General features: G+C 47.9%; 29 non-coding genes and 2 pseudogenes across 29 annotated transcripts; all 31 read left to right on the forward strand.

Annotated features, from left to right (window-relative positions):
* Positions 1–9,106: 9,106 nt before the first annotated feature.
* Positions 9,107–9,179, forward strand: trnav-aac (transfer RNA valine (anticodon AAC)). Its single transcript has one exon. It is a non-coding gene; the product is annotated as a tRNA-Val (tRNA).
* An 847-nt stretch (positions 9,180–10,026) lies between these two features.
* trnae-uuc (transfer RNA glutamic acid (anticodon UUC)) lies at positions 10,027–10,098 on the forward strand. Its single transcript has one exon. It is a non-coding gene; the product is annotated as a tRNA-Glu (tRNA).
* Positions 10,099–13,424: 3,326 nt separating this feature from the next.
* On the forward strand, positions 13,425–13,496 carry trnae-uuc (transfer RNA glutamic acid (anticodon UUC)). The gene has a single exon. It is a non-coding gene; the product is annotated as a tRNA-Glu (tRNA).
* A 3,326-nt stretch (positions 13,497–16,822) lies between these two features.
* On the forward strand, positions 16,823–16,894 carry trnae-uuc (transfer RNA glutamic acid (anticodon UUC)). Its single transcript has one exon. It is a non-coding gene; the product is annotated as a tRNA-Glu (tRNA).
* Positions 16,895–19,309: 2,415 nt separating this feature from the next.
* Positions 19,310–19,382, forward strand: trnav-aac (transfer RNA valine (anticodon AAC)). The gene has a single exon. It is a non-coding gene; the product is annotated as a tRNA-Val (tRNA).
* An 847-nt stretch (positions 19,383–20,229) lies between these two features.
* Positions 20,230–20,301, forward strand: trnae-uuc (transfer RNA glutamic acid (anticodon UUC)). The gene has a single exon. It is a non-coding gene; the product is annotated as a tRNA-Glu (tRNA).
* A 3,335-nt stretch (positions 20,302–23,636) lies between these two features.
* On the forward strand, positions 23,637–23,708 carry trnae-uuc (transfer RNA glutamic acid (anticodon UUC)). Its single transcript has one exon. It is a non-coding gene; the product is annotated as a tRNA-Glu (tRNA).
* A 2,415-nt stretch (positions 23,709–26,123) lies between these two features.
* trnav-aac (transfer RNA valine (anticodon AAC)) lies at positions 26,124–26,196 on the forward strand. Its single transcript has one exon. It is a non-coding gene; the product is annotated as a tRNA-Val (tRNA).
* An 847-nt stretch (positions 26,197–27,043) lies between these two features.
* trnae-uuc (transfer RNA glutamic acid (anticodon UUC)) lies at positions 27,044–27,115 on the forward strand. The gene has a single exon. It is a non-coding gene; the product is annotated as a tRNA-Glu (tRNA).
* Positions 27,116–29,530: 2,415 nt separating this feature from the next.
* Positions 29,531–29,603, forward strand: trnav-aac (transfer RNA valine (anticodon AAC)). Its single transcript has one exon. It is a non-coding gene; the product is annotated as a tRNA-Val (tRNA).
* Positions 29,604–30,450: 847 nt separating this feature from the next.
* Positions 30,451–30,522, forward strand: trnae-uuc (transfer RNA glutamic acid (anticodon UUC)). Its single transcript has one exon. It is a non-coding gene; the product is annotated as a tRNA-Glu (tRNA).
* A 2,415-nt stretch (positions 30,523–32,937) lies between these two features.
* On the forward strand, positions 32,938–33,010 carry trnav-aac (transfer RNA valine (anticodon AAC)). The gene has a single exon. It is a non-coding gene; the product is annotated as a tRNA-Val (tRNA).
* Positions 33,011–33,857: 847 nt separating this feature from the next.
* trnae-uuc (transfer RNA glutamic acid (anticodon UUC)) lies at positions 33,858–33,929 on the forward strand. The gene has a single exon. It is a non-coding gene; the product is annotated as a tRNA-Glu (tRNA).
* A 3,308-nt stretch (positions 33,930–37,237) lies between these two features.
* Positions 37,238–37,309, forward strand: trnae-uuc (transfer RNA glutamic acid (anticodon UUC)). The gene has a single exon. It is a non-coding gene; the product is annotated as a tRNA-Glu (tRNA).
* Positions 37,310–40,213: 2,904 nt separating this feature from the next.
* On the forward strand, positions 40,214–40,286 carry trnav-aac (transfer RNA valine (anticodon AAC)). Its single transcript has one exon. It is a non-coding gene; the product is annotated as a tRNA-Val (tRNA).
* Positions 40,287–41,133: 847 nt separating this feature from the next.
* trnae-uuc (transfer RNA glutamic acid (anticodon UUC)) lies at positions 41,134–41,205 on the forward strand. Its single transcript has one exon. It is a non-coding gene; the product is annotated as a tRNA-Glu (tRNA).
* A 3,335-nt stretch (positions 41,206–44,540) lies between these two features.
* trnae-uuc (transfer RNA glutamic acid (anticodon UUC)) lies at positions 44,541–44,612 on the forward strand. The gene has a single exon. It is a non-coding gene; the product is annotated as a tRNA-Glu (tRNA).
* Positions 44,613–47,027: 2,415 nt separating this feature from the next.
* Positions 47,028–47,100, forward strand: trnav-aac (transfer RNA valine (anticodon AAC)). Its single transcript has one exon. It is a non-coding gene; the product is annotated as a tRNA-Val (tRNA).
* An 847-nt stretch (positions 47,101–47,947) lies between these two features.
* Positions 47,948–48,019, forward strand: trnae-uuc (transfer RNA glutamic acid (anticodon UUC)). The gene has a single exon. It is a non-coding gene; the product is annotated as a tRNA-Glu (tRNA).
* A 2,415-nt stretch (positions 48,020–50,434) lies between these two features.
* On the forward strand, positions 50,435–50,507 carry trnav-aac (transfer RNA valine (anticodon AAC)). The gene has a single exon. It is a non-coding gene; the product is annotated as a tRNA-Val (tRNA).
* Positions 50,508–51,354: 847 nt separating this feature from the next.
* Positions 51,355–51,426, forward strand: trnae-uuc (transfer RNA glutamic acid (anticodon UUC)). The gene has a single exon. It is a non-coding gene; the product is annotated as a tRNA-Glu (tRNA).
* Positions 51,427–53,841: 2,415 nt separating this feature from the next.
* Positions 53,842–53,914, forward strand: trnav-aac (transfer RNA valine (anticodon AAC)). Its single transcript has one exon. It is a non-coding gene; the product is annotated as a tRNA-Val (tRNA).
* Positions 53,915–54,761: 847 nt separating this feature from the next.
* On the forward strand, positions 54,762–54,833 carry trnae-uuc (transfer RNA glutamic acid (anticodon UUC)). Its single transcript has one exon. It is a non-coding gene; the product is annotated as a tRNA-Glu (tRNA).
* Positions 54,834–58,141: 3,308 nt separating this feature from the next.
* trnae-uuc (transfer RNA glutamic acid (anticodon UUC)) lies at positions 58,142–58,213 on the forward strand. The gene has a single exon. It is a non-coding gene; the product is annotated as a tRNA-Glu (tRNA).
* Positions 58,214–61,117: 2,904 nt separating this feature from the next.
* trnav-aac (transfer RNA valine (anticodon AAC)) lies at positions 61,118–61,190 on the forward strand. Its single transcript has one exon. It is a non-coding gene; the product is annotated as a tRNA-Val (tRNA).
* Positions 61,191–64,794: 3,604 nt separating this feature from the next.
* On the forward strand, positions 64,795–64,913 carry LOC148825281 (5S ribosomal RNA; annotated as a pseudogene).
* A 536-nt stretch (positions 64,914–65,449) lies between these two features.
* On the forward strand, positions 65,450–65,568 carry LOC148825282 (5S ribosomal RNA; annotated as a pseudogene).
* An 18,657-nt stretch (positions 65,569–84,225) lies between these two features.
* On the forward strand, positions 84,226–84,307 carry trnal-aag (transfer RNA leucine (anticodon AAG)). The gene has a single exon. It is a non-coding gene; the product is annotated as a tRNA-Leu (tRNA).
* Positions 84,308–94,000: 9,693 nt separating this feature from the next.
* On the forward strand, positions 94,001–94,088 carry trnay-gua (transfer RNA tyrosine (anticodon GUA)). Its single transcript is given in 2 exon segments — positions 94,001–94,037; positions 94,053–94,088. It is a non-coding gene; the product is annotated as a tRNA-Tyr (tRNA).
* Positions 94,089–97,623: 3,535 nt separating this feature from the next.
* Positions 97,624–97,706, forward strand: trnal-uaa (transfer RNA leucine (anticodon UAA)). Its single transcript has one exon. It is a non-coding gene; the product is annotated as a tRNA-Leu (tRNA).
* A 9,845-nt stretch (positions 97,707–107,551) lies between these two features.
* On the forward strand, positions 107,552–107,633 carry trnas-gcu (transfer RNA serine (anticodon GCU)). The gene has a single exon. It is a non-coding gene; the product is annotated as a tRNA-Ser (tRNA).
* Positions 107,634–128,478: the final 20,845 nt, after the last annotated feature.

The raw sequence follows: 128,478 nt of genomic DNA on the forward strand, positions 1-128,478 counted from the left end.
ATTGAGAGACAGGTTCACTGTCTGTTCCTCAGGCTAAGACAGGAGATCACACACTGTATTATTATTATTGAGAGACAGGCTCACTGTTCATCAGGCTGCGACAGGAGATCACACTGTATTATTATTATTAAGAGACAAGCTCACTGTTCCTCAGGCTGGGACATGAGATGACACACTGTATTATTTTTATTGAGAGACAGGCTCGCTGTTCCTCAGGCTGGGACAGGAGGTCACACACTTTATTATTATTATTGAGAGACAGGCTCACTGTCTGTTCCTCAGGCTGGGACAGGAAGTCACACACTGTATTATTATTACTGAGAGACACGCTCACTTTCTGTTACCCAGACTGGGACAGAAGATCACACACTGTATTATTATTGAGAGACAGGCTCACTGTCTGTTCCTCATGCTGGGACAGGAGATCACACTCTTTATTATTATTACTGAGAGACAGGCTCACTGTCTGTATCTCAGGCTGGGACAGGAGATCAAACAGTTTATTAATATAATTGAGAGATAGGCATACTGTCTCTTCCTTTGGGATGGGACAGGACATCACACACTGTATTATTATTATTGAGAGACAGGCTCACTGTCTGTTCCTCAGGCTGGGACAGGAGATCACACACTGGATTACTATTATTAAGACACTGGTTTACTGTCTGATCCCCTGGCTGGGACAGGAGATCACACACTGTATTATTATTATTGAGTGGCTGGTTCACTGTCTCTTCCTCAGGCTGGGACAGGAGATCACAAACTGTATTTTTATTATTGAGAGACAGGCTCACTGTTCCTCAGGCTGCGACAGGAGATCACACAATGTATTTGTATTATTGAGAGTCTGGCTCACTGTTCCCCAGGCTGGGGCAGGAGGTCACACACTGTATTATTATTATTATTGAGGGGCAGGCTCACTGTCTCTTCCTCAGGCTGGGACAGGAGGTCACACACTGTATTTTTATTATTTTGAGAGACTGGCTCACTGTCTGTTCCTCAAGCTTGGACAGGAAGTCACACACTGTATTATTATTATCGAGAGACCTGCTCTTTCCTGACTGTTCCTTAGGCTGGGACAGGAGATCATAATCTGCTTTATTATTATTGAGAAACCGGCTCACTCCTATCTGTTCCTCAGGTTGGGACAGGAGATCACACACTGTATTATTATTAATGAGAGACGGGCTGACTGTCTGTTCCCCAGGCTGGGACAGTGGATCACAAACTATATTATTATTACTGAGAGACAGGCTCACTTTCTGTTCCCCAGACTGGGACAGACGATCACACACTGTATTATTATTGAGAGACAGGCTCACTGTCTGTTCCTCAGGCTGGGAGAGGAGATCACACACTGTATTATTATTAATGAGAGACCTGCTCTTTCCTGACTGTTCCTTAGGCTGGGACAGGAGATCATAATCTGCTTTATTATTTTTGAGAAACTGGCTCACTCCTATCTGTTCCTCAGGTTGGGACAGGAGATCACACACTGTATTATTATTAATGAGAGACGGGCTGACTGTCTGTTCCCCAGGCTGGGACAGTGGATCACAAACTATATTATTATTACTGAGAGACAGGCTCACTTTCTGTTCCCCAGACTGGGACAGACGATCACACAATGTATTATTATTGAGAGACAGGCTCTCTGTTTGTGTCTCAGGCTGGGACAGGAGATAAGACAGTTTATTAATATTATTGAGAGATAGGCTCACTGTTTCTTCCTTTGGGCTGGGACAGGAGATCACAAACTGTATTACTATTACTGAGAGACAGGCTCACTGTCTGTTCCTCTTGCTGGAACTGGAGATCACACACTGTTCTATTATTATTGAGAGACATGCTCACTGTTTGTTTCTCAGACTGGGACAGGACACCCCACACTGGATTAATATTATTGAGAGACAGGATCACTGTCTGTTCCTCAGGCTAAGACAGTGGATTACTATTATTATGAGACAGATTTACTGTCTGATCCCTGGCTGGGACAGGAGATCACACACTGTATTATTATTATTGAGTGGCCGGCTCACTGTCTCTTCCTCAGGCTGGGACAGGAGGTCACACACTCTATTATTATTACAGGAGAGACACGCTCACTGTCTGTTCCTCAGGCTGGGACAGGAGATCACACTCTGTATTATTATTATTGAGAGACAGGCTCGCTGTTTGTTCCTCAGGCTGGGACAGGAGATCACACAGTTTATTCATATTATTGTTGAGAGACATGCTCACTGTCTGTTCCTCAAGCTGGGGCAGGAAATGACACACTGTATTATTATTATTGAGAGACAGGCTCACTGTCTGTTCCTCAGGCTGGGATAGGAAGTCACACACTGTATTATTATTATTGAGAGACAGGTTCACTGCCTGTTCATCTGGATGGGACTGGAGATCACACACTGTTCTTATATTATTGAGAATCATGCTCACTGTTTGTTCTTCAGACTGGGACAGGACATCCCACACTGGATTATTATTATTGAGAGACAGGATCACTGTCTGTTCCTCAGGCTAAGACAGTAGATCACACACTGGATTAATATTATTGAGAGACAGGTTTACTGTCTGTTCCTGAGGCTGGGACAGGAGACACACAGTGTATTATTATTATTGAGAGACCTGCTCTTTCCTGACTGTTCCTTAGGCTGGGACAGCAGATCATTATCTGCTTTATTATTATTGAGAGACTGCCTCACTCCTGTCTGTTTCTCAGGTTGGGACAGGAGATCACACACTGTATTGTTATTATTGAGCGACGGGCTGACTGTCTATTCCTCAGGCTGGGACAGTGGATCACACACAATATTATTATTACTGAGAGACAGGCTCACTTTGAATTCCCCAGACTGGGACAGATCACGCACTGTATTATTAATGAGAGACAGGCTCACTGACTGCTCCTCAGGCTGGGACAGGAGGTCACACACTGCATTATTATTATTGAGAGACAGGCTCACTGTCTGTTCCTCAGGCTGGGACAGGAAGTCACACACTATATTATTAGTATTGAGATACAGGCTCACTGTCTGTTCCTCAGGCTGGGACAGGAGATCACACACTGTATTATTATTATCGAGAGACCTGCTCTTTCCTGACTGTTACTTAGGCTGTTACAGGAGATCATAATCTGCTTTATTATTATTGAGAGATTGGCTCACTCCTGTCTGTTCCTCAGGTTGGGACAGGAGATCACACACTGTATTATTATTATTATTGAGAGACAGGTTCACTGTCTGTTCCTCAGGCTGGGACAGGAGATCACACACTGTATTATTATTATTGAGAGATAGGCTCACTGTCTCTTCTTTTGGGCTGGGACAGGAGATCACACACTGTATTATTATTACTGAGAGAGAGGTTCACTGTCTCTTCCTCAGGCTGGGACAGGAGGTCACACACTCTATGATTATTATTGAGAGACAGGTTCACTGTCTGTTCCTCAGGCTGCGACAGGAGATCACACTGTATTATTATTATTGACAGATAAAATCACTGTTCCTCAGGCTGGGACAGTAGATCACACTGTATTATTATTATTGAGAGACTGGCTCACTGTTCCCCAAGCTGGGACAGGAGGTCACACACTGTATTATTATTATTGAGAGACAGGCTCACTGTCTATTCCTCAGGCTGGGACAGGAAGTCACACACTGTATTATTATGATTGAGAGACAGGGTCACTGTCTGTTCCTCAGGCTGGAACAGGAGATCACACTGTATTATTATTATTGAGAGTCTGGCTCACTGTTCCCCAGGCTGGGACAGGAGGTCACACACTGTATTATTATTATTGAGAGACAGGCTCACTCTTCCTCAGGCTGGGACAGGAGATCACACTGTATTATTATTATTGAGAGTCTGGCTCACTGTCTATTCCTCAGGCTGGGACAGGAGATCACACACTGTATTATTATTATCGAGAGACCTGCTCTTTCCTGATTGTTCCTTAGGCTGGGACAGCAGATCATAATCTGCTTTATTATTACTCAGAGACTGGCTCACTCCTGTCTGTTCCTCAGGCTGGGACAGGAGATCACACACTGTATTATTATTATTGAGAGACGGGCTGACTGTCTGTTCCTCAGGCTGGGACAGTGGATCACACACTATATTAGTATTACCGAGAGACAGGCTCACTTTCAATTCCCTAGACTGGGACAGAAGATCACACACTGTATTATTACTGAGAGACAGGCTCACTGTCTGTTCCTCAGACTGGGACAGGAGATCACACAGTTTATTAATATTATTGTTGAGAGACATGCTCACTGTCTGTTCCTCAGGCTGGGACAGGAGGTCACACACTGTATTATTATTATTGAGAGACAGGCTCACTGTGTGTTCCTCAAGCTGGGACAGTAGATCACACTGTATTATAATTATTGAGAGGCTGACTCACTGTTTCCCAGGCTGGGATAGGAGATCACACACTGTATCATTAGTATTATTGAGAGACAGGCTCGTTGTCTTCTCCTCAGGCTGGGACAGGAGATCACACACTGTTGTAGTGTGCTCTCACAAAGCACCAGTTCTGTAGGGGTTTGGGCATTTACTGGGACAATTATTAATTGTGGCAGTAAATCACAAAATTGATTCTTTTAATGGTCTCAGAATCTAACCATGCGATATAACTCAAACAACGCACACACAGGTACTAATACACGAGGATGCATTTATTATTATATAGAATATGCATGTAAACCTAACAGATCTTATCATAAGGGTTATCAGAATACAAAAGATATAAATTCATTCAGTTACAAAGACTTACACATATCAAGAGGACATAAGTTCGGTATATCATTCATTTAAACCGTTTCGTAATTGAACTTGTTTACAACTTCTACATTAGATACTCAAAACAAGTACATAACCTTAGGAATTAAACTGATATCAACTGGTTGGGATAACAATTGAATTCTCGAGCACTAATGCTGTGAAGTTGAATACTCACTGCTGGTGAAACCCTTTTCCCACTGTTTCCGTAGTGTAGTGGTTATTACGTAGTGTGGCGGGATCTGCACAGTGCGTGTCGCAGCGCATCCTGCTTTCACTTCAATGCGCATCCTGATGTACCCCAGTCTCCCGCGTGACAGGTGCGGATAATCACCACTATAGATAGATAGATACTTTATTGATCCCGTGAGGGAAATTGCAGTGCAACAGCAGCTTAAGACACACAACACAGCCACAGTGTAACGAATTATATAATAATGGTACAATACATACAATACAATACAAGGTTACTCACAGTCCGGATGCACAAGAACAAACTAGAACAGAACAGTACACAGAACACAGAGTAACTATAGATATAAATATAAATATAAATATAAATGTATTGCACAGGTCCCTGGCATATATTGCACAAAAAGTGGTTGTAAACGGGAAAAAGAAAAAGAAAAAGAAAGAGAACATATGTAGCAGTAGATGTGTAGATGCGTTTAGTCCAGAAACAGGTCACTGTCGATGTTGCCTCTGCCAAGACGCAAGGTGGATGCATTGTACAGTCTTATGGCAGACGGCAAGAATGACCTTCTGTAGCGCTCCCTGTCGCACCGTGGATGAATCAGTCTATTGCTGAACGTGCTCTTCATTCCTGCAAGCCTGTCATAGAGGGGATGGGAGAAGTTGTCCATGATGGCCTCTAGTTTGGACATCATTCTCCTCTCAGCCACTACCTCCAAGGAGTCCAGGTCAAACCCAATGACAGAGCTTGCTCTCCTGATGAGCTTGTTCAGCCTTTTGGAATCTACTGCTCTAATCCCAGAGCCCCAGCACACCACTGCGTAGAAAATGGCACTCGCTACCACCGACTGATAGAACATGTGTAGCATCTTACTACACACATTGAAGGACCTGAGCCTCCTCAAGAAGTAGAGTCGGCTCTGTCCCTTCTTATAGATGGCCTCGATGTTCTTAGACCATTCCAGTCTATCGTCGATGTGCACACCCAGGTACTTGTACGAGTCCACCATCTCCACGCCACTCCCATGGATGTAGACAGGAGTAGGTTTGACCTTTTTCCTCCTGAAATCTACCACCAGTTCCTTTGTCTTTGTAACATTCAGTTCCAAGTGGTTCACCCCACACCACTCCACAAAGCTGCTGACCAGTCCTCTGTACTCCTCCTCCTGTTCACCCTTGATACATCCCACAATTGCAGAGTCATCTGAGAACTTCTGCAGGTGGCATGACTTTGAGTTGTACTTAAAGTCCGAAGTATAGAGGGTGAAGAGGAATGGAGAAAGAACTGTCCCTTGAGGTGCCCCTGTGTTACTCACTACCTGTTCAGACACACAGTTCTGAAGTCTCACAGACTGTGGTCTGCCTGTCAGGTAGTCAGTGATCCACGAGGTCGTGGAGGCATCGACTTGCATCTCCTCCAGCTTCCTCCTTAGAAGTAAGGGCTGGATGGTATTGAAGGCACTGGAGAAGTCGAAAAACATGATCCTTACAGTGTTGCCAGCCCTGTCCAGGTGTGAGTAGGCCCTTTGCAGCATGTAGATGATCGCATCCTCCACACCAACACTGGGCTGGTAGGCAAACTGTAGGGTGTCCAGTGATGAGCTGACCAGGGGTCTCAGGTGGGATAAGACCAGCCTCTCCAGTGTCTTCATGATGTGAGAAGTCAGTGCAACTGGTCTGTAGTCGTTGAGGACAGAGGGGCACCCTTTCTTTGGTACCGGGACCAGGCATGATGTCTTCCAGAGCACCGGGAATCTTTCCAAGCACAGGCTCAGGTTGAACAGTCGCTGGAGTACTCCGCTCAGCTGATCAGCACAGGCCCTCAGAACTCTGGGGCAGATGTTATCTGGTCCTGTGGCCTTACCCTCGTGCAGCCTCCTTCTTCACCTGGTCAGCTGTGATGGTCAGCCTGGCCTGGGGGATGGTGCTCATAGTGCTTTCAGTGCTGCAGGTGTTTATGGCGGAGGTGTTGGAGAGTGGCAGCTGTGGGGGATGGGTGGGTGAGTAGCCGTCGGGGGTTGTGGCTGTAGGCGGCCATGTTTGTGGGGGGATGGAGGAGGTATTGGGCAGTCGCAGCTGTGAAGGGTAAGGGAGCGTGTGGCTGTGGGGGGATGGGTGTTGCGCCACAGAGGACCTAGAATCAAACCTGTTAAAGAACTGGTTCAACTCGTTGGCCATCTCCAGGTTCCCTTCTGTTGCACCCCCAGCCTGTTTGAAGCCAGTGATCTCTCTCATGCTGCTCCATACATCTCTCACCCTATTCCTTTGCAGCTTGTCCTCTATCTTCTTTCTGTATGCGTCCTTGCTCTCTCTTAGCTTCTGCTTTAGCTCCCTCTGTACACGCTTGACCTCTTCCTTATCTCCCCTCCTAAAGGCTCTCTTCTTGTCATTCAGAAGAGCCTTCAGGTCGCTGGTGATACTAACGCTGGTGATACTAACGAGGAAGACATCGCTCTCTCCGACCCCCGGCATCGTGTCCCGACCCACCGTGCTGGAAGCCGACGCGTGCTGTGATTCCTTTACGGAGCAGAAATGACAACCGAGGAGCCGAGAGATCATTTCAGCATTTCGCGTCTGAACAGAAAACACAAACGACCAACTCGGAATGACTTGCCTTTGATGCTTTCAAAGCGTTCTTTGTGCATCGAACAGACCCACTCACCTCTTAGTGTGGCGGGATCTGCACAGTGCATGTCGCAGCGCTTCCTGCTTTCACTTCAATGTGCTTCCTGATGTCGAGTCGTGTGCCGTGCGGAGGCTCTGAAAGCGAGAGCAATGAAAAGGTGCACGGCGCTGTGAAAGAAAACAGAGAAGTGAAAGGCAGTCCTTTCTCTAAGGAGGTAAAAGAAAAGCTTTCTACTCCCCGTCAGGGAATCGAACCCTGGTCTCCCGCGTGACAGGCGGGGATACTCGCCACTATACTAACGAGGAAGACACCGCACTCTCCGATCCTCGGCATCGTGTCCCGACCCAGCGTGCTGGAAGGCGACGCGTGCTGTGATTCCTTTACGGAACAGAAATGACAACCGAGGAGCCGAGAGATCATGTCAGCATTTCGCGTCTGAACGGAAAACACAAACGACCAACTCGGAATGACTTGCTTTTGACGCTTTTCAAAGCGTTCTTTGTGCACGACGACTGCGCCGCCTAGCAGATACAGATGGGTTGTACAACTCTGAACTAGCAAATGGAAGAGGGCTAAGCCCCCTCTCTTTTAGCCCAGGTTCGATCTGTCTCCCAGAATCACCAGGGCGCACGCACACACACCCGTGCCGTTGAAGTGCTCTGCCTCATTTCTAAGGGCAACTCAACATTCACTCCTACCCCGAGAACAGAAAAGACAGCGTCCGCAGCAACAACAGCTCAGGTCTCTGCACAGGAGCTAAGCTGCCCCCATCTCCTCTGCTCTGCGGCTCCTGCGGAGTGGAGTCCGCCTGGAGCCGTGTTTGCAGGCGGCGGCTCCCCGCGCTCTGTCTGTGCGTCCAAGAGCTCCTGGGAGGAAGAGAGAGCCCTCCCACTCGGGGGCTTTTCCACGGTCTGTGTGAGGAGGGGCGGGTGTGTCCAGTAGCTTATCGAGCGGAAGCCTGGGGCGGCGGAGAGCTGTGATCGTGCAGACCTTGAGGTGTCACCTCTTTGTCTGCTTTCCAGCCCCCCCTCCGCCCAAGCTCTGCTCCAGAGTAGCCCGGCAACCCCTCACACCTGCACGTGTCACAACCTAAGGTGTGGTCATGAGACACCCATGGGGTGCTGCTCTGTTCTTGCTAATTGTTTCCTGCCCGTCGCAGGCAGGAGTCCATGCGAGGAAGATGCGCTGGACAGAGCTCAGAGGGCACAGCTGGGTGGCTTTCCTTCTGAGTGACGTTCCTGCAACACTCTCCCGCTCCTCTTGGTGCGCTCATGCCGCAACACAGGAAGGCTGGAGCAGGTGGCTGTGGGCTCTGCGCACTGCCGAAACAGGTCAGTTGGGAGAGCGTTAGACTGAAGATCTAAAAGTCCCTGGTTTGATCCCGGGTTTCAGCATTTTGTTTCATCGCGCCCTTTGTTCCTCTCTCCAGCGCCCCCTGCCTAAAGTGACGCTTCCCTTTCTCAGCCCGAAACGCAAGCGAGACACCAGCAGCGGTCCCTGCAGGTTTCCGTAGTGTAGCGGCTATCACGTTCGCCTAACACGCGAAAGGTCCCCGGTTCGAGACCGGGCGGAAACAGCCTCTTTTCGCACGCTCCTGTACTTCACAGAGGTCTTGAGCGACCGGTCATTTGTTCCCAATGTATTTCCGGTGCCTTCATGCACTCTTGTACCAAACGCACGTTCCTTCTGTACGCGGAGCCGATCATTTGCAATTGGGCTGTGCCGACAGACCAGGACGAGCTCTGTCGGCTCAAAAGCAGCGCAGGACGTGCAACAACAACAGGAAGATTAGCATCCAGCGGGGGCCTCTTAGTGAGCCCAAGATCTCATCAAGAATCGGCTCCAGCAACAGGGCTGGGCGCATTGTTCCATTCTCCGACCACTCTCGGTGTAAACAAGTCCCTCCTGGTCTCTGCTTGAAATGCACTTTCCTGCGTTTGCTTTGGTGTAACTGGCTTCCCCTGCATGGGCGAATGTGAAGAAGATCCTTAGTAAGTCATTGAAGAAAACCGAGAAGAGGTCAGAGTGGCCTCTGTCGTTCATCAACGATCCAGTCAGGCAGTACTCCTCTGTAAAGCGCCGTTCGTTCACATCGATTGGCTTTTTTTTGCCTTCATTCGCGCAAGTAGTAAAAGCAGACGCCCCTATTCTGCCGTGACCCGGATTCGAACCGGGGTTGTTGCGGCCACAACGCAAAGTACTGACCACTATACGATCACGGCGAGTTACCGATACCCACGTGGCAGGGCGGAAAAGGCTGTGCTCTCTTCGTGTGACCTAATTCGGAAAAGTCCTGACGTTGCATTTCAACTGAGCCCCAGTATACATCGACCCTTCGACACTCTGAGTGACAACTCTCTTGCGCGTTTTCTCATATTTATGTAGTTTGCTTGCATGATGCCCGGAACAGCAGGGGTGTGTGCTCCCATATGGTCTAGCGGTTAGGATTCCTGGTTTTCACCCAGGCGGCCCGGGTTCGACTCCCGGTATGGGAACCTGTCAGTTTTGCCTCCTGCTTTCCAAAAGATCAGCACCGTGTACGAAGGAGCCGCATTAAAACCACTCGAACGTGCAAAACGCGCGAGAAGAGGGGGCGCTTGTTTCCAACCGAAGACTTCTCGCGTGTGAGACGAGCTGATCATCCCTGCAGGAGGTGGGAGGGTTACTCTGGTAGACAGGGCTGACCTTCGGCAATAGGGTTTATACTCTCCAAGATGATATTTGCACTTTCTGGAGAGGCGATTTTCTCCACTTCAGTAGCCCGATTTCGTCGATTGCGTGGAGAGGGCTGTAGAATGTGGCGCCGCCTTTCCTGCTCCGTCCATGACAGGCGTGCTGGTCTCTGGAGAGAGAGCACGGTCCATCAGCGCACTCCAATAAAGGCACTGGAAGCAGCTGAATCGCATTGGCGAAGCTCAGCGCTGGGCCGCTGGGCAGGGATTGCCACCGTTTCCGTAGTGTAGTGGTTATCACGTTCGCCTCACACGCGAAAGGTCCCCGGCCCGAAACCGGGCGGAAACAGACCGGCTTCCTTTGTCGGCACGCACAAAAGGGGATTGGGGATTCGCCTAGCGCTGTGATCGAACAGACCCACTCACCTCTTAGTGTGGCGGGATCTGCACAGTGCATGTCGCAGCGCATCCTGCTTTCACTTCAATGCGCGTCCTGATGTACCCCAGTCTCCCGCGTGACAGGTGCGGATAATCACCACTATACTAACGAGGAAGACATCGCTCTCTCCGACCCCCGGCATCGTGTCCCGACCCACCGTGCTGGAAGCCGACGCGTGCTGTGATTCCTTTACGGAGCAGAAATGACAACCGAGGAGCCGAGAGATCATTTCAGCATTTCGCGTCTGAACAGAAAACACAAACGACCAACTCGGAATGACTTGCCTTTGATGCTTTCAAAGCGTTCTTTGTGCATCGAACAGACCCACTCACCTCTTAGTGTGGCGGGATGTGCACAGTGCATGTCGCAGCGCTTCCTGCTTTCACTTCAATGTGCTTCCTGATGTCGAGTCGTGTGCCGTGCGGAGGCTCTGAAAGCGAGAGCAATGAAGAGGTGCACGGCGCTGTGAAAGAAAACAGAGAAGTGAAAGGCAGTCCTTTCTCTAAGGAGGTAAAAGAAAAGCTTTCTACTCCCCGTCAGGGAATCGAACCCTGGTCTCCCGCGTGACAGGCGGGGATACTCGCCACTATACTAACGAGGAAGACACCGCACTCTCCGATCCTCGGCATCGTGTCCCGACCCAGCGTGCTGGAAGGCGACGCGTGCTGTGATTCCTTTACGGAACAGAAATGACAACCGAGGAGCCGAGAGATCATGTCAGCATTTCGCGTCTGAACGGAAAACACAAACGACCAACTCGGAATGACTTGCTTTTGACGCTTTTCAAAGCGTTCTTTGTGCACGACGACTGCGCCGCCTAGCAGATACAGATGGGTTGTACAACTCTGAACTAGCAAATGGAAGAGGGCTAAGCCCCCTCTCTTTTAGCCCAGGTTCGATCTGTCTCCCAGAATCACCAGGGCGCACGCACACACACCCGTGCCGTTGAAGTGCTCTGCCTCATTTCTAAGGGCAACTCAACATTCACTCCTACCCCGAGAACAGAAAAGACAGCGTCCGCAGCAACAACAGCTCAGGTCTCTGCACAGGAGCTAAGCTGCCCCCATCTCCTCTGCTCTGCGGCTCCTGCGGAGTGGAGTCCGCCTGGAGCCGTGTTTGCAGGCGGCGGCTCCCCGCGCTCTGTCTGTGCGTCCAAGAGCTCCTGGGAGGAAGAGAGAGCCCTCCCACTCGGGGGCTTTTCCACGGTCTGTGTGAGGAGGGGCGGGTGTGTCCAGTAGCTTATCGAGCGGAAGCCTGGGGCGGCGGAGAGCTGTGATCGTGCAGACCTTGAGGTGTCACCTCTTTGTCTGCTTTCCCGCCCCCCCTCCGCCCAAGCTCTGCTCCAGAGTAGCCCGGCAACCCCTCACACCTGCACGTGTCACAACCTAAGGTGTGGTCATGAGACACCCATGGGGTGCTGCTCTGTTCTTGCTAATTGTTTCCTGCCCGTCGCAGGCAGGAGTCCATGCGAGGAAGATGCGCTGGACAGAGCTCAGAGGGTACAGCTTGGTGGCTTTCCTTCTGAGTGACGTTCCTGCAACACTCTCCCGCTCCTCTTGGTGCGCTCATGCCGCAACACAGGAAGGCTGGAGCAGGTGGCTGTGGGCTCTGCGCACTGCCGAAACAGGTCAGTTGGGAGAGCGTTAGACTGAAGATCTAAAAGTCCCTGGTTTGATCCCGGGTTTCGGCATTTTGTTTCATCGCGCCCTTTGTTCCTCTCTCCAGCGCCCCCTGCCTAAAGTGACGCTTCCCTTTCTCAGCCCGAAACGCAAGCGAGACACCAGCAGCGGTCCCTGCAGGTTTCCGTAGTGTAGCGGCTATCACGTTCGCCTAACACGCGAAAGGTGTTTCCGGGCGGAAACAGCCTCTTTTCGCACGCTCCTGTACTTCACAGAGGTCTTGAGCGACCGGTCATTTGTTCCCAATGTATTTCCGGTGCCTTCATGCACTCTTGTACCAAACGCACGTTTCTTCTGTACGCGGAGCCGATCATTTGCAATTGGGCTGTGCCGACAGACCAGGACGAGCTCTGTCGGCTCAAAAGCAGCGCAGGACGTGCAACAACAACAGGAAGATTAGCATCCAGCGGGGGCCTCTTAGTGAGCCCAAGATCTCATCAAGAATCGGCTCCAGCAACAGGGCTGGGCGCATTGTTCCATTCTCCGACCACTCTCGGTGTAAACAAGTCCCTCCTGGTCTCTGCTTGAAATGCACTTTCCTGCGTTTGCTTTGGTGTAACTGGCTTCCCCTGCATGGGCGAATGTGAAGAAGATCCTTAGTAAGTCATTGAAGAAAACCGAGAAGAGGTCAGAGTGGCCTCTGTCGTTCATCAACGATCCAGTCAGGCAGTACTCCTCTGTAAAGCGCCGTTCGTTCACATCGATTGGCTTTTTTTTGCCTTCATTCGCGCAAGTAGTAAAAGCAGACGCCCCTATTCTGCCGTGACCCGGATTCGAACCGGGGTTGTTGCGGCCACAACGCAAAGTACTGACCACTATACGATCACGGCGAGTTACCGATACCCACGTGGCAGGGCGGAAAAGGCTGTGCTCTCTTCGTGTGACCTAATTCGGAAAAGTCCTGACGTTGCATTTCAACTGAGCCCCAGTATACATCGACCCTTCGACACTCTGAGTGACAACTCTCTTGCGCGTTTTCTCATATTTATGTAGTTTGCTTGCATGATGCCCGGAACAGCAGGGGTGTGTGCTCCCATATGGTCTAGCGGTTAGGATTCCTGGTTTTCACCCAGGCGGCCCGGGTTCGACTCCCGGTATGGGAACCTGTCAGTTTTGCCTCCTGCTTTCCAAAAGATCAGCACCGTGTACGAAGGAGCCGCATTAAAACCACTCGAACGTGCAAAACGCGCGAGAAGAGGGGGCGCTTGTTTCCAACCGAAGACTTCTCGCGTGTGAGACGAGCTGATCATCCCTGCAGGAGGTGGGAGGGTTACTCTGGTAGACAGGGCTGACCTTCGGCAATAGGGTTTATACTCTCCAAGATGATATTTGCACTTTCTGGAGAGGCGATTTTCTCCACTTCAGTAGCCCGATTTCGTCGATTGCGTGGAGAGGGCTGTAGAATGTGGCGCCGCCTTTCCTGCTCCGTCCATGACAGGCGTGCTGGTCTCTGGAGAGAGAGCACGGTCCATCAGCGCACTCCAATAAAGGCACTGGAAGCAGCTGAATCGCATTGGCGAAGCTCAGCGCTGGGCCGCTGGGCAGGGATTGCCACCGTTTCCGTAGTGTAGTGGTTATCACGTTCGCCTCACACGCGAAAGGTCCCCGGCCCGAAACCGGGCGGAAACAGACCGGCTTCCTTTGTCGGCACGCACAAAAGGGGATTGGGGATTCGCCTAGCGCTGTGATCGAACAGACCCACTCACCTCTTAGTGTGGCGGGATCTGCACAGTGCATGTCGCAGCGCATCCTGCTTTCACTTCAATGCGCGTCCTGATGTACCCCAGTCTCCCGCGTGACAGGTGCGGATAATCACCACTATACTAACGAGGAAGACATCGCTCTCTCCGACCCCCGGCATCGTGTCCCGACCCACCGTGCTGGAAGCCGACGCGTGCTGTGATTCCTTTACGGAGCAGAAATGACAACCGAGGAGCCGAGAGATCATTTCAGCATTTCGCGTCTGAACAGAAAACACAAACGACCAACTCGGAATGACTTGCCTTTGATGCTTTCAAAGCGTTCTTTGTGCATCGAACAGACCCACTCACCTCTTAGTGTGGCGGGATGTGCACAGTGCATGTCGCAGCGCTTCCTGCTTTCACTTCAATGTGCTTCCTGATGTCGAGTCGTGTGCCGTGCGGAGGCTCTGAAAGCGAGAGCAATGAAAAGGTGCACGGCGCTGTGAAAGAAAACAGAGAAGTGAAAGGCAGTCCTTTCTCTAAGGAGGTAAAAGAAAAGCTTTCTACTCCCCGTCAGGGAATCGAACCCTGGTCTCCCGCGTGACAGGCGGGGATACTCGCCACTATACTAACGAGGAAGACACCGCACTCTCCGATCCTCGGCATCGTGTCCCGACCCAGCGTGCTGGAAGGCGACGCGTGCTGTGATTCCTTTACGGAACAGAAATGACAACCGAGGAGCCGAGAGATCATGTCAGCATTTCGCGTCTGAACGGAAAACACAAACGACCAACTCGGAATGACTTGCTTTTGACGCTTTTCAAAGCGTTCTTTGTGCACGACGACTGCGCCGCCTAGCAGATACAGATGGGTTGTACAACTCTGAACTAGCAAATGGAAGAGGGCTAAGCCCCCTCTCTTTTAGCCCAGGTTCGATCTGTCTCCCAGAATCACCAGGGCGCACGCACACACACCCGTGCCGTTGAAGTGCTCTGCCTCATTTCTAAGGGCAACTCAACATTCACTCCTACCCCGAGAACAGAAAAGACAGCGTCCGCAGCAACAACAGCTCAGGTCTCTGCACAGGAGCTAAGCTGCCCCCATCTCCTCTGCTCTGCGGCTCCTGCGGAGTGGAGTCGGCCTGGAGCCGTGTTTGCAGGCGGCGGCTCCCCGCGCTCTGTCTGTGCGTCCAAGAGCTCCTGGGAGGAAGAGAGAGCCCTCCCACTCGGGGGCTTTTCCACGGTCTGTGTGAGGAGGGGCGGGTGTGTCCAGTAGCTTATCGAGCGGAAGCCTGGGGCGGCGGAGAGCTGTGATCGTGCAGACCTTGAGGTGTCACCTCTTTGTCTGCTTTCCCGCCCCCCCTCCGCCCAAGCTCTGCTCCAGAGTAGCCCGGCAACCCCTCACACCTGCACGTGTCACAACCTAAGGTGTAGTCATGAGACACCCATGGGGTGCTGCTCTGTTCTTGCTAATTGTTTCCTGCCCGTCGCAGGCAGGAGTCCATGCGAGAAAGATGCGCTGGACAGAGCTCAGAGGGCACAGCTGGGTGGCTTTCCTTCTGAGTGACGTTCCTGCAACACTCTCCCGCTCCTCTTGGTGCGCTCATGCCGCAACACAGGAAGGCTGGAGCAGGTGGCTGTGGGCTCTGCGCACTGCCGAAACAGGTCAGTTGGGAGAGCGTTAGACTGAAGATCTAAAAGTCCCTGGTTTGATCCCGGGTTTCGGCATTTTGTTTCATCGCGCCCTTTGTTCCTCTCTCCAGCGCCCCCTGCCTAAAGTGACGCTTCCCTTTCTCAGCCCGAAACGCAAGCGAGACACCAGCAGCGGTCCCTGCAGGTTTCCGTAGTGTAGCGGCTATCACGTTCGCCTAACACGCGAAAGGTGTTTCCGGGCGGAAACAGCCTCTTTTCGCACGCTCCTGTACTTCACAGAGGTCTTGAGCGACCGGTCATTTGTTCCCAATGTATTTCCGGTGCCTTCATGCACTCTTGTACAAAACGCACGTTCCTGCTGTACGCGGAGCCGATCATTTGCAATTGGGCTGTGCCGACAGACCAGGACGAGCTCTGTCGGCTCAAAAGCAGCGCAGGACCTGCAACAACAACAGAAAGATTAGCATCCAGCGGGGGCCTCTTAGTGAGCCCAAGATCTCATCAAGAATCGGCTCCAGCAACAGGGCTGGGCGCATTGTTCCATTCTCCGACCACTCTCGGTGTAAACAAGTCCCTCCTGGTCTCTGCTTGAAATGCACTTTCCTGCGTTTGCTTTGGTGTAACTGGCTTCCCCTGCATGGGCGAATGTGAAGAAGATCCTTAGTAAGTCATTGAAGAAAACCGAGAAGAGGTCAGAGTGGCCTCTGTCGTTCATCAACGATCCAGTCAGGCAGTACTCCTCTGTAAAGCGCCGTTCGTTCACATCGATTGGCTTTTTTTTGCCTTCATTCGCGCAAGTAGTAAAAGCAGACGCCCCTATTCTGCCGTGACCCGGATTCGAACCGGGGTTGTTGCGGCCACAACGCAAAGTACTGACCACTATACGATCACGGCGAGTTACCGATACCCACGTGGCAGGGCGGAAAAGGCTGTGCTCTCTTCGTGTGACCTAATTCGGAAAAGTCCTGACGTTGCATTTCAACTGAGCCCCAGTATACATCGACCCTTCGACACTCTGAGTGACAACTCTCTTGCGCGTTTTCTCATATTTATGTAGTTTGCTTGCATGATGCCCGGAACAGCAGGGGTGTGTGCTCCCATATGGTCTAGCGGTTAGGATTCCTGGTTTTCACCCAGGCGGCCCGGGTTCGACTCCCGGTATGGGAACCTGTCAGTTTTGCCTCCTGCTTTCCAAAAGATCAGCACCGTGTACGAAGGAGCCGCATTAAAACCACTCGAACGTGCAAAACGCGCGAGAAGAGGGGGCGCTTGTTTCCAACCGAAGACTTCTCGCGTGTGAGACGAGCTGATCATCCCTGCAGGAGGTGGGAGGGTTACTCTGGTAGACAGGGCTGACCTTCGGCAATAGGGTTTATACTCTCCAAGATGATATTTGCACTTTCTGGAGAGGCGATTTTCTCCACTTCAGTAGCCCGATTTCGTCGATTGCGTGGAGAGGGCTGTAGAATGTGGCGCCGCCTTTCCTGCTCCGTCCATGACAGGCGTGCTGGTCTCTGGAGAGAGAGCACGGTCCATCAGCGCACTCCAATAAAGGCACTGGAAGCAGCTGAATCGCATTGGCGAAGCTCAGCGCTGGGCCGCTGGGCAGGGATTGCCACCGTTTCCGTAGTGTAGTGGTTATCACGTTCGCCTCACACGCGAAAGGTCCCCGGCCCGAAACCGGGCGGAAACAGACCGGCTTCCTTTGTCGGCACGCACAAAAGGGGATTGGGGATTCGCCTAGCGCTGTGATCGAACAGACCCACTCACCTCTTAGTGTGGCGGGATCTGCACAGTGCATGTCGCAGCGCATCCTGCTTTCACTTCAATGCGCGTCCTGATGTACCCCAGTCTCCCGCGTGACAGGTGCGGATAATCACCACTATACTAACGAGGAAGACATCGCTCTCTCCGACCCCCGGCATCGTGTCCCGACCCACCGTGCTGGAAGCCGACGCGTGCTGTGATTCCTTTACGGAGCAGAAATGACAACCGAGGAGCCGAGAGATCATTTCAGCATTTCGCGTCTGAACAGAAAACACAAACGACCAACTCGGAATGACTTGCCTTTGATGCTTTCAAAGCGTTCTTTGTGCATCGAACAGACCCACTCACCTCTTAGTGTGGCGGGATGTGCACAGTGCATGTCGCAGCGCTTCCTGCTTTCACTTCAATGTGCTTCCTGATGTCGAGTCGTGTGCCGTGCGGAGGCTCTGAAAGCGAGAGCAATGAAAAGGTGCACGGCGCTGTGAAAGAAAACAGAGAAGTGAAAGGCAGTCCTTTCTCTAAGGAGGTAAAAGAAAAGCTTTCTACTCCCCGTCAGGGAATCGAACCCTGGTCTCCCGCGTGACAGGCGGGGATACTCGCCACTATACTAACGAGGAAGACACCGCACTCTCCGATCCTCGGCATCGTGTCCCGACCCAGCGTGCTGGAAGGCGACGCGTGCTGTGATTCCTTTACGGAACAGAAATGACAACCGAGGAGCCGAGAGATCATGTCAGCATTTCGCGTCTGAACGGAAAACACAAACGACCAACTCGGAATGACTTGCTTTTGACGCTTTTCAAAGCGTTCTTTGTGCACGACGACTGCGCCGCCTAGCAGATACAGATGGGTTGTACAACTCTGAACTAGCAAATGGAAGAGGGCTAAGCCCCCTCTCTTTTAGCCCAGGTTCGATCTGTCTCCCAGAATCACCAGGGCGCACGCACACACACCCGTGCCGTTGAAGTGCTCTGCCTCATTTCTAAGGGCAACTCAACATTCACTCCTACCCCGAGAACAGAAAAGACAGCGTCCGCAGCAACAACAGCTCAGGTCTCTGCACAGGAGCTAAGCTGCCCCCATCTCCTCTGCTCTGCGGCTCCTGCGGAGTGGAGTCGGCCTGGAGCCGTGTTTGCAGACGGCGGCTCCCCGCGCTCTGTCTGTGCGTCCAAGAGCTCCTGGGAGGAAGAGAGAGCCCTCCCACTCGGGGGCTTTTCCACGGTCTGTGTGAGGAGGGGCGGGTGTGTCCAGTAGCATATCGAGCGGAAGCCTGGGGCGGCGGAGAGCTGTGATCGTGCAGACCTTGAGGTGTCACCTCTTTGTCTGCTTTCCCGCCCCCCCTCCGCCCAAGCTCTGCTCCAGAGTAGCCCGGCAACCCCTCACACCTGCACGTGTCACAACCTAAGGTGTGGTCATGAGACACCCATGGGGTGCTGCTCTGTTCTTGCTAATTGTTTCCTGCCCGTCGCAGGCAGGAGTCCATGCGAGGAAGATGCGCTGGACAGAGCTCAGAGGGCACAGCTGGGTGGCTTTCCTTCTGAGTGACGTTCCTGCAACACTCTCCCGCTCCTCTTGGTGCGCTCATGCCGCAACACAGGAAGGCTGGAGCAGGTGGCTGTGGGCTCTGCGCACTGCCGAAACAGGTCAGTTGGGAGAGCGTTAGACTGAAGATCTAAAAGTCCCTGGTTTGATCCCGGGTTTCGGCATTTTGTTTCATCGCGCCCTTTGTTCCTCTCTCCAGCGCCCCCTGCCTAAAGTGACGCTTCCCTTTCTCAGCCCGAAACGCAAGCGAGACACCAGCAGCGGTCCCTGCAGGTTTCCGTAGTGTAGCGGCTATCACGTTCGCCTAACACGCGAAAGGTCCCCGGTTCGAGACCGGGCGGAAACAGCCTCTTTTCGCACGCTCCTGTACTTCACAGAGGTCTTGAGCGACCGGTCATTTGTTCCCAATGTATTTCCGGTGCCTTCATGCACTCTTGTACCAAACGCACGTTCCTTCTGTACGCGGAGCCGATCATTTGCAATTGGGCTGTGCCGACAGACCAGGACGAGCTCTGTCGGCTCAAAAGCAGCGCAGGACGTGCAACAACAACAGGAAGATTAGCATCCAGCGGGGGCCTCTTAGTGAGCCCAAGATCTCATCAAGAATCGGCTCCAGCAACAGGGCTGGGCGCATTGTTCCATTCTCCGACCACTCTCGGTGTAAACAAGTCCCTCCTGGTCTCTGCTTGAAATGCACTTTCCTGCGTTTGCTTTGGTGTAACTGGCTTCCCCTGCATGGGCGAATGTGAAGAAGATCCTTAGTAAGTCATTGAAGAAAACCGAGAAGAGGTCAGAGTGGCCTCTGTCGTTCATCAACGATCCAGTCAGGCAGTACTCCTCTGTAAAGCGCCGTTCGTTCACATCGATTGGCTTTTTTTTGCCTTCATTCGCGCAAGTAGTAAAAGCAGACGCCCCTATTCTGCCGTGACCCGGATTCGAACCGGGGTTGTTGCGGCCACAACGCAAAGTACTGACCACTATACGATCACGGCGAGTTACCGATACCCACGTGGCAGGGCGGAAAAGGCTGTGCTCTCTTCGTGTGACCTAATTCGGAAAAGTCCTGACGTTGCATTTCAACTGAGCCCCAGTATACATCGACCCTTCGACACTCTGAGTGACAACTCTCTTGCGCGTTTTCTCATATTTATGTAGTTTGCTTGCATGATGCCCGGAACAGCAGGGGTGTGTGCTCCCATATGGTCTAGCGGTTAGGATTCCTGGTTTTCACCCAGGCGGCCCGGGTTCGACTCCCGGTATGGGAACCTGTCAGTTTTGCCTCCTGCTTTCCAAAAGATCAGCACCGTGTACGAAGGAGCCGCATTAAAACCACTCGAACGTGCAAAACGCGCGAGAAGAGGGGGCGCTTGTTTCCAACCGAAGACTTCTCGCGTGTGAGACGAGCTGATCATCCCTGCAGGAGGTGGGAGGGTTACTCTGGTAGACAGGGCTGACCTTCGGCAATAGGGTTTATACTCTCCAAGATGATATTTGCACTTTCTGGAGAGGCGATTTTCTCCACTTCAGTAGCCCGATTTCGTCGATTGCGTGGAGAGGGCTGTAGAATGTGGCGCCGCCTTTCCTGCTCCGTCCATGACAGGCGTGCTGGTCTCTGGAGAGAGAGCACGGTCCATCAGCGCACTCCAATAAAGGCACTGGAAGCAGCTGAATCGCATTGGCGAAGCTCAGCGCTGGGCCGCTGGGAAGGGATTGCCACCGTTTCCGTAGTGTAGTGGTTATCACGTTCGCCTCACACGCGAAAGGTCCCCGGCCCGAAACCGGGCGGAAACAGACCGGCTTCCTTTGTCGGCACGCACAAAAGGGGATTGGGGATTCGCCTAGCGCTGTGATCGAACAGACCCACTCACCTCTTAGTGTGGCGGGATCTGCACAGTGCATGTCGCAGCGCATCCTGCTTTCACTTCAATGCGCGTCCTGATGTACCCCAGTCTCCCGCGTGACAGGTGCGGATAATCACCACTATACTAACGAGGAAGACATCGCTCTCTCCGACCCCCGGCATCGTGTCCCGACCCACCGTGCTGGAAGCCGACGCGTGCTGTGATTCCTTTACGGAGCAGAAATGACAACCGAGGAGCCGAGAGATCATTTCAGCATTTCGCGTCTGAACAGAAAACACAAACGACCAACTCGGAATGACTTGCCTTTGATGCTTTCAAAGCGTTCTTTGTGCATCGAACAGACCCACTCACCTCTTAGTGTGGCGGGATGTGCACAGTGCATGTCGCAGCGCTTCCTGCTTTCACTTCAATGTGCTTCCTGATGTCGAGTCGTGTGCCGTGCGGAGGCTCTGAAAGCGAGAGCAATGAAAAGGTGCACGGCGCTGTGAAAGAAAACAGAGAAGTGAAAGGCAGTCCTTTCTCTAAGGAGGTAAAAGAAAAGCTTTCTACTCCCCGTCAGGGAATCGAACCCTGGTCTCCCGCGTGACAGGCGGGGATACTCGCCACTATACTAACGAGGAAGACACCGCACTCTCCGATCCTCGGCATCGTGTCCCGACCCAGCGTGCTGGAAGGCGACGCGTGCTGTGATTCCTTTACGGAACAGAAATGACAACCGAGGAGCCGAGAGATCATGTCAGCATTTCGCGTCTGAACGGAAAACACAAACGACCAACTCGGAATGACTTGCTTTTGACGCTTTTCAAAGCGTTCTTTGTGCACGACGACTGCGCCGCCTAGCAGATACAGATGGGTTGTACAACTCTGAACTAGCAAATGGAAGAGGGCTAAGCCCCCTCTCTTTTAGCCCAGGTTCGATCTGTCTCCCAGAATCACCAGGGCGCACGCACACACACCCGTGCCGTTGAAGTGCTCTGCCTCATTTCTAAGGGCAACTCAACATTCACTCCTACCCCGAGAACAGAAAAGACAGCGTCCGCAGCAACAACAGCTCAGGTCTCTGCACAGGAGCTAAGCTGCCCCCATCTCCTCTGCTCTGCGGCTCCTGCGGAGTGGAGTCGGCCTGGAGCCGTGTTTGCAGGCGGCGGCTCCCCGCGCTCTGTCTGTGCGTCCAAGAGCTCCTGGGAGGAAGAGAGAGCCCTCCCACTCGGGGGCTTTTCCACGGTCTGTGTGAGGAGGGGCGGGTGTGTCCAGTAGCATATCGAGCGGAAGCCTGGGGCGGCGGAGAGCTGTGATCGTGCAGACCTTGAGGTGTCACCTCTTTGTCTGCTTTCCCGCCCCCCCTCCGCCCAAGCTCTGCTCCAGAGTAGCCCGGCAACCCCTCACACCTGCACGTGTCACAACCTAAGGTGTGGTCATGAGACACCCATGGGGTGCTGCTCTGTTCTTGCTAATTGTTTCCTGCCCGTCGCAGGCAGGAGTCCATGCGAGGAAGATGCGCTGGACAGAGCTCAGAGGGCACAGCTGGGTGGCTTTCCTTCTGAGTGACGTTCCTGCAACACTCTCCCGCTCCTCTTGGTGCGCTCATGCCGCAACACAGGAAGGCTGGAGCAGGTGGCTGTGGGCTCTGCGCACTGCCGAAACAGGTCAGTTGGGAGAGCGTTAGACTGAAGATCTAAAAGTCCCTGGTTTGATCCCGGGTTTCGGCATTTTGTTTCATCGCGCCCTTTGTTCCTCTCTCCAGCGCCCCCTGCCTAAAGTGACGCTTCCCTTTCTCAGCCCGAAACGCAAGCGAGACACCAGCAGCGGTCCCTGCAGGTTTCCGTAGTGTAGCGGCTATCACGTTCGCTTAACACGCGAAAGGTCCCCGGTTCGAGACCGGGCGGAAACAGCCTCTTTTCGCACGCTCCTGTACTTCACAGAGGTCTTGAGCGACCGGTCATTTGTTCCCAATGTATTTCCGGTGCCTTCATGCACTCTTGTACCAAACGCACGTTCCTTCTGTACGCGGAGCCGATCATTTGCAATTGGGCTGTGCCGACAGACCAGGACGAGCTCTGTCGGCTCAAAAGCAGCGCAGGACGTGCAACAACAACAGGAAGATTAGCATCCAGCGGGGGCCTCTTAGTGAGCCCAAGATCTCATCAAGAATCGGCTCCAGCAACAGGGCTGGGCGCATTGTTCCATTCTCCGACCACTCTCGGTGTAAACAAGTCCCTCCTGGTCTCTGCTTGAAATGCACTTTCCTGCGTTTGCTTTGGTGTAACTGGCTTCCCCTGCATGGGCGAATGTGAAGAAGATCCTTAGTAAGTCATTGAAGAAAACCAAGAAGAGGTCAGAGTGGCCTCTGTCGTTCATCAACGATCCAGTCAGGCAGTACTCCTCTGTAAAGCGCCGTTCGTTCACATCGATTGGCTTTTTTTTGCCTTCATTCGCGCAAGTAGTAAAAGCAGACGCCCCTATTCTGCCGTGACCCGGATTCGAACCGGGGTTGTTGCGGCCACAACGCAAAGTACTGACCACTATACGATCACGGCGAGTTACCGATACCCACGTGGCAGGGCGGAAAAGGCTGTGCTCTCTTCGTGTGACCTAATTCGGAAAAGTCCTGACGTTGCATTTCAACTGAGCCCCAGTATACATCGACCCTTCGACACTCTGAGTGACAACTCTCTTGCGCGTTTTCTCATATTTATGTAGTTTGCTTGCATGATGCCCGGAACAGCAGGGGTGTGTGCTCCCATATGGTCTAGCGGTTAGGATTCCTGGTTTTCACCCAGGCGGCCCGGGTTCGACTCCCGGTATGGGAACCTGTCAGTTTTGCCTCCTGCTTTCCAAAAGATCAGCACCGTGTACGAAGGAGCCGCATTAAAACCACTCGAACGTGCAAAACGCGCGAGAAGAGGGGGCGCTTGTTTCCAACCGAAGACTTCTCGCGTGTGAGACGAGCTGATCATCCCTGCAGGAGGTGGGAGGGTTACTCTGGTAGACAGGGCTGACCTTCGGCAATAGGGTTTATACTCTCCAAGATGATATTTGCACTTTCTGGAGAGGCGATTTTCTCCACTTCAGTAGCCCGATTTCGTCGATTGCGTGGAGAGGGCTGTAGAATGTGGCGCCGCCTTTCCTGCTCCGTCCATGACAGGCGTGCTGGTCTCTGGAGAGAGAGCACGGTCCATCAGCGCACTCCAATAAAGGCACTGGAAGCAGCTGAATCGCATTGGCGAAGCTCAGCGCTGGGCCGCTGGGCAGGGATTGCCACCGTTTCCGTAGTGTAGTGGTTATCACGTTCGCCTCACACGCGAAAGGTCCCCGGCCCGAAACCGGGCGGAAACAGACCGGCTTCCTTTGTCGGCACGCACAAAAGGGGATTGGGGATTCGCCTAGCGCTGTGATCGAACAGACCCACTCACCTCTTAGTGTGGCGGGATCTGCACAGTGCATGTCGCAGCGCATCCTGCTTTCACTTCAATGCGCGTCCTGATGTACCCCAGTCTCCCGCGTGACAGGTGCGGATAATCACCACTATACTAACGAGGAAGACATCGCTCTCTCCGACCCCCGGCATCGTGTCCCGACCCACCGTGCTGGAAGCCGACGCGTGCTGTGATTCCTTTACGGAGCAGAAATGACAACCGAGGAGCCGAGAGATCATTTCAGCATTTCGCGTCTGAACAGAAAACACAAACGACCAACTCGGAATGACTTGCCTTTGATGCTTTCAAAGCGTTCTTTGTGCATCGAACAGACCCACTCACCTCTTAGTGTGGCGGGATGTGCACAGTGCATGTCGCAGCGCTTCCTGCTTTCACTTCAATGTGCTTCCTGATGTCGAGTCGTGTGCCGTGCGGAGGCTCTGAAAGCGAGAGCAATGAAAAGGTGCACGGCGCTGTGAAAGAAAACAGAGAAGTGAAAGGCAGTCCTTTCTCTAAGGAGGTAAAAGAAAAGCTTTCTACTCCCCGTCAGGGAATCGAACCCTGGTCTCCCGCGTGACAGGCGGGGATACTCGCCACTATACTAACGAGGAAGACACCGCACTCTCCGATCCTCGGCATCGTGTCCCGACCCAGCGTGCTGGAAGGCGACGCGTGCTGTGATTCCTTTACGGAACAGAAATGACAACCGAGGAGCCGAGAGATCATGTCAGCATTTCGCGTCTGAACGGAAAACACAAACGACCAACTCGGAATGACTTGCTTTTGACGCTTTTCAAAGCGTTCTTTGTGCACGACGACTGCGCCGCCTAGCAGATACAGATGGGTTGTACAACTCTGAACTAGCAAATGGAAGAGGGCTAAGCCCCCTCTCTTTTAGCCCAGGTTCGATCTGTCTCCCAGAATCACCAGGGCGCACGCACACACACCCGTGCCGTTGAAGTGCTCTGCCTCATTTCTAAGGGCAACTCAACATTCACTCCTACCCCGAGAACAGAAAAGACAGCGTCCGCAGCAACAACAGCTCAGGTCTCTGCACAGGAGCTAAGCTGCCCCCATCTCCTCTGCTCTGCGGCTCCTGCGGAGTGGAGTCGGCCTGGAGCCGTGTTTGCAGGCGGCGGCTCCCCGCGCTCTGTCTGTGCGTCCAAGAGCTCCTGGGAGGAAGAGAGAGCCCTCCCACTCGGGGGCTTTTCCACGGTCTGTGTGAGGAGGGGCGGGTGTGTCCAGTAGCATATCGAGCGGAAGCCTGGGGCGGCGGAGAGCTGTGATCGTGCAGACCTTGAGGTGTCACCTCTTTGTCTGCTTTCCCGCCCCCCCTCCGCCCAAGCTCTGCTCCAGAGTAGCCCGGCAACCCCTCACACCTGCACGTGTCACAACCTAAGGTGTGGTCATGAGACACCCATGGGGTGCTGCTCTGTTCTTGCTAATTGTTTCCTGCCCGTCGCAGGCAGGAGTCCATGCGAGGAAGATGCGCTGGACAGAGCTCAGAGGGCACAGCTGGGTGGCTTTCCTTCTGAGTGACGTTCCTGCAACACTCTCCCGCTCCTCTTGGTGCGCTCATGCCGCAACACAGGAAGGCTGGAGCAGGTGGCTGTGGGCTCTGCGCACTGCCGAAACAGGTCAGTTGGGAGAGCGTTAGACTGAAGATCTAAAAGTCCCTGGTTTGATCCCGGGTTTCGGCATTTTGTTTCATCGCGCCCTTTGTTCCTCTCTCCAGCGCCCCCTGCCTAAAGTGACGCTTCCCTTTCTCAGCCCGAAACGCAAGCGAGACACCAGCAGCGGTCCCTGCAGGTTTCCGTAGTGTAGCGGCTATCACGTTCGCCTAACACGCGAAAGGTCCCCGGTTCGAGACCGGGCGGAAACAGCCTCTTTTCGCACGCTCCTGTACTTCACAGAGGTCTTGAGCGACCGGTCATTTGTTCCCAATGTATTTCCGGTGCCTTCATGCACTCTTGTACCAAACGCACGTTCCTTCTGTACGCGGAGCCGATCATTTGCAATTGGGCTGTGCCGACAGACCAGGACGAGCTCTGTCGGCTCAAAAGCAGCGCAGGACGTGCAACAACAACAGGAAGATTAGCATCCAGCGGGGGCCTCTTAGTGAGCCCAAGATCTCATCAAGAATCGGCTCCAGCAACAGGGCTGGGCGCATTGTTCCATTCTCCGACCACTCTCGGTGTAAACAAGTCCCTCCTGGTCTCTGCTTGAAATGCACTTTCCTGCGTTTGCTTTGGTGTAACTGGCTTCCCCTGCATGGGCGAATGTGAAGAAGATCCTTAGTAAGTCATTGAAGAAAACCAAGAAGAGGTCAGAGTGGCCTCTGTCGTTCATCAACGATCCAGTCAGGCAGTACTCCTCTGTAAAGCGCCGTTCGTTCACATCGATTGGCTTTTTTTTGCCTTCATTCGCGCAAGTAGTAAAAGCAGACGCCCCTATTCTGCCGTGACCCGGATTCGAACCGGGGTTGTTGCGGCCACAACGCAAAGTACTGACCACTATACGATCACGGCGAGTTACCGATACCCACGTGGCAGGGCGGAAAAGGCTGTGCTCTCTTCGTGTGACCTAATTCGGAAAAGTCCTGACGTTGCATTTCAACTGAGCCCCAGTATACATCGACCCTTCGACACTCTGAGTGACAACTCTCTTGCGCGTTTTCTCATATTTATGTAGTTTGCTTGCATGATGCCCGGAACAGCAGGGGTGTGTGCTCCCATATGGTCTAGCGGTTAGGATTCCTGGTTTTCACCCAGGCGGCCCGGGTTCGACTCCCGGTATGGGAACCTGTCAGTTTTGCCTCCTGCTTTCCAAAAGATCAGCACCGTGTACGAAGGAGCCGCATTAAAACCACTCGAACGTGCAAAACGCGCGAGAAGAGGGGGCGCTTGTTTCCAACCGAAGACTTCTCGCGTGTGAGACGAGCTGATCATCCCTGCAGGAGGTGGGAGGGTTACTCTGGTAGACAGGGCTGACCTTCGGCAATAGGGTTTATACTCTCCAAGATGATATTTGCACTTTCTGGAGAGGCGATTTTCTCCACTTCAGTAGCCCGATTTCGTCGATTGCGTGGAGAGGGCTGTAGAATGTGGCGCCGCCTTTCCTGCTCCGTCCATGACAGGCGTGCTGGTCTCTGGAGAGAGAGCACGGTCCATCAGCGCACTCCAATAAAGGCACTGGAAGCAGCTGAATCGCATTGGCGAAGCTCAGCGCTGGGCCGCTGGGCAGGGATTGCCACCGTTTCCGTAGTGTAGTGGTTATCACGTTCGCCTCACACGCGAAAGGTCCCCGGCCCGAAACCGGGCGGAAACAGACCGGCTTCCTTTGTCGGCACGCACAAAAGGGGATTGGGGATTCGCCTAGCGCTGTGATCGAACAGACCCACTCACCTCTTAGTGTGGCGGGATCTGCACAGTGCATGTCGCAGCGCATCCTGCTTTCACTTCAATGCGCGTCCTGATGTACCCCAGTCTCCCGCGTGACAGGTGCGGATAATCACCACTATACTAACGAGGAAGACATCGCTCTCTCCGACCCCCGGCATCGTGTCCCGACCCACCGTGCTGGAAGCCGACGCGTGCTGTGATTCCTTTACGGAGCAGAAATGACAACCGAGGAGCCGAGAGATCATTTCAGCATTTCGCGTCTGAACAGAAAACACAAACGACCAACTCGGAATGACTTGCCTTTGATGCTTTCAAAGCGTTCTTTGTGCATCGAACAGACCCACTCACCTCTTAGTGTGGCGGGATGTGCACAGTGCATGTCGCAGCGCTTCCTGCTTTCACTTCAATGTGCTTCCTGATGTCGAGTCGTGTGCCGTGCGGAGGCTCTGAAAGCGAGAGCAATGAAAAGGTGCACGGCGCTGTGAAAGAAAACAGAGAAGTGAAAGGCAGTCCTTTCTCTAAGGAGGTAAAAGAAAAGCTTTCTACTCCCCGTCAGGGAATCGAACCCTGGTCTCCCGCGTGACAGGCGGGGATACTCGCCACTATACTAACGAGGAAGACACCGCACTCTCCGATCCTCGGCATCGTGTCCCGACCCAGCGTGCTGGAAGGCGACGCGTGCTGTGATTCCTTTACGGAACAGAAATGACAACCGAGGAGCCGAGAGATCATGTCAGCATTTCGCGTCTGAACGGAAAACACAAACGACCAACTCGGAATGACTTGCTTTTGACGCTTTTCAAAGCGTTCTTTGTGCACGACGACTGCGCCGCCTAGCAGATACAGATGGGTTGTACAACTCTGAACTAGCAAATGGAAGAGGGCTAAGCCCCCTCTCTTTTAGCCCAGGTTCGATCTGTCTCCCAGAATCACCAGGGCGCACGCACACACACCCGTGCCGTTGAAGTGCTCTGCCTCATTTCTAAGGGCAACTCAACATTCACTCCTACCCCGAGAACAGAAAAGACAGCGTCCGCAGCAACAACAGCTCAGGTCTCTGCACAGGAGCTAAGCTGCCCCCATCTCCTCTGCTCTGCGGCTCCTGCGGAGTGGAGTCGGCCTGGAGCCGTGTTTGCAGGCGGCGGCTCCCCGCGCTCTGTCTGTGCGTCCAAGAGCTCCTGGGAGGAAGAGAGAGCCCTCCCACTCGGGGGCTTTTCCACGGTCTGTGTGAGGAGGGGCGGGTGTGTCCAGTAGCATATCGAGCGGAAGCCTGGGGCGGCGGAGAGCTGTGATCGTGCAGACCTTGAGGTGTCACCTCTTTGTCTGCTTTCCCGCCCCCCCTCCGCCCAAGCTCTGCTCCAGAGTAGCCCGGCAACCCCTCACACCTGCACGTGTCACAACCTAAGGTGTGGTCATGAGACACCCATGGGGTGCTGCTCTGTTCTTGCTAATTGTTTCCTGCCCGTCGCAGGCAGGAGTCCATGCGAGGAAGATGCGCTGGACAGAGCTCAGAGGGCACAGCTGGGTGGCTTTCCTTCTGAGTGACGTTCCTGCAACACTCTCCCGCTCCTCTTGGTGCGCTCATGCCGCAACACAGGAAGGCTGGAGCAGGTGGCTGTGGGCTCTGCGCACTGCCGAAACAGGTCAGTTGGGAGAGCGTTAGACTGAAGATCTAAAAGTCCCTGGTTTGATCCCGGGTTTCGGCATTTTGTTTCATCGCGCCCTTTGTTCCTCTCTCCAGCGCCCCCTGCCTAAAGTGACGCTTCCCTTTCTCAGCCCGAAACGCAAGCGAGACACCAGCAGCGGTCCCTGCAGGTTTCCGTAGTGTAGCGGCTATCACGTTCGCCTAACACGCGAAAGGTCCCCGGTTCGAGACCGGGCGGAAACAGCCTCGTTTCGCACGCTCCTGTACTTCACAGAGGTCTTGAGCGACCGGTCATTTGTTCCCAATGTATTTCCGGTGCCTTCATGCACTCTTGTACCAAACGCACGTTCCTTCTGTACGCGGAGCCGATCATTTGCAATTGGGCTGTGCCGACAGACCAGGACGAGCTCTGTCGGCTCAAAAGCAGCGCAGGACGTGCAACAACAACAGGAAGATTAGCATCCAGCGGGGGCCTCTTAGTGAGCCCAAGATCTCATCAAGAATCGGCTCCAGCAACAGGGCTGGGCGCATTGTTCCATTCTCCGACCACTCTCGGTGTAAACAAGTCCCTCCTGGTCTCTGCTTGAAATGCACTTTCCTGCGTTTGCTTTGGTGTAACTGGCTTCCCCTGCATGGGCGAATGTGAAGAAGATCCTTAGTAAGTCATTGAAGAAAACCGAGAAGAGGTCAGAGTGGCCTCTGTCGTTCATCAACGATCCAGTCAGGCAGTACTCCTCTGTAAAGCGCCGTTCGTTCACATCGATTGGCTTTTTTTTGCCTTCATTCGCGCAAGTAGTAAAAGCAGACGCCCCTATTCTGCCGTGACCCGGATTCGAACCGGGGTTGTTGCGGCCACAACGCAAAGTACTGACCACTATACGATCACGGCGAGTTACCGATACCCACGTGGCAGGGCGGAAAAGGCTGTGCTCTCTTCGTGTGACCTAATTCGGAAAAGTCCTGACGTTGCATTTCAACTGAGCCCCAGTATACATCGACCCTTCGACACTCTGAGTGACAACTCTCTTGCGCGTTTTCTCATATTTATGTAGTTTGCTTGCATGATGCCCGGAACAGCAGGGGTGTGTGCTCCCATATGGTCTAGCGGTTAGGATTCCTGGTTTTCACCCAGGCGGCCCGGGTTCGACTCCCGGTATGGGAACCTGTCAGTTTTGCCTCCTGCTTTCCAAAAGATCAGCACCGTGTACGAAGGAGCCGCATTAAAACCACTCGAACGTGCAAAACGCGCGAGAAGAGGGGGCGCTTGTTTCCAACCGAAGACTTCTCGCGTGTGAGACGAGCTGATCATCCCTGCAGGAGGTGGGAGGGTTACTCTGGTAGACAGGGCTGACCTTCGGCAATAGGGTTTATACTCTCCAAGATGATATTTGCACTTTCTGGAGAGGCGATTTTCTCCACTTCAGTAGCCCGATTTCGTCGATTGCGTGGAGAGGGCTGTAGAATGTGGCGCCGCCTTTCCTGCTCCGTCCATGACAGGCGTGCTGGTCTCTGGAGAGAGAGCACGGTCCATCAGCGCACTCCAATAAAGGCACTGGAAGCAGCTGAATCGCATTGGCGAAGCTCAGCGCTGGGCCGCTGGGCAGGGATTGCCACCGTTTCCGTAGTGTAGTGGTTATCACGTTCGCCTCACACGCGAAAGGTCCCCGGCCCGAAACCGGGCGGAAACAGACCGGCTTCCTTTGTCGGCACGCACAAAAGGGGATTGGGGATTCGCCTAGCGCTGTGATCGAACAGACCCCCTCACCTCTTAGTGTGGCGGGATCTGCACAGTGCATGTCGCAGCGCATCCTGCTTTCACTTCAATGCGCGTCCTGATGTACCCCAGTCTCCCGCGTGACAGGTGCGGATAATCACCACTATACTAACGAGGAAGACATCGCTCTCTCCGACCCCCGGCATCGTGTCCCGACCCACCGTGCTGGAAGCCGACGCGTGCTGTGATTCCTTTACGGAGCAGAAATGACAACCGAGGAGCCGAGAGATCATTTCAGCATTTCGCGTCTGAACAGAAAACACAAACGACCAACTCGGAATGACTTGCCTTTGATGCTTTCAAAGCGTTCTTTGTGCATCGAACAGACCCACTCACCTCTTAGTGTGGCGGGATGTGCACAGTGCATGTCGCAGCGCTTCCTGCTTTCACTTCAATGTGCTTCCTGATGTCGAGTCGTGTGCCGTGCGGAGGCTCTGAAAGCGAGAGCAATGAAAAGGTGCACGGCGCTGTGAAAGAAAACAGAGAAGTGAAAGGCAGTCCTTTCTCTAAGGAGGTAAAAGAAAAGCTTTCTACTCCCCGTCAGGGAATCGAACCCTGGTCTCCCGCGTGACAGGCGGGGATACTCGCCACTATACTAACGAGGAAGACACCGCACTCTCCGATCCTCGGCATCGTGTCCCGACCCAGCGTGCTGGAAGGCGACGCGTGCTGTGATTCCTTTACGGAACAGAAATGACAACCGAGGAGCCGAGAGATCATGTCAGCATTTCGCGTCTGAACGGAAAACACAAACGACCAACTCGGAATGACTTGCTTTTGACGCTTTTCAAAGCGTTCTTTGTGCACGACGACTGCGCCGCCTAGCAGATACAGATGGGTTGTACAACTCTGAACTAGCAAATGGAAGAGGGCTAAGCCCCCTCTCTTTTAGCCCAGGTTCGATCTGTCTCCCAGAATCACCAGGGCGCACGCACACACACCCGTGCCGTTGAAGTGCTCTGCCTCATTTCTAAGGGCAACTCAACATTCACTCCTACCCCGAGAACAGAAAAGACAGCGTCCGCAGCAACAACAGCTCAGGTCTCTGCACAGGAGCTAAGCTGCCCCCATCTCCTCTGCTCTGCGGCTCCTGCGGAGTGGAGTCGGCCTGGAGCCGTGTTTGCAGGCGGCGGCTCCCCGCGCTCTGTCTGTGCGTCCAAGAGCTCCTGGGAGGAAGAGAGAGCCCTCCCACTCGGGGGCTTTTCCACGGTCTGTGTGAGGAGGGGCGGGTGTGTCCAGTAGCATATCGAGCGGAAGCCTGGGGCGGCGGAGAGCTGTGATCGTGCAGACCTTGAGGTGTCACCTCTTTGTCTGCTTTCCCGCCCCCCCTCCGCCCAAGCTCTGCTCCAGAGTAGCCCGGCAACCCCTCACACCTGCACGTGTCACAACCTAAGGTGTGGTCATGAGACACCCATGGGGTGCTGCTCTGTTCTTGCTAATTGTTTCCTGCCCGTCGCAGGCAGGAGTCCATGCGAGGAAGATGCGCTGGACAGAGCTCAGAGGGCACAGCTGGGTGGCTTTCCTTCTGAGTGACGTTCCTGCAACACTCTCCCGCTCCTCTTGGTGCGCTCATGCCGCAACACAGGAAGGCTGGAGCAGGTGGCTGTGGGCTCTGCGCACTGCCGAAACAGGTCAGTTGGGAGAGCGTTAGACTGAAGATCTAAAAGTCCCTGGTTTGATCCCGGGTTTCGGCATTTTGTTTCATCGCGCCCTTTGTTCCTCTCTCCAGCGCCCCCTGCCTAAAGTGACGCTTCCCTTTCTCAGCCCGAAACGCAAGCGAGACACCAGCAGCGGTCCCTGCAGGTTTCCGTAGTGTAGCGGCTATCACGTTCGCCTAACACGCGAAAGGTCCCCGGTTCGAGACCGGGCGGAAACAGCCTCTTCTCGCACGCTCCTGTACTTCACAGAGGTCTTGAGCGACCGGTCATTTGTTCCCAATGTATTTCCGGTGCCTTCATGCACTCTTGTACCAAACGCACGTTCCTGCTGTACGCGGAGCCGATCATTTGCAATTGGGCTGTGCCGACAGACCAGGACGAGCTCTGTCGGCTCAAAAGCAGCGCAGGACCTGCAACAACAACAGAAAGATTAGCATCCAGCGGGGGCCTCTTAGTGAGCCCAAGATCTCATCAAGAATCGGCTCCAGCAACAGGGCTGGGCGCATTGTTCCATTCTCCGACCACTCTCGGTGTAAACAAGTCCCTCCTGGTCTCTGCTTGAAATGCACTTTCCTGCGTTTGCTTTGGTGTATCTGGCTTCCCCTGCATGGGCGAATGTGAAGAAGATCCTTAGTAAGTCATTGAAGAAAACCGAGAAGAGGTCAGAGTGGCCTCTGTCGTTCATCAACGATCCAGTCAGGCAGTACTCCTCTGTAAAGCGCCGTTCGTTCACATCGATTGGCTTTTTTTTGCCTTCATTCGCGCAAGTAGTAAAAGCAGACGCCCCTATTCTGCCGTGACCCGGATTCGAACCGAGGTTGTTGCGGCCACAACGCAAAGTACTGACCACTATACGATCACGGCGAGTTACCGATACCCACGTGGCAGGGCGGAAAAGGCTGTGCTCTCTTCGTGTGACCTAATTCGGAAAAGTCCTGACGTTGCATTTCAACTGAGCCCCAGTATACATCGACCCTTCGACACTCTGAGTGACAACTCTCTTGCGCGTTTTCTCATATTTATGTAGTTTGCTTGCATGATGCCCGGAACAGCAGGGGTGTGTGCTCCCATATGGTCTAGCGGTTAGGATTCCTGGTTTTCACCCAGGCGGCCCGGGTTCGACTCCCGGTATGGGAACCTGTCAGTTTTGCCTCCTGCTTTCCAAAAGATCAGCACCGTGTACGAAGGAGCCGCATTAAAACCACTCGAACGTGCAAAACGCGCGAGAAGAGGGGGCGCTTGTTTCCAACCGAAGACTTCTCGCGTGTGAGACGAGCTGATCATCCCTGCAGGAGGTGGGAGGGTTACTCTGGTAGACAGGGCTGACCTTCGGCAATAGGGTTTATACTCTCCAAGATGATATTTGCACTTTCTGGAGAGGCGATTTTCTCCACTTCAGTAGCCCGATTTCGTCGATTGCGTGGAGAGGGCTGTAGAATGTGGCGCCGCCTTTCCTGCTCCGTCCATGACAGGCGTGCTGGTCTCTGGAGAGAGAGCACGGTCCATCAGCGCACTCCAATAAAGGCACTGGAAGCAGCTGAATCGCATTGGCGAAGCTCAGCGCTGGGCCGCTGGGCAGGGATTGCCACCGTTTCCGTAGTGTAGTGGTTATCACGTTCGCCTCACACGCGAAAGGTCCCCGGCCCGAAACCGGGCGGAAACAGACCGGCTTCCTTTGTCGGCACGCACAAAAGGGGATTGGGGATTCGCCTAGCGCTGTGATCGAACAGACCCCCTCACCTCTTAGTGTGGCGGGATCTGCACAGTGCATGTCGCAGCGCATCCTGCTTTCACTTCAATGCGCGTCCTGATGTACCCCAGTCTCCCGCGTGACAGGTGCGGATAATCACCACTATACTAACGAGGAAGACATCGCTCTCTCCGACCCCCGGCATCGTGTCCCGACCCACCGTGCTGGAAGCCGACGCGTGCTGTGATTCCTTTACGGAGCAGAAATGACAACCGAGGAGCCGAGAGATCATTTCAGCATTTCGCGTCTGAACAGAAAACACAAACGACCAACTCGGAATGACTTGCCTTTGATGCTTTCAAAGCGTTCTTTGTGCATCGAACAGACCCACTCACCTCTTAGTGTGGCGGGATGTGCACAGTGCATATCGCAGCGCTTCCTGCTTTCACTTCAATGTGCTTCCTGATGTCGAGTCGTGTGCCGTGCGGAGGCTCTGAAAGCGAGAGCAATGAAAAGGTGCACGGCGCTGTGAAAGAAAACAGAGAAGTGAAAGGCAGTCCTTTCTCTAAGGAGGTAAAAGAAAAGCTTTCTACTCCCCGTCAGGGAATCGAACCCTGGTCTCCCGCGTGACAGGCGGGGATACTCGCCACTATACTAACGAGGAAGACACCGCACTCTCCGATCCTCGGCATCGTGTCCCGACCCAGCGTGCTGGAAGGCGACGCGTGCTGTGATTCCTTTACGGAACAGAAATGACAACCGAGGAGCCGAGAGATCATGTCAGCATTTCGCGTCTGAACGGAAAACACAAACGACCAACTCGGAATGACTTGCTTTTGACGCTTTTCAAAGCGTTCTTTGTGCACGACGACTGCGCCGCCTAGCAGATACAGATGGGTTGTACAACTCTGAACTAGCAAATGGAAGAGGGCTAAGCCCCCTCTCTTTTAGCCCAGGTTCGATCTGTCTCCCAGAATCACCAGGGCGCACGCACACACACCCGTGCCGTTGAAGTGCTCTGCCTCATTTCTAAGGGCAACTCAACATTCACTCCTACCCCGAGAACAGAAAAGACAGCGTCCGCAGCAACAACAGCTCAGGTCTCTGCACAGGAGCTAAGCTGCCCCCATCTCCTCTGCTCTGCGGCTCCTGCGGAGTGGAGTCGGCCTGGAGCCGTGTTTGCAGGCGGCGGCTCCCCGCGCTCTGTCTGTGCGTCCAAGAGCTCCTGGGAGGAAGAGAGAGCCCTCCCACTCGGGGGCTTTTCCACGGTCTGTGTGAGGAGGGGCGGGTGTGTCCAGTAGCTTATCGAGCGGAAGCCTGGGGCGGCGGAGAGCTGTGATCGTGCAGACCTTGAGGTGTGACCTCTTTGTCTGCTTTCCCGCCCCCCCTCCGCCCAAGCTCTGCTCCAGAGTAGCCCGGCAACCCCTCACACCTGCACGTGTCACAACCTAAGGTGTGGTCATGAGACACCCATGGGGTGCTGCTCTGTTCTTGCTAATTGTTTCCTGCCCGTCGCAGGCAGGAGTCCATGCGAGGAAGATGCGCTGGACAGAGCTCAGAGGGCGCAGCTGGGTAGCTTTCCTTCTGAGTGACGTTCCTGCAACACTCTCCCGCTCCTCTTGGTGCGCTCATGCCGCTGGAGCAGGTGGCTGTGGGCTCTGTGCACTGCCGAAATAGCTCAGTTGGGAGAGCGTTAGACTGAAGATCTAAAGATCCCTGGTTCGATCCCGGGTTTCGGCATTTTGTTTCATCGCGCCCTTTGTTCCTCTTTCCAGCGCCCCCTGCCTAAAGTGACGCTTCCCATTCTCAGCCCGAAACGCAAGCGAGACACCAGCAGCGGTCCCTGCAGGTTTCCGTAGTGTAGCGGCTATCACGTTCGCCTAACACGCGAAAGGTCCCCGGTCCGAGACCGGGCGGAAACAGCCTCTTGTTGCACGCTCCTGTACTTCACAGAGGTCTTGAGCGACCGGTCATTTGTTCCCAATGTATTTCCGGTGCCTTCATGCACTCTTGTACCAAACGCACGTTCCTTCTGTACGCGGAGCCGATCATTTGCAATTGGGCTGTGCCGACAGACCAGGACGAGCTCTGTCGGCTCAAAAGCAGCGCAGGACCTGCAAGAACAACAGAAAGATTAGCATCCAGTGAGCCCAAGATCTCATCAAGAATCGGCTCCAGCAACAGGGCTGGGCGCATTGTTCCATTCTCCGACCACTCTCGGTGTAAACAAGTCCCTCCTGGTCTCTGCTTGAAATGCACTTTCCTGCGTTTGCTTTGGTGTAACTGGCTTCCCCTGCATGGGCGAATGTGAAGAAGATCCTTAGTAAGTCGTTGAAGAAAACCGAGAAGAGGTCGGAGTGGCCTCTGTCGTTCATCAACGATCCAGTCAGGCAGTACTCCTCTGTAAAGCGCCGTTCGTTCACATCGATTGGCTTTTTTTTGCCTTCATTCGCGCAAGTAGTAAAAGCAGACGCCCCTATTCTGCCGTGACCCGGTTTCGAACCGGGGTTGTTGCTGCCACAACGCAAAGTACTGACCACTATACGATCACGGCGAGTTACCGATACACATATGGTAGGGCGGAAAAGGCTGTGCTCTCTTCGTGTGACCTAATTCGGAAAAGTCCTGACGTTGCATTTCAACTGAGCCCCAGTATACATCGACCCTTCGACACTCTGAGTGACAACTCTCTTGCGTGTTTTCTCATATTTATGTAGTTTGCTTGCATGATGCCCGGAACAGCGGGGTTGTGTGCTCCCATATGGTCTAGTGGTTAGGATTCCTGGTTTTCACCCAGGCGGCCCGGGTTTGACTCCCGGTATGGGAACGTGTCAGTTTTGCCTCCTGCTTTCCAAAAGATCAGCACCGTGTACGAAGGAGCCGCATTAAAACCACTCGAACGTGCAAAACGCGCGAGAAGAGGGGGCGCTTGTTTCCAACCGAAGACTTCTCGCGTGTGAGACGAGCTGATCATCGCTGCAGGAGGTGGGAGGGTTACTCTGGTAGACAGGGCTGACCTTCGGTAATAGGATATATACTCTCCAAGATGATATTTGCACTTTCTGGAGAGGCGATTTTCTCCACTTCAGTAGCCCGATTTCGTCGATTGCGTGGAGAGGGCTGTAGAATGTGGCGCCGCTTTTCCTGCTCCGTCCATGACAGGCGTGCTGGTCTCTGGAGAGAGAGCACGGTCCATCAGCGCACTCCAATAAAGGCACTGGAAGCAGCTGAATCGCATTGGCGAAGCTCAGCACTGGGCCGCTGGGAAGGGTTTGCTACCGTTTCCGTAGTGTAGTGGTTATCATGTTTGCCTCACACGCGAAAAGTCCCTGGTTCGAAACTGGGCGGAAACAGACCGGCTTCTTTTGTCGCCACGCACAAAAGGGGATTGGGGATTCGCCTAGCGCTGTGATCGCACAGACCCACTCACCTCTTAGTGTGGCGGGATCTGCACAGTGCATGTCGCAGCGCATCCTGCTTTCACTCCAATGCGCGTCCTGATGTACCCCAGTCTCCCGCGTGACAGGTGGGGATAATCACCACTATACTAACGAGGAAGACATCGCTCTCTCCGACCCCCGGCATCGTGTCCCGACCCACCGTGCTGGAAGCCGACGCGTGCTGTGATTTCTTTACGGAGCAGAAATGACAACCGAGGAGCCGAGAGATCATTTCAGCATTTCGCGTCTGAACAGAAAACACAAACGACCAACTCGGAATGACTTGCCTTTGACGCTTATCAAAGCGTTCTTTGTGCATCGAACAGACCCACTCACCTCTTAGTGTGGCGGGATCTGCACAGTGCATGTCGCAGCGCTTCCTGCTTTCACTTCAATGTGCTTTCTGATGTCGAGTCGTGTGCCGTGCGGAGGCTCTGAAAGCGAGAGCAATGAAAAGGTGCACGACGCTGTGAAAGAAAACAGAGAAGTGAAAGGCAGTCCTTTCTCTAAGGAGGTAAAAGAAAAGCTTTCTACTCCCCGTCGGGGAATCAAACCCCGGTCTCCCGCGTGACAGGCGGGGATACTTGCCACTATGCTAACGAGGAAGACATCACACCCTTCGACCCCCGGCATCGTGTCCCGACCCACCGTGCTGGAAGCCGACGCGTCCTGTGATTTCTTTACGGAGCAGAAATGACAACCGAGGAGCCGAGAGATAATTTCAGCATTTCGCGTCTGAACAGAAAACACAAACGACCAACTCGGAATGACTTGCCTTTGACGCTTATCAAAGCGTTCTTTGTGCATCGAACAGACCCACTCACCTCTTAGTGTGGCGGGATCTGCACAGTGCATGTCGTAGCGCTTCCTGCTTTCACTTCAATGTGCTTTCTGATGTCGAGTCGTGTGCCGTGCGGAGGCTCTGAAAGCGAGAGCAATGAAAAGGTGCACGACGCTGTGAAAGAAAACAGAGAAGTGAAAGGCAGTCCTTTCTCTAAGGAGGTAAAAGAAAAGCTTTCTACTCCCCGTCAGGGAATCGAACCCCGGTCTCCCGCGTGACAGGCAGGGATACTTGCCACTATACTAACGAGGAAGACATCACACCCTTCGATCCCCGGCATCGTGTCCCGACCCAGCGTGCTGGAAGGCGACGCGTGCTGTGATTCCTTTACGGAGCAGAAATGACAACCGAGGAGCCGAGAGATCATGTCAGCATTTCGCGTCTGAACGGAAAACACAAACGACCAACTCGGAATGACTTGCTTTTGACGCTTTTCAAAGCGTTCTTTGTGCACGACGACTGCGCCGCCTAGCAGATACAGATGGGTTGTACAACTCTGAACTAGCAAATGGAAGAGGGCTAAGCCCCCTCTCTTTTAGCCCAGGTTCGATCTGTCTCCCAGAATCACCAGGGCGCACGCACACACACCCGTGCCGTTGAAGTGCTCTGCCTCATTTCTAAGGGCAACTCAACATTCACTCCTACCCCGAGAACAGAAAAGACAGCGTCCGCAGCAACAACAGCTCAGGTCTCTGCACAGGAGCTAAGCTGCCCCCATCTCCTCTGCTCTGCGGCTCCTGCGGAGTGGAGTCGGCCTGGAGCCGTGTTTGCAGGCGGCGGCTCCCCGCGCTCTGTCTGTGCGTCCAAGAGCTCCTGGGAGGAAGAGAGAGCCCTCCCACTCGGGGGCTTTTCCACGGTCTGTGTGAGGAGGGGCGGGTGTGTCCAGTAGCATATCGAGCGGAAGCCTGGGGCGGCGGAGAGCTGTGATCGTGCAGACCTTGAGGTGTCACCTCTTTGTCTGCTTTCCCGCCCCCCCTCCGCCCAAGCTCTGCTCCAGAGTAGCCCGGCAACCCCTCACACCTGCACGTGTCACAACCTAAGGTGTGGTCATGAGACACCCATGGGGTGCTGCTCTGTTCTTGCTAATTGTTTCCTGCCCGTCGCAGGCAGGAGTCCATGCGAGGAAGATGCGCTGGACAGAGCTCAGAGGGCACAGCTGGGTGGCTTTCCTTCTGAGTGACGTTCCTGCAACACTCTCCCGCTCCTCTTGGTGCGCTCATGCCGCAACACAGGAAGGCTGGAGCAGGTGGCTGTGGGCTCTGCGCACTGCCGAAACAGGTCAGTTGGGAGAGCGTTAGACTGAAGATCTAAAAGTCCCTGGTTTGATCCCGGGTTTCGGCATTTTGTTTCATCGCGCCCTTTGTTCCTCTCTCCAGCGCCCCCTGCCTAAAGTGACGCTTCCCTTTCTCAGCCCGAAACGCAAGCGAGACACCAGCAGCGGTCCCTGCAGGTTTCCGTAGTGTAGCGGCTATCACGTTCGCCTAACACGCGAAAGGTCCCCGGTTCGAGACCGGGCGGAAACAGCCTCTTTTCGCACGCTCCTGTACTTCACAGAGGTCTTGAGCGACCGGTCATTTGTTCCCAATGTATTTCCGGTGCCTTCATGCACTCTTGTACCAAACGCACGTTCCTTCTGTACGCGGAGCCGATCATTTGCAATTGGGCTGTGCCGACAGACCAGGACGAGCTCTGTCGGCTCAAAAGCAGCGCAGGACGTGCAACAACAACAGGAAGATTAGCATCCAGCGGGGGCCTCTTAGTGAGCCCAAGATCTCATCAAGAATCGGCTCCAGCAACAGGGCTGGGCGCATTGTTCCATTCTCCGACCACTCTCGGTGTAAACAAGTCCCTCCTGGTCTCTGCTTGAAATGCACTTTCCTGCGTTTGCTTTGGTGTAACTGGCTTCCCCTGCATGGGCGAATGTGAAGAAGATCCTTAGTAAGTCATTGAAGAAAACCGAGAAGAGGTCAGAGTGGCCTCTGTCGTTCATCAACGATCCAGTCAGGCAGTACTCCTCTGTAAAGCGCCGTTCGTTCACATCGATTGGCTTTTTTTTGCCTTCATTCGCGCAAGTAGTAAAAGCAGACGCCCCTATTCTGCCGTGACCCGGATTCGAACCGGGGTTGTTGCGGCCACAACGCAAAGTACTGACCACTATACGATCACGGCGAGTTACCGATACCCACGTGGCAGGGCGGAAAAGGCTGTGCTCTCTTCGTGTGACCTAATTCGGAAAAGTCCTGACGTTGCATTTCAACTGAGCCCCAGTATACATCGACCCTTCGACACTCTGAGTGACAACTCTCTTGCGCGTTTTCTCATATTTATGTAGTTTGCTTGCATGATGCCCGGAACAGCAGGGGTGTGTGCTCCCATATGGTCTAGCGGTTAGGATTCCTGGTTTTCACCCAGGCGGCCCGGGTTCGACTCCCGGTATGGGAACCTGTCAGTTTTGCCTCCTGCTTTCCAAAAGATCAGCACCGTGTACGAAGGAGCCGCATTAAAACCACTCGAACGTGCAAAACGCGCGAGAAGAGGGGGCGCTTGTTTCCAACCGAAGACTTCTCGCGTGTGAGACGAGCTGATCATCCCTGCAGGAGGTGGGAGGGTTACTCTGGTAGACAGGGCTGACCTTCGGCAATAGGGTTTATACTCTCCAAGATGATATTTGCACTTTCTGGAGAGGCGATTTTCTCCACTTCAGTAGCCCGATTTCGTCGATTGCGTGGAGAGGGCTGTAGAATGTGGCGCCGCCTTTCCTGCTCCGTCCATGACAGGCGTGCTGGTCTCTGGAGAGAGAGCACGGTCCATCAGCGCACTCCAATAAAGGCACTGGAAGCAGCTGAATCGCATTGGCGAAGCTCAGCGCTGGGCCGCTGGGAAGGGATTGCCACCGTTTCCGTAGTGTAGTGGTTATCACGTTCGCCTCACACGCGAAAGGTCCCCGGCCCGAAACCGGGCGGAAACAGACCGGCTTCCTTTGTCGGCACGCACAAAAGGGGATTGGGGATTCGCCTAGCGCTGTGATCGAACAGACCCACTCACCTCTTAGTGTGGCGGGATCTGCACAGTGCATGTCGCAGCGCATCCTGCTTTCACTTCAATGCGCGTCCTGATGTACCCCAGTCTCCCGCGTGACAGGTGCGGATAATCACCACTATACTAACGAGGAAGACATCGCTCTCTCCGACCCCCGGCATCGTGTCCCGACCCACCGTGCTGGAAGCCGACGCGTGCTGTGATTCCTTTACGGAGCAGAAATGACAACCGAGGAGCCGAGAGATCATTTCAGCATTTCGCGTCTGAACAGAAAACACAAACGACCAACTCGGAATGACTTGCCTTTGATGCTTTCAAAGCGTTCTTTGTGCATCGAACAGACCCACTCACCTCTTAGTGTGGCGGGATGTGCACAGTGCATGTCGCAGCGCTTCCTGCTTTCACTTCAATGTGCTTCCTGATGTCGAGTCGTGTGCCGTGCGGAGGCTCTGAAAGCGAGAGCAATGAAAAGGTGCACGGCGCTGTGAAAGAAAACAGAGAAGTGAAAGGCAGTCCTTTCTCTAAGGAGGTAAAAGAAAAGCTTTCTACTCCCCGTCAGGGAATCGAACCCTGGTCTCCCGCGTGACAGGCGGGGATACTCGCCACTATACTAACGAGGAAGACACCGCACTCTCCGATCCTCGGCATCGTGTCCCGACCCAGCGTGCTGGAAGGCGACGCGTGCTGTGATTCCTTTACGGAACAGAAATGACAACCGAGGAGCCGAGAGATCATGTCAGCATTTCGCGTCTGAACGGAAAACACAAACGACCAACTCGGAATGACTTGCTTTTGACGCTTTTCAAAGCGTTCTTTGTGCACGACGACTGCGCCGCCTAGCAGATACAGATGGGTTGTACAACTCTGAACTAGCAAATGGAAGAGGGCTAAGCCCCCTCTCTTTTAGCCCAGGTTCGATCTGTCTCCCAGAATCACCAGGGCGCACGCACACACACCCGTGCCGTTGAAGTGCTCTGCCTCATTTCTAAGGGCAACTCAACATTCACTCCTACCCCGAGAACAGAAAAGACAGCGTCCGCAGCAACAACAGCTCAGGTCTCTGCACAGGAGCTAAGCTGCCCCCATCTCCTCTGCTCTGCGGCTCCTGCGGAGTGGAGTCGGCCTGGAGCCGTGTTTGCAGGCGGCGGCTCCCCGCGCTCTGTCTGTGCGTCCAAGAGCTCCTGGGAGGAAGAGAGAGCCCTCCCACTCGGGGGCTTTTCCACGGTCTGTGTGAGGAGGGGCGGGTGTGTCCAGTAGCATATCGAGCGGAAGCCTGGGGCGGCGGAGAGCTGTGATCGTGCAGACCTTGAGGTGTCACCTCTTTGTCTGCTTTCCCGCCCCCCCTCCGCCCAAGCTCTGCTCCAGAGTAGCCCGGCAACCCCTCACACCTGCACGTGTCACAACCTAAGGTGTGGTCATGAGACACCCATGGGGTGCTGCTCTGTTCTTGCTAATTGTTTCCTGCCCGTCGCAGGCAGGAGTCCATGCGAGGAAGATGCGCTGGACAGAGCTCAGAGGGCACAGCTGGGTGGCTTTCCTTCTGAGTGACGTTCCTGCAACACTCTCCCGCTCCTCTTGGTGCGCTCATGCCGCAACACAGGAAGGCTGGAGCAGGTGGCTGTGGGCTCTGCGCACTGCCGAAACAGGTCAGTTGGGAGAGCGTTAGACTGAAGATCTAAAAGTCCCTGGTTTGATCCCGGGTTTCGGCATTTTGTTTCATCGCGCCCTTTGTTCCTCTCTCCAGCGCCCCCTGCCTAAAGTGACGCTTCCCTTTCTCAGCCCGAAACGCAAGCGAGACACCAGCAGCGGTCCCTGCAGGTTTCCGTAGTGTAGCGGCTATCACGTTCGCTTAACACGCGAAAGGTCCCCGGTTCGAGACCGGGCGGAAACAGCCTCTTTTCGCACGCTCCTGTACTTCACAGAGGTCTTGAGCGACCGGTCATTTGTTCCCAATGTATTTCCGGTGCCTTCATGCACTCTTGTACCAAACGCACGTTCCTTCTGTACGCGGAGCCGATCATTTGCAATTGGGCTGTGCCGACAGACCAGGACGAGCTCTGTCGGCTCAAAAGCAGCGCAGGACGTGCAACAACAACAGGAAGATTAGCATCCAGCGGGGGCCTCTTAGTGAGCCCAAGATCTCATCAAGAATCGGCTCCAGCAACAGGGCTGGGCGCATTGTTCCATTCTCCGACCACTCTCGGTGTAAACAAGTCCCTCCTGGTCTCTGCTTGAAATGCACTTTCCTGCGTTTGCTTTGGTGTAACTGGCTTCCCCTGCATGGGCGAATGTGAAGAAGATCCTTAGTAAGTCATTGAAGAAAACCAAGAAGAGGTCAGAGTGGCCTCTGTCGTTCATCAACGATCCAGTCAGGCAGTACTCCTCTGTAAAGCGCCGTTCGTTCACATCGATTGGCTTTTTTTTGCCTTCATTCGCGCAAGTAGTAAAAGCAGACGCCCCTATTCTGCCGTGACCCGGATTCGAACCGGGGTTGTTGCGGCCACAACGCAAAGTACTGACCACTATACGATCACGGCGAGTTACCGATACCCACGTGGCAGGGCGGAAAAGGCTGTGCTCTCTTCGTGTGACCTAATTCGGAAAAGTCCTGACGTTGCATTTCAACTGAGCCCCAGTATACATCGACCCTTCGACACTCTGAGTGACAACTCTCTTGCGCGTTTTCTCATATTTATGTAGTTTGCTTGCATGATGCCCGGAACAGCAGGGGTGTGTGCTCCCATATGGTCTAGCGGTTAGGATTCCTGGTTTTCACCCAGGCGGCCCGGGTTCGACTCCCGGTATGGGAACCTGTCAGTTTTGCCTCCTGCTTTCCAAAAGATCAGCACCGTGTACGAAGGAGCCGCATTAAAACCACTCGAACGTGCAAAACGCGCGAGAAGAGGGGGCGCTTGTTTCCAACCGAAGACTTCTCGCGTGTGAGACGAGCTGATCATCCCTGCAGGAGGTGGGAGGGTTACTCTGGTAGACAGGGCTGACCTTCGGCAATAGGGTTTATACTCTCCAAGATGATATTTGCACTTTCTGGAGAGGCGATTTTCTCCACTTCAGTAGCCCGATTTCGTCGATTGCGTGGAGAGGGCTGTAGAATGTGGCGCCGCCTTTCCTGCTCCGTCCATGACAGGCGTGCTGGTCTCTGGAGAGAGAGCACGGTCCATCAGCGCACTCCAATAAAGGCACTGGAAGCAGCTGAATCGCATTGGCGAAGCTCAGCGCTGGGCCGCTGGGCAGGGATTGCCACCGTTTCCGTAGTGTAGTGGTTATCACGTTCGCCTCACACGCGAAAGGTCCCCGGCCCGAAACCGGGCGGAAACAGACCGGCTTCCTTTGTCGGCACGCACAAAAGGGGATTGGGGATTCGCCTAGCGCTGTGATCGAACAGACCCACTCACCTCTTAGTGTGGCGGGATCTGCACAGTGCATGTCGCAGCGCATCCTGCTTTCACTTCAATGCGCGTCCTGATGTACCCCAGTCTCCCGCGTGACAGGTGCGGATAATCACCACTATACTAACGAGGAAGACATCGCTCTCTCCGACCCCCGGCATCGTGTCCCGACCCACCGTGCTGGAAGCCGACGCGTGCTGTGATTCCTTTACGGAGCAGAAATGACAACCGAGGAGCCGAGAGATCATTTCAGCATTTCGCGTCTGAACAGAAAACACAAACGACCAACTCGGAATGACTTGCCTTTGATGCTTTCAAAGCGTTCTTTGTGCATCGAACAGACCCACTCACCTCTTAGTGTGGCGGGATGTGCACAGTGCATGTCGCAGCGCTTCCTGCTTTCACTTCAATGTGCTTCCTGATGTCGAGTCGTGTGCCGTGCGGAGGCTCTGAAAGCGAGAGCAATGAAAAGGTGCACGGCGCTGTGAAAGAAAACAGAGAAGTGAAAGGCAGTCCTTTCTCTAAGGAGGTAAAAGAAAAGCTTTCTACTCCCCGTCAGGGAATCGAACCCTGGTCTCCCGCGTGACAGGCGGGGATACTCGCCACTATACTAACGAGGAAGACACCGCACTCTCCGATCCTCGGCATCGTGTCCCGACCCAGCGTGCTGGAAGGCGACGCGTGCTGTGATTCCTTTACGGAACAGAAATGACAACCGAGGAGCCGAGAGATCATGTCAGCATTTCGCGTCTGAACGGAAAACACAAACGACCAACTCGGAATGACTTGCTTTTGACGCTTTTCAAAGCGTTCTTTGTGCACGACGACTGCGCCGCCTAGCAGATACAGATGGGTTGTACAACTCTGAACTAGCAAATGGAAGAGGGCTAAGCCCCCTCTCTTTTAGCCCAGGTTCGATCTGTCTCCCAGAATCACCAGGGCGCACGCACACACACCCGTGCCGTTGAAGTGCTCTGCCTCATTTCTAAGGGCAACTCAACATTCACTCCTACCCCGAGAACAGAAAAGACAGCGTCCGCAGCAACAACAGCTCAGGTCTCTGCACAGGAGCTAAGCTGCCCCCATCTCCTCTGCTCTGCGGCTCCTGCGGAGTGGAGTCGGCCTGGAGCCGTGTTTGCAGGCGGCGGCTCCCCGCGCTCTGTCTGTGCGTCCAAGAGCTCCTGGGAGGAAGAGAGAGCCCTCCCACTCGGGGGCTTTTCCACGGTCTGTGTGAGGAGGGGCGGGTGTGTCCAGTAGCATATCGAGCGGAAGCCTGGGGCGGCGGAGAGCTGTGATCGTGCAGACCTTGAGGTGTCACCTCTTTGTCTGCTTTCCCGCCCCCCCTCCGCCCAAGCTCTGCTCCAGAGTAGCCCGGCAACCCCTCACACCTGCACGTGTCACAACCTAAGGTGTGGTCATGAGACACCCATGGGGTGCTGCTCTGTTCTTGCTAATTGTTTCCTGCCCGTCGCAGGCAGGAGTCCATGCGAGGAAGATGCGCTGGACAGAGCTCAGAGGGCACAGCTGGGTGGCTTTCCTTCTGAGTGACGTTCCTGCAACACTCTCCCGCTCCTCTTGGTGCGCTCATGCCGCAACACAGGAAGGCTGGAGCAGGTGGCTGTGGGCTCTGCGCACTGCCGAAACAGGTCAGTTGGGAGAGCGTTAGACTGAAGATCTAAAAGTCCCTGGTTTGATCCCGGGTTTCGGCATTTTGTTTCATCGCGCCCTTTGTTCCTCTCTCCAGCGCCCCCTGCCTAAAGTGACGCTTCCCTTTCTCAGCCCGAAACGCAAGCGAGACACCAGCAGCGGTCCCTGCAGGTTTCCGTAGTGTAGCGGCTATCACGTTCGCCTAACACGCGAAAGGTCCCCGGTTCGAGACCGGGCGGAAACAGCCTCTTTTCGCACGCTCCTGTACTTCACAGAGGTCTTGAGCGACCGGTCATTTGTTCCCAATGTATTTCCGGTGCCTTCATGCACTCTTGTACCAAACGCACGTTCCTTCTGTACGCGGAGCCGATCATTTGCAATTGGGCTGTGCCGACAGACCAGGACGAGCTCTGTCGGCTCAAAAGCAGCGCAGGACGTGCAACAACAACAGGAAGATTAGCATCCAGCGGGGGCCTCTTAGTGAGCCCAAGATCTCATCAAGAATCGGCTCCAGCAACAGGGCTGGGCGCATTGTTCCATTCTCCGACCACTCTCGGTGTAAACAAGTCCCTCCTGGTCTCTGCTTGAAATGCACTTTCCTGCGTTTGCTTTGGTGTAACTGGCTTCCCCTGCATGGGCGAATGTGAAGAAGATCCTTAGTAAGTCATTGAAGAAAACCAAGAAGAGGTCAGAGTGGCCTCTGTCGTTCATCAACGATCCAGTCAGGCAGTACTCCTCTGTAAAGCGCCGTTCGTTCACATCGATTGGCTTTTTTTTGCCTTCATTCGCGCAAGTAGTAAAAGCAGACGCCCCTATTCTGCCGTGACCCGGATTCGAACCGGGGTTGTTGCGGCCACAACGCAAAGTACTGACCACTATACGATCACGGCGAGTTACCGATACCCACGTGGCAGGGCGGAAAAGGCTGTGCTCTCTTCGTGTGACCTAATTCGGAAAAGTCCTGACGTTGCATTTCAACTGAGCCCCAGTATACATCGACCCTTCGACACTCTGAGTGACAACTCTCTTGCGCGTTTTCTCATATTTATGTAGTTTGCTTGCATGATGCCCGGAACAGCAGGGGTGTGTGCTCCCATATGGTCTAGCGGTTAGGATTCCTGGTTTTCACCCAGGCGGCCCGGGTTCGACTCCCGGTATGGGAACCTGTCAGTTTTGCCTCCTGCTTTCCAAAAGATCAGCACCGTGTACGAAGGAGCCGCATTAAAACCACTCGAACGTGCAAAACGCGCGAGAAGAGGGGGCGCTTGTTTCCAACCGAAGACTTCTCGCGTGTGAGACGAGCTGATCATCCCTGCAGGAGGTGGGAGGGTTACTCTGGTAGACAGGGCTGACCTTCGGCAATAGGGTTTATACTCTCCAAGATGATATTTGCACTTTCTGGAGAGGCGATTTTCTCCACTTCAGTAGCCCGATTTCGTCGATTGCGTGGAGAGGGCTGTAGAATGTGGCGCCGCCTTTCCTGCTCCGTCCATGACAGGCGTGCTGGTCTCTGGAGAGAGAGCACGGTCCATCAGCGCACTCCAATAAAGGCACTGGAAGCAGCTGAATCGCATTGGCGAAGCTCAGCGCTGGGCCGCTGGGCAGGGATTGCCACCGTTTCCGTAGTGTAGTGGTTATCACGTTCGCCTCACACGCGAAAGGTCCCCGGCCCGAAACCGGGCGGAAACAGACCGGCTTCCTTTGTCGGCACGCACAAAAGGGGATTGGGGATTCGCCTAGCGCTGTGATCGAACAGACCCACTCACCTCTTAGTGTGGCGGGATCTGCACAGTGCATGTCGCAGCGCATCCTGCTTTCACTTCAATGCGCGTCCTGATGTACCCCAGTCTCCCGCGTGACAGGTGCGGATAATCACCACTATACTAACGAGGAAGACATCGCTCTCTCCGACCCCCGGCATCGTGTCCCGACCCACCGTGCTGGAAGCCGACGCGTGCTGTGATTCCTTTACGGAGCAGAAATGACAACCGAGGAGCCGAGAGATCATTTCAGCATTTCGCGTCTGAACAGAAAACACAAACGACCAACTCGGAATGACTTGCCTTTGATGCTTTCAAAGCGTTCTTTGTGCATCGAACAGACCCACTCACCTCTTAGTGTGGCGGGATGTGCACAGTGCATGTCGCAGCGCTTCCTGCTTTCACTTCAATGTGCTTCCTGATGTCGAGTCGTGTGCCGTGCGGAGGCTCTGAAAGCGAGAGCAATGAAAAGGTGCACGGCGCTGTGAAAGAAAACAGAGAAGTGAAAGGCAGTCCTTTCTCTAAGGAGGTAAAAGAAAAGCTTTCTACTCCCCGTCAGGGAATCGAACCCTGGTCTCCCGCGTGACAGGCGGGGATACTCGCCACTATACTAACGAGGAAGACACCGCACTCTCCGATCCTCGGCATCGTGTCCCGACCCAGCGTGCTGGAAGGCGACGCGTGCTGTGATTCCTTTACGGAACAGAAATGACAACCGAGGAGCCGAGAGATCATGTCAGCATTTCGCGTCTGAACGGAAAACACAAACGACCAACTCGGAATGACTTGCTTTTGACGCTTTTCAAAGCGTTCTTTGTGCACGACGACTGCGCCGCCTAGCAGATACAGATGGGTTGTACAACTCTGAACTAGCAAATGGAAGAGGGCTAAGCCCCCTCTCTTTTAGCCCAGGTTCGATCTGTCTCCCAGAATCACCAGGGCGCACGCACACACACCCGTGCCGTTGAAGTGCTCTGCCTCATTTCTAAGGGCAACTCAACATTCACTCCTACCCCGAGAACAGAAAAGACAGCGTCCGCAGCAACAACAGCTCAGGTCTCTGCACAGGAGCTAAGCTGCCCCCATCTCCTCTGCTCTGCGGCTCCTGCGGAGTGGAGTCGGCCTGGAGCCGTGTTTGCAGGCGGCGGCTCCCCGCGCTCTGTCTGTGCGTCCAAGAGCTCCTGGGAGGAAGAGAGAGCCCTCCCACTCGGGGGCTTTTCCACGGTCTGTGTGAGGAGGGGCGGGTGTGTCCAGTAGCATATCGAGCGGAAGCCTGGGGCGGCGGAGAGCTGTGATCGTGCAGACCTTGAGGTGTCACCTCTTTGTCTGCTTTCCCGCCCCCCCTCCGCCCAAGCTCTGCTCCAGAGTAGCCCGGCAACCCCTCACACCTGCACGTGTCACAACCTAAGGTGTGGTCATGAGACACCCATGGGGTGCTGCTCTGTTCTTGCTAATTGTTTCCTGCCCGTCGCAGGCAGGAGTCCATGCGAGGAAGATGCGCTGGACAGAGCTCAGAGGGCACAGCTGGGTGGCTTTCCTTCTGAGTGACGTTCCTGCAACACTCTCCCGCTCCTCTTGGTGCGCTCATGCCGCAACACAGGAAGGCTGGAGCAGGTGGCTGTGGGCTCTGCGCACTGCCGAAACAGGTCAGTTGGGAGAGCGTTAGACTGAAGATCTAAAAGTCCCTGGTTTGATCCCGGGTTTCGGCATTTTGTTTCATCGCGCCCTTTGTTCCTCTCTCCAGCGCCCCCTGCCTAAAGTGACGCTTCCCTTTCTCAGCCCGAAACGCAAGCGAGACACCAGCAGCGGTCCCTGCAGGTTTCCGTAGTGTAGCGGCTATCACGTTCGCCTAACACGCGAAAGGTCCCCGGTTCGAGACCGGGCGGAAACAGCCTCGTTTCGCACGCTCCTGTACTTCACAGAGGTCTTGAGCGACCGGTCATTTGTTCCCAATGTATTTCCGGTGCCTTCATGCACTCTTGTACCAAACGCACGTTCCTTCTGTACGCGGAGCCGATCATTTGCAATTGGGCTGTGCCGACAGACCAGGACGAGCTCTGTCGGCTCAAAAGCAGCGCAGGACGTGCAACAACAACAGGAAGATTAGCATCCAGCGGGGGCCTCTTAGTGAGCCCAAGATCTCATCAAGAATCGGCTCCAGCAACAGGGCTGGGCGCATTGTTCCATTCTCCGACCACTCTCGGTGTAAACAAGTCCCTCCTGGTCTCTGCTTGAAATGCACTTTCCTGCGTTTGCTTTGGTGTAACTGGCTTCCCCTGCATGGGCGAATGTGAAGAAGATCCTTAGTAAGTCATTGAAGAAAACCGAGAAGAGGTCAGAGTGGCCTCTGTCGTTCATCAACGATCCAGTCAGGCAGTACTCCTCTGTAAAGCGCCGTTCGTTCACATCGATTGGCTTTTTTTTGCCTTCATTCGCGCAAGTAGTAAAAGCAGACGCCCCTATTCTGCCGTGACCCGGATTCGAACCGGGGTTGTTGCGGCCACAACGCAAAGTACTGACCACTATACGATCACGGCGAGTTACCGATACCCACGTGGCAGGGCGGAAAAGGCTGTGCTCTCTTCGTGTGACCTAATTCGGAAAAGTCCTGACGTTGCATTTCAACTGAGCCCCAGTATACATCGACCCTTCGACACTCTGAGTGACAACTCTCTTGCGCGTTTTCTCATATTTATGTAGTTTGCTTGCATGATGCCCGGAACAGCAGGGGTGTGTGCTCCCATATGGTCTAGCGGTTAGGATTCCTGGTTTTCACCCAGGCGGCCCGGGTTCGACTCCCGGTATGGGAACCTGTCAGTTTTGCCTCCTGCTTTCCAAAAGATCAGCACCGTGTACGAAGGAGCCGCATTAAAACCACTCGAACGTGCAAAACGCGCGAGAAGAGGGGGCGCTTGTTTCCAACCGAAGACTTCTCGCGTGTGAGACGAGCTGATCATCCCTGCAGGAGGTGGGAGGGTTACTCTGGTAGACAGGGCTGACCTTCGGCAATAGGGTTTATACTCTCCAAGATGATATTTGCACTTTCTGGAGAGGCGATTTTCTCCACTTCAGTAGCCCGATTTCGTCGATTGCGTGGAGAGGGCTGTAGAATGTGGCGCCGCCTTTCCTGCTCCGTCCATGACAGGCGTGCTGGTCTCTGGAGAGAGAGCACGGTCCATCAGCGCACTCCAATAAAGGCACTGGAAGCAGCTGAATCGCATTGGCGAAGCTCAGCGCTGGGCCGCTGGGCAGGGATTGCCACCGTTTCCGTAGTGTAGTGGTTATCACGTTCGCCTCACACGCGAAAGGTCCCCGGCCCGAAACCGGGCGGAAACAGACCGGCTTCCTTTGTCGGCACGCACAAAAGGGGATTGGGGATTCGCCTAGCGCTGTGATCGAACAGACCCCCTCACCTCTTAGTGTGGCGGGATCTGCACAGTGCATGTCGCAGCGCATCCTGCTTTCACTTCAATGCGCGTCCTGATGTACCCCAGTCTCCCGCGTGACAGGTGCGGATAATCACCACTATACTAACGAGGAAGACATCGCTCTCTCCGACCCCCGGCATCGTGTCCCGACCCACCGTGCTGGAAGCCGACGCGTGCTGTGATTCCTTTACGGAGCAGAAATGACAACCGAGGAGCCGAGAGATCATTTCAGCATTTCGCGTCTGAACAGAAAACACAAACGACCAACTCGGAATGACTTGCCTTTGATGCTTTCAAAGCGTTCTTTGTGCATCGAACAGACCCACTCACCTCTTAGTGTGGCGGGATGTGCACAGTGCATGTCGCAGCGCTTCCTGCTTTCACTTCAATGTGCTTCCTGATGTCGAGTCGTGTGCCGTGCGGAGGCTCTGAAAGCGAGAGCAATGAAAAGGTGCACGGCGCTGTGAAAGAAAACAGAGAAGTGAAAGGCAGTCCTTTCTCTAAGGAGGTAAAAGAAAAGCTTTCTACTCCCCGTCAGGGAATCGAACCCTGGTCTCCCGCGTGACAGGCGGGGATACTCGCCACTATACTAACGAGGAAGACACCGCACTCTCCGATCCTCGGCATCGTGTCCCGACCCAGCGTGCTGGAAGGCGACGCGTGCTGTGATTCCTTTACGGAACAGAAATGACAACCGAGGAGCCGAGAGATCATGTCAGCATTTCGCGTCTGAACGGAAAACACAAACGACCAACTCGGAATGACTTGCTTTTGACGCTTTTCAAAGCGTTCTTTGTGCACGACGACTGCGCCGCCTAGCAGATACAGATGGGTTGTACAACTCTGAACTAGCAAATGGAAGAGGGCTAAGCCCCCTCTCTTTTAGCCCAGGTTCGATCTGTCTCCCAGAATCACCAGGGCGCACGCACACACACCCGTGCCGTTGAAGTGCTCTGCCTCATTTCTAAGGGCAACTCAACATTCACTCCTACCCCGAGAACAGAAAAGACAGCGTCCGCAGCAACAACAGCTCAGGTCTCTGCACAGGAGCTAAGCTGCCCCCATCTCCTCTGCTCTGCGGCTCCTGCGGAGTGGAGTCGGCCTGGAGCCGTGTTTGCAGGCGGCGGCTCCCCGCGCTCTGTCTGTGCGTCCAAGAGCTCCTGGGAGGAAGAGAGAGCCCTCCCACTCGGGGGCTTTTCCACGGTCTGTGTGAGGAGGGGCGGGTGTGTCCAGTAGCATATCGAGCGGAAGCCTGGGGCGGCGGAGAGCTGTGATCGTGCAGACCTTGAGGTGTCACCTCTTTGTCTGCTTTCCCGCCCCCCCTCCGCCCAAGCTCTGCTCCAGAGTAGCCCGGCAACCCCTCACACCTGCACGTGTCACAACCTAAGGTGTGGTCATGAGACACCCATGGGGTGCTGCTCTGTTCTTGCTAATTGTTTCCTGCCCGTCGCAGGCAGGAGTCCATGCGAGGAAGATGCGCTGGACAGAGCTCAGAGGGCACAGCTGGGTGGCTTTCCTTCTGAGTGACGTTCCTGCAACACTCTCCCGCTCCTCTTGGTGCGCTCATGCCGCAACACAGGAAGGCTGGAGCAGGTGGCTGTGGGCTCTGCGCACTGCCGAAACAGGTCAGTTGGGAGAGCGTTAGACTGAAGATCTAAAAGTCCCTGGTTTGATCCCGGGTTTCGGCATTTTGTTTCATCGCGCCCTTTGTTCCTCTCTCCAGCGCCCCCTGCCTAAAGTGACGCTTCCCTTTCTCAGCCCGAAACGCAAGCGAGACACCAGCAGCGGTCCCTGCAGGTTTCCGTAGTGTAGCGGCTATCACGTTCGCCTAACACGCGAAAGGTCCCCGGTTCGAGACCGGGCGGAAACAGCCTCTTCTCGCACGCTCCTGTACTTCACAGAGGTCTTGAGCGACCGGTCATTTGTTCCCAATGTATTTCCGGTGCCTTCATGCACTCTTGTACCAAACGCACGTTCCTGCTGTACGCGGAGCCGATCATTTGCAATTGGGCTGTGCCGACAGACCAGGACGAGCTCTGTCGGCTCAAAAGCAGCGCAGGACCTGCAACAACAACAGAAAGATTAGCATCCAGCGGGGGCCTCTTAGTGAGCCCAAGATCTCATCAAGAATCGGCTCCAGCAACAGGGCTGGGCGCATTGTTCCATTCTCCGACCACTCTCGGTGTAAACAAGTCCCTCCTGGTCTCTGCTTGAAATGCACTTTCCTGCGTTTGCTTTGGTGTATCTGGCTTCCCCTGCATGGGCGAATGTGAAGAAGATCCTTAGTAAGTCATTGAAGAAAACCGAGAAGAGGTCAGAGTGGCCTCTGTCGTTCATCAACGATCCAGTCAGGCAGTACTCCTCTGTAAAGCGCCGTTCGTTCACATCGATTGGCTTTTTTTTGCCTTCATTCGCGCAAGTAGTAAAAGCAGACGCCCCTATTCTGCCGTGACCCGGATTCGAACCGAGGTTGTTGCGGCCACAACGCAAAGTACTGACCACTATACGATCACGGCGAGTTACCGATACCCACGTGGCAGGGCGGAAAAGGCTGTGCTCTCTTCGTGTGACCTAATTCGGAAAAGTCCTGACGTTGCATTTCAACTGAGCCCCAGTATACATCGACCCTTCGACACTCTGAGTGACAACTCTCTTGCGCGTTTTCTCATATTTATGTAGTTTGCTTGCATGATGCCCGGAACAGCAGGGGTGTGTGCTCCCATATGGTCTAGCGGTTAGGATTCCTGGTTTTCACCCAGGCGGCCCGGGTTCGACTCCCGGTATGGGAACCTGTCAGTTTTGCCTCCTGCTTTCCAAAAGATCAGCACCGTGTACGAAGGAGCCGCATTAAAACCACTCGAACGTGCAAAACGCGCGAGAAGAGGGGGCGCTTGTTTCCAACCGAAGACTTCTCGCGTGTGAGACGAGCTGATCATCCCTGCAGGAGGTGGGAGGGTTACTCTGGTAGACAGGGCTGACCTTCGGCAATAGGGTTTATACTCTCCAAGATGATATTTGCACTTTCTGGAGAGGCGATTTTCTCCACTTCAGTAGCCCGATTTCGTCGATTGCGTGGAGAGGGCTGTAGAATGTGGCGCCGCCTTTCCTGCTCCGTCCATGACAGGCGTGCTGGTCTCTGGAGAGAGAGCACGGTCCATCAGCGCACTCCAATAAAGGCACTGGAAGCAGCTGAATCGCATTGGCGAAGCTCAGCGCTGGGCCGCTGGGCAGGGATTGCCACCGTTTCCGTAGTGTAGTGGTTATCACGTTCGCCTCACACGCGAAAGGTCCCCGGCCCGAAACCGGGCGGAAACAGACCGGCTTCCTTTGTCGGCACGCACAAAAGGGGATTGGGGATTCGCCTAGCGCTGTGATCGAACAGACCCCCTCACCTCTTAGTGTGGCGGGATCTGCACAGTGCATGTCGCAGCGCATCCTGCTTTCACTTCAATGCGCGTCCTGATGTACCCCAGTCTCCCGCGTGACAGGTGCGGATAATCACCACTATACTAACGAGGAAGACATCGCTCTCTCCGACCCCCGGCATCGTGTCCCGACCCACCGTGCTGGAAGCCGACGCGTGCTGTGATTCCTTTACGGAGCAGAAATGACAACCGAGGAGCCGAGAGATCATTTCAGCATTTCGCGTCTGAACAGAAAACACAAACGACCAACTCGGAATGACTTGCCTTTGATGCTTTCAAAGCGTTCTTTGTGCATCGAACAGACCCACTCACCTCTTAGTGTGGCGGGATGTGCACAGTGCATATCGCAGCGCTTCCTGCTTTCACTTCAATGTGCTTCCTGATGTCGAGTCGTGTGCCGTGCGGAGGCTCTGAAAGCGAGAGCAATGAAAAGGTGCACGGCGCTGTGAAAGAAAACAGAGAAGTGAAAGGCAGTCCTTTCTCTAAGGAGGTAAAAGAAAAGCTTTCTACTCCCCGTCAGGGAATCGAACCCTGGTCTCCCGCGTGACAGGCGGGGATACTCGCCACTATACTAACGAGGAAGACACCGCACTCTCCGATCCTCGGCATCGTGTCCCGACCCAGCGTGCTGGAAGGCGACGCGTGCTGTGATTCCTTTACGGAACAGAAATGACAACCGAGGAGCCGAGAGATCATGTCAGCATTTCGCGTCTGAACGGAAAACACAAACGACCAACTCGGAATGACTTGCTTTTGACGCTTTTCAAAGCGTTCTTTGTGCACGACGACTGCGCCGCCTAGCAGATACAGATGGGTTGTACAACTCTGAACTAGCAAATGGAAGAGGGCTAAGCCCCCTCTCTTTTAGCCCAGGTTCGATCTGTCTCCCAGAATCACCAGGGCGCACGCACACACACCCGTGCCGTTGAAGTGCTCTGCCTCATTTCTAAGGGCAACTCAACATTCACTCCTACCCCGAGAACAGAAAAGACAGCGTCCGCAGCAACAACAGCTCAGGTCTCTGCACAGGAGCTAAGCTGCCCCCATCTCCTCTGCTCTGCGGCTCCTGCGGAGTGGAGTCGGCCTGGAGCCGTGTTTGCAGGCGGCGGCTCCCCGCGCTCTGTCTGTGCGTCCAAGAGCTCCTGGGAGGAAGAGAGAGCCCTCCCACTCGGGGGCTTTTCCACGGTCTGTGTGAGGAGGGGCGGGTGTGTCCAGTAGCTTATCGAGCGGAAGCCTGGGGCGGCGGAGAGCTGTGATCGTGCAGACCTTGAGGTGTGACCTCTTTGTCTGCTTTCCCGCCCCCCCTCCGCCCAAGCTCTGCTCCAGAGTAGCCCGGCAACCCCTCACACCTGCACGTGTCACAACCTAAGGTGTGGTCATGAGACACCCATGGGGTGCTGCTCTGTTCTTGCTAATTGTTTCCTGCCCGTCGCAGGCAGGAGTCCATGCGAGGAAGATGCGCTGGACAGAGCTCAGAGGGCGCAGCTGGGTAGCTTTCCTTCTGAGTGACGTTCCTGCAACACTCTCCCGCTCCTCTTGGTGCGCTCATGCCGCTGGAGCAGGTGGCTGTGGGCTCTGTGCACTGCCGAAATAGCTCAGTTGGGAGAGCGTTAGACTGAAGATCTAAAGATCCCTGGTTCGATCCCGGGTTTCGGCATTTTGTTTCATCGCGCCCTTTGTTCCTCTTTCCAGCGCCCCCTGCCTAAAGTGACGCTTCCCATTCTCAGCCCGAAACGCAAGCGAGACACCAGCAGCGGTCCCTGCAGGTTTCCGTAGTGTAGCGGCTATCACGTTCGCCTAACACGCGAAAGGTCCCCGGTCCGAGACCGGGCGGAAACAGCCTCTTGTTGCACGCTCCTGTACTTCACAGAGGTCTTGAGCGACCGGTCATTTGTTCCCAATGTATTTCCGGTGCCTTCATGCACTCTTGTACCAAACGCACGTTCCTTCTGTACGCGGAGCCGATCATTTGCAATTGGGCTGTGCCGACAGACCAGGACGAGCTCTGTCGGCTCAAAAGCAGCGCAGGACCTGCAAGAACAACAGAAAGATTAGCATCCAGTGAGCCCAAGATCTCATCAAGAATCGGCTCCAGCAACAGGGCTGGGCGCATTGTTCCATTCTCCGACCACTCTCGGTGTAAACAAGTCCCTCCTGGTCTCTGCTTGAAATGCACTTTCCTGCGTTTGCTTTGGTGTAACTGGCTTCCCCTGCATGGGCGAATGTGAAGAAGATCCTTAGTAAGTCGTTGAAGAAAACCGAGAAGAGGTCGGAGTGGCCTCTGTCGTTCATCAACGATCCAGTCAGGCAGTACTCCTCTGTAAAGCGCCGTTCGTTCACATCGATTGGCTTTTTTTTGCCTTCATTCGCGCAAGTAGTAAAAGCAGACGCCCCTATTCTGCCGTGACCCGGTTTCGAACCGGGGTTGTTGCTGCCACAACGCAAAGTACTGACCACTATACGATCACGGCGAGTTACCGATACACATATGGTAGGGCGGAAAAGGCTGTGCTCTCTTCGTGTGACCTAATTCGGAAAAGTCCTGACGTTGCATTTCAACTGAGCCCCAGTATACATCGACCCTTCGACACTCTGAGTGACAACTCTCTTGCGTGTTTTCTCATATTTATGTAGTTTGCTTGCATGATGCCCGGAACAGCGGGGTTGTGTGCTCCCATATGGTCTAGTGGTTAGGATTCCTGGTTTTCACCCAGGCGGCCCGGGTTTGACTCCCGGTATGGGAACGTGTCAGTTTTGCCTCCTGCTTTCCAAAAGATCAGCACCGTGTACGAAGGAGCCGCATTAAAACCACTCGAACGTGCAAAACGCGCGAGAAGAGGGGGCGCTTGTTTCCAACCGAAGACTTCTCGCGTGTGAGACGAGCTGATCATCGCTGCAGGAGGTGGGAGGGTTACTCTGGTAGACAGGGCTGACCTTCGGTAATAGGATATATACTCTCCAAGATGATATTTGCACTTTCTGGAGAGGCGATTTTCTCCACTTCAGTAGCCCGATTTCGTCGATTGCGTGGAGAGGGCTGTAGAATGTGGCGCCGCTTTTCCTGCTCCGTCCATGACAGGCGTGCTGGTCTCTGGAGAGAGAGCACGGTCCATCAGCGCACTCCAATAAAGGCACTGGAAGCAGCTGAATCGCATTGGCGAAGCTCAGCACTGGGCCGCTGGGAAGGGTTTGCTACCGTTTCCGTAGTGTAGTGGTTATCATGTTTGCCTCACACGCGAAAAGTCCCTGGTTCGAAACTGGGCGGAAACAGACCGGCTTCTTTTGTCGCCACGCACAAAAGGGGATTGGGGATTCGCCTAGCGCTGTGATCGCACAGACCCACTCACCTCTTAGTGTGGCGGGATCTGCACAGTGCATGTCGCAGCGCATCCTGCTTTCACTCCAATGCGCGTCCTGATGTACCCCAGTCTCCCGCGTGACAGGTGGGGATAATCACCACTATACTAACGAGGAAGACATCGCTCTCTCCGACCCCCGGCATCGTGTCCCGACCCACCGTGCTGGAAGCCGACGCGTGCTGTGATTTCTTTACGGAGCAGAAATGACAACCGAGGAGCCGAGAGATCATTTCAGCATTTCGCGTCTGAACAGAAAACACAAACGACCAACTCGGAATGACTTGCCTTTGACGCTTATCAAAGCGTTCTTTGTGCATCGAACAGACCCACTCACCTCTTAGTGTGGCGGGATCTGCACAGTGCATGTCGCAGCGCTTCCTGCTTTCACTTCAATGTGCTTTCTGATGTCGAGTCGTGTGCCGTGCGGAGGCTCTGAAAGCGAGAGCAATGAAAAGGTGCACGACGCTGTGAAAGAAAACAGAGAAGTGAAAGGCAGTCCTTTCTCTAAGGAGGTAAAAGAAAAGCTTTCTACTCCCCGTCGGGGAATCAAACCCCGGTCTCCCGCGTGACAGGCGGGGATACTTGCCACTATGCTAACGAGGAAGACATCACACCCTTCGACCCCCGGCATCGTGTCCCGACCCACCGTGCTGGAAGCCGACGCGTCCTGTGATTTCTTTACGGAGCAGAAATGACAACCGAGGAGCCGAGAGATAATTTCAGCATTTCGCGTCTGAACAGAAAACACAAACGACCAACTCGGAATGACTTGCCTTTGACGCTTATCAAAGCGTTCTTTGTGCATCGAACAGACCCACTCACCTCTTAGTGTGGCGGGATCTGCACAGTGCATGTCGTAGCGCTTCCTGCTTTCACTTCAATGTGCTTTCTGATGTCGAGTCGTGTGCCGTGCGGAGGCTCTGAAAGCGAGAGCAATGAAAAGGTGCACGACGCTGTGAAAGAAAACAGAGAAGTGAAAGGCAGTCCTTTCTCTAAGGAGGTAAAAGAAAAGCTTTCTACTCCCCGTCAGGGAATCGAACCCCGGTCTCCCGCGTGACAGGCAGGGATACTTGCCACTATACTAACGAGGAAGACATCACACCCTTCGATCCCCGGCATCGTGTCCCGACCCAGCGTGCTGGAAGGCGACGCGTGCTGTGATTCCTTTACGGAGCAGAAATGACAACCGAGGAGCCGAGAGATCATTTCAGCATTTCGCGTCTGAACGGAAAACACAAACGACCAACTCGGAATGACTTGCTTTTGACGCTTTTCAAAGCGTTCTTTGTGCACGACGACTGCGCCGCCTAGCAGATACAAATGGGTTGTACAACTCTGAACTAGCAAATGGAAGAGGGCTAAGCCCCTTCTCTTTTAGCCCAGGTTCGATCTGTCTCCCAGAATCACCAGGGCGCACGCGCACACACACACACCCGTGCCGTTGAAGTGCTCTGCTTCATTTCTAAGGGCAACTCAACATTCACTCCTACCCCGAGAACAGAAAAGACAGCGTCCGCAGCAACAACAGCTCAGGTCTCTGCACAGGAACTAAGCTGCCCCCATCTCCTCTGCTCTGCGGCTCCTGCGGAGTGGAGTCCTGCCTGGAGCCGTGTTTGCAGGCGGCGGCTCCCCGCGCTCTGTCTGTGCGTCGTGTCCAAGAGCTCCTGGGAGGAAGAGAGAGCCCTCCCACTCGGGGGCTTTTCCACGGTCTGTGTGAGGAGGGGCGGGTGTGTCCAGTAGCTTATCGAGCGGAAGCCTGGGGCGGCGGAGAGCTGTGATCGTGCAGACCTTGAGGTGTCACCTCTTTGTCTGCTTTCCCGCCCCCCCTCCGCCCAAGCTCTGCTCCAGAGTAGCCCGGCAACCCCTCACACCTGCACGTGTCACAACCTAAGGTGTGGTCATGAGACACCCATGGGGTGCTGTTCTGTTCTTGCTAATTGTTTCCTGCCCGTCGCAGGCAGGAGTCCATGCGAGGAAGATGCGCTGGACAGAGCTCAGAGGGCGCAGCTGGGTGGCTTTCCTTCTGAGTGACGTTCCTGCAACACTCTCCCGCTCCTCTTGGTGCGCTCATGCCGCAATACAGGAAGGCTGGAGCAGGTGGCTGTGGGCTCTGTGCACTGCCGAAATAGCTCAGTTGGGAGAGCGTTAGACTGAAGATCTAAAGATCCCGGGTTTCGGCATTTTGTTTCATCGCGCCCTTTGTTCCTCTCTCCAGCGCCCCCTGCCTAAAGTGACGCTTCCCATTCTCAGCCCGAAACGCAAGCGAGACACCAGCAGCGGTCCCTGCAGGTTTCCGTAGTGTAGCGGCTATCACGTTCGCCTAACACGCGAAAGGTCCCCGGTTCGAGACCGGGCGGAAACAGCCTCTTGTTGCACGCTCCTGTACTTCACAGAGGTCTTGAGCGACCGGTCATTTGTTCCCAATGTATTTCCGGTGCCTTCATGCACTCTTGTACCAAACGCACGTTCCTTCTGTACGCGGAGCCGATCATTTGCAATTGGGCTGTGCCGACAGACCAGGACGAGCTCTGTCGGCTCAAAAGCAGCGCAGGACCTGCAAGAACAACAGAAAGATTAGCATCCAGTGAGCCCAAGATCTCATCAAGAATCGGCTCCAGCAACAGGGCTGGGCGCATTGTTCCATTCTCCGACCACTCTCGGTGTAAACAAGTCCCTCCTGGTCTCTGCTTGAAATGCACTTTCCTGCGTTTGCTTTGGTGTAACTGGCTTCCCCTGCATGGGCGAATGTGAAGAAGATCCTTAGTAAGTCGTTGAAGAAAACCGAGAAGAGGTCGGAGTGGTCTCTGTCGTTCATCAACGATCCAGTCAGGCAGTACTCCTCTGTAAAGCGCCGTTCGTTCACATCGATTGGCTTTTTTTTGCCTTCATTCGCGCAAGTAGTAAAAGCAGACGCCCCTATTCTGCCGTGACCCGGATTCGAACCGGGGTTGTTGCGGCCACAACGCAAAGTACTGACCACTATACGATCACGGCGAGTTACCGATACACACATGGTAGGGCGGAAAAGGCTGTGCTCTCTTCGTGTGACCTAATTCGGAAAAGTCCTGACGTTGCATTTCAACTGAGCCCCAGTATACATCGACCCTTCGACACTCTGAGTGACAACTCTCTTGCGTGTTTTCTCATATTTATGTAGTTTGCTTGCATGATGCCCGGAACAGCGGGGTTGTGTGCTCCCATATGGTCTAGCGGTTAGGATTCCTGGTTTTCACCCAGGCGGCCCGGGTTTGACTCCCGGCATGGGAACGTGTCAGTTTTGCCTCCTGCTTTCCAAAAGATCAGCACCGTGTACGAAGGAGCCGCATTAAAACCACTCGAACGTGCAAAACGCGCGAGAAGAGGGGGCGCTTGTTTCCAACCGAAGACTTCTCGCGTGTGAGACGAGCTGATCATCGCTGCAGGAGGTGGGAGGGTTACTCTGGTAGACAGGGCTGACCTTCGGCAATAGGATTTATACTCTCCAAGATGATATTTGCACTTTCTGGAGAGGCAATTTTCTCCACTTCAGTAGCCCGATTTCGTCGATTGCGTGGAAAGGGCTGTAGAATGTGGCGCCGCCTTTCCTGCTCCGTCCATGACAGGCGTGCTGGTCTCTGGAGAGAAAGCACGGTCCATCAGCGCACTTTAATAAAGGCACTGGAAGCAGCTGAGTCGCATTGGCGAAACTCAGCGCTGGGCCGCTGCGAAGGGTTGGCCACCGTTTCCGTAGTGTAGTGGTTATCACGTTTGCCTCACACGCGGAAAGTCCCTGGTTCGAAACTGGGCGGAAACAGACCGGCATCTTTTGTCGCCACGCACAAAAGGGGATTGGGGATTCGCCTAGCGCTGTGATCGCACAGACCCACTCACCTCTTAGTGTGGCGGGATCTGCACAGTGCATGTCGCAGCGCATCCTGCTTTCACTCCAATGCGCGTCCTGATGTACCCCAGTCTCCCGCGTGACAGGTGGGGATAATCACCACTATACTAACGAGGAAGACATCGCTCTCTCCGACCCCCGGCATCGTGTCCCGACCCACCGTGCTGGAAGCCGACGCGTGCTGTGATTTCTTTACGGAGCAGAAATGACAACCGAGGAGCCGAGAGATCATTTCAGCATTTCGCGTCTGAACAGAAAACACAAACGACCAACTCGGAATGACTTGCCTTTGACGCTTATCAAAGCGTTCTTTGTGCATCGAACAGACCCACTCACCTCTTAGTGTGGCGGGATCTGCACAGTGCATGTCGCAGCGCTTCCTGTTTTGACTTCAATGTGCTTCCTGATGTCGAGTCGTGTGCCGTGCGGAGGCTCTGAAAGCGAGAGCAATGAAAAGGTGCACGACGCTGTGAAAGAAAACAGAGAAGTGAAAGGCAGTCCTTTCTCTAAGGAGGTAAAAGAAAAGCTACTCCCCGGTGGGGAATCAAACCCCAATCTCCCGCGTGACAGGCGGGGATACTTGCCACTATACTAATGTAGAATTTGGGCATTTAAGGGGACAATTATTAATTGTAGCCGTAAATCACGAAATGGATTCTTTTAATGGCCTTAGAATCCAACCATGCGATATAACTCAAACAACACACACACACACACACACAGGTACTAATACACGAGGATACATTTATTAATACATAAAATATGCATGTAAACCTAACAGATCTTATCGTGACGGTTTTCAGAATACAAAAGATATATATTCATTCAGTTACAAAGAGTTACATATATCAAGAGGACATAAGTTCAGTATATCATTCATTTAGACCGTTTCGTAATTGAACTTGGTTACAACTTCTACATTAGATACTCAAAACAAGTACATAACTCTTAGGAATAAAATTGATATCAACTGGTTGGGATAACAATTGAATTCTCAAGCTGTAATGCATTGAAGTTGAATACTCATCCAATCTCTGGGGATTCAGATCTCCTGCGGGCTCTTTGGCTCCGTGCCAGGCTGTGCTGTGCTGCAGATGCTCACTGACCGGCTAGTTAGTGTTGGCTTTAACTAGCAAAGTTTGTGCACAGGAGAAAAGATGACTGTGGGTCCCAGCAAGTCAGGAAGAGGACCGGTTCATTCCTGATGAAGCGCTAGTTCTGAATAGTGATTCAGCTGTCCACAGTTCCGACCTGTTCACAAGGCTTGCTGCTGGTGCTTACCTCAGGTGGATCCTCTGGTTACTCTCTGGCAACCTCCGCTCTAGACTCTTAGAACAAAGGAAAGTTCTGGCACTCGGACACACTGGTCGTTCCGTGGTTGTCCAGGCTGACTCTTAGGATGGTCAGGAGGCGCGCTGCGAGAATGTCCTGCCCTTGGGAGCCTTTGGCTCCTGGGCCGTCCTGCCCTGGAATTCTCCTTTGAATTCCCTTTAGAAAAGTCCAGGAAATAGTCTCTCAGGCCCTCTGTGTTGCCTGTTTTTACCTGGAGGAACTTCAGCTCGTTCATTGGCTGAAAGTTCCATGGGCATCAGAGTCCCACGTAGGTTACTCGGCCCTACCAGTCCCTGATTGGTTGTTGAAGGTGAGATGTGAGTCACTTACTCCTGACACTTAGGAATGCAGTCCAGATGTCCATCTGGCACACCCTAGACAGATAGGCGCCAATGGATGACCATTGATCATGATAGCTAGGCTTAGCTAAGTGCATCCCCATTTGGGAGCTGTCCCTTATCAAAAGAAAACATCTTTAAATCAGCCTGCATGAATAGCTTCTCTGTGGCTGCACCACAGAGATGAACAGAGAGATGGGGCCTCATTAGAAAAAGCACAGCAACACTTAATTCTGTCTTATTAACAACCATTGCCGCTACAAGTGAAAGGCTGAAGTGAAATAGAGCGGGGACAAAGGCAGTGAAGAGAGAGAACGTGGGAAGAAGAGAAAAACGCAAGGGAAAAAAAGCAGCGTCGTAAAAGAGGTGACGGAGCTGTCCTCTCTATAAGAAGGGTGCCAGCAAGCCTTGCTCTTGTTTACGGCCACACCCCCTTGAGCGCGCATGATCTTGTCTGATCTTGGAAACTAAACAGGGATGGGCCTGGTTAGTACTTGGATGGGAGACCGCCTGGGAATACCAGGTGCTGTAAGCTTTTAAGCGCAGGAGGCGCCCTATCCCCGCTTGCTCGCTCATTCCCCTGTTCACACGTGCAGTGCGGCTTGTCCGTCTGTTTATTTGTCAGCTTTGGCGAGACACGGGTGCTTGTGTATTAGCGTGAGCGTTTTTTATTCTGATCATGAACAGTTTTACAAGTCCGCAAAGGATCGAGGAAAGGTTTATCGCCAGCTGAAAAGAGACACAGCGCTTCTGCTGTGGAGACTTGTTCGGCTGGCCTTCGGGGAGTCGCGTTTTTCAGAATTGTATTGAGATCGTTTTCCACAGAGCTCAGATGTCAAAGCACAGCAGCAGCTCTCCACAGCGATCCTCTATAGCGCCCTTTCTCCCGCAGCTCCGTCCTCATTGGAAGGAAGCAAGAGTGAAAGGCTGAAGTGAAATAGAGCGGGGACGAAGGCAGTGAAGAGAGAGAACGTGGGAAGAAGAGAAAAACGCAAGGGAAAAAAGCAGTGTCGTAAAAGAGGTGACAGAGCTGTCCTCTCTATAAGAAGGGTGCCAGCGAGCCTTGCTCTCGGTTACAGCCACATCCCTTTGAGAACGCCTGATCTCGTCTGATCTCGGAAGCTAAATAGGGATGGGACTGGTTAGTACTTGGATGGGAGACTGGCTGGGAATGCCAGGTGCTGTAAGCTTTTAAGCGCAGGAGGCGCCCTATCCCCGCTCGCTCGCTCATTCCCCTGTTCACACGTGCAGTGCGGCTTTTTGGCTTTTTATTTGTCAGCTTTGGTGAGACACATGTGCTTGTGTATTAGCATGAGCGTTTTTTATTCTCATCATGAACCTTATATACTGTATCTCTACATCCCATAACCTTTAACGGCAGGTGCCTGGGTGTGGACATGTTGTGATGTAATATTTAATTTAAAAGTAAACATTTTAGTAAAGTCTGTTATATTGTTAAAATCTATAAGCGTTATAAATATCAATTTTTGCTCGTGCTTATAATTTATCGCTGCTAAATGTGTCTTATTCAATTATTTTAACACTTTTATGACCTATCCACTAAAATATAAAGACCTGCCCTACAACGCTCTTCTCAAAAGATAAAATAAGTTTTACATTTTTTGATTCAATGTAATTTCTTTTCTAGAGAAACACACATCATTTGAGGCTTGGGTTGCATGTTAATATTTTTAAGGTTTAAAGACTTTACGTTCACGGTACGTGGAAAATCATTTCAAACTTTTGAAAAGTTGTTGAGAATTTGTCATTGAAATAAGCTTACATATTTTAATTCAACGTGATTACTTTTCACTCTCGATAAAAAACGTGTGATTTTGGGGCGGGGGGATATGGTGGGGCGTTCTAAAACATCACAACCATTTGAAAAATGTCTTGAGCTATGTAGGCATGGTTACAAATTTGGAGTTTATGCTTAAATTAGCCGACTTGCCGGTTTTGAAGTGTGACACCTGAGCTGTCAGGCCCCGATATTGACTGCTGCGAAGATGGCTTCTTTGAGTAGAGAATCATCGGATTCCTCTGCTATGCAAACTGAAGAAGTAGGTTGCTAAAATATTTTTTCTGTTAGTGGAATTGTATTTTCAATCTGCGTTTAGCGTATTTCGTTTTCAACACTTTGTCTTCTTTTTAGCAAAAGCTGACCCAGCACTCAGTGGTGTGTGACAGTGGCTGTCATGTGAACTCTGACGGTGATTCAGGTGTTGGGGGTCCGTCAACGACTGATGAAGAGTTGCTACAAATGGTAAATATTAAACCACAGCAAATTCGAAGCAAACGAAAAACTCTAACACAAAAGAGGCATTACAATTGTAAATATTTTAGGTAAAAAGCATGCCTATTTATTTTGTTAAGCCTTCCTTTTCTTTTTTCCTTTAATAGAATAACGAAGAGGTCGACGCATCAATCTTCAAACTACCATCAAGCTTGAATGTTTCGTGTCTGTTCATGTGTGTTCGCCAAAATGTGATTAATGATGATGTTCAACCTAGTTTAGCTAACGATGGCTCTAATGAGCCCGATGCTATGGATCAGATTGTAAAGTCGGTGGTATGTTGCACCTTCAACCATTGTTTAAAGGGGGTTGTGGTTGATGAATGCGCGGCCCGTTTGATTAATCATCCAGGTCAACGGGGTCACACATGCCTAGTTGTCGGGTGCGCGGAAGGGTACTGTGGTGTCTCCGGGGGAAAGTTTATGTAAATGAAAGTAGTACTCACACCACACTTTTCTTTCCTGAGTTTCGTGGCTTTTCTTCCTCCAACTATCTTCCAAATACAGTCCGTAATCCGTTCCCTTAATCCTGATCCGATCCGAGTTCCAAAAGTCCGTAATAAAGCCAATCCGCGATGTATCCTTATCCAGTGTCCGTAATCCAAAAACCATAAACCTTTTCTCCTTTCAGTAGTCCGTTATTCTTTAGCCCGATCTTTAACATACACCTCTTTCCTCTCTTTTCCTCCAAACCGCATTCACCTTATCGGCTTCCGCCCTGTTCACTATCTCCGGGGCACTTATATATTGGTTCCTGATGCGGCTCAGCTGTGTCTCATTGTTTCTCAGGGTAGACCCTTTCCATGTACCGGTCAGCTGATTCTTTTTGGCAGCCATTTTGCTAAGGTCCATATCTAGTATTTTAAGTAGGTCATTCCGAAAATACCTGTTATGAATGACCCTTCTCCTGGTCATGTTACAGTACAAAGATGTGTTGTTTGCCACATTAGAAATGTATAAGTGTCTCAGTTTAGCCCGAATTTTATCTGTACATCGCCAGTGGCCTGGGTGCCTATACTTTTACAGATGATACTGAGCGGAGTATAAAGCACTTGCTGAGAAAAATAATTGACGACCGCTCGCCATATGAGTATGTACGGTCCTTACTTGTAAAGGTAGATGGAAAAATACTACACATGACTTTTGGTGCGTTGCAAAACTTATTTTATACTTATTTATACATATTTTTACAGAAAAGAAAAAAGATCTATGTAAAACCAGGGCTGTGAAATACTTGCAATGTGAATAGAGCTTTCACTCTGTTTTACAGACACAGGTGTGCCATCGTGAGAAGAATGAAAAATTTCGAATGTATACGTAAGAATTCTTACAAAAAGTGCTTTACACTCTTCTTTCTGCAAAGCTTGAAATGAAAATCAATTAACTGAATACTAATGTCCTTGAATTTGTTAAAGAGATAGATGTGCATGTAAAGAACATGAGTGAAATTACTGCGATTCTGATGTTTTCAGATCAGAAACTGAAGCCTGGCGGATTCAGCGGTGTGTATTCCAAAATACAACGTATTTTACATAGAACCTGTGGTAACACCGTCCCTCTGATCACTCAGGCTAATTTATTTGCTCTGTTAGGGTCGCCCAGTTCGGTGTTCACGGCTATAGAAATGGCGAGAGAAAGGGCGTTATGAATGCTTTTTCAGATGCTGCTGAGTTTCTGAACAATGTTGGGGCGATAGCTACAACTAATTTTCTGCACCAACATTTAATTGGCGATTGCAAGCAGTAGTCTGTAATGTGTGTGAAAAGTTTAAAAGTGTATACTGGGATGTTCCTGTAATTTAAAACCTACTGATGAAATAAAGTGGTTCACATTTCACATGCTATTTGTCCTGCGAGTTCTTTCTGTGACACTTTACTCAGTCAGTCAGTCAGTCAGTGTGTGTGTGTGTGTGCTCACATCCCGAAAACTCGCGGCCCTCACCAGACTTCCCACACCGCCGATTCCCTAGGGTTATAATAGATTGCATTCAAACCTGCAGCAGACATTATCACCTTCCATCCCTCATCGCTAATACGCGCTTTCACACACTTATTTATAAATCGAAGGGGATGCGGTGGTGGGCATTTGGACCCTGAGGCCTGGGGCTGCTCGGGGTGGAAGGCGGGACAACAACACTCATTATGACACACCATTGGCTCTGGAGGGGGAGGGACATCCACCCATAACATTGCACCATTGGCCGATAAGGGGGCAGGACATCTGCCCATGGCGGCCTCCCATTGGCTGAAAAAGGGGGCGTGGTACCTGTCAAAAAGTTTGATGAAAGGTGTCGCTTTATTCTACTCCCGGGCCAAAAACAGCCCTCGGATCATCAACTCAATCAGGAACTCCCAGTCTCACAACTGCATTCCCTCGGTGCTTCCCTACCACCCTAACCCAATTTCTATCCCCAGGACCATCATTAACAATGACTACATTTTACAGGACGATCCCTCCATTGGTACTCTTTTTTCCGACCGCCCAATCATCTCTTATCACTGACCACCACATAAGCTTCTTGTTCACAGCTCCCTCGCACTCAGCACCTTCCCCTGCAATAGCACTCGCTACATCACTTGCAAATACATATCTACCGACATTCAGGGCATCACAGGACAATTCCGGATAACCCTGACAACATCCTCTATCTCATTTACTGTATCTCTTGCAAAAAATGCCCAGCTATCTACATTTGGGAAACCGAAAGGAGACCAGGAGAACACTTCAGAGAACATATTAGGGCTGGGAAGGTTAAAGATTTCTCCAAGCCCATAGTTTTTCTTTTCACCTCAAATAGCCAGGATCTCTCAATGACTGATTTATTTTAAAATAATCTTCTCTATTCTCTTGCAGGTTTTGACTTCACACCTTTCTTCACCTCTCTCCATTTTGCACTTCCTGAGTGGCCTCTCTGCTGCTCCTGCCTCCTCCCCTCTCCCAGCTTTTGTTCTTCTGTGCTATTTAATCTTTGTAATCTGCCCTGTCTTTCTCACACCTGAAGAAGGCTTCACAGCCGAAACATTGAGTTTTCTCTCTTCTCTTTTCAGTATGGAATAAACCTATTACTTGTTCCTTTGCAGACTACACATGCTGAGATAGTTTAGTTCAGGTGGGTAGCTGCTTCAATATACATTTGTAAATGTCAATTTAAAACTGAAAAAATAGTAAGATTGTAACTCTACTTTAAAACGTGGCAAGAAATAGACACATGGCAGGCTACACCCTGGAAAGGACACCAGTCCATCCCAGGGCAAAGACATAAAAAATAAACATATAGGCAGCACATATCAAGCCTTACAAGAAATCATTAACAGCCTCAACACACACCACAGGTCCATTAAACTCAAATACACCAAGCATGGTAGCCTGATAGACTTCCTAGACACCACCACATACAAGGTTTCTTCCTTCAACAACACAGACAAACTGGACATCAAGGTATTTTTCAAAGACACATTCACACGGCTTACTGCACAAGGATAGCTTCCACCCAAAACATCCTTTAAAAGGACTGGTAAAATCACAACTCCTACACTTCCACAAAATCTGTACACAACAACAAGACTTTGAGGAAGCCAAATACACACTCTTCCAAGCTTTATGCCAGAGAAGATACACACAAAGTTTCCTCAAAAATGTGGCACGAACATTTCTAAATAGAAAAACTCCAGATGACAGAAAAATACCCCTCAACACATCATATTCTCAACTCAGCATAAAAACCAACCAAAAACCATGATATTAGAAAACACAAACATACTGAGGGAGCACAAAATCATATCTGCACACAGAAAAAAACAAAAACCTTCAGCATTAATTAGTCCAAAGCAAGCTAAAACCTGTACACAACAGATCATATACACCAAGAGCCAAACATTTCATAACAGAAAACAACGATCCAAAACAAAGAAACTAAAGAAATCTTCCAGTTGCAAAGGGCACTCTCAGAAAACATCAATAACGCCATCTACAGCATCCAGTGCAAAAAGTGCGGGGTGACCTATGTGGGGGGGAACGGGTAACTCCATCCGAACCCAGCTGACACAACACAGGTACATCAGGAACCACGGGACTGGAAAGCAACCCCAACTGGACAGAGATAGAAAGAAAGAAAAAGGAAAGGGAGTGGATCAAAAGACTTAATACTATCTTTACACAAGACCTGAACATCAGAAAAACCAGGAGGGTTTTAGTCGTTGGAAGGAGAGTGCTCTCCTTGTCCCAGATGGTCCCCTCTCGGATAAAATCTGGGAGAAGGAGCTTTGTTCCCCTCTCCTAACTAGCCAGATCCTACAGGGACTGGAACTCTTCACCATACTAACACGCAACAAACAGAAGAATAACTGAAACCAATCAGCTATGGAAACTCGCACAGCTTGCACAGTCCTACTAGGGAGGAAAACAAAAGACCCTGATTGCCTATTGAGATGTTAATGGTCCATGCATAATCCCCCCCAAGGAAAACAGAAACCCATTCACCAACTGAAACTGCACCTACTCATACAGAAACGTACAGAAGGAACACAGACCATAGGATACAAACTAGCCCCCTACAACTACAACACACTGCCCCTTACAAAACAGGATAAAAACAGGCCAGCATGGACACAGTGTTCCAGAACAATGCCTGAAGAAGACCCAGGCAGAAACATAGCGACACACAGAAAGGCAAGATTGTCTTCCTATGGAGCCACAGATTCTACAGAGGTAAAGCTGCCTAACAGTGGAAACCTAATGGTGTCAACGAAGCTTTAGGCATTTAAATGGTAAGTATGGATCAATCCAGAGTTGAGAATGCACGCAACCGTACGGTCACCCTCCACACTGCCTACACAACAAACATGTCAAACAGACAGGATACCTTTCAACAAGGAACCAGGATCATCTACAAAATGATCCAAACAGTCCACCATTTACAAAACACAGCAGTTTTATTGGACGGGAGAACCGAGCACCCGCCAGCCTACGACGGAAGACCGAGGAACCAAAAATTGGCTTCACACCACACTGCAGATCCTCGAAGAGCAAAATCTGTCATACAACTAGAGGATCTTGAGCTTCCCCACTGGGAGGAAGCTTTCACACTTGCTTCCAACTGATCAAAGAAACATTATGGGAGGAAATTGCAGAACACCACCTTTAGACCCTACAGTACACAAACTATCAATACTGGGTTAGGGAAGGACACTCGGGCAGATCAAATTATCACAGCAGTTTTTAAATTCTACAACGACTTCTACTGGAAAGACTGCGAACAAGACCAAGTAAGAGTTAAGTTGTTTTATAAAGTCATTAATTTAGAGCAAGGTATAATTCTGATAAAAATACAATAAACAATATGGTGAAGCTATTGGAGAGAAAATTAAGGCTCGGTTAAGAAACTGAAACAGTCTTGACTTGTTCCTTTACACAAAAGTTATTTATTTTCAAAAGAGACCCATGAGGATTCCTCTGGTGTGCAAGACCTGCCTGAAGACATTTGACCAGTTTCGTCTTCACCTAAAGAGGGTGTGTATGAAATGAGCCTCAGCAGAGGAGATCAGCAAGTTCCTTCTCCAGGCCAGGAAGGACTTGTTGAATCACCTGAGGAATGGGCAGGTCGGGGATTGCAAGAGCATAGGGCTCATGTGTGGTGAGAATGTGAGACTGGCGGAGTCCATGGACTGTTTTATGTGGAATCCTGAAGACACATCAGCAAGGTAAGATATTTATAATTTATAAGGCTTCTTCTGTTTCATTTCTAACCTTTACCTTTATGTAAGGGTATGTTAAAATGATATACCAGTGGTCCAGATGCCCTGAGCAAGAGGCTGCTGTCCAGGAGGAAGAGATGCCAGAGACTGAAGTGGAAGAGGAAGGGGAAGATGTGAGTTCTGGAGAACTTTCTATTTTTTCCAAATGTATCTTTTGTTTTATACTTGTATTCTAGTTTGTCTTAGAAGTAAAAATGTTTAAATGTGTATTTTGTATTCCTACTGTCCCCCCAGTTCTTAAAAGCCATCAGCAGGCTCTCAGGAAGACGGTGACCCAGGCTGGACTGGACAGAACGCACTCCCTGGATGCTCCTCACCTGGCTGGGTTTAAACAGGACCTTACCAAGGATCTTGGAGTGGCAGATTGCTCTCAGGAGGTATTTATTTTTAAAGGCATTTAAAATTGAGCAGTGATATTTCCATAGCACATGTTTTTACTCCTTAGCTTAAAATTCACCCATGTGAAATCTCAGCCATAAACATAGTGACTCTACATTTGTCAGGTAGAAAATGTTTCCAGATTCCTGTTTTTATGGATCCATCTGCATCTTCCTTAAACTTTGTAAAGGGCCTATCCAAAACAACAATTATTGTAACCAAATGAAGACCACTGGACTGTCTCACCAAATCATTGCTAATTATATTAAGAACATAAACCATTTTCCAGGCTACATCCTAAATGATATCAGTGTGAAAGTAGAGGATCCCAGCCTGGCTAACCTCATCATCAACTTCCAAAGTATCCTAAAGGATATTCAGAAGAAGAACAGTAAGAATGTTGCCAAGAGATTACTAAAAATAGGTCATTTTCATTTTAAAACTTCTTTCAGTTGTACTTTTAATCTGAATACAAAAAAAGTTGATGAGTATTAATTTCTCCCACAGATATAGACAGTTGCAGAGTCCAGAACCAAGTACGAAGGATTGCTGGAAGGTGTTGCAAAGTGTTGCAAAGAGAGATGTGTTGCACAGACTGGGCAAGACATCACCTTGCCTGAGCAGCTTCTTGTACTGTATTACCTGCAGGCCTTTCTCCAGCTGAAGCACCTAGGGGTGGTAAAGAACATGACAGTAAGAATACTTTCATACAACAAAAGTAAGAAATTCCATAGATGGGATTTTTACAGTTTGGTGTATTCATTTTTATTTTCTCGCTATTACAGGTTGAGGAATGGGTGCAAAGAAAGTGTTGTTTCAACAAGTGGGCACAAAAATGGTCATAATTCCTATTAAAGAGCACAAAACCTCAAACAACAGCTGGCTTGAGTGAAGAAGAGGAACATGCAAGTTGATGGCTACATTGATATACCCATCCACTCAATTCAGGGTTGTGGTAGAACTGGAACCATCCTGGCAAGCAGTGGATGCAAAGTACTGTATCACCCATAATGTGACACCAGTCCATCACAGGACTCACTCACACCATGGCCAATTTTCATAGAAGCCAATTAAAATCCATGTTAATACCGAACAAAAGACCTCCACCTGCATAGCTCCAATCATGTACAGTATTTAAGAAAATCTGGAATGTACCTTAATTGCATTTTATTTGTGTTTTATCAGCCGTTTCATCTTTACTTCACTAAACTGCGCTGTACTGCCCAGGTCAGCAGCTGTGAAAGGAGACGGAGAAGATGGACTGGTCAGCCAATGTATCAACAGTGTCTGAAGTGCTTGAGAAGTGGAAGCCCAACACAGGACTGCCACCAAATGGCATGCAAATTAAAAAGTTGATAAAGTATCAAATCTGGGAAGGCCTGAGCATCACTGACGATCCTGTGAAGGGGAAGAAGTTTGTGACTTCCAGGTGTTTCCAGAAGGGAGAGGTGGTGTGTGATTACAACGGCAAGGTCATCACAAAGACAACTGCTGAAGCTCACAGATGACAGAGGGAGACATGAGATGTCTTTTCTTTTCAGATGAACCTGCACAAAAACTGTGCATTGATGCTCGTGAAAAACACTGAGCCTGCCTCTCGGATAAGGAGGCAAATCGGAAGATGGATAAATCCATCAAAGAGAAAAGACAATGTAAGGGCTGTAAGAAAGTCATTTATAATCAACGAACAGCCTGTCATAATTCTGTCTGTGACAAAAAGGGACATTGTTGAGGGGAGAAGAGCTCCTCTGTGATTACAGCATTTCCAGGAAATAATTTCAAGGTTGAAGGACAAGCTCTGGAGTGGTTGGTTCACTGACCATTTCCAAAAAAGAAACTAAGTAAGTATATTAAAGTGCATATTTTGAAGATATTCATTTTCTTGTACCTTGGAATTAATGTAAAAATTATATTCGTGTTAATGTCTTGAAAATAGCATTTCTCATTCTCATCAGCAAGGATATAAGGAAGGGATATGGGACTGCTAAAAAGATACATGATTTTCAGAAGAGTATAGAAGGCAGATAACTATCCCACTCAATTGTTACTGCAAAGAAATGCCACAGTGTAAACAAAAAGGTGAACCATTCTTGAAATTTATTGATAGAATCTGAATAGCACGGCATTCCCAGACCAGGCACTGGAGTTTCCTGCAGCGTTAGATGGGTAGTCTCTTGGTAAGAGAGAGATCGACAGAGTACTGGACTTCATGAACGACACCTTTCCAATTCATCGAGAACAGAGCCCACAAGATCTAGAGTCTAGAGAACAATTTCTTACAATATTAGTGGTAGTTTCTGAATAGGTTAAGGACAACATAGTTGTACAGCTATCTTGCAACTTCTTAAAAGTTGTAAAAGTGATTACCATATTGCCAGTGGTTTATATTTAAAACCTAAAGATTTTAAATTGAATCTTTCTTAAACAAAGGACATTTTTCACAGGAACAGCAGCCTAAATCAGTTGATGACTGTAAATATGACAAGCTTGTGATAAATTGTAAAGTGCAAAACAAAGTTGTATTGTTTTGGTTTTGTCTTCAACATCATATTAATAGGCATGTTATTTTTAGAGCAGCTGCCTGCCATTCACCACCAGCCAAGATGCCACGAGGTACATGAAATGACCCAGAAGTACTTAATGATACAGAGAAGAGCATATGGGGGGAAAAAAAAGAAGACAAGAAATATCCATTAACACGTGCATCTAGAAGCCAGAAGACGGGTGATGATCAGCATTTCAAAAGCAGACACTGGAGGTTGAATTCAAGTTTTAACAGTGATTGTCTATGTTTGGCTTCAACACAAATCATATTAACATGCTCACATTATTAATTTGTACAAAGTCCCCAATATTCATTACAGGCGATGTTCCCAGGAGTACACACGACCCAGCCAGAACGTGGCTAGCTGACGTGCAGTGGACCTCAGGGAAAGAACTCTTGCCCACACGGATGTCTCTGCTCTGAAAACCACTGGATAAAGGTATATGGCGGTCTGTTCTCAGCTGTTGATTTTGTGAAAAATATTGAATATGAAAGATTGAAGTGTCACTATTCAATGAAGTTCAGACATAAGTATTATGTTGAGAAGCTAGATCTGTTATACTAATAGCTTTAGTACCTTAATATTGTACTGTTTGCTCTGGTTTTCAGACATCAGTCCAAGATCATTGGTGGGTTAATTGATTTCTGGTAAGATTGGCCCCACGTGTGAGTGTGTGTTTACATTTCTATCTGGCATCCTCAAAAGATGGTTTTGTTTCCTTTTCTTAATTGCTCTTGATTACTAGAGTTTATTTGGCATGATACATTTGTGATAAATGCTTTTTCTTTGTGAATAGTCTTATTTTAATCTACATAATGTCAATGAGTTAGTACCTTAAAGAACAAGCAGTAAAAGAAATGACATTTCAGGTTTATTAGCTAAAGTTACTGAGATTCCTTTACAGCGCAGAGACCCATCTTTAATATGCTGTGTGTGCTCATAATGGACTTGAAATTTGTTTTTGTCACAATGTAAAGGTATAATAAATAGATAATATACTCTATTTTACAAGACTTGACTATTTTAATTCCATACTTCCATTGACTGCTTTGGAATGCATTCCTTACAATTTTCCTAAATAATCATTGTCTCACAGTGTAGACCTGGGTGACATAACAGGGGTCAGGGCTGTGTTCTACTGGAGGTTTGTGTAGACTGGCCATTGTCTATGTGAGACTGTGGGATCACTAGGGGTTCCCCCCCCCCCCCAACACTTGTAACATTGTCAAGTGGTATAATTACCTACAAAAGCTAAAGTTTCCTCCATTAAGGGGTCACTATTTGTCAGTCACTATCAGTCCGGGACACTCTATGCTAGATTGGACTGTTGTCTTTGGAAGATGGGGTCACAGGTGATGAAATAGACCACAGTGGCAGTCCTGCCTAGCTGTTATATCACTGACAGACTCACCCACACATTGAGAAGAGAGCACTGGTTTCTGTGCAGAAAGCAGAACAACTCACTTTAACTGGTCAATTAGGTCTAATGAGTTTTATTGCCCTTGACATCTAACTTACTCCAGCCCCCCTTGTGGAAACAACCCCTAATTACTGTTCATGAGCTCCTGGCCACACTTGTTCCCAGTGGAACCAACCTGGAGCAGCAGAACAGAGGTTGTTTTTTTCTTTAAGTTGTCTGCTGTTGTAAAACAAGTCATCCCTTAGGAATAAAAACTCTCCCTCTAGTCTGGTTGCTATCTCCTTTATTTGCCCCATATTCCCAGGGCAAAGCAGCTGAGTGATCAAAAGCTGAACTGCAATTTCACTGAATTTCACACTGGGTTACAACAGACCCTGGTGGGAGAATGGGCAGGAGAGGGCCGGTTGTGCTCCTGAACTAGTCCCCTCCTCTCCTACTCTCGTATTTGCATCACAGTCTATAAACTCCAGCCCTATTGCTTTTCTTCCAGTTCATTTTTTTTTAATACAGCTCGTGAATTATGTATACTCTTGTGAAGTATCAAGAAAGCACTCTTATCTTTATTCCCGACGGTCTAGCACAGTAACCACAACTCCAATAACTTTAACTAGAGGAAGAAACCCAGCTTCTGCTCAAAAGGAAAAAAAACATTGAAATCATAAATCTCCAACACTGGCTGGAGACTCTGTGTGTCCGTGCTCAGCGGTTATATAGGACAGAACTCAGCGCGCAGCAGGTGCGGCTCATTGCTCTACGCTCCCCGTGCGGAATGCGCGTCTCCTCCTTCCAGACTCGTAACACCGCTGCATACATCCCTCTTAAATCCCAGAAACACAGAAACTCCGGGGTGTTTCTGTGAGTCAGTACTGGGTTTCTCTGTTCAAGGTTACAAGCAGAAACAAATAAAGCGCTGAAAGCAGGAAGTTATTTCTGCTCGTAGGTATAAACGTGTAAAAATAAATTTTCTGATTACTAAACCCCTAATAAAATCCATCTAAGTCTCCCTTTCGTTCCCAATGCACATAACTGAATATAAACCAGTCAAGTTCAGGTACTTTTCTGATGTACAGTATCTGAATAGTTCTGGCGCGGCTGTTGTAACAAAGATACTTACGAACTTTTTTTTCATACGAGCTCTTGCCGTTTTTAAAATGAATATTTTTTTGAATTCGCTAAATCACACGAAACACCAGCATCACTTATCGTAAGCATCTGACCAATTACATTCCTGAATGTTAAACCCATTTAGCATTTATTTTTAACTTTTTTTTTTAAATTATACACCTGTTAACTTAGTCCGGATCGCGGTCACCGAGGACCACTCCTGTCTCCCCAGATGACACTTATTATTTTTAAGATAAACGCGAGATAAACAACGTTTGTTTGAAACCGCTCCACAAATTTTCTCACATGCACGTATTCTCAAATATCACCACAACAAAATCATAAAGTTTGTTTCCACAGACATGACACTATTATGCAATAAACCAATAAATTAATGAACTAGCAGAATCCCAATAAAAACACCCGATCACCTGGCCAGCCCAGCATGTCAATATCATACATTTTTACCAACAAAACCGCAAAAGCAAAAACCAGCATATATATATCCCATGTTTTTACCTTATTCTGGAGCATGATATATATCCAAAATAACGCAGACTAGTTTATCTCAAGAGCTAGAGACTAGTAAACGTTACTGATTACGTAGTAAATGTTTGAAGAACGAGCGCCAGAAATAAGGCGATTTGATTGGTAAAAACCGCTGTCATTCTTTGTATTTTCAGCCACCCTTAGGGGGTGAGACTTCCTCTAGACGCTTCAGGCTGCATTTTTAGCTGTCAATCATTGACTCAGAAGGGATAATCAATCAGTTTTTTATCAGTTTCTTATCAGTGCTCTTTTTTTTCACACCAGAAGGCAACTCTGAGGTTTTTTTTCATTGCATAACAGCAGGTAAAGGCTCTCTAGCAGTGTCTTAAGGTTTTTATAGCAATTGCAATGGTTTTTATTCTTATTATTTTCAATATTTTTATGATTTTTTATTATACTGTAGGTGTGAAATTTCATTCCAGGTCCAGTCTTCACAAAACATGATGTAGAATTTTTTCTAATTGATCAATTTGTCCCACATTTTTATCCAAGCTAGTAGCCACCTAGAACAAGGTTTTCAAATCATTCCCAGGCCCTTGACATGCATATAGTTGAAAACTCTGACCTCTGAAGACCGAAAAAAACTGTTCGCCAGCTTTTTTTTTTGTTTTTTTTTCATATGTTTGTCTGCTGAGTGGACACATTAAGAAATATAAGAAATTTGACTATTCACACTCAAAGCCAAGGGGGTTAGCTTCAATTTAAGACCTGAACCAGGCTCCTGCTATGTTCTGCTGCAGAGATATAACAAATGTTTAAGGGGGAGGAAATTCCAGGCGGACATTGGCTAAATATGTCACTGGTAGTAAAAGGTTAAGTATTCTTGCCATTTTTAGCATATTGTAAGTGGATTTTTTGCAAACATTTTATTTTTTAAATCACATGAAACACAATCAACCCATTGTAACTTCACATTGATAATTCCTGAGCTTTATAACTGTGTATTATTTCTTTGTACCTTGTTTTAATATTTTTTTAATTATTTTTGAATTTTACAGAGCTTTTTAATATATTGTGAGCATTTTAGTGTCATTTTAAAATAGGACTATCAATGCTCCTGACTTTTAAACCTGTATTTATTCTGACATTATTCTCTCCACCTGCAGATGAGGGAGGTATTTGATTTTTAATTTGTTGATTTGGGGGGAAAATATACATTCATTTCCTTGTATGTATCACCAGTGGGAAACTTGGCATTTTTGGATGAATTGCAATCTTTACTGCAAGGCCTTCAGACTGATATAGAAATGACTGGAGATTTAAATGACACATTTGATAAATCAGACAGGAACAGCATAACATCTAAAATGGCAGAACCCTCTAAAGTACTGAAAAATTTCCGGCACATTCATAATAAATAAAATTTATTTAACTTAAAGCATAAAATTTGCTTTAAAAAGAAAACCACAATTTGTACGATATCATATTTCAATATCGACGTTCAGATGAAGAATTTGAGGATTTGAATATCAATGGAGAGTACATTGATTTTGGGACAATGTTTGCATCTGAATAATCCTTCCTCCTGGAAAGAAGGGAAAAAAAAAGTTTTGAGTCTCAGTCTTCAGGATCCCCCCCAAAAAACGTGCAAATTTGTTTCCGATGTATTTTGGATAAAGATATAACTCTCATAGAAGATACATTTTATCAGTTGAATGCAGTCGATACTTTCGACTTTTTATATGATGATAGGACCTACATTTAGGGCTCAGTACTGATAACACTGCTGCTATTGATGGAGTAGAAATAATCAATAGCTGGCAAGTACTGGCAGTTTTTTTTTCTGAGGCAAGAAGTCCTAGAACACCTCCTATAAAAATGTTAAGATTCAGAGCAAGAAATATTTTTCCACCTCACCTAATGCTATTGCATTAACGAGGCTGAAGTTGGCTTCTTATTCGCCAGCTGCTGCTTTGCGTTTTTCGTTCAATCTTAAATGCTGCTGCTGTGATGTTATGTCGTCTTTCGCCTGTAGATGGCTCTCTACAGTCATTTTTAAAAATACTTATCCGGATGTATTACTGTACATTTCCTCAGTAAAGGGGAATATGTAAGTAGAGACTGTCCAAATTGCATTTTTGTATGAAACACATTTCAGAAACACAACTCACAATAAAACAAACTGGCATGTTATACCAGGAGTAAATAAGACAAAGGCAAAACGTAAATTCACTGGCACTTTCTGCATATTTTCCACAACCTTGCCTTCTGATCATAAAAAGTCTCAAACTCTTGCATTTTACAAGAAATTTTAATATAGCAGTTTTAAATGGGACATTTAGAACATGGCATATGAGACTATATGGTTAACTGAGGATGAGCAGAGGGTGATCGAACCTACCTCCTGGTTATAAAAATGTCTAAAAATTCTGACACAGATGTGTGAGAGACAATGGAAAAGACTATCAAAATCCTGAACTTCAGGACATTGTACTGTACCGTTTTTTAAATACGACCCTCTGAACATGGCATGAGAGAATACATTGTCAAATGGTCAATGCAATGTTTGCTAAATTGCTAGGGCCCTCCCTTCTGATTTTAAAATCGTCTCATATTTCTGACATCAAGGTGTGAGACACAATATAACAGACTGTCAAAATCCTGAACTTCAGGACATTTTATGATACCATTTTAAAAATATGACCCTCTGAGCATGGCATGTGAGAAAATGGCATGTGAGAATGCATTGGGAAAAGGTGAATGCAATTTCTGCTGAATTGCTATGGCCCACCCTCCTGATTACAAACTCGTCTCACAATTCTGACACTGAGGTGTGAGATACAATGTGACAGACACCATTAAATCGTGAAGTACACGAGATTATACTGTTACGTTTTTTTTTTAATATTGACCCTCTGGCATGTGAGGACTTGTAGTCAACAAAATAGCACACATTCTGCCAATTTGCTTTGTCCCTCCTTCCTCGTTACCAAAACATCTTAGTATACCGACACTAAGGTAAATGTCTCTAAATCCAGAAGTTAAGTTGTCAAAGTATATCGGAGTCAACCGATACTGATCAGGTTCTGCTGATGCTGAGCCCGCAGCCTTCACCATAAGGTCCAATTCCCCAAGCCTGCTGACCTTATATGTCCATCCCTTCTCGTCAAAATTCGTATTTTCACAGGGTACCCTTCAGAAATTGCAGTATAGAATGAAAATAACTCCAATAGATATCGGCCACTGTTGGCGATTTTCCTTTAAGATAGATAGATAATACTTTATTAATCCCGTAGGGAAATTGACAAATGATTCTCCAGAAATTTTACGGAGTGTATCACTTTCACTGAGACCGAGAAGTGTTAAGCTGTACATGAGTCTTTGTGGCTCGGTTGTTAACCAAAAGGGTGGTGGTTTGAGACCTCCCAGGGACGCTATGAGCCTTTTAATGAACACACCCTCTTCACTTCATTTCTCCATGGCCGGTCTTGTACCGCAATCAAATACAGAGCCCGTAGGGGCCAGTAAGCCCGCATATATAGCTCACTGTGTATATAATAAAGAAGCGGAGGTTAGTTTCTCATCTGCATGTTGCAGAGCCTTATGCAACTCGTACCAACAGTTGGGGTTTGATCCCTGCGTGGGCTATTAGTTGAAAGACCATTGTAAATGACGTGTAACAGATTTATCCAGCTGGCTTTTATGTTTCATACTAAATTGCTATCTTGAAACCAAAATAATTAGAAATATGGAACACAACTGTTGTTCCCCATGAAGGAAAGCTGTTTTACACTGACGTCACTCCTTTTTATTTAATCCAGATTTTAAAAACAACTCCGCCCTATCAAAGGAAAATGTTACACAAAAGTTGGAAAGCACACTCTGAATCCAGATGTATATTTGATTTCCGCAATCCGTTCAAGGCTGCCTATGTTAATCGTAAGTGTATAGAAGAAACATTTAATATATTGTTCAGTTTAAATCAAAATGCTTTACTACTACAAGAGAGAAGTATAGTATGGAGGATGCGACAAATGTGTGATTTCTTGGAAGAAAACTACTTTTCTTTGCGTTCGAAATTAATCGAAACAATTGACACACAAACCCTTTGTCTTTTTTAAAGAGATTATATCTTTAAGCAGACAAATGTATAAAATGTGTTTTTTTTACCTAGAGATTTTGGACAGGGGCGATGTATTACTAGTAGAGGCTGCTGACTAATTAACACTGTACTGTCTGGAGATCAGCTCCATTTGCAATAAAAAAACGTGCGTAACAAAGCTGGAGAGCAGCTGAACTTGTGCTCAGTAGTCAGTATGGTGCTGAGTGTTCAATACTGGCGTTGTTGTATTAGCACAAGCTGCACAGGCTCTGAATCAGACCATTTCAATTAGTCTGATTAGTGCAGGACAAGTTAATGTAGAATTATTGCTTTGTCTGTCTCTTGTTTGTATATAAATGAATGTCTCTGATAACTTAATGTTAGTTTTTAATTTAGTTTTACGATGTAGGTCATGCGTTGATATATGACATGTCTCATTCCTGATTCAGCTCATGCTCCATAGGAGAGAAGAGATTCCTCCTGTTTCCCGTACAACCATATCAGAACAGAAGCCCATGTCACCCAGCTCTGATTCAAGATCGAGTTGCATCTTCAACATTTTGTTTTTGTTTCTGATCATAAATTTCTTTAGTTATGATCAATATTGAACTTTTTCTAAATAAAACAAAAATAATCAAACATGCAGGCAGATTTTTGAAAAGTATTAGGAGTTGACAGGGCGCTCCTTCGGAATAGTCGTCAGAAAATGTGAGAAAAGGAAAGTTACGTAAGTTCTCACACACAGCATTAAAGATTGGAATCTGATCATAAAAAAACTAGCTGTCTCCCCGTCGGTAAACAAACGCCGGTTTCCCACGTGACAGGCAGGGACACAAACAACTTTACTTACTAGGAGCGCTTGCTAGCTATTAGGAGGCATTTACTCTTAAATATGTTACTGTTTTGGGATTTGACTTTAAGTTTCCCGATACCAGCTTTTAACAAAAGTAAAGGCACACGGCACATGTGTGCCACATCACGTCCGAGTTTAGTGACAACTACCTCAGAGATTGTAAGCTGGGTAGTTTCAGATCAGATCACTATTTTTTATCAAAGGTTCAAGCAAACCCGAATACTTTTGCAAGAGACATTTCAGAATCCCAGTCAAATCCAGTACGATTGCTGGATCCTTCGAATTCGACTGAACTATAGCACAGATCTGCAGTCCACCATTAGAATACTGTGGGTGTGTTGTATAAGCCACACGGCCAAAATAGTTCTAAAACAGGAGATGCATCCTCGTTTAGGAATGTGGTATAAAGTGAAATGGTCTGGGATGAGTCCTACGTTTGAACAGTTCAAAATAGACGTAAAGGGGTATTTACGGACTCTTTCGAAATGTAAGAACAAGCTGTGCGGACCTTATCTTTATTTACCTTGTGTAATCGTTTTTCATAAAGTGTAATTGTATTATAGCATGTGCCCCTGATGATTTTCTTGATACGTTATATGTGCTCTTGTTTGTATTGTATGTAGTTTTGTTGTTCAAATAAAACGTAAAAGACACAACTTTCCGGATGCGGCTGCTGTAAAGATAAAATGACATCAAGGGTGCTGTACGCAGAGGTCTGAAACCTGCTCCACAGAAGATCTTTATCCAGAGGTGTTAAAGAAGTCGAGATCTCGCCATGAGAGGGGAAGCATCTCAGAAAAAGCAGGTGCAGTCGGTTCCACGGTCATAACGCCACTAAGTCGGGCGACAAGAGCAAAACCCACCCGACCTCCTCCGAGCAAGTAACGAGACAAAGAGACAGCGCACAGCGGGTAGCGTGGCCGAGTGGTCTAAGGCGCTGGATTAAGACTCCAGTCTCTTCGGGGGCGTGGGTTCGAATCCCACCGCTGCCAGGTGCTTCTGTCGCCCCCTCCTTTCAGCTGACTTCAGACGAAAGGGAGGGAACTGCTTTTTGGCAGTCTCTCGAGAAACTAAGCAAAGTGTTTAAAGATACTTTCTCAGCTTGACATCAAGGCACAAAACAAAAACCTTCTTGCGTCCTCTCAACCCAAAAGCGCTTTGCCACTTTTTGCGTTATGCAGGGAACGACGTCTGCCCAGATCACTTTTGTGTCAATGCAAATCGTAGTGTGCCCTCCGTTTTAATGTTGGCTGTGCTGGCGTGCCGCTTCTGTCTGTGAAACTTGAATGTTCTGCTTCTTCACACCGAATCGTTGGCGGGGGTTGAGCTTGTTAAATCTTTGCGCATAGCGCTCCTTTGGAAGTACTTTGTCCAAGTTCAAAAGCGATCGTGGGATTTACTTCATGCGTTCAAGAAGCATGCCTCGCACGACAGATTTAAATGGGGAATGGAGCCTGCTTCTTGCTGTTTTTCCTGTGGTTGCAGTTACAAAGTTGATCGTGCTTTCACATTCTGTTAACAGTATTCACTGGCTGAGCTTTATCAGTTGGTTCGTAAAGGAATCTCTGCTTCGGTTCCAGAAAAGTCATCTGTAGTATGTTTTTTTCCGTGCCCATGGCAGTCTTTTAAAGCTGGTAGTAATGGCGGCGAAGTTAATTTTTTATCCTCTTTAAAAGAATAAGGACGGGCTGGGGTGAGCTCCATTTACCACTCTTTCAGCTAACCGCCGAACTCGCGAACTGATTACACTGCAGAGCCACAGGCGCCTCGCTTTTCTCCATTCTCTGGGTTAGGTTGAAAAAAAAACACTGCTGGTATTAGCTGGCCTCCTGGGAGTACCTCTTCTTCACTGATAAGCAAGATTTGTGTTTCATCTTTCGCAAGCTGTATAGATTTCTTTCAAAACAAGTTGTTCCAGAAAGGAAACGAACACTTGCATTCACCTGAATTAAAAGGCATGGGATTTGCCCGTAAGGATAAATTCTGTACAGTAAGACAGGAAGAAAGGCACCACTGGGAATCGGACCCAGGATCTCCTGTTTACTAGACAGGCGCTTTAGCCAACTAAGCCACAGCGCCGGCAAAGCGCTGTCCTTTGACAGCCACTTGGACACGTCTCAACTGCTCTGAGACATCTGTGTTCGGTGTGCACCGAGCCTGCTCGCCTTGCAAGTAGCCTCATTTACATGCGATAGCTCCAGCACTAAGAGAAAGGATGAGAAATGGCTTTTATCTGGCACTTTTCATGTCAGAGGATCTCAATCTGCTTTCCGTGTACAAGAGGATGTCCAACTCATGTAGCTAAAGACGTAGACGACAGTGCTCCACTGAAATCTTGATCTCACAACCCTCGGCATGACTCCGCTGTGTTCTGCTTTAGACAAAGGGGGGAAAAGACTTCTTTCATCACACGTCTTGCACTGTTTACGGTGTTTGCAGTGCTCTTTCTTAAATGAAAACCAGGAATCGGCACCATATGAGGTGAGACTAGATAATATTGGAACAAGTAGCCTCGCCATTCCATGCGTGACGTGAGCAAAGTGTAATTCCTGTCTTCATAGTGTGCTTGTTAGAGACTTAGCTGGCACCCAGAGCGCTTTAAATCCGGGAGTCAGCAGCCCAAGACAAGAGAGCTTCCTTCGTCTATGTTTTTTGCGTGAAGGGGGGAAACCATGCGTGTGCTGCAAACGATCTTAGTATCGAAGTGCCGTCCCACATAACCGATCCGAACAATCTGCTTTACAGAGGAGCACTGCCGGAGCTTATCGTTTGCAAACTGAAGACCAGGCCGACCTCTTCTGTGACTCTTGAACACTGAATCTCAAGGTTGTGAATTCAAGCTCCACGCTGGCGGGAAATTCCATAGGTAATGATCACATTTTCTTGCATGCTAATCAAAAGAAATATTAAGAAACTTTTCCCGATACCAGTTTTTTACAAAAGTAAAGGCACACGGCACATGTGTGCCACATCACGTCCGAGTTTAGTGACAACTACCTCAGAGATTGTAAGCTGGGTAGTTTCAGATCAGATCACTTTTTTTATCAAAGGTTTAAGCAAACCCGTGTAGCGGCAATGCTTGTTAATAAGACAGAATTAAGTGTTGCGGTGCTTTCCCAAATGAGGCCTCATCTCTCTGTTCATCTCTGTGGTGCAGCCACAGAGAAACTATTCATGCAGGCTGATTTAAAGATGTTTTCTTTTGATAAGGGACAGCTCCCAAAGGGGGATGCACTTAGCTAAGCCTGGCTATCATGATCAATGGTCAACCATTGGCACCTATCTGTCTAGGGAGTGCCAGATGGACATCTGGACTGCATTCCTAAGTGTCAGGAGTAAGTGACTCATATCTCACCTTGATCAACCAATCAGGGACTGGTAGGGCCGAGTAACCCACGTGGGACTCTGATGCCCATGGAACTTTCAGCCAATGAACGAGCTGAAGTTCCTCCAGGTAACAACAGGCAACACAGAGGGCCTGAGAGAATTCTGTGAACTTTTTCGGACAATTCAAAGGAGAATTCCAGGGCAGGACGGCCCAGGAGCAGAAGGCTCCCAAGGGAAGGACATTCTCGCAGCGCGCCTCCTGACCATCCTGAGACTCAGCCCGGACAACCACGGAACGGCCAGTGGGTTCGAGTGCCAGAACTTTCCTTTGTTCTAAGAGTCTAGAGCGGAGGTTGCCAGAGAGTAACCAGAGGATCCACCCGAGGTTAGCATCAGCAGTAAGCCTCGTGAACAGGTCGGAACTGTGGACAGCTGAATCACTATTCAGAACTAGCGCTTCATCAGGAACGAACCGGTCCTCTTCCTGACTTGCTGGGACCCACAGTCATCTTTTCTCCTGTGCACAAACTTTGGTAGTTAAAGCCAACACTAACTAGCCGGTCAGTGAGCGTCAGCAGCGCACCATCGCAAGCCGCACAGCACAGCCTGGCACGGAGCCAGAGAGCCCACAGGAGATCTGAATCCCCAGAGATTGGATGAGAATTCAACTTCAATGCATTACAGCTCGAGAATTCAATTGTTATCCCAACCAATTGATATCAATTTAATTCCTAAGAGTTATGTACTTGTTTTGAGTATCCAATGTAGAAGTTATAACCAAGTTCATTTACGAAACGGTCTAATTGAATGATATACTGAACGTATTTCCTCTTGATATATGTAACTCTTCGTAACTGATTGAATATATACCTTTTGTATTCTGTTAACCCTCTCGATAAGATCTGTTAAGTTTACATGCATATTCTATGTATTAATAAATGTATCCTCGTGTATTAGTACCTGTGTGTGTGTGTGTTGTTTGAGTTATATCGCATGGTTGGATTCTAAAGCCATTAAAAGAATCATTTTGTGATTTACTGCTACAATTAATAATTGTCCCAGTAAATGCCAAAACCCTACAGAACTGGTGCCTTCAGAGAGCACACTAAATTTAATTTGGCATCCCTGGGTGGGCGTGGCAAGACTGAAATGAGTCAACCAAGCGGAATAATTCATATAAAACGCTGTGGGTTTCATACACGACAATACAGTGTGCTGAAAGCCGAAAGACAAAAAGTTCCCCTTGCTCTTTAAGCAGTGCTTGAGTGTTTTGTGATCTTTTGCGATCTACCGGGTTGATTGCATACTTGATCTTGTGGTTTTCTGTGGTAAAACTGTGATTTCGTACTAGTTTAACGATGGTTGCTAAAACACACATTTCAAGGGTTTATTCATTGCGAATCTCCACCCGTCAGTCAGAAAGATGATCTTAATGCATACAGATGCACAGACCATGAAAATGACTGATATTAGGAGATTCGCGCAGAAAGCCTGGGAGTATGATGTCCAAAGTCGCTCTGAGCAAAAAGCTGTTAAAGCGACTGTATTCGCCATCAGAGCCAGCAGGGTTAACTCCCTCCTGCTCGAAGGAGCACAGGCTCCTGAGCTGGCTAAGCCCCGTTCCAAAGCAGGCACACAGGACCGCACCCAGCGTCCTAAGTGCCATGAGAACACCGGGGGAGGGAAAGGGCTAGATAAAGCTGAACAGAAGGATTCAGTAGCCGCCCGCCTGGCCAGGCTTGAACAAGTTTTATTAGGACAGAGACAACCGCTCCCCAAGGCTGCCGGAAGCGTGAATGAGCTGATACTCTCCACTGGAGGAGGCGGAGACCCGCCCCCTCTCCCTCCCTCAGTCTATCTGATTGAGCGGAAGGGTTCCTGCCTGGATGAGGTCAGCCACTCCCAAGCGAGTGCTGACTCCACCCCTGAAGTCACAGAGCAGGCAGTAAAACAGAGAGGAAAAGCAAGAAGCTTTTACGTCAAGACTGCCATGGGAGATGTCTTACACAGTGAGACACTGATTGACACTGAGGTTGAAAGGTGTTTGATGTCACACGGCAACCTCAAACGGATAGGAAAAGAAAAGGGCATGCGACTCAGAGTGGAACCTTTGGTGGATCACCAGAAAGGCAAAGTGTGGAAACAGGTCAAGGCTCCTAAGCCTTCTGTACAGAAGGAAAGGGGGGCCAAGAGGGAGACTGTACTCACACAGTGCCCACCGAACACAGAAGCCCATGTGAAGATTCCTTCTGTTCACTCTGGACAAGAAATAAAAATATTTTATAATAGACCTCTAAAGTTATCCGTATAATAGACCTCTAACCATATACGTATAATAGACCTCTAACCATATACGTATAATAGACCTCTAAAGTTATCCGTATAATAGACCTCTAACCATATACGTATAATAGTCCTCTAAAGTTATTCGGAACTCCAACCATATATGTATAATAGTCCTCTAAATTTATCCGTATAATAGAACTCCAACCATTTATGTATAATGAACATCTAATCATAGACGTATAACTGACGTATAACAATAGACGTATATTAGAATTTCATTCTAGACGAATTGCGGACCACATTTAGACGTCTAAGGTATGCATTTAATAGACGTATACTATACGTCTTTTGTTCACTGGGAATGGCAAGATCGTATTTGGAGTCCAGCATTTCTCATTTCTTATGCAGAGCCATCGACTCGGAAAGCACTGCCGAGCGCAATAAGGAATTGTGGCTTCAGATCGCTGTAACTTAGAGCTGCCTTGGTCTGTTCATGCTGCCTACAAGCTTTGAATTGCTGCCATTTTCTGCAAGCGTTCCATTCTGAGGTTTCATGAAATTCCTTTCATTTGAGACAACACTAAAATATTTCATTTGGGTTACCTAATACATAGTGCAAACTGTATCTGCATGGGAATCCTTTGGCTCATGAAGCCGTTTGTTATTCTGTTGTGAGGTGTGAGGGGCAGAATGCAAATCGAGTTGGTGAATAGAAAATGAAACAGGAGTCACTTCTTGAGCTACGAGTTCCAAAAAGTATGAAAACCCATGGATTTTAACAGTGCAGAATACTCACAAATTGCATTGAGTTGCTTGCTTACTTCTGCTGCTTTTACAGTCATTCACTGTCAGCTAGCACTGGAACAATTCAAGAGAGGTAAAAATGGAAGCTGTCAGGAGTGGGATTTGAGCCCACCCCTCCATTTGGAGACCAGAACACCCAAGCCAGCTTGAAAGACACACATCCTTGAGTTTGGCACCTTAGACCACTCAGCCATCCTGACAAGCAAGAGCAAAAGCTGTGCTGAATGCACCAGTAGTTGACTAAACTGAATTTCTTCCCTGAAATGATTTGCTTGTGACAAGCCAAGTTGCCTTGAACGGATCTTGGAAATCAAATATACGGATGGATTCAGAGTGTGCTTTCCAAAGTTTGTGTAACATTTTCCTTTGCTAGGGCGCAGTTGTCTTCCCAATCTTGATTACCTAAAACCGGGTCCCATCAGTGTAAAACAGCTTTTCTTCCTGGGGAACAAAGGTTGTTTTCAATATTTCTAATTTTGGTTTCAAGATCGCAATTTAGTGTGATTTTAAGAAATTATTTAATGTCATACGTGATCTAATTTTCTGGAGCAAATGCGTTTTTCTATTGTAATCTCTTGTGAATGTGTGCATAGGTTTCATGGTTTCAATATAAGACTATAAAATGTCTTCTTTGTATTATTCTGTATTAATTTGTGAAAAGACAATAAAGTTCTTAACAAATCCCATATATTTGATTTCTGCATTCTGTTAAGGCTTTAACAGATAACTTTGCACTACAATTTTGAGACAGAGTAACAAGTAGAGACGTTTTGCAAGTTACTTGATGAGCTAGATAAAATAACATGGCGGTGAATAAGGAAGGCACAGTAGGTTTAAAAGACCAACAACTTAGCTCTTGGCCACCATCCCATTGCATTCAAAGTCTCAGCCTACTATACTATGTTGAATCAACGCTAGTAATATTACTGTTGTAATAGAGGAGACCTGGCGACCCTTAAGTTCAAGATTGTGGATTCAAGGGTTTTTTGTGTCCTTTCTGAACCCTCTAAGCTTTTAGTTGGACAGTGCAAGCAGGACGTGATAGTGTACAGTGAAATGGTGCCTTATGACCTTTGCCTGATTCAGCTTTCTTTCCATTTTGAGCCTCGATTCAGATATTGCTCTGAAAGCATCGGGCGAGCAAGAGTGTGTCTGAATCGAGGAAGATCTGCTCACAAGTAAGTATTAAATACTTCAGCGTTTACTGTTTGAATACCACACTTTGTTAAAACACGGCTGCTTTTTAAGCTAATGTGTAGCGGTTTTTGAGCACGCATTGTATAGTTAATGCTGTTATTAATAAAACCTTAAATTCACATAATGGAATTTGGACGGCGCAAAGTAGTCTAGCCCCTGTACAACTGTACATGCCCGCTGATTAGAGCTTAAAACTACAGTAGCAGGAGTAGCAATAATGGCAACAACGAGTTCGGCATTTCTCATGTCTTCTGCAGAGCCATCTTATTGGAATGCACTGCCCGAGATAAAAGAGGACTTGTGGCTTCGTTTTTACAGACTGCTGCGTTGCTCTGTTCATGCAGACTACACGCTTTAAATTTATGACATTTACTGCAAGAGTTGATTTTCCAGGTTTTTTTTTAATTCCTCGCATTTGAGCAGGCACTAAAATATTTCATTCAGGTTCGCCAAATACATTGTGGAACCGGTATTTCCAACGGAATGCTGTCTTACATGAAACCTTTTTGTTATTCGGTTCTGAAGTTTGAAAATGAAAATGAAAAGGGGTGACTCCCTTCGTAGGCTTGAAAGAAGTCCAAGCAGCATAAAAACCCACAAATTCTCACAAATTGCATTGTGCTGCACCTTTCTTCTGCTGCTTTTATAATTCGGGCTTCAACATTTGAATGCATACCTTACTTCTGCTAATCACATTCAAGCATTCACTAAGCTTTTTCCTGTCCATTATGTTCTTGCTAAGCATTTTCTCCGTTTGCCTCCTATTGTGATTGCCAGCGAGCACAAGAGGACTGGAACAGTGTAAGACAGGGTAAAAATGTCGGGAGTGGGATTTGAACCCAAGCCTCTATTTGGAGAGCGGAACACAAAGCTTAAAAGACACGAACTTATGAATTCATTATTTTAAACCATACGACTATCCTGAAGAAATGTATGCTGAATGCACCAGTTGCATCCGACTTTCCGTAACTTTAGGACGATTGACACGACTGGACGAAAACAATTTGTGGTGTTTAGCATGACATAGTCTTGCAGGCAGACAATGTTTTGTCCCACTACTTATATAATTTTATCGTTTACTTGTTTAAAGAAAAAAAACACAGTCTTCTCGTTCCTAAGTCAAATTTTAAGTGCTTTCGAACCTTACTTCCAACCTAGACTGACAGCTCACTCGATCTGTTTGTGATCAGACTGTGGAGTGGGTCTATACCAAATGCACATTCCTTCCCAATGCTGAGGCGATCATTTGGAAGATGGGTGTGAAGAGAGACAGGCTTTGTAGAATAAAAAACAGGGCAGAATATGCAAGAACCCTAATTACTGGCGACAGTTATGTTCTTCTTACTATAGAGACTCCTACATAGCGAGTTTTTTTAAGACTTTGAAACTAAAGGAGAGTGGTGACAAACGAAGCAGACAGAGGTGGGGCTTGAACCCACAAACTTGGGTTTATAAAACCAACACCTTACCACTTGGCCACCACGCCTTGAAAGATTTTTAACAAGGAGATACATAGCAGCGGTGTGACTCCAACAGATGCTCATGAAGAGACTGGAGCTTTAATCCAGCTCCTTAGAGAGCTCGGCCGCGTTACTCTCGACAGCGGCTCTTCAGCTCTTGTTGTTTGACCTAGTGGTGTTATGACGCATGGAAGCGACTGCAACTTCGTTTTCTGAGATGCTTTCTCTCCCGAGGTGAAACCTCGACTTATTTGGCACCTCTGGATATAGTTCTTCTGTAGAGCAGGCTTTCACACCTCTGCTTATAGCGCCCTTCAAATCATTTTATTTTTATAGAAAGATGCATTCCAAAACAATATCTCCTGTTTTAAAAATGCTTTATGCGGCGTGTTTGATTAAACGGACAGTTTTCTTATTGTAGAATGCAGATCTGTGCAGCAATTGTACTGGATTTGACTGGGATTCTGAAATATTTATTGCAAAGGTATGACTTTCATGAACCTATAACAGACCTGAAACTCCCTAGCTTCCAATCTCTGATGTTACTGTCCTGAAACTTGGACGTGATGTTCTGCAGATATGCAGTGTCCCTTTACTCTCGTTGTTTTCAAAACGACCTCCGTTGTCAGGCGCAGTTGAAGTGGAATTGGCCTGACTGCACAGGAAAGTACAGAATGATAAAATGTTTCTACGGCTCAAAATCTCCCTTTAGACCCTCGTCACATCTCTGTTAAGAGCGGGCAGGTAGAGAGCTTTTACAGATGCTCATGATTTTTCACACGGGGTGTTACCTGTTGTAGTGTCTCCCCAGTGGGCAAAAGATGTACTGTAGAATATACAGTACGTTGATTAAACGCATACCTTAGACATATAAATGTGGTCCGTAATGGGTCTAGAATGAAATTCTAATATACGTATATCATTATACGTCAATTAGACATCTCTGATTATACAGTATGTCCATTATACATAAATGGTTGGAGTTCTATTATACGGATACATTTAGAGGACTGTTATACCTATGTAGTTAAAGGTCTATTATACATCAAAGATAGGTCTTACAGGTGTAGAAACTAGTAAATCAAGCCAATGATTTGGTTTAGAAATTTATTCTGAAAATATACAATTATTCACACCTGAAAAATATGTAGTTCAAATTATGCATTTTATACAATATTGTAATAAACATGATAATCATCATAAAAAACACAACTAGTAAACTTCAGCTACAAATTATAGTAACATGGGAATATATATAGTAATGACAAACACAAACTAATTACATTAACATGCTAATATTTAACTCAAAACCACATTTCGATTCAAATATAAGTTTTAAAAATTACAACTTCTATATTTCCACGAAATTATTATTAATGTAGCACAAACACTACTTTCTAATAAAGACAGAATGAAACTGTTCTGTGTCTCATGGTGATCCTCCTCTCGATACTAATGAAATGTTTAATATGATCCCTCGAGAAAAAAAGGTGTCAATATCCGCCTGGAACGATTGATGCCCCATCAAACATTTTGTAATATCCCTGGAAGTTCATACTGCAGAAACCTGATTCGTGGCTTAAATTGAAGATAAACAGTATTCCCACCTTCCCTTCGATAGCTCAGTTGGTAGAGCGGAGGACTGTAGTGGAAATGGTGAGGCATCCTTAGGTCGCTGGTTCGACTCCAGCTCGAAGGAAGGTGCTTTTGTGAACTTTAATCAAAGAGTTAAAATAGCGAATCTTTTTCACTCAGACGTTGATCAAAAGCTCAATAAACCACGAAGCAGAGGCTCTTGTTCCGAATTAAACTCCCGTCTGAATGTCTTGTTTTAGCCAAAATCTGATCAAAATCTGGACTACTCTGTCGGCTTTGTAATTCAAAAGTATATTTTTTGTAGATATAAAGGTGTTCTCTGTTTTCAAAGGAAAGGATATGTACTTAATTGCCTTTATGATTTGGTATTGATTTTGTATCGTTATATTATTAAGTTTGTGTTTTTTGTGTTTTTAACGTATTGTGGACTTATTTTTGAAACAAATGCTTACAAAGGCAAACAAGGCACACATCTGTTTATACCAGCGGTGAATTGTACATTTATATTTACAAGCTACTCTGCACTTTTGGGAGTATAACAGGTTCGATATAAAGTGGGAAAAATATAAAAGGGGAAAATACCCCGGACTGCGTGTAAAGCCCTCGTTGTGACTGTTGTTTTATTGTTAAATACGGCGTACTGTGCACAAAATGTTGCAGAAACACAATCTGATATTTTAATAATTATTATTTTAATAATTTGATAAGTATGAGGCCCCGGATCCAAATATTCAGTTCTGTTTTTTTTTTTAAAGTGATATCTTCCCTTCCTTTTGTGGAAATCACACGATGTGAGCAATTGTTTTTTGTTCTTTTTTTTCACGTTGCGATCCAAAGAGCCTCAGACGCCCAGTCTGACAGTAACCAAACCAGAATGGATTCTGCTGGGAGCCGGACTGAGCTCATTCTCTGTGCTAAAAACAGAATCAGCTCTTCCCCGAATACCATCTACAGCTGCTGGATGGTACTCTGCGTCCTGCTGCTCCAGCAATTATTTTGACGAAAGACAGATCACTTGTGCGCTTTTAACCTTCTCGCAGCTACAGGCGAGACTGACGCTGGCGATATGAAGGCACCCGCTGGTACACCTTCTCTAACTTTCACAATCGCGATAAACATTTTTTTTAAAAGACCTTTGAAAAACTAGATATAGATAAAACTAGATAAAAAACATGAGCTTTATCGGTTTTTACATTAATCGATTTTGAATCAAATTTGATCTTTTTACATTGCATTTTACATTAAAAAAGCGTGCATACCTAATCCACCAACAGACAGAGCAATATTTTATGTTGCCTTCCGGAGCTTTCAGCGTGTGATGGATTTGTATGAGCGTCTGTATGATACCACTACAGCATTGGCGCAGGTGCGAAATCGACTTTCACAAGACTTTTTCAGTGTCTTCTCCTCTCTCAAATGGACCGAAGCACAGGAGCCAATATAAGAGAAAACGACAGGTGTTTAAACAGAGAATGTCCCAATGTCTGCGACAACGCATTGTGATTTTGTATAAACGCAAATGGTTTATCAATTAAAACCCAACATCATTCTTTTAATACCCTACCACACATGCGAGCTGTTGTGTGAAAGAAAATTCATCTGTGCATAGGAAGGCAGAATAAAATCCAGAACTGTATTGGTGATATCGATAAACAGGGCTCATGTTCACAATAAAACTTTATTGTATAAAACGTTAAAATTCGTAAATATTTGTTTTAATCATGCAAAGTGTCTGTTAAACCATTCATGAAGGATACTTAGACAAAAAAAAACACACCATTATATGAGAAAATATATTTACTATATGTGCATTTAACTTACTTTTTAACAATTTTAGTTTCAAGGTCAATGAAAATTGTTGCCCTGCTTTTTTGTCATAAATACACAAGCTTGTTATGTCTTGTGTCAGAAATAAACTGCATGAAACAAAACGTAAGTGCGACAAAGAAAACAAACATTTGCGTTTATAGTGCAATGTTATCTCGAGCCTTTAAAATTACTTTAAACGCAATTTGTTTTTCTCTGTAGCTCCAAGGCTTTGTCATTTAGGTGTGCTGTTTTTTTTTTACATGTTGTAAAAAAGTCGCTAAATCATACGAAACATAAAAACTCCAATTGTAAACAATTGACCATTCATATTCCTGAATTTTAAACCTATGGAGTATGTATACCTTGTCTTTGTATTTGTGCATATTACAGAGCTCCTTTTCAAAAGCTGTCAGTATAGATTAGTGCTTAGGTTTCCTGTTTTTTTACCCAGGTGGTCCAGATAAGACTCTTGGTATAGGAGCACGTCTGTGTTGCCTTCTGGATTTCAAATGAGCAGCTCAGTGCAGAAAAGAACTCTGTAGATCAGCATGTACATTTGCCTGGACAGTAGATTTTTCAGAAAGTGTAATTGGATTATAGCACGTGCCCCTGACGATGTTGTTGATACGTCATATGTGCTCTTTTTTGTATTATATGTATTTTTGTTGTTCAAATAAAAAAATATTAAAAAAAACTTTCAGGATGCTTGCTGCTGTAAAAATAAAATGACATCAAGGGCGCTGTACGCAGAGGTCTGAAACCTGCTCCACAGAAGAACTTTTTCCAGAGGTGTTAAAGAAAATTGATTTATTTTCATGACTGCAATGTATGGTGAAGCATAAAATCTAGCTGCATAAATTTCTATTACGTGTCATTTATGAAGGCGTTTCAAATAGCAGCCACTGAAGGATTAACGCTTTTGGAGCATGTATTATATTCTAAATACTCTTATTTAAATAAGCTTAAATTCGCATACTGTTATTTAGACATCGCAAACCAGTCCGACCTCATACAACATTCTGTGCCCGCTGAGTAGATCTTATAGCAGCTACAGCCACAGTAGCAGTAATGGCAACACAGTGCTTGGAGTTCAGCTTTTCTTATTTCTTCTGCAGAACTACTGGTATCGGAATATACTGATCCGCATAAGAAGCGCTACCGGTTTCAGATAGTTTTTATTGAGTGCTGCTCTAAACTTTACATTTGCTTAGACTTGTTTTCCCCATGAAAAAAGACATTTCCCTAATTACATTTAACTTTTTTTCCCTTATCATCAAGTAGAAATAAATAAAACATATCATTCCATTTAAGAGCCACAGGCAAGATGGCTGGTGGTCCAAGGCGCTGCGTTCAGGTTGTAGCTTCCCCTAGAGATGTTTGTTCATTTCCCACTTCTGACAAAGAAGTTAGAGTGGAAACGATAACATCCCTTAGTAGAAAACATCTCACATTTCATGTGTTTAATGTTAAGTGTCTTGGTGGTTGATGGCTCTTCTCTCTTGCAGGGTGATGGCAAAATTCTTGAGAGAGGGAGTCTCCTACGTAAGGCTGCTCTTCGTCAAGAGTGGAGACAACAGGAACAGATTTCAAACCGACATTAATTACTGAGAGCAGGCGAAAACGTCTTTTGAAATGAGGAAATGTCTGCTGACAGTAAACAGAGCTCACGCTGAGCTGCGGACAAGCGCTCCTCGTTAGTACAGTGCTGAGTACCCCTGCTTGTTGAGCGGGAGACCGGGGTACGTTTCTGTGACAGGGCGCTGGTTTATTTTTTTTTAATTGTTGAATCATATTTAAATGTTAAACAACTGAGCAGCATATTGCTGTAGACCAGGATGGCCGAGTGGTTAAGGCGTTGGACTTAAAATCCAATGGACGAAAGTCCACGTGGGTTTGATCCCCACTCCTGGTAGTGTTGTAATAAGTTTTAAGTGACAGAACACTTTGATGATTTACACTCCATTTAAATATGAATTTACTCAATTTCAGTTCAGTTCTCTTCACTCCCACTCCCTGGCATAACTGAACTCTCACTATCGCATACTGAAGGCTTTACATCCATTAGCTGTGATACAGCTCCCAATAAAGACGGAATCGAACAGTTTGTTCTGTCTCTCATGATGATCCTCTTCTCGATCCAAATGAAATGTTTAATATGATGCCTCGAGAAAAAAAAGGAGTGAATTTCCGCCTGTAATGATTGATGCCCCATCAAACATTTTGTAACATCCCCGGAAGTTTATACAGTAGAATCCTGGTTTGTGGCTTAAATTCAAGGTAAACAAGACTAAGGAAACGAGTTGGAAACTTGATGTCGAATTAATCACCCGGAATATTTCACTACATTGGGCAATATGTGCCAGAGAGGAGTACTTTAGATCCCTTCGATAGCTCAGTTGGTAGCGTGGCGGACTATATTAGAAACAGTTAGGAATCCTTAAGTCGCTGTTTTCACTCCAGCTCGAAGGAAGGTGCTTTTGTGAACTTTAATCAAAGAGTTAAAATAGCGAATCTTTTTCACTCAGACGTTGATCAAAAGCTCAATAAACGATGAAGCAGAGGCTCTTGTTCCGAATTCAGCTAACATCTAATTGTCTTGTTTTGGCCAAGATCTGATCTTTGAATTAAGAGACTACTCTGTCTGATTTGTAATTCAAAAGTAGATACAAATGTCACTGTTTTCAAAGGATAGGTACTTAATTGGCTTTATGATTTGGTATTGATTTTGTATCGTTATATTATTAAGTTTGTGCTTTCTGTGTTTTTTATCATATTGTGAACTTCTTTTTTAAACAAATGCTTACAAAGGCAAACACAGCACACATCTGTTTATACCAGCGATGAATTGTACATTTTTATTAAGTACAATCTACTGTATTTTTAGAAAAAAATGGCGTACTGTGCACGATATGTTGCAGAAACACAACCTGATATTTTCATAATTATTATTTTAATCATTTGACAAGTATGAGGTCCCGGATCCAAATCTTCAGTTCTGATTTTTTTTTTGTGATATCTTCTCTTCCTCTCGTGGAAATCACAAGATGTGAGCAAATGTTTTTTGTTCTTTTTTTTTCATGTTGCGATCCAAAGAGCCTCAGACGCACAGTCTGACAGTAACCAAACCAGAATGGATTCTGCTGGGAGCCGGACTGATCTCATTCTCACTCCCTGTGCTGAAAACAGAATTATCTCTTCCCCGAATATCGTCTACAGCTACTAGATATTGCTCTGCGTCCTACTGCTCCAGCAATTCCTTTGACCAAAGACAGATCACTTGTGCGCTTTTAACCTTCTTGCAGCTACAGGCTCTTTGGTGGTTCATGCTGATCATCCTGTGGATCCAAAGAAAATTTTAAAGCTGATACATTTTCGATTGTAATTTGCATCTAGCTACAACGTCCCTGGAAAAGAGATTTTATTAGTTGCGTGCAATCGGTATCTTTTACTTGACGTATGGTAGTAGAAATAGTTTGAAAAATGTTTTCTTAAGAAGATTGTATTGCCAGGACCTGCCTTTAGCGCTCAGTAGCGATTTCGCTGTTGATATAGATGGAGAAGAAATGTAAGATGAATGGATGATCTAAGCTAAAATAGCCCTAACACCCCTCCTGTAACAGTGTTTGTATTCATAGCAAGTAATATTCTTTTTCAAACCCGACCGTTGCTTTTGCATTAAGTGTTATGTAACCATTAGCGGTTTCGGTAGCTTCTGAAGAGCGCACTTTTCCAAACTGAAGCCTATAAGAACATTATTCAAGATGCACCATGGCCCAGAATCGTGCATCGGGACAAGGATTAACATCAATTGAAAGTACTCCCAAATAAAAGATTTGACCGAAAAATTAAAAGAGTAGGCAAGTATTAAAACAACACCATAACTTCTTGACATAACTTCCAAACTCTTTCCTGGTTCAGGCCATGTAAAATGACATCATCAGTGGTCATGCCGAGGTTGTGAGTTTAAGCCTCACCTGGAGCAGCCTGGTTTTCTGTCTTGACAGGTAAACAGTGTTTTGTGTTATTTGCTAAATGGAGAGAGGATTCTGTGTTAATTGTGCTCCTCCTTGAAGAGGTCAAGATGAGATGTTCACGAGGCTGGTGGTAAATATCCTATCCAGGAATATTTTTTGTTCTTTATTGGGGAATATCGAATATCCGGGCTGTACTGTAGTAAACACATTAGGGGAGACGGTGTGTCTGCTCTCTGTGAGAGAGACTGGCGGGAAGAATAATCTGTGGTCTGGGAAGAAGAGACCCTCGTTGGAAGAGCGGCGCTCCTCACAGGAGAGAATGAAAAAAATCTTTTTCAGGGACGCTGATTTTTCTCTTTGGGGGAGTTAAAAGCACTTGTGGCGAGTGACCTAGTGGTGCAATGGTAGCGTGTCTGACTCCAGATCAGAAAGTTGTGTGTTCAACTCACGTCGAGATCAGCTGATGTGTTTGCAGGTGCTGTGTTGCATGTGTTTGCCGAACCCGGAAATTACACCACGCAGTTGGGTTTTATCTGTACACCACTTAAGTAATCTGAATGAAATAACAGAGCAGTACAAAACACCCAATCAGGAGCTTATGCAGCGAATCATCTTGAACACGACAAGAGAAAAGGCACACTGCACAAAAAGCCTGATTTAAATCACAAAACCCCGGGAGAAGTCGAATCGACAATCTTATAAAACGAAATCAGACGCGTTATCCATTAAACCACTAGCCCGTCACGTAAATGAATTGCACCATGGTGAGTTCTGCGCCGCTACTAGTAATACCCCACCCTCATCTTAAATTCTAAGTGAGAAACGTGTTTTCTACATTTTTGTCAGTTTTAAAACTAGGAGTATACGGCACTCTGCACAGTGTACGAAGTAAATTATTTTCGCAGTAATTAATTTATTTATTATATTTATTAATAAAATAATAAAATAAATTTACTTCGTACACTATGCAGAGTGCCGTATACTCCTAGTTGCGGCACACACGATATATACAGTAAAAAGCCTCAGGCACTGTGTTAGATGTGTTTTCGACGTTATATATGCGTTTATTAATGTCGTCAATTTTACGGTTGCAATTCGACTTTGATTATACGTCGCAACGACGTTTATATACGTATAGCCGTATTTTCGCTGTGAATATACGTATATTCGACGAATCACCGCCCACTGGGAATAGGTTTATTCCATGCTGAAAAGAGAAGAGAGAAAACATAACGTTTCAGCTGTGAAACCTTCTTCAGGTTTGTTTTCTCTCTTCTATTTTCAGCATGGAATAAACCTACAGTATTACTTGTTCCTTTGCAGATTCGAATGCTGACGTAGCTACCCACCTGAATATATTAAACGTTTCATCTATATGATTAACATAATGTTCTCCTGAATAACTACTCGAAAGAAGCCGCAGCTCAGGTGTTAGAGATATTTGAAATTGGATCAGTGGATTTAGAGTCCAGACTGTGAACTGACAGCTGACACAGGTCTTTTATAGAACCGTTTTGATTTTCTCTACTTTGTCCCCGTAACGTCATTGTCCTGCTCGCAGCCGAGCCCGACACACGGTACCGTCTGGTTTCTGTCGCTGGGCGGGTCTGTGTGGGTTCTAATGCCCCAGTATTATGACGGGGACACTGGACTGTAAACAGGTGCCGTCCTTTGGCTGAGACGTAAAACCGAGGTCCTGACTCTGTGGTCATTAAAAATCCCAGGTCGTCTCTCGAAAGAGTAGGGGTGTAACCCCGGCATCCTGGCCAAATTTCCCATTGACCCTTACCAGTCATGGCCTCCTAATAATCCCCATCTCTGAACTGGCTTCATCACTCTGCTCTCCTCCCCACTAATAGCTGATGTGTGGTGAGTGTTCTGGCGCACTAGGGGAGTCCCCATTACCTCTAAAGCGCTTTGAGTGGAGTGTCCAGAAAAGCGCTATATATGTTTAAACAAATGTAATAAAAATATCATGTTTGATTAATGTAAAAACTGATAAAGCTAATGCTTTTTTCAGGGCTATATCTACTTTTTTTAAAAAAAGAGAAGTCTGTCGCGATTGTGAAATTTAGAGAACATGCACCAGCGGGTACCTTCACATCTCCAGCTTCAGTCTCGCCTGTAGCTGCAAGAAGGTTAAAAGCGCACAAGTGATCTGTCTTTGGTCAAAGGAATTGCTGGAGCAGTAGGACGCAGAGCAATATCTAGCAGCTGTAGACGATGTTCGGGGAAGAGATAATTCTGTTTTCAGCACAGGGAGTGAGAATGAGCTCAGTCCGGCTCCCAGCTGAATCCATCCTGGTTTGGTTACTGTTGACTGTGCGTCTGAGGCTCTTTTTTCGCAACGTGAAAAAAAAAACAATTGTTCACATCGTGTGACTTCCACGAGAGGAAGGGAAGATATCATTTTTAAAAATATCAGGACTGAAGATTTGGATCCGGGGCCTCATACTTATCAAATTATTAAAATAATAGTTATTAAAATATCAGATTGTGTTTCTGCAACATTTTGTGCACAGTACGCCATCTTTATCTAAAAATAAAACAGTCACAACGAGGCCTTTACACGCAGTCTGGGGTATTTTTCCCTTTTATATTTTTGCCACTTTATATCGAACCTGTTATACTCCCAAAAGTGCACAGTAGATTGTACTTAATAAAAATGTACAATTCACCGCTGGTATAAACAGATGTGTGCCTTGTCTGGCTTTGTAAGCATTTGTTTAAAAAATAAGTTCACAATACGATAAAAACACAGAAAGCACAAACTTAATAATACAACGATACAAAATCAATACCAAATCATAAAGCCAATTAAGTAGCTATCCTTTGAAAACAGAGAAAACCTTTATATCTAAAAAAAACTTGACATTTGTATGTATTTTTGAATTACAAAGCAGACAGAGTAGTCCCTTAATTGAAAGATCAGATCTTGGCCAAAACAAGACAATCAGACGTGAGCTGAATTCAGAACAGGAGCCTCTGCTTCATTTATTGAGCTTTTGATCAATGTCTGAATGAAACAAATTCGCTATTTTAATTATTTGATTAAAGTACCTTCCTTCGAGCCGGAGTCAAACTAGCAATTTAAGGATTCCCAGCTGTTCCCACTACTGTCCTTCACTCTACCAGCTGAGCTATCGAAGGGATGTCAGGTGCTGCTCTCTGTCACATACTGCCCAATGTTGTGCAATGTTCCGGATGATTTAAATCACAGATCGACATCGTTTCCCACTCGTTTCCTTAGTCTTTTTTACCTTGAATTTAACCGACGAACCAGGATTCTACTGTATAAACTTCCGGGGATATTACAAAATGTTTGATGAGGCATCAATCATTCCAGGCAGAAATGGACTCATTTTTTTTTTCTCGGGGGATCATATTAAACATTTCATTTGGATCGAGAAGAGGATCATGAGGAACAAAACTAAGTTTCATTATGTGTTTATTAGAAGCTTTATCACAGCTAATGCATATAAGCCTTTAGTATGCGATAGTGAGAGTTCAGTTATGCCGGGGAGTGAAGAGAACTGAAATTTAGTAAATTCATATTTAAATAGATTGCAAATCTTCTAAGTGTTCTGTCACTGCAAAATTACAGGAGTCTACCAGCTGCCAGACGTGCTTGTTTTGGGACTATTTCCAATAAGTATCACATTAGTAGTTGTGTGTCCTTTCTGGTATCTTTTAAACTGTGAGGGACAAACGAGACAGAGACACAGTAATAATCCTATTTTACAGTGTCCTGCATTTTAATTTACTGATCAGATAAATTGAAATGTTCTGATTCAGAACCCCTGCAGTTCGTACTAATTAGAACTCAACAATGCTCCCGAGTCCTGAGCACTACACTGAGTTCAGCTGGGCTCTGACTTTGTTCAGCATGACATGTTGTTGCATTTGAGCTCAGAGCTGGGGATGATCTCCATATTCTACCACACTAACTAGTCCGAAACTTAGAACACAGTACACACTTTTTAAGTGAAGTCAGGTTGTTAAAAAATTAAACCAGCGCCCTGTCACAGAAACGTACCCCGGTCTCCCGCGCAACAAGCGGGTGTACTCAGCACTGTACTAACGAGGAGCACTTGTCCGGAGCTCAGCGTGAGCTCTGTTTACTGTCAGCAGACATTTCCTCATTTCAAAAGACGTTTTCACCTGCTCTCAGCTTTTTATAGACGGTCATAAACGCTCAAGAAGTAATTCATTTCAGTTTGAAGCCTGTTTCTGTTGTCTCCGCTCTTGATGAAGAAAAGCCGTGCGTGTGAGACTCCCTCTCTGAAGACGTTTGCCGTCACCCTGCAAGAGAGAAGATCCATCAATCACCGAGGCAACCACTGAGACAATTAACATTAAACACGTGAAATGAGAGATGTTTTCTACCTAGGGATTTTATCGTTTCTACTCTAACTTCTTTGTCAGAAGTGGAATTTCAACAAACGCCTCAAGGAGAAACTGCAACCTGAATGCAACGCCTTAGACCACCAACCATCCTGCCTGGGGCTTTTATATGGAATTATATTTTATTTCTTTCTACTTGTTGATAAGAAAAAAGTGAAATCATGTAATTAGGGAAATGTCTTTTGTTCATAGGGAAAACTAGTACGAGCAAATGTAAAGTTTAGAGCAGCGCTCAATAAAAACGATCAGAAACCGAACGCGCTTCTTATGCGGATCAATATATTCCGATACCGCTGGTTCTGCAGAAGAATAGCCGAACTCCAAGCACTGTGTTGCCATTACGGCTACTCTGGCTGCAGCTGCTGTAAGACCTAGTCAGCCGGCACCGAAAGTTGTAGGAGGTCAGACTGGTTGGCGCTGTCTAAATAACAGTGTCAAAATATTACACAAAGGCTGTAAAGCACACTCTGAATCGATCCGAAAATTTGATTTCCGCGAACCGTTTAGGCTCCAACAGGGAACTTGGCGCGTCTCCTGCAAAGCATTTACTTTACTGGTGCTTTTAACAGACCGTTTTATCTAGCTCGTCAGGATGGCCGAGTGGTCTAAGGCGCCCAACTCAAGAACTCTTGTCTTTCCTTGCTTGGGTGTCCCGGTCCTCTGAATAGACGGGTGGGTTCATATCCCACTCCTTACAGCTACTATCTTACATGTTTCCCGACTGTTGTGCTCGCTAACACGGAAAAATGGAGAAACCAGTTTGCGGGCACATGATAGGCAGGGAAATGCTTCGTGAACTCTTCAATGTGATCAGCAGAAAGTCAAATAGGCTTCGAATTCTGCCTTAAGAACTTTGTGCTGCCTGTAATCTGGAAAGATTTACTGCAAGGTATGCATTCAAATGTGAAAGACCGCAATAAAAAAAAACAGAAGAAGATTTATTAAAACATTGTTTTCCTTGCGGTTTCTCCTGTATTTCACTAAATGTGGCATTGTGAAATCAACCTGTAGCCCTACGGAATGCAGTCACTCTCCCAGTGACAGCGGCAGGAGCCGAGACGATTACAGTATATCAGAGCTCGAACAGAGTTCGAAAATCTAGGCAAAGTGATTCATAGAACATGTGTATTAAACTTTCCTATGTGCCTGGCCTTACTGAAGTATTTGTAGCTGTATTTCAGCTTCTGTCTATTTCTATACTTTACAGTAGATAGTGTTTAGCCAGAGAAGAGAGATACAAGCGCTACACCCCCACAGTAACCGTCCAATAACCTTAACTAAAGCAGGAAGATCAGTTTCTGCTCGACACAGCTGTTTTCTGAACTGCAAATCTCCAACACAGGCTGGAGGCGCTGTGTGTCCAGGCTGAGCGGTTATATGAGAAAAGACTCAGCGAGCTGCAGGTGCGGCTCATTACTCTGCGCTCCCCATGCGGAATGCACGCGTCCTCCCTGCTTTATTACCTTCATACACTCCTCTCAAACCACAGCAAACGCGGTGAACATTTACTGGGTCTTTCTTTCCGAGATCACAGGCAGAAACAATAAACACGCTGAAAACAGGAAGGTATTCCTGATCGTAGGCGAAGATGCGCAAAAATAAATTTCCTAAAATCCAATAAAGTCCTGTCACGTTCAGTTACTATTCTGATGTATCTGAATAGTTATGGCAATGTTGTTAAAAAAAAGAGATAAATGAACTTTTTTATTTCATTCGAGCTGTAAATTTGAAAATGTTTTATTTTCAATTATCTAAATAATACAAAACACAATCACTCATCGTAAGCGTCTGACCATTGATATTCCGGAATTATAAGCCCGTACACAGGCATTGCGAAATCACACGCTGACAAGCAATTCAACGAATATGATGCCTTTCAGGGGCCGAATATTAGACACGAGTCATCGTGCGGAGTTTTTTCCTCCACTACCGCAGTCTTTGCTTCGGACCACCCCTCTTGCCACATTTGCGCTTTATTTTCGATTTTCTGTATAGAACACCGAATATCTTGAGGAAGTCTGGCAAGCGAAGACTGCTGGATTATTGACGTGCAAACATTGGTTCAAAATCAACATCCTCTGCTATGTTGCTTCTTTGATAGTTTCTTCAAATTCCTCATCTGACTTTTAATATCGAGGGATATTGAGCATAATACCATACTATTTGTAGCTTTCTTTTGATCGCCTGTTTTATTAAAATGCCAGCCTCTTTTACAGTTATTTTAGATGTTTGGCAAGGTGTAATATCCTCCCTCGCATCCTCAGCTAAAATATTTTAAAAGTACAACAAAATTACATTATATTGAACAGCACTAGGTTAACATTTAGAATTCAAATTAAGGTAAATATACGAAAATATTAAAATATAACTCCGGCGATCTGTCGTTTTTGCTTGTCAAGTTCTCAGATAATTTTGCACTGTATTTTTAATTATTTTAGCTGAGGATGCAACAGGAGTATAAGTGAATTCTCCCGCCACACATTGGAACATAAATTTCCATGGGTGAATACTATCTGCTTGGAAGTTGCCCTTGTCGGTAATTATTGGAAATTCCCGGTAATGTTGACTCTATCGCAGTCTTTACCTCTGACCAACCCTCAATTGTTTACTACTGCAAATATCAAAATAGTTAAGGTTTTGCGGACAAATTAAATATCTGTGGTGATGATGTTTACTATGGGAGGAAGTGCGTCCCTGGGTGGGCTCAAAACACCCAACGTTGGGTTAAGAGCCGAACACGCCAACCAAATGCACCACAGAAACGCTTACCCGCCGCTTTTTGGCATTTACATACTTTTGGTGAACACAAAATTCGCTCACATTTCATCTTTCGTAAGATATATGATTTAAAAAAGTTCCACAAAGGAAATGAATACATGCATTAAACCAAATCAAGCCCTCTGTGAGTGTCCCAAATGATCTGTTCTGTAAAACAAGACAGGAAGAAAGGCTTCGCTAGAATTTGAACACAGAATTTCCTCTTTATTAAACAGGTGCTTTAACCAGCTAAACCACGGCGCCGGCAGAGCACTATGCTTACAGCCACGTGGACATACCGCTCTGAGACATCTGCGTTCGGTGTGCGCTGAGCCTGCTCGCCGAGCAAGTTGCCTCCTTTTCATGCACTAGCAGCCCCGATACTAAGAGACAGGATGAGAAATGGCTTTTATCTGGCACTTTTCATATCCAAGGAGATCGATGTGCTTTCCGTGTACAACAGGGTGTCCTCTATACTCGCCACTGAAGCACAGGACACGCCTGGTGGATTGACATCACAGCAAAATAGTGAAATGGCAGGTGGAAGAGGAAAATGACCCTCAAGAATGAAGAAAGATGATCTTGAGCGCGCCAACTCATGTCCGAAGGGGCTGACTTTCTCGACGAGGTGGCCGAGTGGTTAAGGCGATGGACTGCTAATCCATTGTGCTCTGCACGCGTGGGTTCGAATCCCATCCTCGTCGTCTTGAGCTTCTGACTTGTGATCCATTTCTAAGTCGGGTTTGTGCACTTTTGCTACTGTAGTAGAGCAGTAATATTTCTAGCGTTGGCTGAACATGGCTTACAACAGTAGCTGACAGACAATAGTCTCTTAATATTTAGGTTACACTTATGTTTTGTACTGCTTTCACCTGATATTAATAGTAGTCCTGATGAACGGTTTTGGGACATGGTACATCTTGAAAAATGTTCTTGTTAATTTCAATTAGGAAAAACTGCACTCACCAGAAGCTGAAACAGGTCGTGTTTAAATAATATGCAATAGCAACGTTTGGAGTTGAATCTAGATATGAGTCCTTACCTGTTACAGGAGGCGTTTTAGGACTTTTTTTTTACCTCAAATAAAGCTATCAATTCATCTTACATTTCTACTACATCAGTATTAGCAACGTTATCTTTACCTAGCACTAAATGTAGCTTTAAATAAGAGTAAATTTTAAAATATATGTAAAAGTAAATGCTATTCCATATATTGTAACTTTGTGGTATTTAGAATGTTTATCTGAGGATGCAAGGGAAAGTATTATACCTTGCGAAACATCCAAGACAAAGGTAAAAGAGGCTCATATTTTAATAAAATTTTCGATCAAAAGAAAACCACTCTGTATATCATCGTTAATATCCCAAGATATCGACGTTCAGTTGAAAGATTTGAAGAAACTCTCCAAGAAGCAACTGCAGTAGCGGAGTTTTGATTTGAACCGATGTTTGCACCTCAATAATCCATTAGTCCTCGAAAGAAACAAAGGCAGGGATGTTTTGAGTGTCACCATGATCCTCTTCTCATTTCAAAAGAAAGGTTTTGTATGATCCTGATTCCACTAGAAAAAGAGTCAATTTCTGCCTGCATTGATATCCCTTCAAACGATTTGTAAGATCTCTGGTAGAATATACAGTAGAATCCTGGTCTATTTCTTCTACTAAAAGAGACTATGGGACTGAGTATTTTGATGTCGAACTGGGATAAATAAATTAAATAAATTAAATAAACAGAAACAGTACACTACATTGGGCTACGCGTATGACAAAACGTGGGCGTTTTAAGTTGACCTTTCCATAGCTCAGTTGCTAGAGCGTAAAACTGTTTAAAAAAAGCAGCGGGCGATTATGTCGCTGTTTTGAATCCGGCTCGAAGGATGGTGTTTTCTTGCTCCTTAATTAAAGAGTGAAAACAGCGAATTTGTCTTTCACTTTTACGTTCACCAAACGCTCAGCAAACAGAGAAGCAGAGGCTCCTGTTCTGATCTATCCTCACGTCTGATTGTCTTGCTTTGACCTTTAAAATGTGCACTGTTGACGGTTCACTCTTCCTAACACAATTAAAGACCTGCGGAAAAAACTCGGTATCGGGAGTTTAGTTCAGTGGTAGCGCGCACGTACTCTATGAAGCTTCGTTTTTAATCGCTGGCGTCTCCACTCCCGATTCTTTTTAAACGCGATATCTTTCCTTCCTCGTGTGACTTCCCTCGTGTGTGAATTTCAGGGAGACACATAAACCCTTTGTCTGTTTTAAAGAGACATTTTTTTTAAAACCAGACAAAACGAAAGACGTAGTAATTAGACACACGTAAAAAACACGTGAATCTAATTGAGAAAATGTGGACAGGGGCAATGCATTACTAGTAGCGGCTCTGAGCTCACTGTAGTGCAGTTGACTAAAGCGACAGTAGGATTAGTGGCGCAATGGATAACGCATCTGACTTCGGATCGGAAGATTGCAGGTTCGATTCCTGTCTGGCTCGTGAAGCTTTTAAACCACGCTACTCAACACTGTCTCCTAGTGTGTGCGGTCCTACACAACCTTACTATTGACTGGATGAGTCTCCTGTTCCATCTCCAGTTCTTTCCACACATTCTGCCTGTTTCACCACCGTTATTGTAGGACAACAGCCACAGATATGAGAAGAGATACTGTTCCGAACAACTGTCTTAAATAATCACGTTGATAAAGGTGACAATACGTTTTTTTTCTTTAACGTAACCTTACATTTGCCTATAAAGTTCACACTATTTTCTGTAGCCACAGATCGCCAATATTTCTGCTGTCTCCTGAGAAACACAAGTATAGAGTTCAAACACAATAAATAATACCACAAATCTATTCAGTTAACACCCAGATGTGACAGAACGGATGTAAGACTTACACCCCCTTTAAATATGTATTTCCTTCATTTCAGTTCTCTTCCCTCCCCAGTATACCTGCAAATTCACTATCACATAATAAAGGCTGTACATGCATTACCTCTAATACAGCTACTAATAAAGATATACATTAAAGTTAATTATTAATAAATAATACTATTATTCATAAAGATGTGTATTCATAAGATTCATCGTGAATAGTTGTGGTGTCTGGAAAGCAACACCAGTGGGCAGTGATTCGTCAAATATACGTATTGTAACGCCCTCTCCCGGTTGTGAAGAGGAAGTGCCCCTAGGCGCTCATAGTACCGCTGGGCAGGCTGGGAGTTGTAGCCGGGGAGAGTCTGAGGGTCAGCACGATGACCAGCAGCTGACCCTACCTGTGTAAATAATGTCATAGTAGTTCTAGTGTCCTGTGTAGTCTTATAAGTGTATAGCTTGTTGTTAAGTAATTACCACCCTAAAGATGTTTACATGCTCTGTCAGTCTCCTCATGTGTGTGTATATTCTGTGTTTGGTTTTGTGTGGTTGATAAAGAATAAAGCTATCGTTTGGTTCATTTATCTCATCTCCATTGGTCCTTTGTCCTGAGAAGAACCTGTAAATGCTACATTGGTGTCAGAAGCGGGCAGGATGGACAAACCGTGGCAGACATTAACCGATTCTGTCAAGCGCTGGCTGACTCTAAAAGAGACAGAACCCACCGGCAGTGCACATATGGAGCCTGAGCAACTCCTGGGTGCGACAGGTGGCCACAGCCCACAGTACCAGGCCTACTTAGTAGTGGTTCTGCCGGTAGAATTGGGGCAACTGGCTGCTACTCCTGGCCAGCAGATACCCCAGAGAGAAGATACCCTCCCTTCCGGAGCCGACCAGCGATTCCCACACTCATCGGCGCGGGTGCGACCTCTACGACTGGGAAGCGCCTTGGGAAACCTATGAGGCGCAGTTCCAGCTCACGGCCCGAACGAATGGCTGGAACCGGGCAGAGATGGCCAGCCACCTGGCTGTGGCGCTGGAAGGAGCAGCCTGCCTGGTGCTCCTGGATTTCCCGGAGGAGGACTGAGGAGAATATGCGGCACTGGCAGCAGCTCTTCGGCTGCGCTTAGGCGTGGAGGAGGTGCCGGACCTGATGCGGGAGAGGCTGGCCCTGCGGCGGCGCCGACCAGGAGAGCGACTGGGCCCGGTTGCCGCTGATGTCATGTTCCTCGCCCGCCGAGGATACCCAGCTTTTCCCCGGGAGGCGCAGCGGGAGATGGCTCTCCAGGCCTTTCTCAAGGCCCTCTCACCCGAGGAGCTGCAGCGCCATGTACAGCTGGCAGCGCTGGCATCGCTGGAGCAGGCCTTGGCCCTTGCTACACGGGCTGAGGCCCTGTTCGGGGTGGCTGGAAGTGCCAGCAGATGCAGTGCGCCCTGCCGGCTGACGGAGGCGGCGACGGAGGAGTCCAGCGAGGGGGAAGAGGAGCCAGCCCATGCAGCAACCACCGCGGAACAGCCCCGCACGCTGTTTTGCGACCGCTGCGGGAAGAGGGGACACCGAGCCCGGTACTGCCGGGCACCCGAACCTCGCACTCCTCGATCGGCATCGGGAAACGGGAACAGGGCGGCACAGCGCGGGAATGGCTGCCCGCCCTTGAACACCTCAACCCCCACTCCGGAGAGCGCTGTTAAGACCGGCGCCCCTCACGCCACCGTGGGGCGAGTCGGCTGTAGCCGGGGCCTGTACCTCCACTGCCAAATCGAGGACCAACCCTGCCTGGCCCTGCTCGACACCGGTTCATCGGTAACCCTACCCTACTTTTCAAAAACCTGTCTGTGTGTTTGATTATTTTTATTTAAAAAAAGTTCAATATTGATCATAACTAAAGAAATTAATGATCACGAACAAAAAAAAGGGCTGAAGATGCGAGTCGCTCTTGAATCAGAGCTGGGTGACACAGGCTTCTGTTCTGATATGGTTGTACGAGAAGCAAGAGGAATCGCTTCTCTCCTATGGAGCATGAGCTGAATCAGGAGTGAGACATTTCGCGTGTTCGTGCATATGTCAATGCATGACCTACATCGTAAAACTAAAACTAAATTAAAAACTAACATTAAGTTATCAGAGACATTAAATTATATACAAACAAGAGACAGGCAAAGTAATAATTCTACATTAAGTGTCCTACACTGACCAAACTAATTGAAATGGTCTTATTCAGAGCCTGTGCAGTTCGTGCTAATTAGAACAACACCAGTACTGAACCCTCAGCACCGTACTGAGCACAAGTTGAGCTGCTCTCCAACTTTGCTACCCACGGGTTTTCGTTGCAATGGAGCTCAGAGAAGGAGCTGATCTCCAGACAGTAGTGTTAAGTTGTCTGCAGCCTCATGCGAATTTCGACAATTTACCCAAAGTGTTTTCTATAGCTTTCAGGTGCAGTTAATTTATATAAAGGAAGGTAAATCGTTTTAACGCAACAAAAGCCAGGCAGGAGTCAAACATACAATTTCCTGATCTGAAGTCAGACGCGTTATGCATTATGCCATTGGTCTTACATCGCTCAATTGCACCATAGTGACCTCAGTGCCACTAATAGTAATACATACTGTATTTCTGATTGAGCGCTGAGTGCAAAGGTTGAATAAGCTTTGCTCCTGCCAACGATTCGGCGTGAAAAAGCACAGCATTAAAGTTTCACAGACAAATGCAGCATGCCGACAAAACCAATTTTAAAAACAACTACGGCACACTACGATTCGCACCGACTCAAAAGTGATCACGGCAGATGTTGTTCCCTGCATAACGCTGAAGGGACCAAAGAGCATTGCTGTTGGGAAGACAAAATGAGGCTTTTTTCTGCCTTGATGTTAAGCTGACAAATACTATCTTGAAACACCTAGTTCAGTTTCTCGACAGACTGTCAAGCAAAGTTTTTACCCATTGAACTCGCAATAGAAGGACGGTCTTAACCCACAAACACTTAGCAGCAGCGAAATTCAAACCTACCCCTGCGAAGAAATTTTTGTACAAACCCAGCAACTTAGACCACCCAGCCACACTCCCAACACCTTACTTTTTTCAGAGAACGCCGGGTTCAGCTCTTGGTGTGCGACGCGTGAAAACGACTGCACCTTCATTTTCCGAGATGTTTCCTATCACTTCTTTGTCAGCTCTGAATATAGCTCTTTTTTGGAGCAGGCTTCAGACCTTTTATTTAATGTATAAATGGGGCGCATTCCTAAACGTGTAATTCCTGTTTTAGAAATGTTTTGGGCGGTGTGTTTTATATAACACACAAACAGTGTTCTGTTTGTATTCTGTAGACCTCTGTAGCAATCGTACTGGATGTGACACGGATTCTGAAATGTTTCTTGAAAAGGTATTTAGGGTTGCTTGAATCTATAATAAAAAAGTTACCTGAAACTTCCTACCTTCCAATCACTGATGTCGCTCTCCCTATACCTGTACGTGATGTTTTGCAGATGTGCAGTGTGCCTTTACTCCTGTATTAAAAACGACCTCCGTTGTCGGTCGGAGTTGAAGGAGAACTAACTGCACAGAAAAGTACGTAACGATAAAATGTTTCTACACTTCAGAATGTCCCTATAAATCCCTGCTCACACACGTCGGTGTGGGGAGCGGGCAGGTAGAGAGCTTTTACAGATGCTCATGATGTTTCTCACGGGGTGTTACCTGCGGTAGTATCTTTCTCTGCGCCTTTGGAAAGAAAAGAGCGGCTCCAGTGCAAGGTAAGGTCAGAACAGCCGGTCTTCTTGTCTTACAAAACAAGAAATTTATATCAACAGGGAAATTGAACAATACAGAAATCAGCGCAGTATAAAATAGGAAGCAATCAAACAAAATGCTCAGAAAAAATCGTAGTTGAGTAAATTGGTGTAAAAAAAATATTTGTAAGCAAAGGAGAGCCCGCGCTGCGCGTGAAACACATCAATCGTTCAGCATTTCTGAAATGTTTAATTGAATTGACAAAGAAATCCTCTCCTTAAACTTCGAAAAGGATTATCTGTTGAGCCAGCAGGCATAACACTGCAGTTGCCCGTTTCTCACAGGTGTTTGAAGTTGTGGATAACTTTTAGCAGGTTTGGTGCCCTGGCTTAGCTGGTTAAGACGCCTCACTAAAAACCAGAAGACCCTGGGTATGAATCCCAGCGGTATCTATTTGTAGACAACAGGCCACTCATTGTCAATATTTATGGAGCTCAATTTAGAGACAACGGGAGAAGCATGAGTTACAGCTTTCTGCAGCTGTTTTATGTAACTTTGTATCTGTTGGCTCTGTGACGCAATGGCGAGCATGTTGGACTTTTATTCCTTGGTAGAATTAAGTCATTCAAAGGTTGTGGGTTTGAGTCCCACCAGAGTCACATACCATTTTGATTCAACCTTTCGAAATCCTCTAGGGATTGGTGTTGATCAAGTCAAATAAAGGACTTCTTAAGAGTCCACAGTTGGAAATGAACCAGCAGCCACAAGAAAGAAATTAGCACTGGACTGTGATCACATTACTCCTGTGCTGGAGTCTTTTCTAAACTCCTTCAAATCCAGACTCAAAACCCTCTTCTTTAGAAGAGCCTTTAATGAACTATTATTTACCCCTCTGTTCCTACTGTATTTAATACCACCATCTATTGTCTCCTCTAACTGTGTATTCTCATCCTGTTTATCTTGTGCTTTTTGTTAACTTTATTGTTGTCATTCTGTAAAGCACTTTGAAAAGCCACCTTTAAAGGCACTATATAATGTAAAGATTATTATTATTATTAATAATGAACAGTGCATTTAACACTGAGCACATGCAGTCCTTCTTTGCAAAGGATTGCAAAAGTTGGGAATTAGCTTTTCACTCGTTTTGTTAAAGACCGTATCCTGGCTTTGTTGCAGGAAATGTCTGGATGCCATCACTGGATCAAGGAGAGGATCAGGGTTTTGGGAAGTCTTTTTGATGCCTGACACTGTGTGTTGTAACGGCTGTCACTCTTGACCTAAACAACAGAGAACACTGTTGAAATCGCTGGACTGCCTAGCGGACATTTTGTTGCCTTCTTCTGACCTGTATTTAATGCGATTCTCTGAAAATGTGGCACGTTATATCTGTGCTACCTTTATGGAGGGTGAGCACACTCATAAGAATCATAGATTCGATCACAAGCATCTAAAAATGAGCATGAGAAAATGACATCACGCTATAAGGCTGAATGGCACAAATTCTCCTGTTCCTTCTGCAGCAAATGTGTGTTTTTTTTGCTTCTTAACACTGAGATAGTTGGAGATAGTTGGCAGCAGTGGGATTCCAACTCACACCCCCAAAGAGACTGGAGCTTTAATCCAGCTTTAAACTAAAAACTGGGTGACTTGTAAGGGCTGGTAGGAGAGGAAAGTAATAAATGCTTCTTTTTTGGACAAAGTCTTTATCTACTAAAAGAAGGAAAGAAATATTTGATTATTAATTTTTCACCAGTTGTTTTGATCAAATTATTGTAACGTGGTGCCATATTAAGGTATAATATGTACATGAATGTCATGTCTGAGTGGGTGATGGCAGCTGACTATCGCTGAAGGACTGTTCATCATGAGCGTGTAATCCGGCATAATGAGGGAGAAGAGATTGGCCTCTGTGTCGCAGTGTTCTAGGCAAATGTAAGGTTTCTTTCTTGTAAAATATTTGTGCATCTTGAGTGCATTTTTGTTGCTGAAAATTGATCTTGTGCATTTGAATTAATTCTGATATTGTCACCTAATTCTATACATTTTATCAGCCTACATTTAAAGGAGCTTAATTGCATCAATTAATTGCATAGTGATAGTATTTCTTGCCTTTTAAATACTTCAGTGTTAATGATGTTAAGTGACATCATTGCAAAGGCGATATTTTCTGATGGCTGTTCCGGTAATAATGATTCGCGTTGGAATTACTACTGTCATTACTACTAATAGTGATAAAAAAAGAGCATTCACAGATCTCTGGATGTTGGTCTGGACTCTAGAAAGTGTTTAAATTCATAGGCGACTCTGGACCCCAACACCTGTTGATGGGTCACTTCTGTCAGACACACCAGTGGAGCCCAAGCCCACTTACACACACATTCACACACACTGATAGATATACACCTACACTCTCACATACATTTACACCCACAGACACAACACACAATATACACAAAATCAGACACTCACAGATACACACCCACACACTTACTCACACACATTCACAGACACACAAATAGACACTATATACACACATAGACACCGCATCCACTCTTAGGTACAGATACACTATAACTAACACTAATGCAGATACTGCCAATATTACAACACTAACACAATCATCAAACCCTATCATTGTTACTAACACTGACAAAAACAACTACTAGACTAATAATATGTATAATAACAGTAATACTGTCATGAAACCTAACATGATGATGAGTGTTAATACTCTGACACTAACAGTATAATTATCACTAAATTTAACATGAAAACTAGCATTAAAACTAAATTTAAAAGTATCTATCATCACAAAGTCACATGTATACTTGTATTATTAGTAAAACTACCAGATATACTCTCACTAATATTAACATGAATACTAGCATTAATACTGAAACTATCAGTAATGCCATGATCATTAATACTCACATAGACACTACACACAGTCTATTTCCCTGCACTATTTCACTCTTGCTTCCTTCCAATAAGGACGGAGCTGCGGGAGAAAGGGCGCTATAGAGGATCGCTGTGGAGAGCTGCTGCTGTGCTTTGACATCTGAGCTCTGTGGAAAACGATCTCAATACAATTCTGAAAAACGCGACTCCCAGAACGCCACCCGAACAAGTCTCCACAGCCGAAGCTGTATCTGCTGGGCGGCGCAGTCGTCGTGCACAAAGAAGGCTTTGAAAAGCATCAAAAGCATGTCATTCCGAGTTGGTCGTTTGTGTTTTCCGTTCAGACGTGAAATACCGGGAGACAGAGAGAGCGATGTCTTCCTCGTTAGAGACCGTGGTTTGATTCCCCGACAGCGAGTTGCTCTCCTTCTACCTCCTTAGAGAAAGGACTGCCTTTCACTTCTCTGCATTTTCTTTCACAGCGTCATGCACCTTTTCATTGCTCTCACTTTCAGAGCCTGTGCACAGCACACGACTCGACATCAGGATGCGCATTGAAGTGACAGCAGGAAGCTTTGCGACATGCACTGTGCAGATCCCGTAGATCCCCACACTAGGAATCCCCAAACAGTGAGCGTGGCCACTGTGTTTCCACCCGGTTTTGAACCAGGGACCTTTCGCGTGTGAGGCAAACGTGAGAACCACTACACAACGGAAACGATGGGAAACCATGCACAGTGACCCAGTGCTGAACTTCGCCAATGCTATTCAGCTGCTTCCAGTGCCTTCGTTGGAGTGCGCTGATTGACCGTGCTCACCAGAGACCAGCACGCCTGTCATGGACGGAGCAGGAAAGGCGGCACCACATTCTACAGCCCTCTCCACGCAATCGACGCAATCGGGCTACTGAAGTGGAGAAAATCTCCTCTCCAGAAAGTGCAAATATCATCTTGGAGAGTATAAATTCTATTGCCGAAGGTCAACACTATCTACCAGAGTCACCCCACCCACCTCCTGCAGGTTTCCGAGCTGCAGTGATGATCACTTCGGCTCACAAGCGAGAGGTCCTCGGTTGGAAACAGGCGCCCCTTCTTCTTGTACGTTTTGCACATGATCGAGTGGTTTTAGTGTGGCTCCTTCGTACACGGTGCTGATCTTTTGGAAAGCAGGAGGCAAAACTGACACGTTCCCATACCGGGAAATGAACCTGGCCCACCTGGGTGAAAACCAGGAATCCTAACCACTAGCCCATATGGGAGCACGCAGCCTTCTTCCGTGTGTCATGCAAGCAAACTGTAATTGCTGTTTGCACTTAGAGTGTCGAAGGGTCGATGTATACTGGGGCTCAGTTGAAATGCAACATCAGGACTTTTCCGACTCCTGTCACACGAAGAGGGCACAGACTTTTCTGCCCCACCGCGTGTGTCTCGGTATCTCGCCGTGATTGTATAGTGGTCAGTACTTTGCGTTGTGGCCTCAACAACCCCGGTTTGAATCCAGGTCACGGCAGAATAGGGGTGTCTGCTTTTACTACTTGCATGCAGAAGGCAATAAAAAAGCCAATCGATGTGAACTAACGAAGCTTTACAGAGGAGTACTGCCTGACTGGATCGTTGATGAACGACAGAGGCCACTCCGACCTCTTCTCGGTTTTCTTCAATGACTTACTAAGGATCTTCTTCACATTCGCCCATGCAGGGGAAGCCAGTTACACCAAAGCAAATGCAGGAAAGTGCATTTCAAGCAGAGACCAGTGCATTTCAAGGAGGGACCTGTTTACACCGAGAGTGGTCGGAGTATGGAACAATGCGCCGAACGCTGTTGCTGGATACAATTCTTGATGAGATCTTGGGCTCACTAAGCAGGTAATGGCAGGTACCACTCGCTCCCGATGCTCGCTCGAAGACGGCCTTTTCCATCGGCCAGGGCCTCTGGCACTTTACTGTCATTCCCTTTGGCCTGTGCAATGCCCCGGCGACGTTCGAGAGGCTGATGGAGAGGGTGCTGGCATCGGTCCCGCGGAACCAGTGTGTGCTGTATCTGGACGATCTGCTGGTTCATGCCCAGGGTTTCGACCAGGCCTTGACGAACCTCCAGGCAGTGCTGGCCTGCATCCGCTGTGCTGGCCTGAGGCTCAACCACAACAATTGAGAGCTCCTGCGGCGGGAGGGGACCTTCCTCGGACATGTTGTTGGACCGCGAGGGGTGGCTACAGACCCAGGTAAGGTTGCTGCAGTGAGGGGATGGCCGACTCCCCGCACCGTCGCAGAGCTGTGCAGCTTTCTGGGGTTGGCTTTGTATTATCTGAGGTTCGTCCGGGACTTTGCCAGCATCTCTCCCCCACTGCACTGCCTCACCGACAAGGGCCGCCGTTTTGACTTGGACATGGGCTGCGAGACGGCTTTCGGTCGGTTACGTGAAGCGGGTAGTTGCCTACTACAGTCGGGCTTTGAATAAGGCTGAACGGAACTACTGCGTGACCCGTCGCGAGCTTCAGGCCATACCTATTCGGGACCCGATTCCTGTTGAGGACCGACCATGCGTCCCTCACCTGGCTGCTCCACTTTAAGGAGCCGGAGGGGCAGATGGTGCGATGGATAGAGGTCCTGCAGGAGTATGACTTCACTGTTGTGCACCGTGCTGGATCTAGCCATCTCAATGCCGGCATTCTCTCGCGGCACCCCTGTGAGGTTGCGGACTGCCACTACTGCGCCCGGTGGGAGCAGTGTGAGGGAGCCGTCTGCACAGTGACGGAGGCGAGCACCTCGGCCACAGCCCTGGAGGGGCCGCTGGGGGTGGGCATGTCAGACCTGGCACAGCAACAGGCAGCTGATCCTGACGTGGGGCCGGTGCTCCGCTGGAAGGCAGCAGGAGCGCGGCCTGCGCGAGAGGAGCACCCCCAGCACCCAAAGTCCGTCAAGGCCCTCTGCGTCCTGTAGGAGGCCTTGGAGGTAAAGGACGGGGTGCTGCGCCGGGGGTGGCAGGTACCCTCCAGTGGCAAGATACGGTGGCAGCAGGTGGTGCCACAGTCGCTCCGCGCGGCTGTGCTCAGAGTGGTGCATGGCCAGCCGGGCGTGGGGCATTTCGGCTGTAAAAAAACCCTGCAGCGTCTCCGAGGCCATTTTTATTGGGGTCTTTGCCACCGGGACGTGGAGCGGTATTGCCGAACATGTGCAGTGTGCGTGGCGCAGAAAGGTCCCCTCGAGTGCTCTCGGGCCCCCCTCCAACAACACCAGGTGGGGGCTCCTATGGAGCGGGTGGGGGTAGATGTTTTGGACCCGTTTCCGCGCACCGAGGCCAGAAACCACTATATCCTGGTAGCAATGGACTATTTCACGAAGTGGCCGGAGGCCTATGCCCTCCCGGACCAGAGTGCCCCCACGGTGGCCAATGCACTACTGGAGGGGATGTTTGCCAGGCTGGGGGTGCCGGAGGAGTTACACAGTGACCAGGGGCATAACTTCAAGTCCCAGGTCTTCGCCAGAGTGTGCCAGCGCCTGGGGATCTCTATGACTCAGACCACCCCGCTGCATCCCCAGAGCGACGGGACTGTGGAGCGGTTTAATCGGATGCTCCCCACCCAGCTGGCCTCCCTGGTGTCCTGTCACCAACGGGACTGGGACCGCCACCTCCCCCTCGAGCTCTGGGCTTATCGGACCGCAGTCCAGGAATCTACCGGGTGTACCCTGGCCTCACTCATGCTGGGCCGGGAAATGCAAACCCTGGTGGACCTGGTCTTCGGCCTGCCGCCCGGAGACGAGTCGGCACCACCAGCTGGACCGGACTACGAATAGGACCTGTAGCAGTGGATGTGGCGGGTGCACAGCTTTACCCGGACCCATCTGACTCAGGCGGGAGTCTGGCAGAAGCGGTACTACGACCTGCGCTGCAGGGGGCCTGCCTTCCTGCCCTGGGACTTGGTCTGGGTGTACAGCCCGCACCGCCGCAAAGGCCTCAGCCCTAAGCTGGCGCCTTTGTGGGAGGGGGCCGCTGAGGTCCTCGGGGTGGTAGGCAAGGTCTGCCACCGGGGGAGAGTGGTGGTTCTGCACCGAGACTGCCTGGCCCCCTATTGGGACCGGGAGAAGGAGCCCCGCGGGGAGGCTCCGAAGGAGCAGCCAGGGCCAGAGCCGGCCTACAGTGGGGTGAACGTGGGCCGCCGGCCACCACCGCTTCGTAACAGCTGCTCACGCAGAGTTCCACAGCCTTTAGCCTAGTATGAGTAGAGCCTGAGGGGGTGTTCGATGTCGGCGGGACGCCAGACGCTTCAGGTGGGGACAGTGTAACCCCCCTGGCCCGGTGGTGAGGAGGAAGCGCACCTAGGCACTCATGGTACCGCGGAGCAGGCTGGGAGTTGTAGCCGGGGAGAGTCTGAGGGTCAGCTCGATGACCAGCAACTGACCCTGCATATGTAAATAGTGTTATAGTAGTTTTAGTGTCCTGTGTAGCCTTATAAGTGTATAGCCTGTTGTTAAGTAATTACCACCGAGATGTGAATGTGTTCCATCAGTCTCCTCATGTGTGTGTATGTCCTGTGTTTGGTTTTGTGTGGCTTCGATAAAAGAATAAAGCTGTCGCTTGGTTTACTATCACGTCGCCACTTGTCCTTTCCTGAGGGAACCTGAAAACAGTACAGTATTATAGCATGAACCCCTGACGATTTTCTTGATACGTTTTATGTGCTCTTTTGTATTGTATGTATTTTTGTTGTTCAAATAAAAAGTAAAAAACACAACTTTCCGGATGCGGCTGCTGTAAAAATAAAATGACATCAAGGGTGCTGTACGCAGAGGTCTGAAACCTGCTCTACAGAAGAACTGTATCCAGAGGTGTTAAAGAAGTCGAGATCTCGCCATGAGAGGGGAAGCATCTCAGAAAAGCAGGTGCAGTCGGTTCCACGGTCATAACGCCACTAAGTCGGGCGACAAGAGCAAAACCCACCCGGCTTCCTCCGGGCAAGTAATGAGCAATAATATTTCAAAATTACAGTTCGGATTTATTGGAAAACTTCACAAGAATTATTAGGTTAGGACTGTAAAATTGTTTTTTAATATCTTGGTATATTTACCTTCATTTTAATATAGATATGACCATAAATGATGTTAAGCATATTGAACTTTTGTCGTACTTTTTAAAACATTTTAGCTGAGGACACACGGCGACTATTATACCTTGTGATACATGCAAGACATCTGTAAACGAAGATGTAATTACAATAAAATTGGCAATTAACAGAAAACCACAATTTGTATAATATTATTCCTCGATATGAATGATCAATTGAAGGATTTGAAGAAACTATCAAAGAAACAGCAGCAATAGCAGATGATTTTGGTTTCGAACCCATCTTTACACTTCAATAATCCATTTGTCCTCGAAAAAAGAAAAGACAGGCATATTTTGAGTCTCATAATTATCCTCTTCTCGATCCAAAAGAAACGTTGATTACTTCTGTACTTTTTTGGATTTTCTTACGAAGATCTAACGAAGTATTGCCAGGATCTATATTTAGCGTTCGGTAGCGATAACACTGCTGATATTGATTGAGTAAAAATCTATGATGTATTGACAGCTTTATCTGAAGCAAGAAATCCTCGAACGCCGCTTATGAAGTGTTGGGATTCATACCAAGAAATGCCTTTTGTTTTCCCACCCAAAATGCTACTATTACATTACACATTATGCAAACATTACCAGTTTTAGTAGCTTCTGGGCGTGATTTTCCAAAACTGAAACTAATTACAAATTATTTAAGATGAACCATGTCCAAAAATTGTAAATCAGGATTAATATAATACCAAATGAAATTACTACAGAAGAAAATGTTTAACTGAAATATGAATAAGACTATGCAAGCCTACAAAATAGAACAATTCAATATTTATAACTTATTTTTTTTATTTTTTGAGAAATGGGCTCACACACCGGAAGACACTAACGTTTCTCTTCGTTAGAGTATGTGAATAACAGTTTAACCCCAAATGTCTGTAATTGTGGTTCTGTTAAAATTCAAAAAAGCATCTATCAATAGTAAGAAATTATTAAGAAAGGAAGAAATTGTGTTATTTCATAAACTGTAAGACTATCCTTTGCTTTGTCTTTTAACGCAAGCGTTCAGGATCCAAGCCCATGTTCGGACGGTTGTGTTTCTCTTGTAATCATCAAATGGCATTGTTTTGTCCGTCAGTTCTTTCTCGAGTTGTACCATGGATATTTTATACCATCAATACTTTTCATGCTCTTTTGCATTTTCCTTCACATACGGAAAAAAACTCAAGGCGTTCTTGTCACTGTGCTACACAGTACAGGACACGCAGTGAGGAATTCGTGCAGCTTTCAGCTCAGTGCGGAATCCAGGGGGAGGACTCGCTCGGTGAATGATCTCTCAGGAAATCCCGGGTGAGATTCAACATCCCGGGTGAGGTTTTTCTGCAACAGCCACGACAAGTGTGAAGACGTTCTCTAAATTTCCAGAAAGTGACTTTAAATTAGTTCACATTCTTTGGTAGTTAACAGAACTAAATGCTTTGGAGGTACATTTAAAACTGCAGAGAGCACTGTAGCACTTCAAGTTTAATTGTGTAAACCTGGCTCTCTATGAACACGAGCAAAGAGTACCTCATACATGCAAAGCATGCACTCTACCACTGAGCTACATCCCCAACATAGAAGGTTGTGGAAGTGACTTAGAGATGTGCAGATGCTCACAGAACACAATCCATCTTTTGCATCTTTTAAGTGCTCTTGATTAAACTATGCATAGAAAAACAGCAGTACTGATGATTTTCATGGACTGATGCACACTTGTTCTGTACAACTCCAGTGATAAAACCTTGTCTGTAAATATTGTAGAACGTAAAAGGGTGAAACAACGCTCCAACCACAGGAATGGTAACAGAAAGGATCATTTTCTTATTTAATACGTCCTTTTGAGATGCCTTGTCAATGCATCTCAATATTAGAATATTAGAATTCCTGTCTTCTTGATGGATTCAGACTCCTTCTCAGAAGTCCTTGCTTACCAAATAACTTTACAGCTAAGGAAGAGTAGCTCGGAAAATACCCAACTCAACAAGCAAGCGCATTGGTTGCTCTTGCTCTGAATGCAAGGAGCTGTTTTTTTTTTCGCATTAATCATTATTAACCAGAAACAGCTGCACAACTGGTCGCATTTGTGATTATGTCACTTCTCTGCTTCAGCAAGGTCAATAAAAGACTCTAAAAGTAGTAGAGAAAAACCGAATTAAAATCATATTAGCAATTCTGAGCGATATCTGCATACAGATGCAGCCATTCAAAATGCGTGAGGTATTTCGCGGCATACCCCGGTGGGCGTGTCACAGTATCACGCGGTATGACGCAGTTAACGTGGTGTCACGTGGTTAACTATCCGCCGTCGCCTTGTAAAACCGCCAGGGGGAGCTTAACCTCTCATGTACAGCATTTGAGCCTTTAATTTTGAACTGTGTATTACAGCATGTTAATCATCAGTCATTAAAATGTTGGTATATTTTATGAAAGCAAGATTGCTCAGTTGGACAAAAGTACACAACCTACCTTTATCAGAAATATTTATGCATCAAAGCCTTTACTGAAGATATTACTAATAGTATTAATAATGGATGACTTTAGACAAGCTGTATACTCAAAGTATAATTTCTTTAGCACATTTGTACAAGCACTTGGAATCTGTCCAAGCCACACTTTGTCAGGCATTTTGTTTTACTTCAACGGGCATAAAAACTTCCTTGCTTTTAACAGGGCGTTTCATAATTTCTAACTACGAAAATGATTTAAAATGCGACACTTATCATTCAACTAGAGCTTAAAGTATCACAAGGATCCTCAAGAGCACAGCAAAGAGTGTATTAAAAGACACTTGTATTTATCAACGCTTTCTTTTCCGTATACCAGATTTTATGGAACCACTTCAGAGGGGTGTCAGCCAGTCAGATTCCAGGAATCGGCACTTTAAAGGAAAAATACACACCGGTATTCCATTTCTCCCTAACGATTTTAAGCATCGAAGTATTTAACTAGCATGTGAAATAGCGTGTGAAAAAGTGGTAGTTTTAAGCTTTTCTGCTAATATAATATGGAATCGCGTATCTAAAGAATTTAATAACGGTATTCGTGTGCTGCGACAGGGCTGTTTCGCCTGCCTGTTCACGTGAGCTGTCTTGTAGCCGACTGGTCTAGATGCGTGACTACCAGCTGGCAGGTTGTGTGTTCAAATCCAGCTGGTGCTGGACTTTTCTTTTAACAAACATTTCTTCGAAAAAATAGAATAGCAATATTATGGACAATCAATTGACTTTTATATTTCAAAATATCGCAACATGATCGATATTTGCGATATTTTGAACATATCTTCCCTTCTGACAGCGGTGCCTGCTTCTATTGTGTGTGTGTGTGCAACAGAGTAAATTTTTATAGAGAAATGGAGGCTGGACAGTATGCGTTACAATATAAACATTTATATTGATTTAAATCGTGTTCTGATTTAAATCGCAAACACGTGTTTAATTATATGTGTTTTTTAATCATAATCAGGCTAATGCAACATAAGTTGATACAGTATCTTTGTCTTCTAAGTATCTTAATAAACTTTCAGCATAGCTTTCTACCCGTCAAGATTTATATTTCTTGGGATTTTGGGATCAAACGTGGAAAGATTAGATTATAATCGTTTTTATTTGTCAAATACGTGATTGTATTTCTGAATGTTATGTGACACCTACAGTAGTTCACTGCTTTAAATACATCGAATTAAGAAAGTTATGTGTAGCACTTTAGATCTTTTTTCTGAACCAGGGAAAATCTGATCATGTTTCTCTATAACAATAATAAAAAAAACTTTATTTTACATATCGCCTTTAAAAGTGGCATCTCAAAGCAATACAGTAGATCGAAAAACAGTTAAAAGGGACCAAATTAAATACCAGACAATCGCAAAGGCATTTTCAATAAAATTATTTTATTCATTCAGCAGTTTGTGAGAGGAACATCCAGCAGGGAGAGACACACACACCGGTTTTCATTGACAAAATTGTTTTTTTTCAATTCCTCTTGTCTAACAGGAATGTTTTGTTTGTGGACAGACTGTTAGACCGCCTCCTCCTACGAAGCATTAATCGCGTATCTAAGGAAAATTGCAGTATACCTTTGTTCATGCACATCATTATACAGTACAGTATCTCAATTTGTATTTCGATCAAAAAAATCGTTTGCCCAGCCACTACTGTTGTTTTTATCCTGTAAAGCGTTTCCTTTTTCTGCGTTTTCCATTTCCTTTTTCTGATCACTCGCTTTCTGGATACACATCTCACCTGTCCTGTTCTTTGTTTTCCTGGTTTGCTGATTATGCCTGCTGCGGTCCACTCCTACCCTCACACCTAAAGAATACTATTTTAAATTTCTTGGCGCAGTTCATTAACCCTTGTATGTGCTGTCCGCGCCCAAATTGCAATTGAAAAAAAAGTAAAAAACCGCGCTTAAAATGCAATTTAGAGCTTAATAAGATACACTCCACAGGCAAAATTAAAGACAAAATTAAAGACGATTAAAATCTGTAATCTTTCCACTTGTACTGTGAGTCATCGGACAGTTTCTGCTTTGTGTAAGGATGGTGAGAAAGCTGTGTTCAATGTATTTAAGGGACTCAAAAGTAAAAGAAGATGCTTCATATTGCTTGACTAATTTTAAAAACCAAGTTATAAATGCAGACGCTCCCTCGGTGCCGCGCCGGGTGTAAATATCAAAGTATACATTCCCAACAAGAATTGTACCCATCTGTCATGCAAATAAAACACCTTGAATTGAATTGAGGGAGAGATGGGGGTAGTGGGACAGAGATACTGCAGACTCAAGGCAAATAAGATACTTATGGGTACGCAGGCATTCACGACAGCAACATACGAAACGTTTGCACGTACTGTATAGTTAAGTTATTACTTGGTTTTCAAAGTGCAACGAAATACAATATTGTTGTTGCTGCTGTTCTGGTTGTTTTTATCCCGTAAAGCGTTTTGAGAAGCCACCTTTAAAGGCGATATATACTGTAAAACCACTGATTCTTATGGAATGTGTTCCGCAGGAGATTCAAATTTTTATTTATTTATTTTTTAATCGCGTATCTTAGGAAATCTCAGTATAACTTTGTTCATGAACAGTGGCATGTTACATTATCATTCGTTTTTTTAACAAGGCTCGCCAGCTAATGTGAATCGAAACCTGTCTTGCTAGCTTTTAAAGTCGTGCATGTGTAAACTGTACACTCTAGTAAGAGGGCATGCAAGTTACTCTGCCCCTTTCAGCTGCAGGGAGTCCCTCTGCTGCAACACACAGCAGACAGAACGGGAGACTATTGCCTTTCATATCTGACACCAGTGAAGTAAAAGGGGTGTCTAAAGGGGTGATTTCAGACCACATTTTAGTTACTTTATTTTGTTTACTTTAAACATTTCTGTAATTTACAGTAGATGTCACAATAGAAGCCCGAAGCCTATTATACTCAGTCTAGCCTTGGATCCTCTGAGTCCCTTGACTCAGTTATTGCATATTAATTTCTTGAGATACGCGATTCCATATTATATTCCCTTTTAATCAAATTCTAAAAGTATGCTTGTTGACTCCGGTATCGCGTTAGTTAAAGACTTCGATGCTTAAAATGTTTAGGGAGAAATGGAATACTGGTGTGTATGTTTTCTTTAAAGTACCGAGACCAGCCATATACTGTATGTTTAAGTTCCAAAATTAATATCGTTTATGGACTTCACACGCGTTGCAGTATGCTCCTATTCTTTTTATGCTCAGGCACTAAGATCTCCCTTCTGCTTTGTGTAAGGATGGTATCAAGAGCAATCTTAAGTGGTGAGAAAGCTGTGTTCAATGTATTTAAGGGACTTAAAAGTAAAAGAAGATGCTTCATATTGCTTGACTAATTTTAAAAACCAAGTTATAAATGCAGACGCTCCCTCGGTGCGCTGCTCTGGTGCGCCGGCTCTTACACAGTGCCTGTCTGCCGTAAGCGTTACAATATACATACCCAACACTGCTTGTACCCATCTGTCATGCAAATAAAACACCTTGAATTGAATTGAATTGAGGGGAGAGGGGGGGAATACTAAAGCCAATACTGGCTCAATACCCTCAATGGGCTTTGACGTGCTAATGCGTTGGTTTAACAGTCCGGGTGTGGCAGGCTTCCAATGTCAACTCGACTCGATTGGAAGACAATGAACGTATTTTAGCCCTAAATGAATTAATAGCAAACATGGTTTACATAAAATACATTTTTCCAAGAAAGTTTATAATAATACGATCTATAGTTGAAATCTGACCCTACTTTAAAAATAAAGGAAAAGCATTTTCAGAGAGCAATCATGCTGTGTTTATGTAGAAAAAGCGATTAGGTTTATGAGCAATCTAATTACCTATTCGCTTAAAACGCTATTAAAAATTTACTCTGTTGCACACACACACACAATAGAAGCAGGCACCGCTGTCAAAAGGGAAGGTATGTTCAAAATATCGCAAATATCGATCATGTTGCGATATTTTGAAATATAAAAGTCAATTGATTGTCCATAATATCGCTATTCTATTTTTTCGAAGAAATGTTTGTTAAAAGGGAAGCCCGGCACCAGCTGGATTCGAACACACAACCTATCAGCTAGTAGTCACGCACCTAGACCAGTCGGCTACAAGACAGCTCACATGAACAGGCAGGCGAAACAGCCCTACACAGCCCTGTCGCAGCACACGAATACCGTTATTAAATTCTTTAGATACGCGATTCCATATTATATTCCCTTTTAATCAAATTCTAAAAGTATGCTTGTTGACTCCGGTATCGCGTTAGTTAAAGACTTCGAAGCTTAAAATGTTTAGGGAGAAATGGAATACTGGTGTGTATTTTTTTCTTTAAAGTACCAAGACCAGCTATACACTGTATGTTTATGTTCCAAAATTAATATCGTGTATGGCCTTCACACGCGTTACAGTATGCTCCTATTCTTTTTATGCTCAGCTACTAAGATTTCCCTTCAGTGGTAAAATTC

The sequence above is a fragment of the Atractosteus spatula genome, chromosome 10 (assembly GCF_055471065.1).
Source record: "Atractosteus spatula isolate fAtrSpa1 chromosome 10, fAtrSpa1.hap1, whole genome shotgun sequence".
Taxonomy (NCBI): domain Eukaryota; kingdom Metazoa; phylum Chordata; class Actinopteri; order Semionotiformes; family Lepisosteidae; genus Atractosteus; species Atractosteus spatula.